Source organism: Chlorocebus sabaeus, chromosome 4, assembly GCF_047675955.1.
Source record: "Chlorocebus sabaeus isolate Y175 chromosome 4, mChlSab1.0.hap1, whole genome shotgun sequence".
Taxonomy (NCBI): Eukaryota; Metazoa; Chordata; class Mammalia; order Primates; family Cercopithecidae; genus Chlorocebus; species Chlorocebus sabaeus.
In genome coordinates, this window is record NC_132907.1 from 5,286,933 (window position 1) to 5,431,111 (window position 144,179).

A 144,179-nucleotide genomic window follows, 5' to 3' on the forward strand; every position below is an offset into this window, starting at 1 on the left:
CCCTATTTCTATAAAAAATACAAAAATTAGCTGAGCGTGATGTGGTGCAGCTGTAATTCCAGTTACTTGGGAGGCTGAGGGATCCCAAGTGTGCACGCACGTGTGTGTGTACACATATGTGTGTGCGTGCACATGTGTGTGTGTTATATCTTTCAAATATTGCATGGGACATACACTAAAAATGTTACTGTTTATCTGAAATTCAAATTTCACTGGCATCTTTTATTTTATCTGACAACCCTCTTTGGTAGACTTAATCATTGAACCTCCTTTCTCTCACTACCACTTCCAAATCAGTACATCACTATGGCTTAGCCTGCTGTGTGATGGTCCTTTACCTAGACCACCTCAGTGGGTTTCTTCACTGTTCTCTATCTCTCTTGGCTCCCCCAAGTATTTTCTCCAATCTGTACCTAGCACTACATTTTCAAAATGAGCGTCTGTCATACCACACCACTCCTCATATTGCTTAAAAATTTGCTCTTAGGATAAAGATAAAAATTATTTGGCATAGCTTACAAAGGACATTAAGCTCTGGCATCTCCTGACTAGCTTCATCTCACATGTGCTCCAGCCACACTGGCCTTTTTCAGATACAAACAAACCAGAACATGCTCACTAATGACCTTTAAACCTGTGACTTCAATTGTCTGGAACACCTTACCTCTCCTTCTCACCTAGTTAATTTCTACCAAAAGTCTTTACATCTCACTTTAAACCTGACTTCCAACAATAGCCTTCTCTAAGTCATGCTCTTACAACATACTTGCTCATACCCTTTATCACATATTTAATTTTACATTAATTTGTGTGATTATTTGCATTCTAGTTTTCCCGTAAGAATTAAGGAACCGTTATAGCAATGGCTATCTTGCTTTTCCTCATATTTTTGTCTCCAAAGTTAAGCCTGGTGAAGCATATGTAGCTACTACATGTAACGAATAGCACTGATTGATCAATGTTTAGTAGACATTTAGAAAAAGGAATTAACATTGGTCACGTAGGCTAGGAAGAGATTTGAAATGGTTCATTCTTTAAGAGTCTAGGTAATTTATTTAGAAATAGCAAAAAAAAAAAAGAGGAAAGGTGAAAATTAACCATGAAGATTGTTTATACTCAGGAATCATGAAATTGGTCAAGAACTATGAAGGGAAAACAGAAAAAATGATCATCTAAGTAAGGAAACAAAAGCTTTAAGTAGTGGTTGATTTGCATTTTTAAATACTTGGGAAAGAAAAAAGAAGAAAAAGAATGAAAACTGGTATTAACGTAACAATTAAGAGGTTATTTGTGATCTTGCATAGATAATTTTAAAAATAGTGGGATAAAAAGGGAACTGCGAAATAGTAAGGAGTAGAAGATGGCAATATAAGCAATGAGGAGTAGGCTCCTATTTTGAAAGATATGTCCTTTAAATTCTGAGTTGTTGAAATAGATTTCACTATGCACAACCTGTAGACATGATCTTGTAATACCATTAGATTTATAAATGAAAACATTTGTAATTACAAATTTCCACACATAGGGATAAAGAAAATATTGAACAGTTATTTAATATATCTTGTGTGTGTCAATTTATATTCAGACATTTTTCTATAGTACAGTAAAATCTTTCTGCTGTCAGCACATAGCCAAGGCACAAGTTCATTCTCCTTCTACCCAACTAAATCTTTCTTTCTTGTTTTTTTTTTTTTTTTTTTTTTTTTAATTTTTTGAGACAAGGTTTCACTCTCTCACCCAGGCTGGATCTCGTCTCGTATGATCTCATCTCACCGCAACCTCTGCTTCCCGGGTTCAAGCTATTCTCCTGCCTCAGCCTCCCAAGTAGCTGGAACTACAGCTGCACCACATCACACCCAGCTAATTTTTGTATTTTTTATAGAAATAGGGCTTCACTGTGTTGCCCAGGCTGGTCTCAAACTCCTGTGCTCAAGCGATCCACCTGCCTTGGTCCCCCAAAGTGGTGAGATTACAGGCGTGAGCCACTGTGCCCGGCCCTAAACCTATTTTTTTTTAATGGAAAGTGCTCTTCAACTGTTACACAATTACAGGGAAACATATTGGACAAAAATAACTTTCATTAAAATGGGTCCAAAAATTCTTGTACAATAAGAAAGATTGAGATGAATGATTTTTAATCATTTAAAAAGCATACTTGATAAAGAAAAAAATTGCAAAATCCTTATGTATCTAACCTGGAGTATGTGTCATAATATCAAGCAAAATATGTGCACCATTCATGTACTTAGTGTGATTATGCCTCATTATGGTTTTTGAGGAGCCATGATACTTATTAGCTTCTTTTTATCATTTTTTCATGAAGTATTATTTTCCTTTTGCTGTTTCACCAAATGCAACATCTGAGTTAAATAGATTAACACTGGGTGGTTGGTGAAAACAAAAATAAAAAATAAAAAGTGTTAAGTGATCATATGTTAGCAATAGTGCTATCTTGAGACACCATTTCTTACTATAATTTCTTTGAGGGAGATCCTTTGTGTACCTCGATGGTTTTCAACTGCTGTTTAATGCTACCCTTGGAATGGTTAAGGAGGGGACGCTGTAGAGACAGCTCTGCCTCTCTTTTAAAGGGATCCAGACTTTACTAAAAGCCAAATGGCATTAAATGCCCAAGGATGACAAAGTTGTGGACACTATTGAAAAAACGTTTACTTTGCGATAGTTTCTCAAGCCTCCCTCAAAGTGAACCAGAAATGAAAATTCAGCACTACACCATTTATCCCTTTACATATTGTTATGTGAATGAAGAATTATTGCAGAGAAAAGCATCTTTACTTTTACTGCTATTGCCATATGCCTTCCGTGAGAAAATATATCTTTCATTATACTACTGTAAATTGGTGTTTTAAGATGTGCTTTTAAAAAAACTGTATTATGCTTTGAAAGTACATAATAACCATGTTAAACAACTTTATTTTTTGAAGAAATGGTGCATTTTGTGTTACCTACTGTAATCATTTTGTATTTAACATGAATTGAACAGACACTCTCCTTCAGATGAACTTTCTGGTGACAAACTTTGAAATTGATAGATTAAAGCTGATTTGGGGTTGTCAAAATACTGTATAGCTATCTGCACAAAATATGCATAAAATTTTACAGATGGTGGACTGCTGGCTTACATGGCAGCTATGTTAGTATATCCTCTGCCAGTTAAATTAATAGTGTCACAATCTATCTTCCATGGCAGGTGTAAATGACTTTTAGCACATCAATAACTAGTTTACAATGATGTCCCTTCACTACTTAAGATTTGCCATTGATTTTTTGTTTTGTGCAAAACAGCACACGTATTATGTCCATATTTTTTGTTGTAGAATATTTTAAAATAAACCCAACATTTACAGACTTGTGAACAATCTATAAAAATATCAGACCTACTCGATTATCAAATTGTCTTCTAATTATTCCACCTGACAATAGGGATTCCAAGTTACTAACTTGCATCTCACATGGATTGGCATTGAAAGTGAACTTTTAAGGAGACTCTAATATGTAAATGAACCTATGTAAAAAATATTCCTAAAATAGCTGCTATTATAATCTGGACAGTTCAATGATTTGGAAGTTATTCTTCGATGAATATTAAATTAACTGAACACCTCCTCATAGCTGAAATACCCTTTAGTAAAGGCTACTGATTTCATGATCACCATCAACATCGCTATTATTATTCATAACACCTTAAATTTGTATAACACTTTACAATCCGAAAAGTATTTTTACATATAAAGTAATCCCTCTCCAATTTTAGTTCTTATTATATGAATTTCAAATATATGCAAATTTATTTCTATATATTTTTTGCAACTACTAGAATATCAGTTCCACTCACTTCTATTGAAGATCATTTTGAAAACGGAAACTGGGTGTTGGGAACCTCAAAAGGAAGTTAAAGTGGGTTGTCTTGAAATAGAGATTCTTACAATAGAATCTTTGAAAAGATAAAGAGAGAAAAGGAAAAAAGATTCAAATCAGAAAACCACATTCAGATGAGAAAGGAAATGGATTGATGGCAAATGCTTTGACAGGAAGTTATTTGGGTGCAATTGCAAAAATTATGTAACCTAGGCTACAAAGGAGGCAGTCTGTGAAATACCTACTCAGTGATATTGAGGAGGGCACATAAAGTAATGCGAGCCATTCTGCAGCTTAAGCATCCAAGTCACTCTGCGTCTTATAGTCCACTTTCAGAAGTGGGAGTTATAAATCAACAAATTTAAGTTATAAAAACACAAAAACATCAAGTATTTGGTGGAAGGCATAGATATAGTAGAGATTTTTTAAAAGTTACCCAGTGTGCTTACTATGTAAAAAATGAAAAACTGATTATGAACATCTTAAGACTGCAGAGAAGAATCCTAAAAGTTTCTAGAAAGTGCAAAACGATTGATGGAAATGGTATAGTACTCATTATTACTACTTTAAAATGTGTAAGATGTCATTGGTATTTTTATATTGATAGCTAAATCTCATGTGCTGGCTTTATGTTTGTTTCTGAAGAAATATTGATTGTATCTATAACTCCAAACCTCAGTCCACAATTCTATTTTATTTTCCTTTCCAATTGTTAATTTAAAACTACTGAGAATATTTTGTTAAGATTCTCCATCATCTTTTCAGTATAAATTTAGCTTCTCATGTTTTTCTCTGATTTTCACATTATAAATGGCAAAAAAAATACAATAAAAATAAGAAATTAAACTAGGAAACCTACATTCAAATTTGATCCCCAGTAGGTAGGAATTCTATATCCCCAACAATAGTTCTGTAGTAGACTCTGACGTCAGTGGTGCCAGATGACTTAGACCTCTAGATATTCACATCCTTGTGTGGTCTCTTCTCACACTGACTCGGTTCAGTCATGTGACTTGCTTTGACCAATGAGACATTAGTAAGAATGAAGCAAACAGGCTTGTTAAAACATTTGCACATTGAAGATTTGCTCCTTAGAAGATTTGTTCTTGGAACTAAGAAACCACCACCTTTTGAGTTAGCCAAAGTTGGACACATAGAGTAGCTACATGGAGGAAACCCTAGAAATTAAATCAGTATTTGCAGCCGATGACCCACACATATTGCCCCATTCAAGCAGTCCCAGCTATGCCTTAGTCTTTCATGAAATCCCAATCAAATATCTTGACACTGTGGAACACAACTGGGAGCAAATAAGATACTGTTTGTATTAAGCCACTGAGTTTAGGGTGGTTTGTTATGCAGCCATAGAGACTTTTAGCAGTACTAGGTGAGTTTTGAAATGTAGATGATGATACAATAAAATATCAGTAATTGTAGAGGATAAATATTGACAAAAGTCTTAAAAATGGCCTCCAATTACACATCACTTTTTAATGTCAATTGCACTTACTAAAGCATAGTTTTAGTGTAGCTTAAAAACAATAAAAATTATACCTTGGCTACATTAATTGGCATAAACATTATGCATTCTTTGATGTATTTTAATTTATGGGAATAGTAGATCTTAAGAATTCTAATGCTTACATGTCCTAATTCTTGTCAATAACATCCTAAAGGAAACGTGCGAGGTTTAAATTTTAGTATGAAGAATGTTTGAAAACAAATGAATTGTATTTCATGACAATTCCATTGAATCTTTAGACATAAAAAACTGTTTTCCCTTTGTAGAACAAACATATTTATTCAACATTATTCAATTACTTATTAAATTTTGGTAGCCTATGTTGTGAAAGATATACTTCATATATGATTCAAGAGCAAATATTCCTGCAAGATTATAAAAAAAAAATTAATTCAGTGTATTTGATCACATTTCCTTTTTTTTTTTTCCTTTTTTTAATCATTATACTTTAAGTTCTGGGATACATGTGCAGAACGTGCAGGCTTGTTACACAGGTATACATGTCCCATGGTGGTTTGCTGCACCTATCAACCCATCATCTGCATTAGGTATTTCTCCTAATGCTATCCCTCTCCTAGCCCCCCACCCTCCGACTGATGTTCCCCTCCCTGTGTCCATGTGTTCTCACTGTTGAACTGCCACTATGAGTGAGAACATGCAGTGTTTGGTTTTCTGTTCCTGTGTTAGTTTGCTGAGAATGATGGTTTCCAGCTTCATCCACGTCCCTGCAAAGAACATGAACACGTCCTTTTTTATGGCTGCATAGTATTCAACGGTGTTTATGTACCACATTTTCTTTATCCAATCTATCACTGATGGGCATTTAGATTGGTTCCAAGTCTTTGCTATTGTAAGCAGTGCTGCAATAAACATATATGTGCATGTGTCTTTATAGTAGAATGATTTATAATCCTTTGGGTATATACTCAGTAATGGGATTGCTGGGTCAAATGGCATTTCTGTTTCTAGATCCTTGAGGACTCACCACCGTCTTCCACAATGGTTAAACTAATTCACACTCCCATCAACAGTGTAAAAGCATTCCTATTTCTCCACATCCTCTCTAGCATCTGTTGTTTCTTGACTTTTTAATGATCACCATTCTAACTGGCATAAGATGGCATCTCATTGTGGTTTTGATTTGTATTTCTCTAATGACCAGTGATGATGAGCCTTTTTTTGTATGTTTTTTGGCCACATAAATGTCTTCTTTTGAGAAGTGTTCGTATCCTTCACCTACTTTTTGATGGGGTTGTTTTTTTCTTGTAAATTTGTTTAAATTTCTTGTAAATTTTTCAGATGGATAGATTGCAAAAATTTTCTCCCATTCTGTAGGCTGCCTGTTCACTCTGATGATAGTTTCTTTTGTTAGTGTTAATTTCTTCTATGGGGGGAAATTTGTTTCTAAATCCTTATAATGCAGCTAACTTATTTTGATATGCATAAAAAGAAAAAAAGTCATAGATTACTAATACTCTACCTATAATTGCCATATATTTTTTGTAATGCAGAGGATAAAAATTGGGTGGGGTACACTTATTATTTAAGAGAAAGAAATATCAGTGATGACCTAAGAATAAAAGAAAATCTGTAAGATTTATTGATGCTTTATAATTTCCTGAACCTATGAAAATGATACAGAATTTAGTTGTGGATTTGATGAAGAATGTATTTCTCATACACCTCTTCCTGCCCCTCAAAAAACTTGGGAATTTGTCATTCTTATTTCTCGTTCGTTTACATTTGTTTTATGTTATTTATAATGCTTTGGGGAAAGCTGTGACTTTTGACAGTTGAAAATGAACCAAGAGAGAGAGAGAAGAGGCTGCTGAATTTAGAAATATGAATTTAATCCAACATAAACAGAAGTAACATTCAAATTCACATAATTTCACAGTAAAATTTTGCACATTGGAGGTGCTACCTATCAACGATCATCTGCATTCATCAGGACATGTCTCATGACAGGTAAAAGGAGTATATTACTAGCAATCTCATCAATTGAAATTAAAACCAATTCATAAATAATGTAGCTTATTTTTTACAAAAGCTAAAGAAGCTGCTAACTTACAGTAGAAAAGAGGTTTTGGATATTGCCAATACTTTATTTACTTCAGTTAATATTGCTAGAACTGAGGACTCAGGGATGCACTGCACAAATCATCAATACTACATCAGCATCCCATTGATATGAGGACAACACAGTAAGTGACAACTTGTCAATGCAATCACCGTGTTTTTCTTCAACATCACTACTCACCAGTCTGGCAGAATCAATAATGGTTGATCCACAATCATCATTAAAACTAGAGAACTAATAAAGTGAACTCAGCCACACCAATTTATATAATTTGGACCAGCTTCTGTATTTCATACTTTAAAAGCAATTTCCTCTTTGTTTAATATTTTACATGATGATATAGTACATAAAGATATGTACTTATTGGAGCAATGTTCACTTTACATTAAAGTTCTAAATTATCAAGTGAATATGTTCAACTGAATACAATTTTTCCATTCCTTGTTGTTACTTGACCTTGATATTTTTTAAAGAATATTTATATCACATAGTTTTTAAACACTTAAAACTAATCAAAAATGTCTAATGTTTTTGTTATTCATTAAATTTATAAAACAAATTAGTGATATATAAGCTTCTGACATAATGAACTCTATCTTTAAGCCTTTCCTGTAAATCAATATATATTCTAACATAAAGGTCTTTTTTGTTATTGTTTTCATACATGACCCTGTGAAAAATTGAATGCCTCTATAAATATAAACATGAACATAAATAAATACAGTTATATATATATGCATGTGTGTGTGCGTGTGTACATTGGACATTTTGAGTTAATCGCTGGGAATACTAGGAATCTCTTATTACTTGTGCACTAAGGGCAATGATAAGAGTGTTGAGAGAGAGAGTGAAAGGGCCAGAAAGAGATATTACCAGGGGAAACTAGCAAAGTCTAGCAGCTATGCGTTAATTCAGAATTGGGGGAGGGGGAGTTAGCGAGTAAAGACATGGAAATACTGTGAATGTAGTGAAACATCGTCTCTAGAGTAAGACAGGAAGAGAAATGGCCATAAAAATTTAAAGGGCACTAGAAATGTACTCAGATGCCAACGGGAATCTGTGGAAGAATTTATTGGATTCTCTGCATGAGAAATTTAAAGTTCAAATACAGCATCTCTGGGTTTATTGACTGACTTGTTAAGTGAATAAGAGATGCCTTTTGTGTTTTTTTCTATAGACAAACAAATGTATCACATATTTAGGAACAAATAGAAGGCTATATACCCCCATATAAAGCTGATACATTTGTGATAGATTCAGATACAGAAGCCTTTTAATTTGAACACATTACATAAACTATAATTTCTGTAGAATTTGTGGTGGCTGACTCACTAATACTATTTAAGAAACAAAATACTAACATTTTATTCAGTTATATATATTTCTGAACCACTTACCTCAGGTATAGAATAACCTATCATATGACATAATGCTTGTCAAAGCAAAAATTGCACTAAACAAAGTTAAACAGGCAAAGCAGACTTTATTCAAGACTACTGGAATACAGGAGAGAGACCAGAACTCAGCCTGACCTTGATGCCATTGAAACAAAGAGCTGAAGTTTTCAAGACTTTAACAGCTAGAGTGGGGGGTGGGAGGGGAGCATAAGCTACCTATGTGTGATTACTGGCCTTACCCACAGGAAAAGTAAACTTTCTCACATATTCATACAGGAGATAGTTTTACAACTTACAGCAAAATGTCCACTGAAATTAGGCTCCTATCCTTCTGGAGAAACTGGGGAGATAGGGATGCTATCTTCCTTGCTGAATACATTGGAAGGGATGGCTCCCCAGTCACTGAGAATGACATTCCTAGGCTATAAAACTGGCAAGAGGCTTTCTAAAATATTTACATCTCAAATAAACAGAGAAAGAATGTACAGTGATAAGTTTTCTTAAGTAAACACTTTAAGAAAATGGAGGTCTGAGTGAGGCAGAAGGCTGTCTAAAATTTAATTATGCTGAGGGATGTGTTAACGCCATCTTTTTCATGTCACAAAACTATTTTTTTATGTTTAAACGATGGCTTGCTATGCATTTCTATTCCTTTTTCATTTTATATTGATTCCCACATTAATTCTTAATATTTGAATGTATAATTTTTTTAAAAATTATGAGTAAAAACTCAATCTTACCCCAGAATAAAGGTCTATAATTTCTGGATTTAGTCATAGCTTTTATGAATCTATTATCATGAGAGAATTTTAATGACATAATCATTTTCTACTAAAGTTTTGCTAAAAAAACAAACATATAAAGCAAATCAACCAATCCTGGTTCCTAAACACTCAGAAGAGATGTAACTTTAGTGTGTGTGCATGTGGTATCTGCTTCTCAAAAGTCCCAGCAATGTACTTGGAGAAATAATTTGAGTATCTTAACATAAGATAAACTGACAGTAAAACCTTTTAGAAAACATAATATAAAAAAGTATAAAAGAATATTAGATTAACTTTTTTTTTTTCCTTTTGAAGTTTCTAGCTAGGCATAATACAATTTTTGTATCACAGAAAAGTACCTCACAAAAACTTTTTAAAACTGAAGATTATATTAAAGAGAAGTTGAAATCCTGTGATTATAAAAATTACTGTCAATTACAAAATACACTGTACTATATGTTAGCAGAATTCAAGTTTGTTGGTTGGCCTTGTTAGCTCCTGGTTTTTGATATCTAGGAAGGTAGGGTAGAGGGTAAAGAGAGTCTGGGATACCAGAGTGGAATGTGGGAATGGGGTCAGGAGCTTTTCAGTCTACATGGTGATCCCTGCCACCAGCTATTCCCATATACCTTTGTTAGAACATTCCTCTCTTGGGTCCTTTTGAAAAGTATTATATATGATGAGAGGCATGACTAAAGTCATGCTTTGTGTGTAAATCTTTCAGAGACATGACAGGGAGTGGACACTGAAAAACAGTATTATAAAACAGTACGTGGCACAGAGTAGGCCTTCAATAATTACTTGCTGCATGGATGAGTAGTCTCATAGGACAAATTCTAAAGAAATTTAATATAGGTGAGAATTGCCAATCTGATTTCTTTTAAACTCAGTAAATATTTTTGAACATTTAGTAAGTTCCTGTCATTCTTATGCATGATACAAAATCTCTCAACTTATGAGAGAAAATTTAAGTTGAAGAGACTAAATTGGTCTTCAAAGTGTTATTTAAGAAAACTGGAGCGTCTCCCCCCCACCTTGTATAATGGGATGAATTCAAAGTGTTCCATTCTGCTTGGGAGACAAAGAGAGTCAGACTGCACTGCAAATCACTGACAGCTACTCTGAGCGACACAAAGTTCTTCTCAGCTTATATAGCAGCCTATTTGTATAAACTGGCTTAGAAGTTAGTAAAATACATACTCTATTGTGAAGTAATGTTGAGTTATTTTTTTCAAGGAGTAGGGTCAAAGTCATATTCATGAAAGGGATGTGCCTTCTTCATGAGACCAGGCTATGCTGAGTCTTATGGTAAAGTGTTCTTGCTTTCAAGTTACTCTTGCAGAAATTTTCCAGGGCTGCTCAGACTACGCACATTGTATCTTACCACCGACAGAATCCAAGTTCACAAAAAAGGAGAGGAAAAGCCTGTGACTGAAGTCTAGGAAAAGTGGAGAACACAAGAAATACTGGTATATTTTGGACACACAAAGGTCCTAATGAATCAAATATTAAAGGTTAGAGAGGGTCTTAGAAGAGAATGGGGTGTGTATGTGTGTGCACGTGTGTGCACTTGTGGTGTGTGGAGAGGCAGGGCAGGGAAATTTGATAAGCACTGATGAAGATCTGGAAGAGAAACATTACATAGAGAAGGCCTAAAGCTATGAGCCCCGCTCCCCTTTTTGGTACAAGAGCGTGAATTAGGTCATGACACAAATCTTGACCTTTTATTTTTCTTTTTGGTCACTCTGCAATATACACCTATTAGGATTCAATTTGAGTTCAGTTGAAAGAAAGAGAAAGTTGGGAAAGTAGTACCCGCTTCCTAACCACTCTGAGTAGCCCCCCTTCCCCAGTGTGTATCCCTAGTAGAAGCTTGATATTGAATAAATAAAAGAGAATCTCCATATCTGTCCTCAGTATCTTACAGAAAGCCCAAGAATAAAGGAAATCCTTTGCTTCTGTCAGAGGTGTGTAAACCAGAGCAACTCCATCTTAAATGGGAGCTGGGTAAAATGAGGCTGAAACCTACTGGGCTGCATTCCCAGATGGTTAATTCGTTCTAGGTCACAGGATGAGATAAGAGGTCAAAACACAAAATACAGGTCATAAAGACCTCGCTGATTAAACAGTTTACAGTAACAGAGCCAACCAAAACCCACCAAAATCAAAATGGCCATGAGAGTGACCTCTGGTCGACCTCACTGCTACACTCCCACCAGACCCATGACAGTTTATAAATGCCATGGCAACATCAGGAAGTTTCCCTCTATGGTCTAAAAAGGGGAGGCATACACCCCTTGTTTAGCATATTATCAAGAAATAACCGTAAAAATGGGCAACCAGCAGCCCTCTGGGTTGTTCTGTGTATGGAGTAGCCATTCTTTTATTCCTTTACTTTCTTAATAAATTTGCTTTCACTTTGCACTGCAGACTTGCCCTGAATTCTTTCTTGTGCTGGATCTAAGAATCCTTTCCTGGGGTCCGGATGGGGACCACTGTCCAGGAACACCACCAATAGTGAAAGAGCAACGAAAGAGGAGTTATCAAGGAGACTAGAAGCTGATAGCACTCCTAGTTATAAGTGCCTAAGCAGCCTCCAGCCTGGCAACATTTGACAGTTTTCTTTTCCTTTTTTTCTCTATTGTTTCTATATACCAGCTCTTTTCCCATCTTCTCATGCAGCAGTGTAATCTCTAGTCACTTCTAGCTGTTGATATGATTTAGACAAAAGATAAAAAACGAATCATCCACAGTTCTGGCCTTCCTGATGGTTACTTATATTCCCCAAAGAACTTGTTAACACAAAAGGATTGAGTTGCTAAGTGGATGAAAATATGAGCAAGAAATATATGCTCTTCCTCCTCCTATTCTTTTTTTCTTATCCCCACCACCCATCTCGTAGCTAACTGAAGTAAGCTCAACAGGGATTTAACATGCTTCTTAGCAGCTCCTAGCTATAGCAACTCTTCTTTATGTACCCAAATGTCTCATCACAAGGAATATGGAACTTCTATAAGGAAAGTGTATAGATGAGAACTCTTACAGAGTTATTCAGAATTACATAATATAAAAGATAACACAAAATTATTTTGAATGCATGTAAAAGTGTATATTTGAAGTAAGGAGAAATAAAAACTAAAATATCAGATAATAAACAAATACATCCTTTCAATGGTTCAAAAGCGTAGGGATTGAGAAATCTAAAAATTCTTCCTTGAAACATGTTAACAATAGTGTATATGAAAGCACACTGTAAACCATAAAACATTATACTGACTTAACCATTATCTATTTTGATCTCTCCAAAGCTATAACTTTCTTCTTTATTTTTATTTTGTTTCCATGAACAGTTCTTTCCTCAAGTATTCATTCTATATTAATGCCTCTTAATTATCTATCCCTAGTCTGAGAGATACCTGAAGTATCAAGAAGCAGCTGCACATTTGAACCAGTTGAGAAATTAAACTTTTTAGTAAGAAAATCAGTAACAAAAAAGATTCATTTTAGTCTTCTATCAGTTAGCATACAGCATCTGTATAACTTTTTCTAGAAATCTTTATAGTACTTTACCATGAAGTTCATTAAACAGTTTTACATTACAGACATAACCTCATTTTATTACACTTCAGTGTATTGTGTTTTCCAGATATTACAGTTTTTACAGATTAAAGGTTTGTGGCAACCCTGAATTGAGTAAGTCTGTTGGCACCATTTTTCCAAAAGCATGTGCTCATTTCATGTATTTGCAGCACAGGTTGGTAATTTCCAAGCTATTTCAAACTTTTTCGTTATACTTATATCATTATGGTGATCTATGATCAGTGATCTTTGATGTTACTATTGTAAGTGTGCTGGGCTGCTACAAACCATGTCCATATAAGACGGTGGAGTTAATAAATGTTCTGCATGTTCTGACCCCTCTACCCACCGGGCTTTCCCTCATCTCTCTCCCCGTCATCAGACCTCCCTATTCCCTGAGACAAAACAATATTACAATTAGGCCTCTAAGTGTAGAACTGAAAGGAAGAGTCACACGCCTTTCACTTGGAATGAAAAACTAGAAACGATTAAGCTTAGTGAGTAAGGCATGTGGAAAGCCAAAATAGACTGAAAGCTAGGCCTCTTGCACCATACAGTTAGCCAAATTGTGAATACAAAGGAAAAGTTCTTGAAGAAAATTAAAAGTAGTTCTCCAGTAAACATACAAATGATAAGAAAACAAAACAGCCTTATTGCTGATGTGGAGAAAGTTTGGGTGGTCTGGATTGAAGATCAAACCAACCTCAACATTCCCTTAAGCCAAAGCCTAATCCAGAACAAGATCCTAAATTCTTTCAATTCTGTGTAAGCTCAGAAAGATGAGGAAGCTGAAGAAGAAAAGTTGGAAGCTAGCAGAAGTTGGCTCATAAAAGAACATACAAGGTGAAGCAGCAAGTGCTGCTGTAGAAGCTGTAGCAAGTTATCCAGATGATCTAGTTAAGATCTTTGATGAAGGTGGCTACATCAAATGTATTTTCAATGTAGATGTAAGAGCTTTCTATTGGTAGACAATGTCATCTAGGAATTTCGTAGCTAGAGAGGAAAAGTCCATGCCTAGCTTCAAAGCTTCAAAGAACAGTCTGACTCTCTTGTTAAGGGCTAATGCAGCTGGTAACTTAAAGTTGAAGAACTACGTTACATCTGCTCTGCCTGTGCTGTACAAATGAAAAAACAAATCCCACATGGCAGCATATCTGTTTACAACATGGTTTACTAAATATTTTAAGCCCTCTGTTGAGACCTAAGGCTCAGAAAAACAATCCTTTCAAAATATTATTGCTCATTGGCAATGCACCTGGTCACCCAAGAGCTCTAATGGAGATGTACAGAAGATTAATGTTGTTTTCATGCCTGCTAACATAACATCCATTCTGCAGCACTTTATCATTTATATCAAGGAGTAATTTTGATTTTCAAGTCTTATTATTTAAGAAATACATTTTGTAAGGCCATAGCTACCATAGATAGTGATTTCTCTCATGGATACGGACAAAGTGAATTAAAAATCTGGAAAAGATTCACCATTTTAGACGCCATTAAGAACATTTGGGATTTATGGGAGGAGGTCAAACTATCAACATTTTCAGGGATTTGGAAAGTTTACTCCAACATTAATGGATGACTTTGATGGGTTCAAGACTTCAGAGGAAATAACTGCAGTGGGGTGGACAGAACAAGAGGACTAGAAATAGAACAAAGGCTGAAAATATGAATAGCCACAGTCTCTATGATAATAAAAAAAAGATGAGTTGCTGAATTGCTTATTATGGATGAACAAAGAAAATGATGTAGTCTACTCCTGGTAAAGACACTGAACATTGCTGAGACGACCACAAAGGATTTAGAATTGTACATAAACTTTATTGATAAAACAGTGGCAGGGTTTGAGAGGACTGAATCCAATTTTGCAAGAAGCTCTACACTGGGTAAAATGCTATCAGACAGCATTGCATGTCACAGATAACTTATTCCTGAAAAAAATAATCATAAATAGATGCAACAAATTCCACTGTTGTCTTAAGAAACTGCCACAGCCACCTAAACCTTTGGCAACTACCACCTGATCAGTCAGCAGCCAATAACACGGAGGCAAGACCCTCTGCCCGCAAAAAAGGTTACAACTCTCAAAAGGCTCAGATGATTGTTAGCATTTATCAGCAACAAGGTGTTTAAAATTAAGATATGTACAGTTTTAGACATAATGCTGTTGCACACTTAATGGAGATCAGTATAGTGTAAACAACTCTTATACGCACCAGGAAAACAAAAAATTTGTGTGACTTGTTTTATTATAGTATTTGCTTTATTGTGGTGTCCCGGAATTGAACCAACAAAATCTTTGAAGTATGCCTGTATAAAGACATATAACATTTTACTATTGATTTTTATTTTCATAACTCAAAGGCAACTTGCCATTAAAAGAGTTAAAAATATACTGAGACAATAAAAAAAAATGATGCTTTTTATTAAAGAATATCTTAAGAAATTACAAATAATTCCATAAATGACAAACATATAAAATGAAGTGAGTGCTCATTTATTAGAATAGAGCACAGTGTAGGAGAACACAGATGCATATACGGTTCTGAAATAATCATGGACAACTTTCTTTAAACATAGTATTTTATGAATGTCCTTTTGTTTTCATAAATAGATGATCTGTACCAATCACCATAATATAAAAGATTAGCTCAATGAGTGCTCATCGTCTTCCTTGACCTATACATGTATTAAACAGTTAGTCCTTAAAACCATCCTGGAAGGCCAGTACTACTCTTCTTCTGGTTTTGTATATGTGAAAACAAGGACCCTGAGAGATTAATTTAAATTTTTCAGGTTCCCACAAGGAGCAAATGGAGAGATGGGTGTTCTAACCCAGTCAGTGTGGTTCCAGAGTCCATGCTCTTAATAACTATAATATTTTATCTCATATTTTATAGACAATAGATTGTTTGATAGGAGAAGAATGATGACACAAGGAAAAAGATAATATATTTTACTAAATAATTCATTATTACATAAAGTATGTTAGCATACTATTGGGAGCAAAGAAGAAATTTGAGTCAAATGTTAAATAGTTGTAGACATTTTTCAAGTAATGGTTTGTACTTGACCAAAAAGATCATTCAAAAGAGGATGATGTAGTCAAGGCTGTGGGTTTTCAAATACTTTGGACTACTGTATATAGGACTATTTTGAAGGGCTAACTATAGATTGATGAAAAATAACTAAAACTGTAAAATATTCCTGAGCCATGGAATATAATTCTTTAAAATGGAATTTGGCTAGATCATCTATAAGATCCTTTTCAAATCTGACATTTTATACTTTTACACTAAAGTAAGAGAAAAGAAAACTCTCAATAAATTTATTTAACAAAAACATTTCTGCTCTTAAAATGGTATGCTCTGATAGTCTTATTTCTAGATGATTCTTTCTTTTTTTTTTTCTTCTTCTTTTTTTAAAAATTATATTTTAAGCTCTAGGGTACATGTGCACAATGTGCAGCTTTGTTACATATATATACATGTGCCATGTTGGTGTGCTGCACCCATTAACTCATCATTTACATTAGGTATATCACCTAACGCTATCCCTCCTGCCTACCCTCTTCCCACAATAGGACCTGGTGTGTGATGCTCCCCTTCCCAAGTCCAAGTGATCTCATTGTTCAATTCCCACCGATGAGTGAGAACATGCAGTATCTGATTTTCTGTTCTTGTGATAGTTTGCTGAGAATGATGGTTTCCAGCTGCATCCATGTGCCTACAAAGGACACAAACTCATCCTTTTTTATGGCTGCATAGTATTCCATGGTGTATATGTGCCACATTTTCTTAATCCAGTCTGTCAATGATGGCATTTGGGTTGATTCCAAGTCTTTGCTATTGTGAATAGTGCCGCAATAAACATACGTGTGTGTGTGTCTTTATAGCAGCATGACTTATAATCCTTTGGGTATATCCCCAGTAATAGGATGGCTGGGTTAAATGGTATTTCTAGTTCTAGATCCTTGAGGAATCACCACACTACTTTCCACAATGGTTGAACTAGTTTACAGTCCCACCAACAGTGTAAAAGTGTTCCTATTTCTCCACATCCTCTCCAGCACCTGTTGTTTCCTGATTTTTTAATGATTGTCATTCTAACTGGTGTGAGATGGTATCTCATTGTGGTTTTGATTTGCATTTCTCTGATGGCCAGTGATGATGAGCATTTTTCATGTGTCTGTTGGCTGTATGAATGTCTTCTTTTGAGAAGCGTCTATTCACATCATTTGCCCACTTTTTGATGGGGTTGTTTGTTCTTTTTCTTGTAAATTTGATTGAGTTCTTTATAGGTTCTTGATATTAGCCCTTTGTCAGATGAGTAGATTGCAAAACTTTTCTCCCATTCTGTAGGTTGCCTGTTCACTCTGATGGTAGTTTCTTTTGCTGTGCAGAAGCTCTTTAGTTTAATTAGATCCCATTGGTCAATTTTGGCTTTTGTTGCCGTCGCTTTTGGTGTTTTAGACATGAAGTCCTTGCCCATGCCTATGTCCTGAATGGTATTACCTAGGTTTTCTTCTAGGGTTTTTATGGTTTTAGGTCTAACATTTAAGTCTCTAATCCATCTGGAATTAATTTTCATATAAGGAGTAAAGAAAGCATCCAGTTTCAGCTTTCTACTTATGGCTAGCCAATTTTCCCAGCACCATTTATTAAATAGGGAATCCTTTCCCCATTTCTTGTTTTTGTCAGATTTGTCAAAGATCAGATGGCTGTAGATGTGTGGTATTTTTCTGAGGGCTCTGTTCTGTTCCATTGGTCTATATCTCTGTTTTGGTACCAGTACCAGGCTGTTTTGGTTACCGTAGCCTCGTAGTATAGTTTGAAGTCAGGTAGCGTGATGCCTCCAGCTTTGTTCTTTTGGTTTAGGATTGTCTTGGCAATGCGGGGTCTTTTTTGGTTCCATATGAACTTTAAAGCAGTTTTTTCCAATTCTGTGAAGAAAGTCATTAGTAGCTTAATGGGGATGGCATTGAATCTATAAATTACCTTGGGCAGTATGGCCATTTTCACAATATTGATTCTTCCTATCCACGAGCATGGTATGTTCTTCCATTTGTTTGTGTCCTCTTTTATTTCACTGAGCAGTGGTTTGTAGTTCTCCTTGAAGAGGTCCTTTACATCCCTTGTAAGTTGGATTCCTAGGTATTTTATTCTCTTTGAAACTATTGTGAATGGGAGTTCATTCATGAATTGGCTGTTTGTCTGTTACTGGTATCTAAGAATGCTTGTGATTTTTGCACATTGATTTTGTATCCTGAGAGTTTGCTGAATTGCTTATCAGCTTAAGGAGATTTGGGGCTGAGACAATCGGGTTTCCTAAATATACGGTCATGCCATCTGCAAACAGGGACAATTTGAATTCTTTCATGGTCATGGAAGTATATAAAATATTTACCTTTCAAATTTAAGAGAAGAAATGAATAATCTAATAAGGTTTAAAGGAGAATATAATTAACAAACAGATATTTATCAAATATTAATTATGCCACAAACACTGTGCTTGATGCTGGGAAATATGGAAAATGATTCTTAATTATGGTCCATATGCTTGAGGATTTGAAATTTAGAATGGAGATACAGGACCAATGTGCATAAAATAACAGCATACAACTGTTCAAATATTATTTAACAATGAGATTGCCTTTATTTGCAAACATTAAAAAAGTCAATTCAAAGTGGGTCTAACAATATAAAAATGTATTATGTATGTTAGAAAAAGTCATGAGTTAAGGCAGCTCAGCGATTGGTTAATTTATTTCTTCCATCCAACAGACCTGTCATTTCCATGTATGGATCAGGATGTATTGGTACATTTGACAAGAATTGAAAGGGGTCTGAAAATTAGCAGTCACTTATCTTGTATTTTCTAATTTCAATGGTTCCATGTTGTTATATAGGAGAATATCCATGTGTTTAAGAAAACACATGTTAAAGTATTATGAGTTACTATGGTCTGAATATTTGTGCGTCCCCTCCCCACCCTGTGAATTCATATATTGAGACCTAACTCACCCTGGGATGATATTAAGAGGCAGAACCTTTAAAAGATGATTAAGTCATGAGAGTAAAGCCCTCAGGAATAGAATTAATGCCCTTCTAAAAGAAGCTTGGAGGAGGAGTCTCCTTGCCCTTCCACCATAGGAGGACACATAGAAGGCACTATCTATGAGGAATGGACCCTCACCAGACACTGAAAGAGCTGGCACCTAATCTGGAACTTCCCAGTCTCCAGAATTCTGAGCAATTAATTCCTGTGTTTGTAAATTTCTCAGCCTAAGCTATTTTGTTACAGCAGCCAAAAGAGATTAAGGGATCATGAGGCAACAATTTGGCAATGTAGTCTCAAATAGTTCAGGAAAAAAAATTCTTTGTACTGTTCTTTCAACTTTTCTATATATTTGAGATTATTTGAAAATAAATAAAATTTAATACAAAAATATAAACAAAAATGTGGGCTTTCCCAAAAATGGAACAATATGACATAAGGCTTAGAACTCTGAGATATATTTGCTACATTCATTCACTTAACTAATGTTAATTGAGCACCTAATGGTTCTAAGCACTGTACCCAGAGTTGAGCACAAATGTGGGAACAAGAGAGACAGAGCCTCTGCCCTCATGGAGCTAAGAGTCTAGTAGACAATACAATTAAGTGAATAGGAAATCAAGATATAATAACCATGTGATGGAGGAAATGCAGGATGCTACGTGCACACACAGGTAGGACCCCACATACCTACCTTGTAGGGTAGGCATCCTATAAAAATTTGTATCTAAGCTAAAGCCTGATGCTTGAGGAAGAGTCAAAAAGCAAGGTCACTGTTTAGAATAGGATGTGCTTGAGAGAAGCGATTCACTTGGAGATGTGTCTGAATTAATATTTGGACATATTAAAATAAGGCAACTGTCTGTAACAAACTGAGAATACTTGATTACCACAATTCACAGCCATGAATTCCCTCACATTTAGAATTCAAGGTGGCAATTGTTTTCCTGCAGGAAAAAATGGATTTTTTTCATGGTTGGTGCCAATCTTAGGAAAGCCAAGATTGTGGTTGGTTGAATAAGCAAAGCCCAGATAATACAGGATCTTGGAAACCATATAATTGATATGGACTTTACCGTGAAAGAAAAATGAATCATTTAAGAGTTTCAAGTGAAGAAATTTTGTTTTAGTTATTTTGATTCCATTATGAGAAATGTTGTAGTATTTTATTGTTTATTTATTTTTGTTTTTCTAATTTTTAAAAATAGATTAAGGGAGCACAAGTGCAGTGGTATTACATGGATATATTGTGTAGTGGTGAAGTGTGGGCTTTTAGTGTACCCTGAATAGTATACACTAAATCACCTACATTGTGCCCAACAGGCAATAATTCATTCCTCACCACCTTGCCACCCTCCCACCTGTTGGTGTCTCTAGTGTCTATGATTACACATTGTAGGTCCATGTGTACCCATTGCTTACCTATTTGTAAGTGAGAACGTGCAGTTTGTGGCTTTCTGTTTCTGAGTCACTTCAAGAGATGATGGTGAGCTAGACTTAGGAAGAGGAGATAAGTGAAAGGATTCAAGAAATATTTAGGATTTCAGGAATAATCAGAAGTTACAGATGAAGAAAGCAGCAGTTCCTGGTTTGGGCAACTGCTGAATTGTGATGCTCTTCACTGTGATTGAAAGCACAGGAAGAAAAACAGGTTTGTGTATGGAGATGATGAATTACATTCCGGATGAGGTCAGTTTTTCTATGGCACATCTAAGTACTGATGCCAAGGGGCTACTGGATATATACAAGTCTAGAACTCTGAAGCACGAGTTGGATTGAACAAAGACTGTTGGAAGTTTTTGGCATACACATGACTCGATTTGTTTTCATGGTAGATATTGCATGAGAGAGAGATATTTACCTGAATAGTAAGTAAAAGGGATGAGATTACACGGGGCTTGGGATGCTGAGTCTGGACACATTTTGAACAGCAGTGGCAGAAAGTGGGATGTATTAGGGTAGAAAGAGAGAATCTAGGGGTTGAAAAACAGGTTAAGAGATTGGTCAGTAAATGGTTACAGTGATTGTATGGAGTTCTTTGAGGTTGCTGGACCTCCATGTGTTTCACAAGCCATGCGGCCTCCAAGAGTTTCACAAACTAGCATATGCACAGGGGTATGTGAGGAGCAGAACCACTGATAAATCCAGGGTACTCCCACCAGGTGTGATGTCCCATGTTTGAAACAATGTACATCATGGTATCCCTTATGCCACAGGAACCAGTGGGAAATATTAGTGATACGTTCCAAATCAGGGACTTTCCTGGAATGCTAATGACAATTGTATCCAAGTGTATTAAAAATATCAGAAGACCCCTGAGTTTATTGACCAATCATTCTCTTAGTCCACAGTGGCTGCACTCTGAAGCAAAACTATCAGTGCATTTACAGCAGAAATATCTGCAGTTTAGTATATTCTGTACCACTGACTGGCAAGAGGGGCAGACAAGTGTGTAGCACTCGAGGAGTGGAGATCTGCCTTCTGAGGAGACTCCAGGTGTTAAGAGAAAGTTGGAAACAAATAGCCTTTTTTTTTTCTTTACTTTTAGAGGATGTCTGTTTTCTGATGCAGAAAGGATTTATTTAAAATAAATAAGACGTTTTCAACAGAAATTAGAAAACTTTTTTCTTATGCATACCAATGTTGATCTATAAGTAACCTTACAGAAGTCACTTTTGACTCGAGAATTCAATGTTTTCCATTTAAAAGCAGGAATAATGCTTTATACCTCTCACACAGATACTGTAAGGTTTCATAAAATATTTACAATATTGTACAAATACGGTACTAAGAAGATAAAGTCTATAAGCTATCTTAACAAATAAGTTTTTTTTCCAAAATCAAAATTTCCTATGTACTTAATTTTAAATTAAGCATGGCTGCTACAAATTTAAAGGGCATATTTAATATTTCTTTCACAAAAATTATTGGAAGAAATGTAAAACCATCCTTCAGATTCTGTATTCAGGTTGGAAGCATATTCTATAAAAGAAAATATATTCTACACTCCCAAAGAGAATGTCAGAAGAATGAGTAAAGCAGTCATGCTGATCCTACCTTTTATATAAACAAGAAGAAGAATAAACCTTCATGCTTTCAACCAGTTTTGAATACAGGAAAGCAGCTGGGTTCTCGAATCTTCTTTCATCACCTCAGGGTGTAACATGATTATTCAGGAAAAATCAAATTGACTTTATAACTTTGGAAAGATACATCTACAAAGAAAAGAACCGAAATGAAAAACTGTAAATTATAGTTATCTATTTGAACAGGGCCAATAATTCACCCTTGTCTCAGGAGTCTCTCGTGCTTCAGAGATGAAGCATGGTTTCTGCGAGAAAAGGGCTAAAGTTAACTGACACCAGTTAGTAAGGATTTCATTATCCCTTATATTTACTTGTTCTTTTTATTGTATTGGAGAGCTAAGAAACCACCTGAAAAAATTTTTATCTCTATGTAGTGAGGAAAAGAGTTCTCACAGGAAAAAAATTATACTTGTAGCTGATACAATTTTGAAAGATTATTGAAACAATTAATTTATTTGAATATTTCAAAATCCACAATTCGAATCACAAATGTGATAATAATGTGATCTGACCAAAAGTGTGGTTCTTACAGTAGTCTTCAGGGAAAGAGTCCTTATTGGAAAGCAATTACTTATTTTTACTCTATAAGCATCACGTATTTTAAGTGTGCCAATGAAAGTCCAGAGACCTTAGTAGTAAGAGAAAATAAGCTCTTTCTCTGCAGAGCAGATAAGAAGCTCAATTAAAAAAACCGTCTTCCCACAACACTTGTTGATTCAAGTGTGAGGACTTGGATTTCACAGCCATTTGCATCCATGAATAAGATTACAAAAAGAACACTACCCTCTTCCATTTTCATTGTCACCTCTTCAAATATTGAGTGACTTGCTTGAGAAAGTCTAGGTTACAGTCTCAAATAATTTAATACTGCCCTCTAGAGGCATTACAATAGCATTAAATTTGCTCCTTGTGTGATTTTATTCAATTTTATTTAAAAGCACAACTAAATTTAAAAGCACAACTCTAAAAACTCACAAAAGGGTACCATTTTTTTAAAGTTACATAACTTTCAAATTTTATGTGACAGTATCATATTGTGTTGAAAAAGTTTAATGAAACTCAGTGTATTAATATTTCCTTTAAATCTAAACTTGTGAAAATTTCTAAACCATTGGCTAAGTGGCAGTATCTACACTAGAGTCCTCTAGTTGCTATGGCTTTTCTGTGAAACCTGAAACACATGGAGTGAAGTGGTCAATATAAACAAGTCCCCCACCCCACCCCCAAAATGGCTTAACTTAAATTAAGAATTTAAGAATTTAGAACATGAAAAATGTTTCTTTTCCCCTAAGGAAAAAGTAAAGTAGCAAACTAAAAACATTCTCTTCAAAGCATGAGTAATAGGCAATTTGCTTAAAATATGAGTCAGTGGAGAAGAAAAATAAAAGGCTGTTTTTAGAACTGAATACTTGGAAGACTTTTATGGATAGATAACTAGATTAAGCAAAGTAAATTTGGATTTACCATAACAACAGTTATGAAATATATTCAAAGAGAAGAGAATATCCAAGTATTTGGGATTTCTGTGAGAAAAAAAAATCAAATATAGCATGAGTTTTATATTAAGAGGAAATTGATAGAAATTTGAAAACTAAGAACCTTTGGAAATCTTTGTCATAAAACACCTGGTCATTTGAAGACTAAAGGACAGGTCATGAGATTCTTATTTTAAAAGGAAAGTTTTATGTTTTCCGTGTAGGCCTGAAAGAAAAACTATTTTTGCTTTATGATTTTTAGCGTTAAGAAATGGTAGGTAATGGTGTGTCTTTCCTATTGTCACTTAGAAAGCTATTTGGAAATAAAATGCAATGTCTGTTTTCTCCAATAAGAGCAATTTTCTGAAGTGTTTGCATTGAAAATGTTAGTCGTTATTGATACGAAGTAATACATTACTAAATCTGCTGTATTATACAGTAATTATAAAGAAAACAAAGTGCTTGTCGAAATAAATTACTTCACAATTATCTGTAAAATAAATTACTTCCACTCATTTTTCCATCTTGTTTGTAATCAATGATCACTCCCATAACCTAGAAGCCTGTAATTTTTCTATGGCAAGAAATGCTGTGCACAGATTGAGGTATAATTACAAAAACAAGTATTCAGGGTTAAATTTTGTTAAATTTAAACAATATGAGCTGAATACAATGATATATGAGGGAGTTCATCTATATTCACAGAAAGGTCATATAATCTATAAATTTATAATTGAAATTACACACACGGACACGCACAAACATACCTACTTAATTTAGATGACTTCCCAAAATACATAACTTTTTACCTCAGAAGGAATAAATTATTGGAATAACTGTTAGAGGTTGGGCAAAAAAAAAAATGCTTGAAGAAATAATTTGGGTTTTGGCTTACATATTTAATTTTACAGGAAAACATCCTGTAAAATTATAAAATATTCATTTAATACAAAATATTTATTTAATGCAAAATATTCATTTAAAAATGTTTAAAGTTCATGCATTTGTGTTTTCTTTCTCCTTTCTGGATTGCCTTAACTAACCATCCCACTAGTATGGAAAGGTCTAATACTCCTGGGATAGATATAGAAGTAAAATTATTAATGGAAGTAGAGATTAAGCATATCTGCAGCTTATATCATTTATTTAGTTTATATTATTTAGTGAAATAAAATAGCAAAAATTATAAATAATTAAAACCTGAGCAGCAAAAGTCATTCAACTATATTTAAGTATAAGTAGGTTAATATCTAAGATAATAGAATTTTTAAAAACTGGAGAATTTATGTTCTCGAAAGTATGTTGAAATAATGCATACACCTACTAGATTAACTGTGTTGACAACATGAACTTGGGTGTGGAGAACAGGCATTTATATGTTAATACCTACAAGCAGTATTTTTCATTAAGAATATAAAAAGCATTAGAAGCTTGTTTCTGTAGGCACCCATTATTTTGGCTCATACATTCTTTTTCAAAATGCTTAAGATCTCACTTTTGATTTACTACTCTGTAAATTATTAATAAGCAAACAAGCATATCAAATACATAAATTATATAATATTTTAAAGGACACTTGATTGGTATAATTTCTTTGTTGTTAAATTTTGGACAATATCTTTTCTTACCTTTGCTAATGAATGGCAACTTGCAAAATTTTGGAGGCTAAAAATTATTGTAGCCAACTCTTGAATTTTGTTACAATGCATGTACACTAGAAAAAGTTTGCAGCTGATTTTCAAAAGAATTAGAAAATTCTACCACTCTTTCAGATTTAGATGGGAATTTATTATAAAAACAATAGATGTAGAACAGAATTTTAAAAATATAATTATATAAACACATACTTCTAATTTTTTTATTTATTAGAGAAATGCTGACATGCATTTTAATGCATCTAATTTCTAGAACATGTAGAATGCATTTATACTCATTCATCCTCCCTTAAACACACTGATGCTTTGAGTGTATACATATAAAATATAGATAGCTCCTATGTATAAATTTTTTAAAGCAGATCTTCATTCCCACATATTTAGAGTCAAAAGTTCTGACATGCAGTCCAATATTTTTTTAAAATAACTCAAAGTAGTACTGATGCAGAATTCTGAAGTCCCACTTGAGAAATTTGAATTTCCTTCTCTGAGTCACCTAAAGGCACAGATTCTTAATAAACCAATATTTCCCAAACAATCATTCATCTTATATTTAGCCATTTTCTCAAATAATGGCCATTGTGGAAATCCTTCTGTTGCACTTTCCCTGTGGCCAGCTAACAACTTCTTTTCTCAGTCTAAGATACTTCATATTGTTTCTTTTCTTATAAATAAGTGCAAGGTTGTGTGTAAGATTATTTATTCCTATTTGTTTCCCTCTGTCTCTTTCTCTTCCCTTCTCGGCTATTGCTATATGTGGCTACTTGTCTTGCTTTTTTACAGCAAATCAATGTATTATGATTCTCTTATGGAGCACTGAACACAAGTTCAAATTCTGGATATGCCATTTTGTCACAAGGGAAGATGGCAAGTTTCCTGAACTCTCTCAGCCTCAAAGTTGTTCTGCACATCAAATCAATATGTGTATGCTAAGTGAAAATACCCCTCCTAATTTCATTACAAATCTGGCTATGAGATAGATAAAAATGTGACTTGCTTTTCTAAACACTATTGTAGTAAGTGCTGTTTGGCTTTTGTCTATCTTCAATCTATAGGTCTTGAAAACTCTTCTTCCTAAGGGCACTGATTTCCTTCTAATTTCAAAATTACGTAGTCTGGCAGCATTTGACTCATCTTTTCTTAAAATTATCTTTCTCTTGACTTCTGTGATTCCACTCTGTCCCAGTTTTTTCATTTTCAACCCTAAAAGGTTTTTGCTAGTCTCCTCATTCTCTTACTTTATCCCAGGCTTCTATTCTCATCTTTATGTTGCTGTTTTTCTTGAATGGATTTTTTTTTCCCAAACACAGAACCCTCTCCCAGAGTGGAATATCTATGCCAGATTTCTTGCTTGACTTTTAGCCTTATAAAATTTCCACTAATCCTATCCATTTGTATGTGCCTCAGACATCTGATTTACTCAATTCTTTATATCCTCCCAAGTCATCTTTCCTTCTGTGCTTCCAATGCCTGTGAATGGCCCCGACAACTATCCATTGCAGGCATAATCCTAGACTCTTCCTTTTCAATTACCCTCCGTGTTAGTCAAGCTTCTCCAGAGAAACAGGACCAACAGGATATACAGAGAGAAAGATTTATTTTAAGGAATTTGCTCACATGATTGGGAAATCCTGACAAGTCCAAAATCTTCAGAGTAGGCCAGCAGGCTGGAGACCCAGGGAAGCATTGTAATTCAAGTTCAAAGTCTTGCTGGCAGTATTCTCTCTTCTTCCAGAGGTCAGTCTTTTTCTATTAAGGCCCTCAGTTTATTGGATGATGCCAATCCACATTATGTAATCTAAGTAACCTCATAATATAAGCAGGGTAATCTGCTCTACTAAAAATCTGTTGATTTAGATTTTAATCTCACCTAAAATCTACCCTAACAGAAACATCTAACATAATGTTTGACCAAATATCTGGGTACCTTAACCTAGCCAAGGGTACACATAAAATCAAACTTCAGAGTTTCTCACCACAAAATTGATTAGCATTCCTTTTCTACTTTACTTATTTTTTCTTAGTTTTTTGAAACAGGACATTGCTCTGCCACCCAGGCGGGAGTGCAGTGGTGTCATCACAGCTCCCTGCAGCCTTGACCTTTCAGGCTCATGCCATCCTACTGCCTCAACCTCCAGAAGGGAGCTGAAACTAAAAGCATAAGCCACCATACCTGGCCTCTATTTTACTTCTTCATATCTATCAACTTTATTGACTGCCTCTATCCCCTCTCTACCACTTTATGTCCAGGCTATTAGCTCCTGCTTTGACTATTACAATAGTCTCTTAACTCTCTAACCCCAACTTTTCCTTCCTAATTCATTCTCTATACCAACTGGAATGACCAATGGATTAGTCGTTCTAAAATACAATATTCTGATTATGTAAATACCATGCTTTAAATTGTTAAATAGCTTCCCTTCACTTTCTGTCTAGTCCAACTTCATCAGCATAAAATATTAGTTCCTCAAGATACAATTTCTGAATTTTTTCATCCTTTCCTGCTACCACTATTTCATATTCCCAATGCTCTAAATATACTAAATTATCTGTAGTTCAATGGACGGTCCATGCATCCATGCATTTGCAAATGCTATTCCCTCTATTTAGACTATTTCTTCAATGCTTCTTTGAATTGGCCAGGAATTATTTATGTTTTATGACTCTGAACAATCACTAACTTCTTTGGTGTCATAGGGATTAGACAGCAATTGACTTGTTGCATTACAGAAGCAGCCAGTGTTATATTATTAACTTAATTAATACATGTGAAATCCTAAGAACAGAGTCCAGGATATAGCAAGTGTTCTATTATTATTAGCTTGTATTATTATTATTTTATTTTATTTTAGATTTTTTGAGATGGAGTCTCACTCTGTCACCCAGGCTGGGGTGCAGTGGCATGATCTCAGCTCACTGCAAGCTCTGCCTCCCGGGTTCACGCCATTCTCCTGCCTCAGCCTCCCGAGTAGCTGGGACTACAAGCACCCACCACCATGCCTGGATAATTTTTTGTATTTTTAGTAGAGATGGGGTTTCACCGTGTTAACCAGGATGGTCACGATCTCCTGACCTCGTGATCCACCCGCCTCAGCCCTCCAAAGTGCTGGGATTACAGGTGTGAGCCACCGCACCTGGCCTATTATTTTTAGTTGGCAAAAATTATCTGTATTTATAGTGTACAACATACGTTTTGATGTATATATACACATTTTGGAGTGACAGAATCAAGCTAATTAACATATGCATTACCTCACATACTTATTTTTGGGGGATGAGAACAAAATCTAGTCAGTAATTTGTTAAGTATACAATACATTGTCATTAACTATATTCACCATGAGGGACAATAGATGTCTTGAAATTTTTCTATTTAACTGAAATTATTAATATATCTTTTGATCAACATCTCCCAACCCCTCACCACCACCCCCTCTCATTGGTAGCTACCATTTTACTCTTTGTTTCTAGGAGTTTGACGTTTTTACACTCCACGTATAAGTGAGATCATGCAGCATTTATCTTTCTGTGCCTGGCTTATTTCACTTAACATATTGTCCTCCAGGTTCATCCATGATGTTGCAAATGACAGGATTTTCTCTTTTTTTAAGGCTGAATGGTATTCTATTATGTATATGTACCACATTTTATTTATCTTTTCATCCTCTGATAGATACAGGTTGATTCCATATTTTGACTATTGTGAATAATACTGCAATGAACATAAGAGTGCTGCTATCTCTTCAACATACTGATTTCATATCCTTTGGATGTATATCTAGAAGTGGGATTGCTGGATCATATGGTAGTTCTATTTTTAAGTTTTTGAAGAACCTCCATACTGTTTTCCATAACGGATGTACTAATTTACATTCTCATCAGTGGTGTACAAGGGATCCTGTTTCTCCACATCCTCATCAACACTTGTTAACTTTTGCTGTTTAATAATAGTCATTCTAACAGGTGTGAGGTTGTATCTTCTTGTGGTTTCGACTTGCAATTTCTGATAATTAGCGATGTTGAGCATTCTTTCAATCTACCTGTTGCCCACTTGTATATCTTTTTTTAAAGTGTCTCTTTAGTTTCCTTGACCATTTTTAAAATCAGGTTACTTGTTTTCTTACAATTGTATTGTTTGAGCATTTTAAATATTCTGAATGTTAACCCCTTATCAGATGTATGGTTTACAAATGTATTTTTCCATTCCATAGGTTGTCTTTTCACTCTGTTGATTGTTTCCTTTACTATGCAGAACTTTTTAGTTTGATGTAATCCCATTTGTTTGTTTTTAGCTAATATTATTTTTAATAGTAATAACAGTATTTATAGCACTCAAATTAAATTGTAATTGTTGACTGATCTGTCCATTGCTCCAATAAATACTTTAAAAGTCAATCATTTGTAACTCCCTAGATCCTACCGCAGCGCCTGACACATAGCAATAATAAATACATCATTGAATCAATTAAAGAACTCCTTAGTATTGCAATTATATAATGTCTTCTGAAAAAACAACAAACAAAAACTTTTGTATGAAAAATGTTCAGTCCCAATACCAGATATCTTAGACTTCAAACAAGATTAGGTAGATTTCTCAATGTTATTTTACTGAGAAACTTCATAAAAGTAAATCAGAATTCACAGACATTTGTGGAGTTTTTGACATTATCGTTTGCCAGTCCTACGTGTGTGTGTGTGTGTGTGTGTGTGTGTGTGTGTGTGTAATATGTGCTGTTTCTATTATGAAGAATATTTCAGGAAAGGGTTACCAAATAAAATGTTACTAAAATAATCTCAGTCTTTTTCCTGAACTTTCTAGGTAATTGTGGATCACTTTACTCAAAACTATACAATTTTCTTTCCATCTTATAGCACCACATGTTACCTTTATTGAAATCTTGTTGCCTTTTATAATTTGTCAATCTTTTTGCCATTTTATTCTCCTTAAAAAAATCCTTAAAGAATTAAAGTTTATCTTCATGCATGTTACCCAACTGCCCTAAGCTAAATGCTTAAGAAGACAGTAATACTTGAAACATAGCTGCCGGCTTTCAATTTTTTATTAAAAAAATGAGAATATCATTTAAATATGGCAATGCATTTATTTCTCTTGTAATTATAAGAATCCAGACTTTCTTTACAATTTATTTACAAATAAGTGATTTTTAAGATTACATAAAGGATGCAAATGCATTTAAATCTTTCTCAACATTTCCAACTTAGTTTACGTAATTTGCAAATAATAGAATAGTCAATCTCACCCTTGCCTGCACAGGAGAATCACCTAGGAAGCTTGTAAAAGACATTGTTTTACTTTTACCTCCAGGGATTTAGTTCCTCTCAGGTGGAAAATGGGGTGAGGTTTTTTTTTTTTTTTTTTTTTTTTTTTTTTTTGCCTTTTAAGCTTGCCAGTTGATTTTAATGTGTGTAGCCATGGTTGAGAACCAATAAAGTCTAAAGTCGGCTGTTTTTGTTCTTATACAACGTTAAATAGTTACAGGAACACTATTCAAATGATGATTTGCAGATCTTTGTTGGTCCTCAGACATATTCTTGGAGATAGATAATCTGTCTTCAAAAAATTTTACCTTGTGCTTTTTTAATGAAAAATATATCAACACAAATTAACATACACATTTTTTGGATTAGGTATATAACCAGTACTGCCATAAAACATTTAGTTTTGCATTACATTTGGTTTACTATACTGTCATATACTGTCAGTTCCAAGTAATTATATGTTAATGAGAAAAATAATAGTGGTAGAAGCGGCATACAAACAACTTACTCACATAAATCCACAGTCCTCAACCTTGACTGGACACCTTGACTTGTCATTAGGTTCAGCTGGGGACATTTAAAACACCCCAGGGCTCAGGTCACGTCTAGGGCAATTACACAGAATCTTTGCAGGTGAGGCCCAGTCATTAGTATTCTTGAAAGTTCCCTGGTTAGGCTGGTATTAGGTTAAGCTTGAGAAACACTGCTCTAAGCAAAGTCAAATGAGGTACACACATTCATGTTAGTTACAATTGAAAATGGAGACTTCATCCCACATTTTGGTAATACAGGACTGCCAACTTCAAAATAATTTGTGCCATAGTAATCAGTATTATACATTTAGTTTGTAAATAACTATTTGAATTTTAAATGTTTACTTCAGTTAATGATTTGAATTGTTTTGGTTTTATAGTTGTTTTTATTTTGATTTATAAGTTCATTTTGGCTTTGTAGTTATAACCAAGTTAGTTTATTCCTTGTTTTATGTTTACTCATATTTAGATAGTATAAAAAAAACTTTCAGTCAATTGTAAAGATCTGTAGATTATTTTTAAGAGAATTGAATCACAAATCAATTTTGACAAAAGATGTCTATAGCCACAGCTGTAGAATCCTATATTAAACAGCAAAAGGAAATATGTATCATGACATCTTTAAAAATAAAAGGAATATTGTAATTGATACAGAGTTTCTTTTTGGGATAATGCAAAGTTCAAAAGATGGATAGTGGTGATGGTTGCACAAGTACTTAATATCACTGAATTGTACACATCAAAAAGAGTTAACATGGTAAATTTTACATTATGTAAATTTTACCACAGTAAAAATAAAATAAGAAAGTGTATATTCATATTTTCTGCTTGTTTTTGGTTTGTTGGTATATTTTTGAGTTTTAAAAGTTCTTTATATATTCTGATATGTTTTTCAGATATGTGATTTGCAAATATTTTCTCAAATATTTTATCTCAACTTATGAAGTATTACTAGAAGGAAAGAGGGATTTTTTAAAAAAACGTAAAGGATTGATGTAACAAAAAGATGTAACACTTTTTGCAGCTAATTAATAGCCTCCAAATATATATTTAAAAAACTGACATAATAAAAAGGACAAGCATACTAATCCAAAATTATAGTTAGAAATGTAAAAACTTCAATCTTGCTATTAAACTTTTGGTATGAAACAATAAATCGACTAAGAGAAAAATTTCTAACTTTAATGCATATGTTAGCAGAAATGAAAGACTAAAAAATCAGTTATCTAAATATTAGCTTCAAGAAATTAGGAAAAGAAGAGCAAATTAAACTCACAGGATGTAGAGGAAAGAAAATAACAAATGACCAGAAGCTAATAAAGTAGGAGACATATTAACAGAAAAGATGTTTAAATCTTTTAAACTTGCTTATTTGGAAAGTTCAAGAAAACAAAAATACTAATCAAGGGTAATAAAGAAAGAAACCATAAATAACTAATATCAAGAATGAAAAGGAAAATATCACCACATATTCTAGAAGCATTAAAAAATGTAACAAGAGGGTATTTTGACCAGTGATATGCTAATAATTTTGAAGACACGACTTACTGAAACGCAAAAATAAGTATCTGAGTAGCATTATATCTATTAGTAAACTGAATTTCTAAACAATAACCTACTTACAAAGAGAATCTTAGACATAGATTGTTTCACTTGTAAAATTTCCAAATATATAAAAAGAAACATGCCAATTTTAAACAAACCCTTCCAAAGAATAGAAAAACAGGAATCACCATGTAAGTGTTCTGTGAGGTCAGCATACTCTTAAAACCAAACACGGAAAGAATATTAAAAGAAAAAAAATTACGGGCAATTTATTTTGTGAAATGGATCCTAAATAAACAAAATAACAGAAAATAAAATCTAGTGACATATTTAAAGAATTACACATCTGGACCAAGTTGGTTTTATTTAAAGAATGCAAGGTGGGTGTTGTATTAGAAATAAATATGTGCACTAGGAAATAAAGAAGAAAGTTTATATAATCATCTCAATAAATACAAAAAGATTGTTGAAATTCTTCACATCATCAAGATAAAAACAGCAAAAATAGAACACATAATTCAGAAGATATTTCATATGTATGTATATAGATGACACAAGATGCATAGCCAGAACATATGCACATTCCTAAAACATTACACCGGTACCCATCCATGGCCTGTTAGGAGCTGGGCCACACAGCAGGAGGTGAGTTGCACAGGAGTGTACATTACCACCTGAGCTCTGTGTCCGGTTAGATCAGCAGCAGCATTAGATTCTCATAGGAGCACAAACCCCATTGGGAACTGCTAATGCAAGTGATGTAGCTTGCTTGCTCCTTAGGAAAATCTAATGCCTCTGAAAGCACCCCACCACCCTCACCATCTCCACCCCTGCACCCAGTCTGTGGAAAAAATATCTCCCACAAAATCAGTCTCTGATGCCAAAAAGGGTGAGAGAATCACTGTTATAGAGCATTATAGAGCAAAGAAAATAAACTACAAATATTAATCTAATGAAGATAATGTTGAATGAAAGAAGCCAGGAAGAAATAAACACATATTTTAAAAATTCCATTTATAGAAGTGAGGTTTCCAAATAGAAGAGAAAGAATGTTCTGAAATCTGCTCTTCCATAAAAGCAGTAAAAACACTGGCAAAAATCGTCAAGTTCAACCTCTTCAGGATTCTGGAAATTAATCAAAAACCTGTAAAATTTATGGAGCATTTATTCATTCAGTCTCCTTTTTTAAGTAGTATATAATTTACATACAATAACATTCCCCAGTTTTAAGTGTACACCTTGATGGCTTTTGTCAAACGCATATAGTGCTACAACCACCACTGCATCATGATAAAGATATCTATGTTCTGATTTGAATTATTTCTGATTGTCACTCTCGTTGACTATTTCTCAATTGTTAACTTTCTAATTCTGTCAACTCTTCTTTTTTTTTTTTTATTTTTGATACGGAGTCCTGCTCTGCTCCCCAGGGCAGAGTACAATGGTGCAATCTCGGCTCACTGCAACCGCCACCTCCCGGGTTTAAGTGATTCTCCTGCCTCAGCCTCCGGAGTAGCTGGAACTACAGGCAAGTGCCAACACGCCCAGTTAATTTTTTGTATTTTTAGTAGAGACGGGGTTTCACCGTGTTAGATGGTCTCGATCTCCTGACCAAGGTGATCCACCCACTTCGGCCTCCCAAAGTGCTAGGATTACAGGCGTGAGTCACCGGCCCAGCCCTACTCTTCACTTTTTAATTGGATCCTAACATCACTTTCATGGACTTAATGAAAACCTCCATCAGTTTTATAACCTGAAATTTCACCTTAGCTTTTGCAGCACAGTATCATTAAACAAGCAAGATCCATGATGTAAAAACATTAAAGCCACTTTATCACATTCTCACATTCCTCTTAAATAATGTTGATGCGTGCACTGTTTCTCCAGCCCCCATTCCTGAATAACAATTCACGCAGGCCCCATGACTTCACTCATCGCTCCTGAGTAATAAGTTTCAATTCATAATTTAATCTAAAATTCATAGATCCAGATAATAATCCAAACTTTAAACTTGATTTAAAGTTAGCTCTTTCATTAGAAGCAAACTCCTATTGCCTCTTAAAGGGAGAGGGAGACAGGGTATAAGTTACTTCTTCTCTCTTTCCTTGTATGGTATTTCTACATGGCATTCCTATGCCACTTCTGTTATAAGCAAGAGTTTCTACCATTTCCAATTAAGACTAAAGCAAATAAAGCTCAGGGAGACGTGAAAAGAGGCAGGGGGCTTTGGGAGGCAAACATTTCTCAATTATTGTTGCTATTATAAGATGGTTTCAATTTCTTCGGTCCTGGGAAATGCTTGAATCAGACACTTGCGTTGTTTTTCGGGGGATACCCTTCCTGGATTTCTCCAACTGTTTGACACAATCATTGTTGTCCTTTGGCTTATTACTTAATAGTTCCCCTCAGCTTCTGCACCTCCTTGTGCTTAGCTGTCTTCACTATGGCAGAAGTCTATGCCGACCTCCTTCACCGACCCAGGCTGTTTTAGCCAAATCTTGCCCTTTAGCACTCTTTCCAATGTGAGTCAGACATCAGTTCACTGTGTCCTTCTAGGGCAAAAACAAAACAAAACAAAACCCCACATTGCAAGCTGTCCTTGCTGAAAACCCAAGGTGAGGAGCAGGCATGCCCCTATCTATACTCATTTGTTTTGCACAATGAGAATCCCAACCATGCTGTCTCCAAAGAAAGTATCTCCCAAGCTCGCTGACTCCTATAATCCCAGCACTTTGTGAGGCTGAGGCAGATGAATCACTTGAGCCCAGGAGTTCGAGACCAGTCTGGGCAACATGGTGAAACCCCATCTCTACAAAAAATACAAAGATTTAGCCAGGCATGGTGGCATACGCCTGAAGTCCCATCTATTCAAGAGGCTAGATGGGAGGATCACTTGAGCCCAGGAGGTCAAGGCTGCAGTGAGCCAAGATAGTGCCACTGCACTCCAGCCTGGGTGACAGAACAAGAACTTGTCTTAAAAAAAGAAAAAGAAAAAGAAAAAAAAACTTATTCAAATCCCTTTAAATTTCCTACAATTTTTTTAAGGTCTTGATGTATATGAGTAATCTAATTGTTGTTGATCACCTACTTTAAATTTTTAAATCAAAATTAAGAGTGGTATTTCCATTACAGAGATACACAACATTTGACAATTAGAAAGATAATGAACTATACAGATAAAGAGAAAGATGCTAGGGTTAAGGTTTGGGGAAAATGATTCAGTAGAAACTAATGTCAGAAATAATCAGTTTATTTGCAGGTTATGATGTTTTTCCTTTGATATCCACCTTTGTAACTGCAAAAATTTTGATATTAAAAACCCACATATTAAGGACAGACTGTATTTACAGATTTATAAACATCAAATTTGATAGTCCTTAATTCTTCATTAACTCTTAATTTGTTCATACCCTTTCCATACAAAATCCTTTCATATCAAGGCAATTGATAACTTTCACGATACTGAGCCACAGTCTCCCTTTACACCAATGCTTTACATAATCAGCCCTATGCATCCTGTAAAGGCAAAGGTATAATTTTAAATCTGCAGCCTTTTAAAACTTTCCTATCTCACTTGCCCAATTCTGAATTCTTCCCTATAATCCACTGAATGTGCTATTACTGGCCTAATTTTTCCAAAGCATAACTGTAATTCTGATCATTACATCATTGAAATGTTTCAGTGGCTCCCTGTTGACTATAAAACAAAATTCTAATTTCCTGGAATGGCATCAAGGTTCTCCACTCTGCTCTGTACCATCTTATCACTCATCTGTAAACTTTCAATTCTCACAATCCTTGAGCACAAAACTTACGTAACTACTTCCAGTTCTAAGTCTGTGCCCAACACATTCCAATATCTGTGGCTTTCTTTGTGTGATCCCCTCTGACTAGAATGTCTGGTTTACATACACACCCACATACCATGCATGCATTCACCTCTGCATTTCTGAATGTTACCTAATCCCTAAAATCTAACTCGCATGCTGACTACCTGGTATTTACTGATTCTTCCATTAGCTCCATTCTCTCCTTTGTCTAAATTTCCAGTTTACGTGTATCCATTTTATGGTATTTATTTTCTAGCAGATTTTCTTTTTTTTCTTAGTTGTTTCTGTAGCTGTTTTGTGAAAGACTAAATTTTACGTATTCCTTTTTTCCCACATAGAATTTAAATGAGGACTTAACACTGTGTCTTAGTCTGTTTTGTGTTGCTATAAAAGAATATCTGAAACTGGGTAATTTATGAAGAAAAGAGGTTCATTTAGCTCATGGTTCTGTAGGCTGAAGAGCTCAGGGGCATGGGCCTGGCTCCATGGGGTTTTTTTGGGCTATATCACAACACAGCAGAGAAGGTCAAAGGGCAAGCAAACACCTGTGAAGAGTGACCAAAGCCAAAGGGTGTCCTAGCTTTATGACGACCCACTCTTGAAGGAGATAGCCCCTTCATGAGAGAACAACCCCAGTCTCAGGACAGCGAGAACTCACCCACTACCCTGAGAACAGCACCAAGCCATTCATGAGGGACCTGCCCCAAACACCTTCCACAAGCCTCCACCTCCCAACACCTCCACATTGGGGACCAAATTTTAGCATGAGTGTTGTGGAGAGACAAAGAAATATTCAAACCATAGCACACAGATAACCATGCAATAATATATATCAAAATATATATATAGTCTTCCTTTGGTAAACATGAAGGATTGGTTCCAGGACCCCCACACACATCAAAATCCAACTATACTTAAGTGCCATAGCCCTACAGAATTTGTAGATATAAAAGTAAGCCCTCCATATACACTGGGTCTGCATCTCTCTGGTACTGTATTCTGATCTGCATTTGGTTGAAAAAAATGCACAATAAGTGGATCCCTGTAGTTCAAACAATGTTGTTCAAGGATCAACTGTATACAGTAGTCGTTTCTATGGATTTGTCATATATTGCTCTGCAATAAACTTTGACTATGCCTACCTCTCAAAGCAAGAGAAGACGAAACTTTCACCTTAAACAACCTGTCATTGGGATGGCGGCTTAAAATCTGTTTGCATTTGCATTCTCCCAAGCAACAGAATAAGTCTAATGCTATTGCAGACAAGAAAGCAAAATGCCTAACTTTGAGGGGCCTATAAACTAACTTTAGGCCCATTTAACAAATTAGAAAAAGCTATAACTGAGGTAGCTCAAATAATTGTTCCAAAGATAGGAAATCATTATTTATTACTGAATACAAACATTAATAGTGATAATGATAGTGACCATTGTGTCATACACTTTTCATGCATTATCCCACAATGTCACTAACTATACAACACACACTGTGTGATAGGTATCATGACTACCCCATTTCCCAGATCAGAAAATAGACAAGGAAAACTGAGATAAAGTAACAAGTCTTAAATGGCAGAGTAAGATCAAATCATAGCAGTCTGATATGGATAGAAGTCTGCCTTATGTTCACAATATATGAACAGTAATGTCACATTTCTAGAACACATTCCAAAATGAAAAACCAGGCAAAAGGGCTTCTGAGCATAAGCCTGCCGTAATACTGGAGGATGGAAAGAAAATTCAGTCTGAAAGTAGGCCCCTCTGGATTTATGCTCCAGATCTACTTTTTACTAGAAATGGCAAATTAAGTAAGTTATTCTCAGTCTCAGTTTCCTTATCTGTAAAAATAGGGAAACAATGCCATTGTAAAGATTAAGCAAAATGACATACATAATGATGCTTAATCAATATAATGATGTCAAAATTCCTAAGTAGAGTGTAAGCTGTCATTAATGTTATTGTCATAGTATTGTTCCTTGACTCCACTGCCTGTTTGCTCTCACTCCCTACTTTCTACACCATTAAGATGACTATTTTTATAAAATTAGTATGTGCTGATTTTTTTAAAACTATTACATAGATACAGAAAAAATAAGGAAAATCACCCATATTTTCACTACTCAGAAATAACTCTAGTTGACAATTTAGTGTTAATTCTCTGGACTAATTTCTATTTCTATTTATTTAGAAATACATAAAAGTTTCATTAAAAATAGAATATTTAAAACTTACTTTTTTCATTTAATAATGCCTGTTCTATATAAATGCTGATGCATCTCTCTCTCTATATATATATATATATATAGATATATTTCTGTCTCTAAGAAAGAATACAATGGAATTATATATAATATAGTATATTTATACATGTCTACTTATAGATTTGTAAAATAACCTGAATTTTTAGCACAAATATACAGAGGTATAAGTTTTAGATCAACTTTGTATCATTGTATAGCTATTGATACATATTTCTAAATTGCAACAGTATACAGTACAATAATGCCCATTTTTCACACTAAAAATGTGAGCATTAATATAAAAATGCCAAATTGATGGAAGAAAACCAGAATGTTATTGCTCTAACAGGGATATTTTTGTTTACTAGTGAGATGAAAAATTTTTCAGACATTTATGTTCAGTCATTTTATTTCATAACTTTATGTTTCCAATGAAAATAAGTTGATTTTTAAACTAAAGCTGCCTACATTTGTACCTTTCAAATATCATTTCTTTCTAAGTTACAGTATGTAGAAAATACATTTTTTAAAAGTTAGCAAGGTATTTTTAGAAGCTGACAGAATGAGACATTTTAAAAAAAAGAGAGAGCAAAGCCAAGAGAACCACAAAACATACAGTGGCTTCGAGCTACTCACTATAGTATATTGGAACACATAATAATAAAGATTGAGTCATCAAAAACATTTGTTTGGTTTAATAACAAGAAAAATGAAATTATTTATTAGATTTTAAACATATTTACACCTAAATTGTTAGTATTTGGAACCTGAAAAGTTAATAATTGTCTGAAATTTTCACTTATGTGAATATTTTATTCCTGTGACTATAAACAATGCATTATTTATTTTATTCTATTGTCATAAGGCATATACAGCTTTACAACAATAAAGCACAATATTTGGTATGTGCCAAAGTGAATTTGGGCTTCTCAATTTCCATGTTTTTCCAAACAAGTATAAATGAAAAATATAGTACAAACTGGCAGGCCCCAAATGATTTATTCTTAACTCTAAATTTTTACATAATGTTACTTTGTAGCTGAGTTGAAGATACACTCATTTTCTTTAAAAAATGAACTGATCTTTATCATAATAAAATAACATTGCCTAGAAGAATGCCTAGTGTATAGTAGAAACTTAAGACATGTTTGTTGAATAAATTGTGTTAAAGCAAAAAGAAATGTTTAGTTTTATGAGAAAGAGCATGCTAAAATGAGAGGATTACTATATAAACTCAAAAAATATTTAGGGTCATTAATCAAATATTTGATGAAATATTTGGTAGATTTTTTGCAAGAATAATTAACTAATTGCACTATGGATATAAAAAGAGATGCAGCGTGATGTAATGAGAACGATCTTGGGCTAAGGCACCTAGATTTTAGTCCTCTGACTCCTCAATAACTGTGACATTGAACAAACCACTTAACCTCCCTTAGCATCATTTTCTCCAGCTATGAAATGATGATGATAACTTCCTATGCAACATGGATGGTTATTATAAAGATGAGATAATAGATGTACAAATGCTCTAAATAAGGTCTATATAAATGTGGGACATTATATAGATGTATTCACACCAAAGGAAAATCAGAACAAGCTCACAAAGACAGAATAGCTAAATGTGACTGCCATATTTTCAATTCTGAATAGAGTTAGATAAGGAAAGTGTATTAGTCCATTTTCATAGTGCTACAAAGAACTGCCCAAGACTGAGTAATTTATAAAGGAAAGAGGCTTAACTGACTCACAGTTTAGCGTTGCTGGGGAGGCCTCAGGAAATTTACAATCATGGCAGAAGGTGAAGAGGAAGCAAGGCACCTTCTTCACAAGGCGGTAGGAAGAAGTGCTGAGCAAAACAGGAAGAGCCCCTTACAAAACCATCGGATCTCATGAGAATTCACTCACTATCATGAGAACAGCATGGAGGAAACCACCTCCATGATTCTATTACCTCCAACTGATCTCTTCCTTGACAAGTGGAAATTATGGAGATTATGGGGATTACAATTCAAGATGATATTTGGGTGGAGACACAAAGCCCAACCATATTAGAAAGATAATCTAAATGAATTCCAAATGACTAGGTTTCGTTCTAAGAAACAGCAATTTAAAATAGATAACCTCTAAATGTCCATCTCATACTCAATACTGGGCATAGATCCATAGTGTTTCTAAGTAAGAGTAGGTGCAATAAAGCGAGTTTGAAGTCATGATTGTGTTTTCTTACAGTTTCACTCCTATATCACCCAAATAATGTACATTTAACTGACCCCAGAAATCATTGTTATAGCCCCCTACTGGACCAAACAGAAAAATCCACATCTGGATTTCTCTAGATCATAAGGCTACACCAGATCTCAAGGCTACACTCTTCGCACAAGAAAAACGAAAGTTATGTAAACATCCTTCCCATAGAGAATTTCAGAATTAAAGATGAAGATATGTATAAAATATGGAGGTACACAAAACCCTATGAATATATACACTATAAATGTTCAGAGATAAAGAAATGCAGAAACTTCCTAAGCTATTTATTCAGTAATATTGCTGAGCATTTAAAAATTGCCAAGCACTGGGATAAGATGTTTAAACAAAGAATATAAAAGTACAGATATGGATTTATGAATGATACATAAAAAAATCTAACACCTGCCTCTTACCACTTAATGGGCCAGATTCTGTGGCTCATGTCTGTAATCCCAGCAATTTGGGAGGCTCAGGCTGGAGGATCACTAGAACCCAAGAGTTCGAGACCAGCATAGGCAACATAAAGAGACTTCATCTCTACAAAATAAATAAATAAATACGTTAGCCAGATGTAGTGACATATACCTAGTCCCAGCTACTTGGGAGGCTCTAGTGAGATAATTGAGCCCAGGAAGTCCAGGCTACAGTGAGCTGTGATTGTGTACACCGTATTCCAGCCTGGGTGACAGAATGAGACACTGTCTCAAAAAAACAAAACAAGGCAACAACAAAAGCAAAACTAAAATGCTTTAAGGTTGATTTTAATTTATGGAAAAATAGAGTTAAGAAGTTCTGGATCTTCAGAGGAAAGATTTATATAAAAATGTTCTATTTCCAATGGACTAGAGCTGTTAGTATTGTCCAAAACCTTAATCTCATATAGTCTTCAATGTAGTCCCAAATTTCTATCAGAATTTAAAACAGACACATACCAGTTGAATGTGACACAAAATAAAATAAAAACCATTTAAAATTTAAGCCTGTCAAAGTTTAAGTTTCATATAGAAAATGGTTCCAGTTAAACAAAGTTATTTTTAGTCCTTGCTGATTATTTTACAAAGAGATATCAATTTTTCTGTTTAACAGAATTAATTCTTCATTTAAAAATTATTATTGCCTTTTGCTAACAACTTCTAAACAAATTAATCTCTTTTAAATGACTAACAATTATTTTGTTTTACTTTAATTATCTATCTAGCAATCTCTCTCTTCTGCTTGTGTTTTCCATCTGCACTTACGCTTTACCTACATTTATGCTCTATCTACATTTATAATTGAACAATATTGATATTGTAAAATGTTAAGATTTTTTTGGTTGATAGATCTAAACTTAAATTGCAATCAATCTGTTTGTGTCTTGTTTTCTTTGTGGAAATAGCTAAAAGTATGATAGAGATATTTGTTCTTATATTCAGTAGAACTTCGAGTGAGTGTAAATATAGATTGTCAGTACATTGTATAAATGGCATTTATTCTAATTTTAAAAACATAACTATTTAATTTCTTCCTCCAAGGCTCTGGGAAGGATCAAACTTAATCCTTTTTCTCTTTTACTTATTTATCTAGTGCATTGTTCCATATAAAATTCCCCACTAGTGCGTCAACAGTCATTTAAAATAGCATGCAGACTTCCAGATCTATCAGAATGACAGAAAAAATACTCTGGAGAACCCACCAAATGAAATACAATGAAATAAGTAAAAGAAAATGGGGAAGAAAATTAAAATGTGGCCAAAACATGCATAGTGACTAGAAAATAAGTAATAGGAATGACCCAGTGATCTAAATCTTTCCGTGAATTTTTTATCAAATCCAGAATTCTCAGTTTCCATTGATGGTTGCACGAAGTATGGAACAGGATATAAATCCTAGAACCTGCTAAGCTGGGGAATGTAAGAAGAAATTCCCCACCTAAAGCTAAGACCTCTGTGGATATATCCTTATTTTAAAGGTAACATAAAAATGAAGTTGCCACAAGAAAGAAAGAACAAGGAATATTGCCTGTCCTAATCTTGCGACTAAGTGGATGAAACAAACGAACACACACAAATTCTTCTCTAAGAATTTGTTGTAATCATAATTTAGTCTTCCAATATGTCTGGAAAACATCATGAAAAAAATTTAATTTTAGTGGTCCTGGTTTGGGTTTATTTCAGGAAATCGACAGAAGCAAGCATGAATACTCTTGGAGAATTGTAATTTGAACTCAAGCAAAAAAGAATTTTCAAAGAATTATACCTTATGATATTTCATAAGATAAATAAGCAGCTTATATTTAAATTTACAAAACATAAGGGGGAAAAGCCCACCATGAATAAGATCTAAGGAAGAACAGTAGATTCATATCTTTAAAGATTTTAGATGTTGAAATGATCAGCACCAAATAGGAAATAAATATGACTAATATGAAAAAAAGACAAGCTCAAAAATACAAGCAAGAAATAAGAGTGCATGAAGTGCATTCAATCATACTGAAAAAAGTAATATAGAATTTTTAAAGTGTATGATACAACTAAAATGTCAATGTAATCAAAAAATAGATCCAAAGAATTTATATAAAAGAAATGTTAAACAAACCAATACATGAAAAATTTAAAAGTTAGTCTAACATACTAGTACTAGAAAAAGAACGTGAAGTAGAGGAGATGAAGCAATGACCAGAGATCAGAGATGATGGCTAATATTTCTCCAGGTTTATGGGAGAGCACTAAACCTGAGCCTGAGAAAGCCAAATGGACCTCAAGCATTATAAATGAAAATAAATCACATCTGCAAATATCCTGGTGAAATTATAGAACATCAAAGATAAAAAAAAGATATTAGATGTAACCGGAGATAAAAGAAAGATCCAATAAAAGGGAAAGCAATAAAACTGACAGCTGACTTCATAGCAGCAACAATGGAAGACCAAACACAGTAGTTTCAGTCTGCTCTTAATCTCTCCATCACCTGGAACTCTCTACATTGCAAGTGGGAGATTCAAATGGTACAACTACTTTTGAGAACTGTTTGGCAATTTCTTAAAAAGTTAAATGTATATCATATGACCCAGGAACTCCACCCCTATATATTTATCCAGAAGAAATAAAAATATACATACACAAAAAGACTTTCACTCAAATGTTTATAACAGTTACGCATAAAATCTCAGTACTTCCAGGAGACTACAGACAGTGACATCTGCATAGCTTCCTACCTTCCAATATTGTCCCAAACAATCGAAACAAGAACAAAAATGTAAACTCTACATAAGGCTATGCCTTCAACATTAATCAAAAACAGACAATACTGAAGCATCAAAACAAGTGTATGTAGAAAGAGAAAAGTTACCAAATATGTGTAGCCTGACTCTTGTGCTTCCTTTCCCTCCCTGCCCTATTGCCTTGTTATAAGGCTTTGAGGAAGCAAAGCCAGATCAAGAATAACTTCAGAGAAGAAAAAAGAAGAAAACTGGGTGAAGGTGCCTAAGGGTGATCAAAACAAATACCAAAAGACTAAGTACATCCTAAATTTAAAAATACTAAAAGAATGTTCAAGCAGATCAGAGCATGGACTACAGGGAAGAAATTTCAAAGTATATGTGGAAGGACAGTTTCAATTTAAAAAGGACACTTTTCAAAATGCATAGCTTCTGAAAAAGACAACAGGACAAAAACAAAAATGGGAAAAGCACTCTGACAATTGTGTGGTGAAGAGGAAAAGAAAAAAATAAGACAGGAGAAATACAGGATCCTGGCCAAAGAGAACCATAAATTCAGAGGACTCCCAACCCCCATCCTACCATACCAAAACAAATAAAGGAACAAACAGGACAGAGAACCTGGAGTTGCTATACTAACAGATACGGTGAAATTGTGACATCAAGCTAGGAATTTCATGAAATACCTCAGTATAAAAGCAAAGAATAGGAAATGTAAGTCCATATTAAGTTATCGCAAAAAATCAGGGAACAAAATGTTACAAAAAACCAACTGAGTAAACCACTTCCTTCTACATAATAGCCTTGAATTAGAAGAAAACTGAAAATCAACATGAGAAATATGATCAAATATACTTAAGCATTTGAAGATATGCAAAAGCATCTCAAATGAGAAATTCATAAATAAAAACTAAAAATAGGCATAGAGAGGATAAAGAAAGTTGATTGAACTCAGAAAGGAAATGGAAAAAGAAAAACATTACCTCAAAATTAAAAAATAAATTGCAAGGTTCTCAGAGGATAGTCTCAAATAAATATCTAACAAGGGGCACTGATGACAGGTAGGAAAGCAACCAAGAAAATGAGTCATGAAAGAAATAAAAAGGCTTAGAAAGAAAATAGTGGAAATGGAGGACCCATAAAGAAGAATACTTTTATCATCTGTGTCCCTGAAAGAGAAAAGGAAAATGGACAAATGGACAGAGCAAATATTTAAAACTATAATCCAAGATAGAATCCTTTTCTGTTTGCATCACTTCCTAAATGGCAGGCGTCTTTTCCCTTTGGTTGTGTGATATGTCAACTGGCTGCATTCATTCTTACGTTGGAAATAGGCAAAAATTCTTCTTTTTTTTTAAATTTGAGATGGAGGCTCACTCTGTCGCCAGGCTAGAGTGCAGTGGCTTGATCTCGGCTCACTGCAACCTCCACCTCCTAGGTTCAAGCGATTCTCTTGCCTCAGCCTCCTGAGTAGCTGGGGCTACAGGTGTGCACCACCACACCCAGCTAATTTTTGTATTTTTAGTAGAGACAGGGTTTCACCATGTTGGCCAGGATGGTCTCGATCTCTTGAACTTGTGATCCAACTGCCTTGGCCTCCCAAAGTGCTGGGATTACAGGCGTGAGCCACTGCGCCCAGTTGCAATATTTCTTTTACTAAAATAATATTATCTTTATTCCCTATGTACACATAAAATGTTATGTTTTTCAAAACATACACACCTTTGAAAGTATTGCTTACAATTCTGTAAATTAGTCAGAGAATGTGCTATTCCCATTGGGCAGATGGAGAAATGGCATGATAGAAAGAAACTTTGTTTAAGGTCCTCAGCTAGGCAGTTATGGTCTAGTTCTACCAGTCACATGTTGAAGGTATTCCCTAATACTTTCTCCACCACACTCAAATATATTCTATGCCACTGAATTGGAAATATATATTGAGTTTTACAATGTGCTATCAATTTAACCAAGTTACAGGCTGACCAATTTCTTCTGAAGGATCTGTTCTGTGTTATACCAATATTCATATCAATATCACATTGATATTCCTCTTATGGTTTTCCTTGGATTACTTAAAAAAATAAATATTCTCTTCACAAATTTTAGTATCTTGTTTTCTAGGTCTATCAGTGCTTTTTTTCTTGGTGGCTACCTTCTCAGATTCAAAAAACAAATATAAAACAAATATTTAAAAATTTGTTTTTATATCTGCTAAGGCTTCCTCTCACATAAAAATGTTTTCTCATTATCCTCCATTATGATAATTTGTATTTCCAACCAGAGAAAAAAAGAGGACAAAGAATTTTATTGTATTTTTTCTTGTCAAGAGAACATTTATTCAATTTAGCAAAGTTAATAAGACTGAGTGTTTGGGTTTATTTTTTCTTCTTATGTAACTGGGCACAATGATTACACACACACACACACACACACACACACACTCCTGAAACCTTTGTTCCAGTATTTTTTCTTTTCCTACAGTCCCTAGGAATTTTTTAAGTCACATTGTAATGAAATAATAATCAGTTTTAAGAGTTCAATTTTAAGAGTTCAATCTCTATTATCACCTGCTTAAGAACAAATTTCCTACTATATAATAAATTGAAACTAAAATTTAAGACGTAGGAGTTTTAAATGTCTATTACTGCTAAACAAATGTGAGTTTCTTCTGAGACTTACACTATATGTAGAAAAAAAGGTATGGTTTATGCATATAAAAGTTGTTTTTATGTCCACAAATATAATTCAAATCTTAAAACATGAAATTCTCATCTTAAAGAATGGTCCTGAATTTACAGCAGCATAAAAGATATTTTTCTATTGAATTCTCTACTCGCCTTTTTAAACTCAATTTGGTTTTCATCTCTCAAAATTATCTTCCCAATTTCCCTGTTTTCAATTAATGGGTCTATTCTTTCACTTACTCAGTATATTAATCAGTTTGGGCTTCTGTAGCAAGGTACCATGGACTGAGTGGTTTATAAACAACAGAAATTTATTTCTCACAGTTCTAGAGGTTGAAAGCCCAAGAAGAGGGTACCAACATGGTTAGTTTCTTGTGAACGCCCTCTTCCAGGTTGCAAACTAAAGATTTCTCATTTTATCATATTGTATAAAGAGAACAAGAGAGCTCTCTGGGGTCGCCTGTTATAAAGGCACCAATAACATTCATGAGGGATCCACCCTCATGACCTAATTACCTCCCAAAGATCCCACCTTCTAATGCCGTCACACTGGGGATTAGGATTTCAACCTATGAATTAGCGAGTGACATAAACCTTCAGTCCACTGAACTCAAGACTCAAAACCTCAGAGCAATCATCTCATCCTCTTCTTTTCATTCCCTGTATTTAACCAGTCATTAAGTCTATCAATTGATTTTCAGCTTCTTTTGCCTAATCCTTTCCTTTTCATTGCAATTGTCATTCTGTTTTTTGTTTTTTGTTTTTTTGGTTTTTTTTTTTGTTTTTTTTGAGACGGAATCTCGCTCTGTCACCCAGGCTGGAGTGCAGTGGCCGGATCTCAGCTCACTGCAAGCTCCGCCTCCCGGGTTCACGCCATTCTCCTGCCTCAGCCTCCCGAGTAGCTGGGACTACAGGCGCCTGCCACCTCGCCCGGCCAGTTTTTTGTGTTTTTTAGTAGAGACGGGGTTTCACCGTGTTAGCCAGGATGGTCTCGATCTCCTGACCTCGTGATCCGCCCGTCTCGGCCTCCCAAAGTGCTGGGATTACAGGCTTGAGCCACCGCGCCCGGTCTTGCAATTGTCATTCTAATCCTCATTGCTTCACACTTGTTCTCCCAGTTCGTGTCCCTATTTTTAGAATGCTTCCCCCACCCAGCAAATTGTATATATTGCCACAAAATCAAGATCAATGTTGGCAAGACACTGGTTTCATTGTTTCAGACTTCTTGCTCCAAATCCTCAATACCTGTCCCTTATGTCTACACAATGCCAGTCAAATGTCTAAAATTAGAATTAGGATGCTTGTAGTCTAATTCTAACCTGCCTTTCTTAGCTTCACCTCTTACGTAAATCTTTCTCTGCCTACATCTGGATACTCAAACCAATTTACTCTACTATGTTTTTTTGTCTTAAGTTCTTGTCTAAAAGGACTACATCAGTTAGAATAATTTCAGTTGTTAGCAGCTGAGTACTACGATACGAAATAGCTTAAACAGTAAGTGGTTTATTGTTTGACATAAAGAGAATTCTGGAGGTGATTATTTTCAGGGTTTTTTTTTTAATAGTTCAGTGACATCAATGATACAGGTTCTTACCAATTTTCTGCCAAATCGTGCTTGGTATATTAACCAAACCCTTCACAGAATAGGATGTTTCAAGCTCCTATCTCCAATTCAATCACTTGGTATGAAGAATGGGGTCACTTTTAATGTTTTAAGCAAATCTAGATGCACCCATTGCAACTGAGGAGTACCACGATCCTTTGAAAGACAAGGACCCTGAAAAGGGTTTAGTTAACAAGAATGTATTTTTCAAATGGCTGCTAGAGAGGCTAATATTAATTTGCCACTAAGAATCTCCCTCCCCCCAGGAAATTCCTATCTCGGTTATATATTTATTGATTAATATTTATAAAAGTTCAATTGGTTTTAGATATTATACCAGTAAACTACCTAGAAGAGATCATATATTGGCTAGTTGCACAATAAGAATGAGTTTATCTGACTAAATTTTTATAACTGATTACTGCAAAAATAAAGACACACACACACACACACACACACACACAACCAAGTCAACCAATAGAAACTGACATAATTTAGCCACATTTACAGATATGCTGTGCCATAATAGGGCTCTAGATTGCTTGAGTCAGAATGAGGAAATGATTTATAGGAGCAAATGGCAGGCAAGACCCTAGTAGAAGTACTGGAAGGACACATACAAAAGGTTTAGCTTCCCTTACAGTTCTATGTGTGGCATTGTTGTTTCCTTTAAAGATCAATCTGAAGGCATTTTCTTACAAGATATTTTTTCTGTTAAGGCCAATTCTATTACTTGTCTTCTTCACATTTCTTCTTTCATTCTCAGGACTGTGTTCTAAGAAAAATTTCTTGCTCTCCAGAAGATTATTTAACTCAGCAAAATCCTATCCAAATGGTATCTTGTCAACATCTCTAGCTGGGAGTAGTGAGCCATTATTTTTCTATTATCTTCATTACTAGTCTGTATTAGAATGCATTGTATAACATAAGTAATATGAGCACATGGACACCACAAAGAACTGTAAGCACATTTCTATTTTTCTAGCTTTTCCTTTTTATTTCTTACTTTTAATTACTGGAAAAGCTAGAAAAACTCTTATGTAAGAAATGCTGTATTAAAACCCTTACAGGGGTTCATGTTAAAATATGGCTGTAACTTTTGAGGGAATGATTCTTTGTTGGTCTTTTTCTGTCTCCAATTTCTCTGCTATTTTTTTTTTGTTTCTTTGCTCTTTTATTTTTTGGGGAAAATAATCCATGCACTCAAAGCCTTAAATACAAGTCTGGAAAAAAAAACAAAAGAAAACACTTCTACTTCAAGTAGTAGTAAGTTAAAGATTGACCACTACTTTGAATTTCTTCTACATATTAGTCATTGCTGTATGAAAACAAACTTTTCATCTTCCATATCTCTAGCCTAGTAAACCCACACTAAAGTATTTGAATAAGAATTCACTCTGACAACAAAGGCCAAAAGTACAAATCCTACTGCCCCATGCTTAACATGCCTTTTGTACAATGAAGGCAATTTACATTAATATCCCAAATTTCTGTTGCAATCACGTTTATTTGACTTGTAAGCGAGCTTATCTTTTCTGTGTTTTCGTCTCCAATTTTCTAAATTTCCTTATCTGTTTACCTGCCCCCACAAATTAGCCTAATCGTTGTACACCGTTGTCTTCAATAAGAGAAGCTAGAACTGAGAGGTATTTCTCCGGACCAGACACTTCTGTGGTAGTTCACAAGCAATTGCTGAAGCCAATTAGATGTTGTTCGCACTGAAAATTTATCCTCAGTGCCACTTACCTCATGGTGAAAAGCAGCACTCTCTTTTTCTATTACATTTCATCAAGGGCTGTCCCACAGCAAAGTTGCCTAGGTCCCAAAGATTTGCAGCCCTTATAATACACAGTCAAAGCCATTACCCAAGAACCTACGAATGTCAAAGAGATGTCTGTGTCACCACGAGCTCGGCTGTCACCAACATGCTGTGGTGAGAGCAAACACTCCCCTCTGATGTACAGGCCTTGACCCTGGGCTCGCTCTGTCTGCCAGACTCCTTTTATGGTGCGCTCTTTCTCAAGGCCCACACTGCTTCTTCCAGTACTGTTTTCTTTAAAGTATACCTAAAATGTCTGATACTTTATCTTTTTCAAGATCACAATTGTAAACAACCGGGCAGTATAACTTTGGCTTCTCACAGCCATGGTTCAAATTCAACTCAATCTCATTTGTGATCCTGAGTAAATTATGGACGATTCTGGTCTCCTTTTCGGTATCTGTATAACAGAGTAATACTTTGATCACAGAGTTGTCGCAAAGACCAAAAACAATACGCAATGCTTCTAATACCATCTCTAGCTCATTCTAACTATTGAATAACTGGTACTTGTCTATGGCCATACCACCCTGAACACACCTGATCTCTTCTAAATAACTGGTACTTTTTATCCTAGAAGATGATTCCCAAATGCCAATGAAAATTAGTGTTGCAAGAGCATCTTAGGAAAGAACAAGGCTGTGCCTGACCCTTCTCACCAAAACCTTCAGTGCTCTGTACCTGCCAGACAAGATGCCCATGATGTACAAAAGCATGAATTACAAATTGGTTTCAAGACTTAAGATTTTAACTCTACTAGAGACTGGGTAACAATCACCATAATGCTGGGTCTATGTGAATATAGAAATAATTTAAGAAATCTTAAGCATCTCTAAAAGTTATATTAAACTTCTATGTTGATTGTTTTGTATCTTAAAAATACATATATTGAAATAGCATAGACTCACAGAAATTAAGAAAATTTTAACAATAATTAAATATGTGAACCCACCAAAAACATTTCTGATGCCTTCACAGCGCATGTGTGTGCACATGCCCTTGCATACCCACAGGCTTGCATTAAACTCTGTTGCTTCCGTATGATCTATTCTTCAAGGCAAATTGATTATTGATTGAGTTTCTAAAAAAAAAAGAAGCAATATTTTAAGCTTATTTTAAAATTAGTATTAATACTATTGTTGTCATTGTTACTGATTGTGGTTGAGAAACCTACAGGAACTTGGAAAAAAGTAACAGTTTCACCCACACTTTCTTGTTTGAACACCATAACATTTGACATGTCTGGTTTATCTATACCTATTGATAGGGTTTTTTGTGTGTATCATTTTTATTTGTCTATCATGAGGTCTTAAAACAATCAGATTAAACCTCCAAAATCTGGATATTCTAAACAGAGACAGAAACCATTACAAAAACTATATAGGTCATATTGACAGAAGGACACTTACAAATATGGAGCAGTTATGTTTTAGAAATGTCTAAAATATCAAGAAGGCTAGAGAGATTCTAGTGGAAGCAGGGCTTATCTGTCAGTTCTCTTCATCAGAAGAGAACTAAGTTTTCTAAAACATATATAATTGGCAACCATTTTGTGGCTGGTCCCTAAAATGAGAGATGCCATAACTGTTTATTTCAAGAGTTATGATTTACCCATTGTCAAGAGATCTTTATCATAAAGAAATTTTTCATATTTTTGATATAAGAATTATAAATTTGATAATATATTTTCCATTAGTTACTTAATGACATATGAATTGCACTGCAATGACCATTCAGAACATTAAATATGAATAATACTTCATCATCCACATTGAACATTATTTATGTACAATTTAATCAACTGCTCCCAGACAGATACTTGTTCATATTTGTGTTTTACTTTACTTTGAAAGTTTTTCAACTTTAGCAAAATAAGTTTTAAGAAATGCTCCTAAATGTTAAGTTTTCATTCCCTATTAAAGTATTTTAACAGTATTCCAGTAAGATATTACTATTTTTTATCTTAGTAACCTAAAGGTAAGCTTTCTTTATATTTGCCCAGTTCATAAGGTTCTATAGAAATATATAATATTTTCCTCCAATATAATCACAGAAACATATTTAGGCAGCCTTGCATTTTAAAATACACTCAATTGATTTCTCCACAGGGCTTGCTTGTCATAGTGCTTCGTTAACCTACCCACTACAGTACAGTATATTAGACAACTTTGCCTTGCATCGTCAATTAGAAAAAAAATAATAACCAAAATAGTTTGACTTCCAAATTCTTAGCTGCCCCAATGCTGACAGCCAATGATGTGTAGAAAAGAAAAATCCTCCTAACTTCTTGCCTGATAAATGAGGAGGGAGAATCTGACAGATCAGAACGAGATGAAGCAGCCTAACACATTTGGCACAACGTGCGTCTGGCATACAGAGACTGCCTGTCAAATGCCTATGACTCCATACAGCAGCGAGGGACCCTATGGAGCAGCAGATGGGCCATTAAGGTAGTATTAATGTAGATGCCATCAGTTTTCAGTTCTGACTGGGACATACTCTTTAGAACTATGAGCAGCTGCTGCCATTTATTGTGACAGCTTCCTGCTAACTTTTGCCAACTGGCACAATCTGACTCTTTGTACCTGAGCTATTAAATGTGTGACTTCCACCATTTTATTCCTCCAGAGAATGCTTTTAATAATCCTCTAAAGAAGGAATGAAGCATTTATCACCAAAGTGAATATACATACCATGCAGTTCTATTGTAAAACAGTCCTGCCCAGTGTACTTTATAGACCTTATATTAATACATTCTTATTAAAACTGAGCATGTATCTTTTCATACATACAAAAGTGCTAGATTGAAAATGATCACTCATATTAATTCTAAACCTTTCATGAAATATTGATGTATTTAACTGTTAACTAGGATCTTTTATCTTTTGAAATATTTTTTCCCTGATTAGCAAATGTTTTTTCTAAAATGTCACATAAAATATAGTAATAAATTAACAAACCAAAAGTAAATTATTTCGTAGCTTTCTAAGTACAGGTAAATATTTTTATCTCAAGAAGTTTAAATACACCTGGTGGTTTCATTCATGTATAGGAAGAAGTTTTGGATGTATGAATGGATTTAAAAGCTCTATAATCTGAATAATATCTCTGCAATATATTATAAACAATGCATTATGAATGATGGTAATTGCACATTTATCACCTGCAGAACAATTTCACCAGAATATGCAACCAAACTATTGGCAGAAGCAGCACTCTGCTGCCTTCCTTTCATCCAGCTAGACTTCGAGGGATACATTGCATCATTTTTGATTATGTCGAACAAGAAAGCTCACAGTACAGCACAGCATACGGTTTGTCAGACAATAAAAACTGCAGCAAGTCATTATAAAAATGGCTGGCAGACATATTCATTATGCTGAGCTAACGTCTTTTCTGCTTCAGATATCTCTGCAATCTGACCAATAATCTATGCATGAGATTTCTAAACAGATCTCACCCATTCGATACTATATTTCACAGGAACGTCTCTGTGTGTATTTATACATATGTATGCACACACCCACACACACAAACACTAAATCTTAAAGAAGTTAAACTTCCTAAGTTCATTTTGATATGTGCAATAACGAGAATGCATCTATCAGAATACATAATCATTGAAATTTTTAAAGATGTTGACATTTATAATACAACTATTAAACTGCTTCTTAAGATTAGATATGTGAAAGAAATAGTATAGAATACTAATAGTATATAATAGTATAATATAATATATAATAGTATAGAAATAATATTGAAGATTCCCTATGAATAGAAAATAGGTGAAATGATGGTGCAAATAAACCGAAGAATAGTCAAAGGAATGCCGTCTAGATGCCAAGATACAATCACTCCCACATCTTCTTCTGTTAACAAACCTGCGACATCTGACAGAATTTCTGACTCCTTTTACTACCTGTAAGTTGTGTGTGTGTGAGCGTTCATATGCATTTACTTCCCTTTGTATATTTATTTCTAAAAGAATTGAAGGGTATTTATTTCAGGGTAACTCCAAAACACGAACATTATATTATGGAAATAGACCAAAAGAACAGCATTACTGAAAATGGGTGTTATTTACAAGAATGCAAAGAAAACTAAAACTATTATATTAAAATTTAGAGCCTGGATAGAAAACACATATTAAAATTTTGATGTATTTTTTTAATTATAGTTGTCGATAGGTTGATGTATTTAGATGTTTCATGGTTTGGGTTTTTTAAAAAATATTTTCATTTTCAGATGGTATTTGACACTTTACTTCAGATATTACCATACCCATAAGACAACATGAACTTGTTTTGAATATTTAACTACTAGTGCTCATAGGGATGAAGTTATTTACACTAGCTAACTTTTGTTAGCCTTTCATAGGTTAACACAAGGAATTTTATTCAACTCTGTAAAACAATTGGCAAAATCTAAAATGGTTTTTGAAAATTCTGCATTATTTAGTTTGATTTTGTATCAGCTCCAAATTAAAGATGTTACTATAGTGACAACATTTTGAATATAACCTAACAATGCATTTGAAAACCATTAACCTCAAAACAAGGGTACTGTTCGTATTTATCACCTGTAGCACTGTTCCCTCAGAGAAGTATCTAACAGGACTTTTTCAGGGGAGGGGGATTCTGTTTCTTCATGGAGAAACTAAGGTCTCATAGATGGAACGGCCAGAGTGTCTCTGTTGCATGAGAATGAATAAGTAAATGGAAACCAGAAAGGCTGGAGGCCAATTTCTTCAAGAGAAATGGAACGTTTTAGAATACTATGCTGATATAATAAATACGGCAACTGATCACAGAGATTGATGGTACATAAGCATTTCAAAGGAAGACTAACTTCAGAAAGAACTATGTGAAATTTGTATTATTGGTCGTACCTTAATGCTACTGCTTAGGAGTGGTGATTTTGTATTTTAAAATGTGTGTTTTATATATGTTATTTTCCAGTAGAAATCTAAAAAAAAATTTTTTTTACAAAGACCAAAGGACATAAAGGTCACTTAACTGTTCCAGCAAAGTATTCAATAATTAATTTAGAAACGTAATTCTAAACAATAAAATGAAATCTCGATAAGAAATTGTATCTTGGCAACGAGAGCCAGAAAATATGTTAATATTTTCAAGACTCCTGCTTTAAAATGTTTATTGAAGAACTAAAAATAAATAGCTTTATCTTTCAGGTCCTTTCTGCAGGGATAGTTTTGTAAACCACTGCAGTATCATGTATAGTAGTGCTGTAACATCAATGATTATATGTAACGTGCAGGATTTTCACCTATTAAGTTTTTCAAAGACAAAAGTAGTAAAAATGTTTTGCTAAAAATCCATGTACACAGTCTCGAATCTTAGAACTTCTGAGACATCTTCCCTTAGAGGCGTTGCTTGTATTTCTAATCTGGTTCAAACTGTTAATGTCACTACTATCTGAATAGAAATATTTCACTGAATTGCGGAAAACATTTAGAGAGGTAAAATCTAAACACTTAAAAGGAGAATAAACTTTAAGATTGATCATTTTTAATAAAAATGTGTTAATCCCTATTGAGACTTTTTAAAGTCAGCAGAGAGAGACCGGAAATCAATCATACTGACATCCAGTCAATAAATATATTTCTTTAGGCTGGGCACCGTGGCTTATGCCTGTAATCCCAGCACTGCGGGAGGCCATGGTGGGTGGATCACGAGGTATCATCCTGGCCAACATGGTGAAACCCCGTCTCTGTTAAAAATACAAAAAAAAAAAAAAAAAAAAAAAAAAAAAAATTAGCCAGGTGTGGTGGCAGGCACCTGTAGCCCCAGCTACTCAGGAGGCTGAGGCAGGAGAATGATGTGAACCTGGGAGGCGGAGCTTGCAGTGAGCCTAGATCGCGCCACTGCACTCCAGCCTGGGTGACAGAGCAAGACTTGTCAAAAATAAATAAATAAATTTATTTCTTTATATTTTATTGGTTTTGTAATCAATAAGAACACAAAAAAACTTAATTGCCTATGGTAGATATTTGTGACATATTAAGGTAATATGTTATTTGATTATTGTGTTGGTCTGATTAGGCTGCCATCTTGAGACACCACAGATTGGGTAGCTTAAACAGCATTTACTTCTCACGGTTATGGAGGCTGGGGAGTCCAAGATCAAAGCTCCAGAAGATCTAGCGTCTGGTGAGGACACTTTATCTCCTTTGAAATGGCTAATTATTTTTCGTTTTGTTCTCACACGGCCGGGAGAAAAAAAAAATCATCTCTCTCCTATCTCTTTTTATAAGGGCACTAATCCTACTGATAAAAGCTTTCCACTCATGATGTAATTACCTCCAAAAGGTCCTACTGTGTCTGGAACTGGTTCCTTCCGGTGGATTCTCGGTCTCACTGACTTCAAGAATGAAGCCGCAGACTCTCGCAGTGAGTGTTACAGTTCTTAAAGATGGTGTGTCCAGGGTTTGTTCCTTCAGATGTTCAGATGTGTCCAGAGTTTATTCCTTCTGGTGGGTTCATGGTCTCACTGACTTCAGGAATGAAGCTGCAGACCTTCACAGTGAGTGTTACAGCTCATAAAGGTGGCGCATCCTGAGTTGTTCATTCCTCCTGGTGGGTTCATGGTCTTGCTGGCTTCAGGAGTGAAGCTGCAGACCTTCGCAGTGAGTGTTACAGCTCATAAAGGTAGTGCAGACCCAAAGAGTGAGCAGCAGCAAGATTTATTGCTACAAGCAAAAGAACAAAGCTTCCACAGCATGGAAGGGGACCCAAGTGGGTTGCCCCTGCTGGCTCAGATGGCCAGCTTTTATTCCCTTATTTGGCCCCACCCATGTCCTGCTGATTGGTCCATTTTACAAGTGCTGATTGGTGCGTTTACAAACTTTTAGCTAGACACAGAGCACTGATTGCTGTGTTTACAATCCTTTAGCTAGACATAGAGTGCTGACTGTCTATGTATTTTGTGGGTACATTGTAGATGTCTATATTTATGGGGTACATGAAAAGATACTTTGATATAGGCATGCAATGCATACTCATCACATTTTGGAAAATGGGATATCCATACCCTCAAACATTTATCCTTTGTATTACAATCTAATTGTACTCTTTCAGTTATTTTTAAATGTACAATTAAATTATTATTAACTATAGTCATCTTGTTGTTCTATCAAATGCTACATCTTATTCATTCTTTCTAACTATTTTTTGATGCCATTTACCATCCCCACTTCTCCCTGAGCCCCAACTACTCTCCCCAGCCTCTGGTAACCATCATTCTATTCTTTATCTCCAGGAGTTCAACTGTTTTGATTTTTTTTAGCCCCCACAAATAAGTGAGAACACGTGAAGTTTGTGTTTCTTTGCCTGATTTATTTCACTTAACATAATAACCTCCAGCTCCATCCATGCTTTTGCTAATGACAGGATCTCCTTCTTTTTTATGGCTGAATACTACTCCATTGTGTATATGTACCACATTTTCCTTATCCATTCCTCTGTTGATGGACACAGGTAGCTTCCAAATAATGACCATTGTGAACAGTGCTGCAATAAATATGAGAGTAAAGATATCTCTTTGATATATTGAGTTTCATTCTTTCAAGTATATACCCAGCAGTGAGACTGTTAGATCATATGGTAGCTCTAATTTTTTGAGGAATCTCGAAACTATCCTCTTTAGTGGTTGTACTAATTTTCATTCCCACTAACAATGTACGCGGGTTCCCTATTCTCCACATCCTCTCCAGCATTTGTTACCACCTGTCTTTTGGATGAAAGCCATTTTAAATAGGGGGAGATGACATCTCATTGTGGTGTTGATTTGAACTTCTCTGATACCAATGATGTTGAGTACCTTTTCATATGCCTGACCGATATCTTTGGTTATTTCTGAGTAATGGGATTATGTCTGTCCTTAACCCCCATCTTTTTGGTTTTATTTACTTAACTCTCTGTATTTTCTAAAATGACGAGTTACCACTTTTATTTTTTTAGGAAAAAATGGTACATTTAAAAATGATAAAACTTATCTTTCCACCTCATTTGCACTTTACCAATTAGAGAAAAGAAATTTTTTGAATTAAAAAAGAGGTCTTCCATTTTGAAGATGATTAAATTTTTTCAAATTATTTGACAGATTTCTTACCAATGTCAGGATGTTCTTGTAGTTTAGTCTCTACTTTAACACATTTCAAAATCATTTAATGAAAATGAACTTGAATAATTAAACTTATTCCAGGCAGATAATATTCCTTTAATTTTGGACAATATTCGAGATAAATAAATATATACACAAATTCTAAAGATAAATATGAATATATTTAAACAGCTATCATAAATCAAAGAATATAGATCTCAATGATATACATACATTCGATGCACAAGTATTATATATAGAGAAAGACCTAGAGTTGCCAAGTGCTCTATTATTACCATTATAGAAAATTCTTTAAAAGAATATGTGTTTGAGTCACTTTAGATGTGAATACTTCCTGAAATCTAGAATCTAGAGAAAGGAGTGAATGAAGAAAGGACTAGGTTTTGAAGTTGAATGTTGGTGTTATGTTACCTTACCACTGCACAGTGCTTTAGGTTTTCAGTGGTCCTCCATACTCAATTTATATTATAGTCACAATGTCACTTTGAGGTACACAGAGTGGATAATGAAGTTCAGATAGTTTATGTGGTTTCTCTGTAACCCATATGTCTCAAATCTATGAACAGAGGCCAGATATTTTAGCCATATTTTTTTTCCCCAATATTTGTTACATCTTCCCCTGAAATAGCATGGGAGTGAACTTGGATTTTAAATTGTCAGATAGATCAAGTTAACATTTTCTCCCTTAGTTCTCGCAACCCTGTGTACCAGAGCACCACCATCTCATTTCTGAAACATCAAGTACATCCAACAAGTGAGCACTCTGCCAGTCAGCTCTGTGAGAAATGCTCTACACTAGGCCTTTCAGATCTTATTAAAATTGGCAGTTACCCTCACGTTTTGTTCTCTAATAGGAGACAGTGAGCTAAGTAGGATGTACTAATTCCTACTGATGTGAAAAGAGAAAAATCTGGCTCAAGGGATATTTGTAACTTAATGTTATTTTTCTTTCTAAAGGCAGTTCTTTAACCTAAGGTGGAGCTGATATTTTGGGTAATAGGAGTAGGATCTCACGGTATAAGTGAATTTATGTCAGACAAGTGGTCAACTTCTCTGTCTAAACATAGGACAAAAGATGAAATCAGGAATTTATAGGAACATACACTTACCTGAAAGTTTTTCTTAGTTTCTGTCGAAGATCTTACGTTTCACATCTACTGTTACAGCAACAAGTTTCCTAGAGCATATTCCTCAAGTGTTCCAAGAGTGCAGAAATAATAGTGATTTTCTAATCACCCATAAAATTCATTAGCTAATGTTTTGCCTCAAAAGTCTCAATCAACATTTTACTCCAGCACTTTCAATATGCACATTCAATAAAATAATCTAAAAGGGTGGGCACTGTACTTAAACAGTGTGTTATAAAAATCTGTTTCTGTCTTTATGGAAAATGCATGTTGTATTCATACAGAAGTCAAGAGGCTGCGGGATTACTGCAGCCAGAGTAGCTAGCTTTCTTCCTACTGCTAAGTAACAGGTTTGAATTTTGTTTTGTTTGTGACCATTAAAATGTGTCCATAAAATATCCATCACATAAGCTGTTGACTAAAATAATTGAGCCACAGACACATTGGACACAAAAACAGTGTTGCCTTTGAAGTTTGTTAACAAGTGGAAGATGTCAGTGTTTGCATGTATAGGACTTTATAGATCAGTTTAATACATTTCTAAATGTTTTATGACTCAAGTGATTAGGCATTAGAGCTAATTACTCTAAGTATTTTTTTTTTCTTTAAGGCTTACTTTCTACTTTTCCTCATTCAACTGAAACAATTAGATTCGCCAAGAGAAATGGGTAATGTCTTTTCAAACCGTATTTCCCATAACACTTAGTTTCCTGCAGCAAATCATTAAATAGTCAACAGATGTATTTAGTTTTTAGTCTCTGTACAACTTCACACAATTATTTTGAAGGGCAAAGTGACAGGTTTTTTTTTTTTTCTTTTACTATCGAGTATCTTCACTTGCCTCCAATTAGACAGACAGGTTATTAAAGCAATTGCTTTACTTGTGTGCAACTTACATCTACTTTCTGTTTCAACATACCAAGAGTCGATATCAAATGCCATGAAAGGTCTTGGAGTCAGTAAGAAAAGACATTTGAAGTTCACTTAGGGAACAAGGAAATGACTGATCGTTGATCTATGCAATGAAGGAACCATTCCTGTTAATAAGGGTGAGCACCCAACAATTATATCACCTAGGAAACTACATGCTCCAGGGTTGACAAATTATTGGGAATCCCCCTCCCCCAACTGCCTTTTGTTTTATCTCTGAAATATAAAGCAAGTATACTTTAGTGACATGATTTTTTTTTTTCTGGCACCTTTCCATAGCCAATTCCATTCATGCAGAAAAAGGATGAAATTCCATCATTCGAGCATGACATCTCAAAATTCAAACTTAATGAGAGCTTTGGCAGCTTCTGTCGAAGGCAGACAGTGATTAACAAAACACTTCAGAGTACAAGGCACAGCAGTGCTCAAAGAAAACAGTGATGATCTCCACTTAATTGTAGAAAAGCCCAAAGCATCTGCCAGCCGAGGAGAGCTGGAGCCATAAGGAGCTATTGCTCAGATAGGCTGTCATCTCCAGAGATCAACAACCATATGCTCAGCTCAAGCACAAACTCCAAAGAAGTTAATTTTCTGACAAAATACAGGGATAAATATGACATTCAAACAAGTGTGCTCACTCATCCTGAACACACGTTCATCTGCACGCATCAGATTTATGCATCGTTTAAACACAAGCAAATATAATTTGTTTGGAACACAAACATTGTTGCATGAGTACAGGTATAATTAATCTTTGTCTGCTCCACAGGTTCTTGTGTTCTACTGGTTAAACACGCATTCAACAAACTTTTGATGAATGGAGAAGTCACTTGTTGCTTCATACCTAAACATATACCACACATTCTTTCAAGATTCTGAAATTAATGCAACTTATTCAATTCAAAATGAAAAAATAACTTATTTTACCTATGAATTGAAGTTTGTGTGTGTGTGTGTGTGTGTGTAAATTTAAAATCATCTCTCTGTATCAACAGATCTATCTATCTGTCTAATTTATCTCTGAGTGCAAACATAGGATCTTGGCAAAACTTACCTTGGACATAGCCTAGCAAACACAAGGAAAGATGTCCAGCTAAGAAGCAGATGCATCTCAGGATAAAATTACCAGAAAGTTGCTTGCTAGTACCTGCAGTCATGGGATAATAAGCAGAAAATGGGTATTGAATATAAAGGCTACAAAAATAAAAAAAAAATAAGAGTGTGCATGCTAAAAAACATGATAAAAGAACAGAAGGAGAAACCCATGTTTTTCCATGATTTAAAGGTGGAGATTCCTCTTATATTACCTCCTCCAAAAATGCAACATCTAGCATCAGATGGATTAGAGTCGGCAGACTATCAACAGTGCATGTCTTGAAAGCAGGTGTTTGATTTAGCATTTGCACACTAGCCAAACAGTAGTTAATTTTTTAGAGGTGAACAACAATGATCCTCATAAAAACTAAAGAGAAGCATCTGGTAGCAAACACAGTGATTCAGTAGCAAACCTAATTTCTGCTTTAAAAAAAAATTCTAATGCCCTTTCCAAAAAAGAATGAGATTTCTCCTTTGTTTTTCTCATCAGCTTTTTCCAAGATTACACACTGAAGCTAAGCATTCATTTATTTCTAATTACAGTCACTCTATGATGAAAACTATAATATCACTATTGTCATTTCTATGTACAACATTTGTTAGAGTTTGGGTTAACTTGCTGTCTTCTCATTTTGTATTTTTGATGTTATTGTGTGTTTATCATTTAAATTTTTTAAAAAAATTTCTCCAATTATACAAATAATTTATGTTTATAATAAAGAATTTGGAAAATGCAGGCAGGCGCAAAGAGAAAAGTTCAAATCATCCATAAAGCCACAATCAAGAAAAATTAAAAGACAACAGTTAATTTTGATAAATTTCTTCCATATATACACATAATACTCATAATGTTAAACTCACCTTAAAATATAAATTTAACTTTCTGTTTCCTTTCCTGATATTGTAATCTATATATTCAGAATTTCCTGTATCATCATATAGTATTTGAAAAATTTTCAGGCCGGGCGCGGTGGCTCAAGCCTGTAATCCCAGCACTTTGGGAGGCCGAGACGGGCGGATCACGAGGTCAGGAGATCGAGACCATCCTGGCTAACATGGTGAAACCCCGTCTCTACTAAAAATACAAAAAACTAGCCGGGCGAGGCGGCGGGCGCCTGTAGTCCCAGCTACTCGGGAGGCTGAGACAGGAGAATGGCGGGAACCCGGGAGGCGGAGCTTGCAGTGAGCTGAGATCCGGCCACTGTACTCCAGCCTGGGCGGCAGACCGAGACTCCGTCTCAAAAAAAAAAAAAAAAAAAAAAAAAAAAGAAAAATTTTCAAATTGCTACTGAACATTTCACTGTATAGAAATACCACACTCATTTTAATTATTCCCCTATTTGGAGTTTTTCTATTTTGTTTTTCATTATAAATGAAACTATAATGAAATTTATTATAAAAGTATTCTTTAAAAAATTATTTTAACTGGAGTTTCCGAACAAATTGATAAGATTATTTTAAGACTCATGTGTTACACATTTTTTTAAGACTGCTAATGACAATCATATTTTTACTGGCTGTGTATGATTACCTTTAAATGACATCTTAACTGATTTTTTTTATTAAGCCATGTTCTAGATTACTATATCAGGGATTTGCGGTTCAAGGAATAAAACCAAATATCATAAAACTGATGAAAACACTTCCAAAGTAAGGTGATTTGAGCAGAAAAGAATATTCACAAATAAATTTAAATAGAAAACCATGAGAATATTCATAATTTTACTTCAGAATTATAAAAAATATAAATTATGAATGAAAATGTACACTTTATAAATGAGATACTAGAGTAAATAAGTAAAACATTTATAAATGAACACAAACAATAAAAGTAATGCAAAACACTTCAGTATAAGGAATGATCTTGACCCATGTGTATAGTTTATCCTCCAGATCAAAGAGTTTATATTGATGCAAGATTTTTACAGACTCATGTTTGTCTTCTAGCATGGATATATGCTCTTTTGAATAACTTTGCTTGAACATTCTGAACCTTAACTATTGTAGCGCCTTTCCTGCATCTTTTCTGGCAAACTTTGTAAAAACAAGTGGTCTGAATCCCACCGCTTCTATATTTCCTCACTACCCTCACCCCACTTAGCTAATTTGACTTCCAACTCCACAGTCCCACTTAAAATACTCTTTTATACATGCTATTAATTTGTCTTTCTAACTGTCTTTGGATTACTTCTTGCATTATTTCTCTGTTTGGATTTCCTCCTTCTTGAAACTCCTTTCTAATGTGTCAAGCATATTCTCCCTTCTTCCTTTGTCCCTCTTTTTCCTTCCTCTGAGAATGTTCTCTCCTTTTTCTCTACATCCAAATTGCTTTGTTTGTTTTTAACAGCAAAACCAACACCTGCTCCTTAGAGCAAACATGATTCCATCTCCAAAGAATTCACAGCACAAATTTTGGTATTGATAACATATCCCCTATTAATACTGGTTTACGAATATGTCATTCCTCTCATAATTAAGTATATAAACTGCTTAAAGGAAGAATGCCTGACAGTCTCATATTCATGCATTTTGGTATATTAATTTTCCTTTTCAAAGTAGCCATATCATTGGCTCAACCCAAATATCTTCTAAGGACTAGGTAACTCAAGTATTTCTAACAGTCTATAATGAAAAGTATCTCCTTGGCAGTCATTCCCAGTCCTTTCTGTGTCATATGATGTTTGTCCTACCATTCTGACATTACCTTGAGAATTCTCCTGTAAAATTTTCAACTTTAAAAGTTGATATTGTATCTGCTATGTAGTAAATAATCGATACATTGGTACTGCATCCGCTTTCTTGTTTGAGTCCTTAGTATTTACTACTCCATTTTCTGTGGGGAAAAAAATGCCTTTTATTGTTGGTCTCCAAATATCTGACTTATCTTCCTGTTTGTGGGAATCTCTTCCAGCACTGTGCTGTATAGTCAGTTCTGTTATAGTGGTACATATGTGTTTCTAAAAGTCACCACATTATGCAAAAACATACAACAAAGTCACTAGACTAGGTTTATGGGAAAAATGGGTCTAGGGGCACAACTTAATTGGTGACACATTTTTTAAAAAATAGAAAACTAACAAAAACAGTAGCTCAATTTTACAAATGTCAAATTCTTAAGAAATGCACAAATACTACAATAAATGTGGCACTTTATCTCAATAAACACCTGAAGCTTGCTTATGGGTGAGTGATAGCAAGGTTACAGCTTGTGAGTTTTTGTGTAGTGGTAGGAGGGTTATCTGAAACCTGATGGAATGGTGTAACACCAGACAAAAAGATCATCACTTCAGTTTTCTCTAGAATTTTTTAGCAAAATTATGTCTTCTGCAAACAGTATTGTTCCTTTTAAAAATAACTCAGCCTTTTTACCCTTCACTGTGAAGCAACACATAACCTGTTCCGTGTCATTTGAAGCCATGAATTCAGATGTACCGACATCCCTTGATTGTCAAATGAAAGTTTTACATATGGTAAAGGGCAGAAGTGTATGAATGTAAAAGTAAGTTGCAGGAAAATCTGACTTACCTTTTCAGCATGACAATCCCTATCATGCTTCCGTTTATCTATCAGTCCACATTTATGGACTCCCAAGGAGTTCCCTAAGATTATTTGACTGAGGAGAAAAAATTGAATTTGGTTTACAGTTGGCTTTGTACCATATGCTGGCTCCAGCCAGAGTGAACCCTCAGGACAGTCCCTGAAGGATAAAGAAAATCTTCTGTGGGGTGGTACTTTGTATGGCACATCTCACTGCCTACTTTTCCTGGAAGGAGATACAGTCATAAGAGAAGTAAACCTTTATCCAACATGTACACAGTAGCTGAAATTTGGTCAGGTCATCAGGGATTCCAAATATTTGAGGATTAATGACAAGCTGGGTTAGGCAAAACGTGTCTGGGTGGAGTTCTTGGCATATTCTCAACATGGGAGAGTATTTGTGTCCCACAGAACAATGTTTGTTTGCCTCTGCTGTGGAAGAGGCTCTCAATTATGAGGCAGACAAGAAACTTCTGTGTGAATGGTTTCGGCTTCTTTTTCACAGTAATCCCCTAGGTCAGTATGTTCACAATGGACTTACAAAATGCTGGTATAGCACAGATAAAGAATATATATAAGCCCAGTGAAATGGACTCCCTTTCACCCAAACTGATCCGGCTACTTCCCCTGCTAAGTGTCAAGGTGTTAGCATGATAGACCAATTTGAAACTCTCAAATTTTGCCATAAATCACTAGACTCAATCATCCATTTGCCTATTACACTAAACTCTTTCCATCATGGAGAGATCAGAGATTTGACTCACTTAAAAAAAAAAAAATACCTTTTCTGGATTCGGGTTTTTCTTATCTACCTATCTATCTACCATGTTTCTGTCATCAAAATAATCTAATTGCTGACTAGATGTCTCATTCATCAGCATCAAGGAATTTGCTTCATAATGAAGAAAGTTAGGTAAAAGACTGACACCTTTAAATTTTAGTTTCTTACTGTAACCATTACCCTGAAACAGCTAAGCTTATAGAATCGAACGATGGTCTATTAACCAGTATGGTGTTAGTAGATAGACAATGGCTTGGGCTATTGGAGAGCTGTGCTACTTAATGAAGTGTCTGTTCTAAACCAGCAAGAGTATACAGAAAGAAAGAGTTGCCATTTATGGAGATGAGAAAGATGCAGGAGGAGGAAGATTCAGGATCTTTGTTTTGGCTTTGAAGTTCCCATTTGATATCAATGTGAAGACTTCAGAGAAAGAAATCTGGAAAGGATGTATTCATTTGAGTAATCATCAAACAGATGGTATTTAAAGACAGGAGATGAAACAAACTCAGGCAGTGAAAGTTGACAAAAATGAAAAGTTCAGTGATCTTGTGGCTCTCTGGAATTAGCCAAGGAGACTAAAAGGAGCAACAGGTAGGCAAGACAACAGAGGTGACAGTGTCTCGGAATTTAATGGAAGAAAGTGTTTCAAGAAAGAAAGGATAATCACTCATGTCAAAAATGCTGCTGTGAAGTCAAATAGGAAGAGAACTGTAATGCAATCATTACGTTTTGCCACATGGCGGTTACTGTTGCCTATGTCAGCTGTTTAAGGGGATGGATAGCAATGAAAGCCCGGTTAGAATTGGTTCAAAGGAGTTTTTCAGGAAAATTTTTGATAACAAGTACATATGCCACTGCTAAGTATATACCCAAAAGAAAGAAAATCAGTATATTGAGGAGATATCTGCACCACCATGTGTCTTGCAGCACAATTCACAATAGTCAAGATTTGGAATCAACCTAATTGTCCATAAACAGATGAATGGATAAAGAAAATGTGATATATATACACAATGGAGTACTAATCAGCCATAAAAAAGAATGAGATTCTGTCATTTGTAACAACATGAAAAAACTGGAGGATATTATATTAAGTGAAAGAAGTCAGGCATAGAAAGACAAACTTTACATATTTTCACTCATTTATGTGAGCTAAAAATTAAAACAATTGAACTCATGGAGACAGAGAGTAGAAGGATGGTTACCTGAGGCAGGGGAGGGCAGTGGATTGGGGGGGTGTGGGAAATGGGGATGGTTAATGGGTACAAATATATAATTAGATACAATGAATAATATCTTGTATTTTGGCTGGGCACAGTGGCTCATGTCTGTAATCTAAGCACTTTGGGAGGTTGAGGTGGGCAGATCATTTGAGCCCAGGAGTCACACCACTGCACTCCAGTCTTGGAGACAGAATGAGATCCTGTCTCAAAAATAAAATAAATACAATATAGTATTCGATAGCACAACAGGGTAACTACAGTCAGGGATAATTTGTTGTAAATTTTAGAAAAACTGAGGGAGTACATTTGGAATGCTCATAACACAAAGAAATGGTAAATTCTTGAGGTGATGGACACCCCATTTACTCTGATGTGATTATTCATTGTATGATTGCATCACAATATCTCATGTGTTCTATACATAAAATATATAGACCTACTATGTATCCAAATAAGTTTAAAAAAAAAAACGTTTTTATGGTTTCTGAGGCAAAATAAAAGGTCAGGGGGGATTGGGCATAGAAATAAGGATAAACTTACTCTATGTTGTCAGAGAAGGCAGAACACAGATAAAAATGCGAGTGTATTGATAGACATGGGAGCATGTAGAACTTTGGCCTGTTCTATTGTCCCTAAAATAGGTAATAAGGTCACTAGAAGAGTGTGATTATATGGGACTGGCATAAGAAGTCTGAAGAGGGGGCTGGGCACAGTGGCTCACACCTGTAATCCCAGCATTTTGGGAGGATGAGGCAGGTGGATTACCTGAGGCCAGGAGTTTGAGACCAGCCTGACCAACGTGGCGAAACTCCGTCTCTACTAAAAATATGTAAAATTAGCCGGGCGTGGTTGCAGGTGCCTGTAATCCCAGCTACTTGGGAGGCTGAAGCAGGAGAATTGCTTGAACCTGGAAGGCAGAGGTCTCAGTGAGCAGAGATCACACCACTGCACTCCAGACTGGGCGACAGAGCAAGATTCTGTCTGGGAAAAGTTTGAGGAGGGAAGAGAAAATAGGAAAGAGTAGTTGAGAAAAGGGGAAGTGTGGAAAATGGAGTAGCTCTAAGGACTTGAGATTCATCATCTTGTATGTCTGATTTTTCTCTAAGTCTCTTGCAGCTCTTCATATGCAGGCATGGAGAAGGTAGAGTGTTATTTACAAAATGAGTTAAGGATTTGCTAGGTCACTAAAAATGTTGGGAGACACAGACCCTGGGAAAGATCCAAGGGTGTGATGATAATAATGGCTCCATGTAATCTAAGCAGAAGAAGGGGAAGAGAGACACATACTTATCTCTCCCTGGTGCAAGCACTTAAATTCCAAACTTTCTGCTCCATTGATCTGGGTTCCTAACAAACACTGCTTCTTATTGTCATTTAAGCACTTTTTTGATGTTCCTTGGACAGTAAATTCTTTCAAAACACAAATAGTATGATCTCAATGTAACAGACAAAAGATGGTCAATGGTTACCTTTTACTTTTTTGAAAAAGTCACTTACTCTGTTTCTGATCTACAAAAAGGTACAAAAATTGGGTGGTGGACTTAAACATGTAGCAAAACATTTTCAGGAGATGCAAGAAGAGGAGAGAAAGAATCATGGGCTTTGAAATCACATAGACCTAGGTTTGAATTCTGACCCAGTTGCTGACTGAGTTTCTGTTAGCAAAGCAGATAAGTAAACTTCTCTGAACCTGAGTTTCCTCATCTATAAAATGAAGAAAATACCTACCAGGCAGATATAAATATTAAACAAGATAATAATGTATATTACTTGGTACCTTGCAAGACAGTTTATTTTTAAAATGTAGTTACTTTTCTCCACTGTCAGCTGGCATGCCTAAATGGTGTTATCTGAAATGCTGGTTTTCCTGGGTATTAATTGGGGCTGTGTAATAAAATGATTCCATGGTCAGATACATTTTTAAGATATTGCGTTAAAGAAGAGTAAACAGTTTTCTTGATTGTAGACCTTCTCCGAAAGTTTGATGCCTCTTGAATTTTGAGAGAGAGTTATAACATGCAAAATTTCCTGTACATATTTGACAGGATAATACATTTTTCTCAAATATTTAATGGTATAAAATGCATGCTTCATAAGATATAATTCTACTCTTCTCCTCATTCAAGGGTAGCCAAGGACCATATACTTTATTTAGTAGTTTTAATGTCATTTTCAAAGACTATGCCATAGTTTTAAAGACCTTACATAGTATTTTTCTGGGGAAAATATGATGCAGCCTACTTATGAATCAAATCAGAAACTCACTTTTAAGTATAGTCTTTTTGTACCTAGATAAGTCCTCTGTATTTCAGATTCAGTTGCTTCCTTTTACTCAAATAATTTTTTATTACAGTAAGTTAGGTTGGTGTAAAAGTAATTGTGATTTTTACAATTACTTTTAATTGCAAAATTTTCATACCTATAAAGTTTGAAAGTCGGAACACAAATCATATCGGGTCTTCAATTTTTGCTAACTCAATGAGTTTTCATATAAGGTATTAAATTGCTTTTTGTGGGATAACACATCAGGTAAATGTTCTCAGATTATCGCTTATGCCCTACAGAAACAGGATGTCAGGTAATAACTGGATGGATCATTGTTGGCAGAGATTTTAAAGAAGTGAATAGATTTATAACATATTTGAAGAAGAATACAAATACCTGGGTTTTTTTTTTGTTTTTTTGTTTTTTTTTTTTGAGACGGAGTCTTGCTCTGTCGCCCAGGCTGGAGTGCAGTGGCCGGATCTCGGCTCACTGCAAGCTCTGCCTGCCGGGTTCACGCCATTCTCCTGCCTCAGCCTCCCGAGTAGCTGGGACTACAGGTGCCCGCCACCTCACCGGCTAGTTTTTTGTATTTTTTAGTAGAGACGGGGTTTCACCGTGTTAGCCAGGATGGTCTCGATCTCCTGACCTCATGATCCGCCCGTCTCGGCCTCCCAAAGTGCTGGGATTACAGGCTTGAGCCACCGCGCCCGGCCATACCTGGGTTTTTAAATTAACATAGTAATATTCATTAAGTAAGTGCATTTTAAAAACTTTATTTAAAACAGTTGAAAGCTCTTTTTCTTTTTTTACTTATCTCCTCCTCAGATTTATCTTATTGTTCTAGTAAGGACCAGAAAGTTACTCTTCTTGTGTCTTCCTGATCTTTTCCACAGTTAACCAAGAAGTGAACAAATAGCAAATAAAAGATCATCACTCTTTTACATAATCATTTTTTTTCCTGAGACTGCACACACATTGTGGTCTGCCTTAACCACAGAAAATTGACATTTTCTATATCCTCAGGTCAGTGTGACATTAACTGGAGCATCACATTCTGCTAGTATCTCTTTCCCTTATTATTTTTATGCATCTTATGCTATTTTTAAAGTCATGCTGTTGAACATGTCATGACTGAATATGAGTGAATCCAAATATCAACCTTTTAATATGAATAAAAATGTCAAATTGGAGACCAGCTCTTCTTGGTTGAATCTCATAACAGAGAACACAGCCTATGTCCAGTTAATGCTAGAATATCCTATCAATCAGATTTCCTTATAAAAGTACAGGCATAGTGGTACTGATGAAGTCTAAATAAATTCAGGAAAACATAAATGTTTTCGGTTAATTTTGAGAAGGAAGTAAAGTTTCAAATGTATAAGATCCACTGTCAACTTAAATATGATATATGAAAAAAATCATAACTGTATCTTCCTAGGTAATTTATCTGTCAGATCTAGAGTTTTAGCTTGTAGTTTGGATGGAACAAATCTAGGGGAAAGATAATATTCATTCTCACTTTTTTGTTATTGGGTTTTGTATTTGCTGTCCTTATTGAGCAGTGTACATAGCCAAGTTACTTAAATTATCAGTAACCCATTTTAAAAAGTGACCACAGATGAAAGGGGACCTCTCGGCATCCATCTTTTATAAGTTTTAATCTGAACAGTTGATGAGGAAAAGCACTGATAGCCAGATACCCCCAGAGTCCATGGTCCTTGACACAACATATTTAGAGCATCAAACTCAGGTGCATGCAAACCAGATTCTAATTATCTTGGTCTGCTAGACAAAAATATCCTTTTCTTCATTTTGGGCTAACCTTCATTTTACCACTCAACTGAAAATAATGATATTTAATGTGAGCTATATAAAGCCTTATTTTGCCTTTACAGCATCCTGTGCTCTAAGCAATGTCAATCTATACTTTTTTTATTTGGGCGACTCACTTTCTCTTTGAGCCTGTGGAAGAACACCAGCAGAGGGAAGGGTACTTAGTAGAGTCGCAGTATATAAATCGCTCTGCCGAGAGCATTACAAAGGCTCTGTTGTGCTATCACACAGCAGAGCCAATAATATACAATATGAAAAATCCCTGCCAAGTGCACAGAGAATACAGACAATGTTTGCCATTTCTCAGATCGGCTGTTTGTTATGTGTTGTAAGAGTTTACAGCAATAGAGTTAGAAAAGTCCCACACCCCAGTCTTTCTACTGTAACAATAACAACCCCAACAACATAAACACACACACATACATATACTCTTAAAGACATCAGAACATCAACAAAAAAACAGTGGGTGGTAGTGGGATTTAAACACAAACAATTCTATAGAAACAGAAATGGAATTTTCACAAAGCACCAAAGCCTTGTATAACCACTTCCTTAAAGATGTTCTCTATATTTTCTGAAAGCACATCAACTCAACCATTTATAAACAAATTAGGATGTCAGAATTTTTAAAGAAAAATCATATCTTGAGATACATATCTTATTTAAAATACTAAAACAAAGCCATTCGTTCTCCATGGAAAGTTAGTGTCGTCTTTTCTTAAGATAGACTCCAAAATCAGCATCACCGATTTTTGTTTTCAAAATATGACTCAAGGAAATAAGATACTATGAAGCTATACATCAGATTTTTTTCGACTTCATCTCCTATATATGAAGATGTGTTTATATCTATATGGCAGACAAATACATGAATATGTTTTCTGAGCATTCTTGATTTTAACTGTTATGAACAAGCATTTTCTACATTTTAGTTCAAAATTATTAAAAGGGATTATATTTTTATTATAACAGCCTAAAACAACAGTGCAATTATAGCTTTTAAAATTTTTCTTGCCTTCTTTCTCAAATATCTGTTTTCCTTTCTATGAACCTTCCCTCCTTTATTTCACTACCAGTTTTCTTAGACACTTCTTCCTCTTGTGCTTCTTTCTGTTTTTCCAGTTATTTCAAATTTCATTTGTAATCCTGGTTGTGCTTCTATCTTTATTTTACATATTCCTACATCTGGGTTCCTCTCTTCTTTCTGATTTCTACTTCTGTTCTCTTCTTTTCTGTTTGTTTTCTCTTTTTTTCCTTTTCTTTCTGTTTTATGCTATAAATCCCCCTTTTTATTTATTTCTCTATCTCTTGGAAGCTTAAAACAGCAGTAAAAAAAAATTTTTTTTAATGATGCCTGGTAAATTTTCTCAGATTGTAGAGAACGAAATGTTTAAGCTGTATCATTCCAATATATGCAAAGTTCTTTTAGTGGAATCTAATCATATTTTACAACCCAGTTAAAAACTCACCTCTACTATGAATACTTTTTCTTCTTTCTTAGGAAAAACATTTGTTCTCCTATTTGCCCCCAAAGAACTGTGCATACATTCCTACTTTAGAACTTATCGTGTTATAGAAGGTTGTTCACATATTCACCTGGTCTAGTAAAGCATAAATAACCTGCCTGAAAGATACACAGCGTATAAATCTTTTTAACCCCTTTATCCAAAATGATACCCAAAAGCCAGTATGTCTTCAAAAAACACAAGTTCAAAAACAAATGTACACAGATTGTGGTAAGTGCTGCTTGCTATTTACCAGAGACTTTGCTTAACCTATGAAATTTTAGATTCCTGACTTATAATTGTAAATAATTTCTTCATGGGGTGGTGAAACAATGCATTTAAAGCCCTTAGCACAGTGGCTAGCACATAGTAATTGCTTAATTCGTGTTTGCTGTTAGCTCCTTTGGGAAGATGGACCTTTTCTGATCTCAACGGTTTTGAGGTAGTTATAATTTATCTTAAAATAAAACTGTTGGAATTCCCCAAACACTTCTTTTTGCCAACATCATCCTGCAAATATGCTACTGGATGTCTCGTTAAATGATATATAGATTCCCTAAAGGTGAAGTTGAAGACTTGAAACTTTTCCGTAATGGGCATCACTAGGGAGTAGGAACTCCAGATGGTTCATGGCAGAGCCAGCTGTCCAGGGAGCATTGTTTGATGAGTGCTCTGGCCCACAGAGAACAGCAAAAAGGTAGGGGCCCATCTAAAAGTGTGTCTCAGTGAGCTAGGGTAAGCTTACATGCACATCAAATATAAGATTCACTATTTGATCCATTCATGGGTCATCTGTTATTATACCATTCAATATATTATTGTATGATTGTAAATTCTACTACATTAAAACACTAGCCAACCCTTGTTTATTTGTTTTATATATATCATGCTGTTCTTGAGAAACCTATTTTCTTTTTAATGCACTTCAGGAAAATAAATCCCAATAAATCTGAATATAAATTATACCAAGAACATGAACTTGAGTCTTGGTGCTCTATCTGAAGTAAATATATCTATGCAACAAATGATTCTTTGCACATTGCTCCTGATGGTCCACTGTTTGTACTATGAATAGAAATGGGAGAAAATTTCAGGGGTTTTCAGCTGGAAATTAGGACATTTTACTTTCATTTCTTGTCTCACATACTCAGTTACCTTTTCAAAAATGTCCCTACATCCTCAGATTTCTGAAATTGCCTAAAAGAAAATAATCCAAGTTTATTTCTCCCCACAAGTGCCCTAAACATATAAGCCTTTGTTTAGACAGTACCCAAATCTATTATTTTCCATTCATCTTTGTCTGTTTCTCTACTTTGTACTTGTATTATTATGCTTTTGCCCAGAAAGATACCACTCTGCACTTAAGTCAATTGAAACTCATCCTGATTTGTTTTATAAAACATATTTCCTATTTTCTCAATATTTTTATTTTCACTATTACTTTTCTCAACTAATCAGCCCTTATAATAGCTCGGATGTATGTATTTCTAGTATATGTGAAATAAATGCTTGCCTCATTTTCTTTCCTCTGATTGTACCACTTTCAGAAATACAAAGCATTGCCCCTTATTTTCTTGTGGGTCTCTACATGGCCTTACTTCCTGGCCATCCTTCCCTCCCTAGCCAGCCTAAAACCCTTGGTCAATGACTTAAACCTCTCTCTTATGCTTATACTTCCCGTGCCCATATCCTACCAACACTTACACCTGATAATATTAAGCATCTACTGTCTTCAATTCTACATGCTGAGCAGTGCTGGAGAAAAATCACAAAATAAAGATTCTTGGTGCTTTTACAAATATATGGCTTCTGATTTTAACAGTGCCTTCCAGGTTGATTGGTAATTGTAATGTCACTTTTAAATGCCTTTTTCATTTCTAGAGTATCTGTTCCAAAATTTTGTTATTCCCTTGAAACCCAGTATTAAATGTTTACTCACTCCCAGTATATATTTTTCTCTTGTTTTGTAGGGAAAACAAAGATCATCTAAAATTCATTTCCTCAACTTTCTGCCTCTTACCATTTTTTTAAAAAATGATTTATCCTCAAACATCATACTTCATCCCATACTGATGCAAGGAAAAAAAGATGACCCTATGCCTGTTTAGGAATAGAACTTTCCCTCCACACTAGATCAGTTGTTTTGCTCCATGATAAAGTTTTTACTGATTGATATCATAAAAAATAAAATAGGACATTTTTCATCAAGCGTTCACTATCAAGAATTACCTTATTCTGAAAGATACCTTTCTACTTTTATTGTATTAGAGGAAAGATGTCATGAAATTGATTTCTTTAATGTCTTTCCTTTGAAATTGATTCTTTCAATTATCTTCCATTTGAAAAAGTAAGAGAAAGAAGAAAACTAGACACACAAAAACATTTCCTGCTTGTCCAGTGTCTACTTAAAAAAATTCTGTTACTTGTTAGAGTCACACTTCCTAAGGAATAATATACATTCACTGTCTCAATTTCCACAGTTTCAATTTACTTCTTAACCACTAACATTTGACTTCTGTTCACCAAAATTGCTTTTATTAAGGTCAGTAATCACCTTCTAATCACCAAGACCAAGGGACACTTTTAAGTCTTCATTTTTCTTGATCCTAAAGATACCCTTGGCACTATTTACTATTCCCACATCTTTGAAAGATTTTTCTCCCCTAATTTTGGTAATGCAACATTCTCTTAGTTCTTTTTGCACTTGAGAGCTTCCTGATATACGAAGTTCTTAAGCTTCAGTGTTCTTCAATGTTCCCTTCTTCTTCAATTTCTAGTTTCCCATTATTCACTCTCTGTGTAATCTCATTCCTAACCCTGACAACTTCAGATACTGTGTATCTCCTGACACATCTATTTATACAACTACAAATCTCTGTTATTAACTTTCCACTAAGCACTTTTACCCAGATATGCTGCTAACTTCCAGCTAAATGTGCTCAAGCTACAAATCCTCTTTTATTCTTATGTGTTTTCTCCCTTCATACATTATATCAAAATGATACTACCCTCAGACTAGTTGCCCAAGTCAGAAACCTACTTCTCCCTTTCTTTCACTTTCCTGCAAGTCAGTTACCTAAAGTAATTTGCAGATTATTTCAGGCTTCTCCATCCAAACTAGCACCACTTTAATTAGTTTCCTCTTGATTTCTGGCCATGATGGAAGTAATATCATTCTAACTCCAATATATCTTTCAAAATGTACTTCGAGTGAACCTACTAAAACGGTCATGGTTCCTAGAATCTACAGGATAAGTCCATTCTCTGAACCATGCTTTTCAAAGCTCCCTCCAGTCATATTTCCCAGCACTCTTCTATATCTTTCTGGTCTTGCCTTACTAGACTTTTTAGTCCTCCCCTTGTGGTTTCATGCTTTCCTTTTCTTAGAATGGCTTTCTCTTTCTACTGAATTCTTCAACATTCAACTAGTAGTTTTCTCTGAGAATATAGATACAACTGGAAGTTCCCTCTGGGGAGCCTTCTTTAGTCTCTCTTCAAGTATGTGAAACATAGCCTGTTAAAGGATTGCTTACTTACCTTTGTTCAGCACAAAGTTATGAGCTTCTTGACTGAATATAAGAAGTTTGTTATTTTCATCTGGTCTGGAGCCTGGTTTAGAGCAACCACTTAATAGACGTGCACTGGTAAATAGCATTCTGTTTTCTCAGCATTGAGCTTAATTTCTCTTCTTGGTTTAAACAGAGTACTAGATTCCCCAATTGATCCCTAAGAGTTTTGTAAGTCTTTTGGTCATGAACATTATACCTAGGTTGCTAATGGCAATGTTGAGCTTTTTCCTTTAAAAACAGTATTAGGCTTCACTCACAAAATCATTGGGGACAAGCTGAAGCCTATTCATGGAAAAATAAATTAACAATGGAAATAGTGGTATATATTTGGCTGAAGCTGTTGAAAATGTATGACACTATTTAGAACAGTCCATTTATAAGCTGATGTTGGCAACACCCCAAATATCCATATTACTAATAATATGTTTGGTAGACAGTTGGTAACTGGTTTGCAAACTTAATTGAAAATAGCTTTTTGAAATTAAGGGCTTTTCATGTCAAAGGAAGAACTTAATGAAACTAAATTATTTTCCTCAAATATTCTGTCTTCCTATTAAGAAAAGAGTGAGTGGCAATGAAAACCCAATTAATTCAAAAATAGTCTTTTTATTCTGAGATTTTAGAATTGTAACCACATTCTATTAGACTAGTTACAGATCTAAATTCATTTTCTCATGGAAGGGTCTAGGGAAAAAGTATAAAATATGTGACTTTTATCTTTAGTAGTGTCATAAGTCCCCATTGCAGTGTCCCTCCCCTCTCTCAAGATTCCCGTCCTCATAAAATGCCCTACGTCTTCAGGCACCCAGACTATATTTCTGCAGGTAGACTAAACGGTACAGGGACCAGAGTGATAAGAGTAATCAAAGGTTGAGGGGACATGTTTTTCATTAGAATTTCTATTTAAATATGGGACTCTAAGGCCAAAAAACCTTTAGGATCCAAAGGAATTATACCCAAATATGTATTTTAGACTCTGACTAGAAACTGGTGGAAATGTTTTTGCTTGGGAGACCGGGGTGAGAAAAGGAAACTATTTAATTCTGCCTGAATTATAACATCCATTCATGAGACCAGACGTATTGCCAATTTCCTGGAAAACATATCAGAGCTGCTCTAAAGATGGTCCTTTAGCTTACCTTTTAAAAATTACTTATATATCGTTTTTCAAGATAGAGTAAATTAGTATTAAATGATGTGCTGCTGAGCACAAAAAAAATAACATTGAGCAACTAAGAAACAAGCAAATGGAACTCATGAGGTGACAAGCAAGGGATCAGAGAACACATAACAAAAGTTTTAAAGATTTTTCAATAGAAAAAGAAAAAAAAAAGAAAGTTCTGAAGAATGCTTTGACTCCAAGAGATGTCAATTGGTGCTTACCTGAACACACACTTGGGTTGAGGGGGACAGCTGGCAGGGGGGCATGAGTAACTTTTGAACACATCTATACAAGTTACTTTAAGCCACAAGCCCCACTCATTGCTGCCTCAACTCACAAAATAAAAAATTTAAGATAACATTTAAAGTAAGATAAATGATAAAGAGGCAGTGTTTTGAATCTATCATCGACTGTTTCCTATGCTTGTAAGCCACAGATTCTGGAGTGGGAGTACAATTATTAGATAATTTTTACGTTTCTCTTCATTGAGCTGAGGATCAATAGCATATGAACGGAAGGGAGAGTTTTGCCAGAGTTAGAGAGTTTTAATAAATATCAACTTGCTAAGCCCTGGTAGAAATTTGAATTGCTATTTATAGATGTATAATGTTAAAAGAAAACAAACGCTATTCTTTAGAATTGTATTTGAATGTTGGACACTCATTAATACATTTTGGATTAATTCAAAATATTTAAATAATAGACCTTTATATTGTGTTCTCATGAAGCAATTTTTAAGGCAGATCTATGTCCTATTGTAACCCCTATCTTCAGCAAAATGTCTAGCATGTAGGGGACTCAATAAATATTTCTTACATAAATGGTGAAATCCATAAGTTGCATTGATTTATGCTGCTAATAATAAGGGTTAAATACTTACTGAGTGATTACTATATACTAGATATCAGAACTAGCACTTAGAACAGTGGTTTTCTTTGTAACATCTTTCTTACTCCTTCCGGCAACACCATGAGGTAACTGCAATCATGATTTTCAGATTAAAAATAAGGTAAATGAGATACTAACAGATGAAGTAATTTGTCCAACTAGTGAGTGACAAAGTCATACACAGGCAGACTGATTCAAAATTCCTGTGCTTAGTCACCATGTCACATACTTTCTGAATCTTCTAGTGTCTTTTTTTGACACTCTTATTCACTTTATAAGCTTTTGATGAGTGACTTTTAAATGATAAACGTTGTTATAAATACTGAGGTTATGAGAATTAACCAAACACAAAAGTCTGTGCTTTCATTAACCTTATTACATTGGAGAGAGAAATTGAGAAGAGACACAAAATAAATAAGTAGATTAAAAGAAGGTTAAAGCAGAGTAAAGAGGACATCGTGTGACAATACAGTTTGCTATTTTAGATAAGGAGCCAAGTAAAGCCATTCAGTTAAGGTGGCATTTGACGAAAAACCTGAAGAAAGGAGGAAGCAATTTACACAAATATGTCAGGGGAAATTGTCATAGCCAGGGGACAGCAGCAAGTGCAAAAGCACTGGGGCAGAATAGCAGTTGGCATCTTCAGAGAAGACTGAAGTGGCCAATGTGGCCAAATCAATGAGAAAGAAGGCAAGAAGAGACTGAGAACAAATCTATGCCAAAAGGAGGCTGAGGACCTTTTGGGACATAATACAAAGACTTTGGATTTTACTCTGAGTAGGTTAGGGAGTCATTGAGGGCTTTGAGGAAATGATTTTAAAAAACAAACACATAGAGACATAACTATTGATGTTATACAGACAATAGACCATTCATTACAGATTACATAGAAATATGAAAAAAATCTCCAGAAAGATTATAAAATTAAAAATTTTATTTATATAACTCAGTGTCTGTCAGGCCTAATATTCTAAGCCAAGATAAACACCATAGTATGATTCAATGTTTAAAATTCTATCAAGCAGGTAAAACTGAAAAATGAGGTTTAATAATATTAATAGATACAAAGTGGTAAACCAATGAAGAACACCATGGAAAACAAAAACAAAAACCTCAGTAAGGTTGCTACCTTATTGCATTATATACAATATAGCACAAGGTGGATATGATTAAGGAAAGACATATTAGAAATTCTAAATTGCTGAAAATATTCTATTTCCTTGCAGATAATTGGTACATGAGTGTTCATTTCATCATTTTCTTCTTTGAGTCTATGGTATATTTTTCACTATTATTTTTTTAAGAATGGCTGGTAGGGCAAGACGAGAACAGGGAAAGTATAAATAATCTTTAAAGAATCTTCTGAAGAAGAGAGAATGTTAAGAAGAGTACATAAAGTCAAAACAATTTGTGTAAGATCAAAGAGACTGGTTTAATACCACTGAACAGTATCTGGAAGACAGAACATGATTACAGATCCAAGAAGGACAGAGTAACAAACAGAAGTAGATGGAAGGAGGGCAGAAATCAAGATAAATTTGCATGTATTCTTTTTTCTTATCTATTAATTGACAAAATTTCTTTCACATAGGTATGTGTGTTAAAATGCCTAAGGAGATAATCAAACCATTTTTGGAAGGAAAGTATAGACTAAACTCAAATGCTCAGGTACTTTGTGATATATTTTTTATTTCTCCTTTTAAAAATCTTTTTTACAAACACTTTCAAAAATTACTAGAGTAGACAGAATAAATATAATGAACCTCCACATATTCATTATCCAGATTCAACAATTATAAACAAATGGCATTTTATTTCATCTACACTCCCATGTACTTCTTCCTCTCCCATGTTATTTTAAAGCAAATCCTGGATAGCATCTCATTTAATCCATAAACATTTCCAAATGCATCTCAAAAACATACGTACCCTTAAAATACATATCTGCTATGCCATCACCACACCTTAATACATTAAAAGTATAGATCAGCTAAATCTTTGACATTGATAAGACCCCATCGGCTCTCAGCCACCAAATCTGCAGATTTTCCCAAATGTATCCTATTATCTCCAACTTGACCTTTTTCAAAATGGATGAATGTGTTCTTCCAATTCTCTCATTTGTGTTCTGAGTCACAGGTTATTCAAGTTAACATGTATTCCAGGTAATCAGTAGCTCTAGACTCATTTATCAATTAGAACTTTATTACAGTAATAATTAGAATAACATTTAATAGAAAGGGTTAAAGAAAAATTGAAAAGAAAATAAATATTTAGAAATATCTAAGTCTTCTCTAAAAAATTCATAGTAGAGATGAAATTTTGAGTGTTCATTGTGTACTCAGTGCATGCAGAAAAAGAACTCAGTACATGCACAGAGAAGCATGTCAAAATCATTCAGTTTGTTCCCAGGGCTCTGACACCAGCTGACTTAGATTAAATAGCAGTGAGCTGGAAAAGCATTCTGGGTATTGGTATGCAAATGAATTCACCAAGCATTTCTTCCTATGGCTTTGGAATTCCCACAACCACAAATACATGAAACATATATTTTTAAATTGCATTTTAAGTAAGTAAATACAATGCTAAAACTGTCCTTTTCATGGACCAGAAATGATCCCAATGGACATAAAAATATTTTCTAAGAGGAACAAAAGTAATTTTTAAAAGATGGGTTTATTTTTAAAGTGTTTTTAAAGATACATGGGAGCACACACATCAAGCATAATCGTTCATCCACAATTGCAGCCTCAACACTTTGTAATGGTTTTGAATTAAGCCATTTCTATTTAGGTATTGTTAAGGAAGACCATAATTGGCATGTGTACAAAGAAACTGAAGATCAATGTTTGGACAGTGAAAAAACATTGTTCACAAAGCCTCTGGAACATCGGTTTGGCTTTTCAAATAAGTACTATCTCAGTCATTTAATTGTATGAGAAACTAATAGTGCTCAGAAGCAATAACTGATTTGGAAAAAAGAAGAAAGAGAAAAAAATTCCAGCACAAAAATTTACATAGAGAATTTTACAATATATTTATATTTGACACCTTGACTGTCAACTCCTCTTACCCCAAAGAGAATGAATTATAGTAAAGTCATCTCAGTAAAGTCATCTCAGTAAAGTCATGGCTCAGATGAAATATTACAGCAGCAGTGCTTTAGTAATGTGACACAGTTTCTTGATTTTTCTTAGTATTTAACTCCACCTCCTTCACACTCTCCCCTGCCCTTAAATAAAGTAGTATTCATTCTAAAATTATAAACTGAAATGCAGAATGCAAGCCATTCTTTTTCCTGTGTAAGCCAAGATCACTTTGCAGTATACCCCTGCAGGGGACCTAACAGGGAATTTCCAAAAACATTAATGTATTCAGAAGAAATGTCAAAATAAAGAAAGCCTGTAAACATTGTCTGTGGGAAGCTTTTTTGTGCCCTTCCCGAATGCAAAATGAACTCTCATTTTCCCACAGAAGTAGGATCTGTTTCTGCCATCTAGTGACAATCAGGCCAATGGGTGCTTAGGAAAGAAACACATTTTCTAAATAGGTTTAACAAATCAATCCAAAACAACTAGGGTTTTATACATATACACAGTTACAAAGGCAGGCACACACAGACACACACACACACACCCCTTTAGAAAGGAGTCTTTAACAGGGTACCCAGGGTGTAAGGGTGTCCAGATGTTCCTGGTTTATCTTTGAAATAAGAAAGTAAATAGATAACCATACTTATTACATGCACAATGCTTTTAACTTTGTCAAATCACTTTCCAATGCTAATTTTTTCATCACAGGAGTCCAAGAGGCAGTTTGAGCACTAATTGGGAGTGTGAGTTCTAGAATTCAAAGCTTACTTGCTTCCATATTTGAAATCTTGTTAATGACCTGTCCAAGTATGGGATTCAGCTCTCCTGATTACTAGACTTTTGTTAACTGGATATATCTCATATACATCCATATATTACATAAGGTTACATGACTGCATTATGATGAAAGCAAGAAGATGAAAATTTAGCTTTCTTTCCAAAGTTCTAATTATCGAACTTTACAAAAAATACGAATATCTGTAAGCAGATTAGAATGATTTGATGGCAAAGACACCTGTAGTTATGGAAGCTGAGGCGAGAGGCTCATGATCTGGAGGACAACTTACTACCTTTTAGAGATTTTGTTTCCCCAGCCAACCTCAAAATTTGAGATTGAAGGATTGAGGAAAAAGGAAATAAAAGCAGTATGTTATTGCTTGCTTATTTTCCTACAGTATTGCTCATTTTTCTCCTCACTTTTACCTAGCAAATAAAACATAACCTCTTTATTTAGGTCAAACTTTTCCAGGTCAAAGAAGATAGGAAAATTCTAGGAAGGGAGAGATGGCTTTTTCTAAGAATACGTAAATGGTAAATGTAAATTCCACCCACAGACACAGGAGAGAAGGCTGAATATTTAGGCATAGGTGCAGGCCAGTGGAAGGGCCCTGTGGAAATATTTTTTTTCTCTCTACAATTTATTTTTCTGATACAGGATCACACTCTGTTGCCCACGCTGGAGTGTAGTGGTATGAACATGGCTCACTGCGGCCTCAACCTCCTGGACCCAAGTGATCCTCCTGCCTCAGCCTCCCCAGTAGTTGAAATCACAGGCACACACCATCACATCCAGCTAATTTTTAAATTTTACATAGAGATGGGATCTTGCCATGTTGCCCAGGCTAGTCTCAAACTCCTAGGCTTACGTGATCCTCTTGCCTTGGCTTCCCAAAGTGCTGCAATTACAGGCATGAGCCACCATGCCCGGCCACCTCTCTCCACCTTTTATATTTACATATATCTGCTTCCAAGACAATGTTCTCCTGATTTGTATCCTATGTCTATGGCTGCTCATTTTCATATTCTTTACATATTTTCTCTTATCTCCCCAACCCTTCCATGTTGGAATTCCAGAAATGCATTCTTTGAACCTTTTACTCTTTTCTATCTATCCTTACTCCTACAGGAATCTTGTCCAGCCTCATTGCTTTCAGTACTACCTTCAATACTATGCAGTAACAATTCACAAATTTGTACCTACAGCCAAGAAAATTTCCCTAAACTCTAGATTTGTATCTCTAACTACCTCATTGAGTTCTCCATCTGAAAATATAAATGGCATCTCAAAACTAATACATTCAAAATTGAATTTCTTAATATTTCCACCAAAACTTGTGTTCCCTTTCCCATTTCCAATGGGAACTCCATCTTTCTGGTTGTCCAAACTGTTCATGTTGTTCATGATGATATGAATTAACCCTATCAATGTAGCTGGGCCTAAGACTACAACTGGATTTTCCAGTTAAAGTAGCCAATAACTTCGTGTCATTTGCCACACAAAAAAAGGTCTTTACAATTATCCCTCTATATGCTTAGCTCTTCATCATTTTGATTGCAGACTGGAAGTTTTATCCTTTGAAAAGCATTATTTGATCTCACAAGATTGGGTCAGGCATCCTTCTCATATGATGTCAGACATATACTTGCATACTGATGCTGTGTTGTAGTGCAGATAAATTGTTTAATTACTTAATTGCAAAATCTGAAAGCATAGGCTATATCTGTGTTCTTAAGCATTGGCTATATTTTGAAAAGTGCATGTTAAAAATTCAATTAATTTTGTTTCATTATTCAATAATTATGAATCTTAAATTCAACTTTTTAATCTAGCTATGTATTAATTTAAATGCCTAAGGTGGGCTGGGCACAGTGGCCTGTAATCCCAGCACTTTGGTAGGCTGAGGAAGGCTGATCATCTGAGGTCAGGAGTTCAAGACCAGCCTGGCCAACATGGCAAAACCCCGTCTCTACTAAAAATACAAAAATTAGCTAGGCATGGTGGCGGGTGGTTGTAATCCCAGCTACTTGGGAGGCTGAGGCAGAAGAATCGCTTGAACTGGGGAGGTGGAGGTTGCAGTGAGCTGAGATTGTGCCACTGCACATCAGCCTGGGAGACAGAGCAACTTTAAACAATTAAAAAAAAAAAATCATTTTATATAACACGAAGTCTCTAGCAGCAGTACAATTCCAGGATCAGTATAATCAGAAGTTTAGCCATCTCATGTAATCCCAGCACTTTGGGAGGCCGAGATGGGTGGATTACGAGGTCAGGAGTTCAAGACCAGCATGACCAATATGGTAAAACCCCGTCTCTGCTAAAAATACAAAAATGAGCCGGGCATGGTGGTGCACACCTGTAATCTCAGCTACTCAGGAGGCTGATGCAGGGGAATCACTTGAACCCGGGAGGCAGAAGTTGCAGTAAGCCAAAATGGCACCATTGCACTCCAGCCTGGGTGACAGAGCAAGACTCTGTCTCAAAAAAAGTTTAGCCATCTCATCAAATATTTCAGTGTGTTAGATTTGTCCTCAAAATGATACACTCATAGTCATAAAGTGACTTCAGTAGATTGAGGCATCATATCCAAACATGACAACATTTACAGGAAGATAGACACTATTTCTTTCTTAAGTCTCTTTTTAAGACTGATGGAGCAACGGAACGTTTTTCAGAAGTGTCCCCAGACTATCTTTCATATATCAATGGCCAGAATTGCCCATTCCTAAACTAATTCCTCGTAAGAAGGAATACAAACACTTTGCCTTGGAGTAATCATTCAGAGTTACCATATCATAACCTTTAAGTCTGATTTGTCTCAATCGGACCTAATGTGTAATAGTGAAATATCTTTCCAAGATCCATAGCTGGAAGTTAAATTACTGAGCTCATCAACTCCAACTCTCAGTGGCTTACATGAATTTATTTAAATAAGCAGCTCAGTTTACTAAGGTGATAGCTCTCCTATCCCCATTGCTCCATGCTTTGAAATGTGAATGTGTGATATACATGACTGACTCCATTTCCAAGTATAACCGCTAGCATATTTTTTTACATTTTTTAAAAATTTTACTTTAAGTTCTGGGATACATGTGCAGAATGGGTAGGTTTGTTACATAGGTATCATGTGTCACAGTGGTTTGCTGTACCTATCAACCCCTCATCTAGGTTTTAAGCCCCTCTTGAATTAGGTATTTGTCCTAATGCTCTCCCTTCCCCTTACCTCCTAACCCCTGACAGACCCCCGTGTGTGATGTTCCCCTCCGTATGTCCATGTGTTCTCATTGTTCAACTTAGAACCTATCCAAATGTCCATCAATGATAGACTGGATAAAGAAAGTGTGGCACATATATACCATGGAATACTATGCAACCATAAAAAAGAATGAGTTCATGTACTTTGACATGGATGAAGCTGGAAGCCATCATTCTCAGCAAACTAACACAGGAACAGAAAATACAAACACCACACGTTCTCACTCATAAGTGGGAGTTGAACTAGTAGCATTTTTCTAGTCTGTTTCTACCTATAGAGTTTCAGTGTTTGGGACTTCCATGCTGGAATGCATGTGCCAATTCTTCTGCCATCTGCTCGGATCCCTCTTGATAGATGCTATCTTGGTATAGAAGCACAGAGGTAGCAGATAGGAGAACAGTACTCTGCCTACCTTTCAGATTAACGCCTGCATGGTAGAAGATGACGGACAAGGGGCTCAAATAGAGACAGGATTGTGTTTCAATAAATTTAAAATAAAATAGAGAATTAAATAGAACTCAGTAAATTGATTTACTTTGGCTGTATGAGGGAAATTATTAGCTTTTCTGCCATGATGGAATAAATATCATAAAGTCAATTAAACATCTAAGGTTCCAAAGGAGGCATACTCATCTACAACATTTTCCAAGCCTCAATGGGCAAGGCTACTCAAATTGGGGGTAATGGACATTCCTGATATCAATAACGGCCTCCCTCTTTTTATCCTAAAGCCATCTTTCTCTCTACTCTCAAGTTCACTTAAAATATTTCACAAGGATTTCCTATACAGATGACTAGCAGTTTTTGAACACACGCTATATATAAAGCACTAGGTCACACAAGTTATGTTATTTAATTCACATAACCATGTGACATGGGCATGCATACTTTCATTTTACTGATGGAAACTGAGGCTGAGAAAAATGGAGTTTTTGTACAAGATTACCAAGTAATTGGCTGAGCCAAGCTATGAACCTATATCGATCAACATTATACAAACTCTCATTGGGTAAAAAATGGAATTTTACGGAATTAAAAAAAAATTTTATTTCATATGTAATTCCAAAATTGGGTCTCCTACTTACAGATTCTTTGCCAACTCCTAGTGTATAGGATCAAAGTGTTATAAAGACAGCTGAAGTGTGTTCAGTGACTGTTATCAGTCAGGCATAACAGTTTATGCTGTGGTAATAAACAACAACAGAAAGTTTCTTACTTGTTCCCTTGGAAATAATAGCAAGCATCTGAGCTCACATGTCATTATTCGGAGTAATTCTGATGCCCTTGCCTACTTTAAGGGAATGAAAAGTCATCATCCTTTTCGCATGTCCACATGAAGCAGAGATCCAGAAGTACTGGTGAACATTAGGGATGTCTATGAATTAACCACTTGGATAATCTGTGCTCTTTATTTCTTTGAAGGTGGATTCACAGAGTTGAGGAGCAACCTCTGCCTAATAACATGGAAAACAGAAACTTATTTGGCCATCTTTGCATAGCTAGTTCCATCTTCCTGCATCATATATTACATTTGTGGGTGCTGCATTTAAATAAGGTCTGAAATGGGTCTTTCTACATTTATACTCCAAATGAAATCTGTTGTCAAAAGTCAAAAATAGAAACCTTTGAGAAAAATAGATATACTTAGCCTAGAAAGAATAATTTTATCATAAAAGAACTTCCTAAATAAAAGAGGCAGATACATTTATTTATTCCTCACTTTTCTTTAAAACACTTTATCTGCTTAATCAAAAGAAATGTGCACATGCTGTATCATGCTAAATAATACAAACACATTAAAATGTTATTAGACAACACTTCCCCAGCTCTGCTACCTCTGAGTTATCCGATGTTAAAATTTTAGTGTGCATTATTTGAGATATGCCTCTATGCTTATAATAATATGGAGGGATTTTTTCTCTTAACAAAAATTGGTTCATGTGATACTCATTTTTCTACAACTGCTCTTTTCTACATCAAGTGCATATTTTCAGATCAGGATATATTAATTTAACTCATTCATACTAATAGCTACAAAATATTCCCAGTTGAAATTGTACCTTAACTTCTGCAACCATGTACCATTCATCTATTTGCAGATATCCAGATTATGTCCAGGTTTTTGCCATTATAACCAATGGTAAAATAAATCTCATTGTATATGTTTTATGTATTATCACTTTTTTACAAAAATTCTTTAAAATGAAGAGGCTAAGTCAAAAGATACATGTATATGTTAAAATTAAATAATGTCATGTTATTTTCCAAGTGTTTCCTATACTCACATACATCATTTATTGTTGATATGGTTTGGCTCTTTGTCTTTACTCAAATCTCAAGTGAAATTCTAATCCCCACATGTTGAAAGAGGGGTCTGGTGGGAGGTGATTGGATCATGTGGGAGGATTTCCCATGCGCTATTCTCATGATAGTGAGTGAGTTCTCATGAGATCTGATGGTTTAAAAGTGTGACAGTTCCCCCCTCGTGCTCTCTCTTTCTCATTCCACTTTGTGAAGAAGGCTCTTGCTTCTCCTTCACGTTACACCATGATTGTAAGCTTCCTGAGGCCTCCTCAGCCATGTGGAACTGTGAAAAAATTAAACTTATTTTCTTTATAAATTACAGTCTCAGGTAATTATTCATAGCAGTGTGAAAATGAAAATGGGCTAATATGATTGTCTATATCTCAGAGGCATAAATGGTAGGTGTGTTTCTTTTCTATCTCTATAAAATGTATGGCAACTAAAGATTTGCTTGTAACTTTTATTTTTGTTCATCAAACATACATATAAGTTATCTTAAGAAGTAATTTAAGGAGGGAAAATGGAGAGAACAGATAATAAAGAGATAAGGGGTAACTAAATTTTTAGGCATTCTACTTCACTAACTAGAATATACATGAAATCTTGAAAATTTCTTTTTTACTTGACCAACTAAGTATAGTTCAAAGATCCCCACATGATGACAAGGTACATGACCCAAGAGAATACTCATTATTTCTTCAGAGGTTGACACACATTCAAACAAAGGATACTTGTGGTAATCTATTCTGTCTACACAGACCCTATTAACCTAGAATAAGATAAAGTACCCTGTTTTAAAAGAAATTCTGCATTTATAAATTGCAAAAACATTTTATCTCCTAAAATATATATAATTGGATCTCAATATAATTTCAGAAGTAAAACAAAGAGAAAATCAAAATCAGAATTGTATGCCATGGAAGTTAGCATGCAGAATATCATGGCCAGAAGGATAAATAAAATTAAGGACATTTAAGAACTGACACCACAAAACATAATCAGAGGAAGGAAGTGTTTTCCCCCTTTATTTTTCAATGCCATCATCATCAATGGTCAATTACAACAATTCATTAGAGCACTACAGTGATGAGAGTTAATTGGTAGATTTCACTTTTGTGTGGCTAGTGAACTATGGTCTGTTATGTGATCACAGGCTTTGACCCAATCGCAAGTATATATCTCGTTATGTTTTCCAGGGTCTGAAGATGCTTGAGGACAATGAACAGATAGAATAATTAAAATCCACCACCTAACGTGGAGAAATGATGTAATGATTATAAAAAAAGCATGTGTTACTAAGAAAAATTAAGCAGCAACATATTCTGATCTACTGAAGAATAGCAAGTTAAACGTGATAAAATTCCTAGCTTAAATGATTAAAAGTTCAAAATCAACCTTCTAAAGTTTTATGTCATTTTTACATGCCATTGTATTTTAAAATCCAGCCAAACAAATTCTCTTCAACATTATTATAAACTACATATTGTATATTCCATTCCTAGTCTTAGACAGGACTTCCCAGAAACAGACTCTAACATAAGCCACATATGCAAGTGATTTATTAAGGAAGACTTCCTTCTAGGAGAAACCCAGAAGGGAGTCAGGGATGCAGAGTATAGAAACAAGAAGCAGTTAAGTAATGGAAGATTTCATGCAAGCTCCCACAGAGGGTAACTTCAGACCGATCTTGCAAGGAAATTCTGGGATGTAAGTTTATCATAAGATTGTCCTCTCTGGATGTAAGAAAGCTGGGATTTCATGAGTCAGTCAATCTTTGGCTTATGTGCTCCTAAGTAACTCCAGTAACTCGAGGGCAATCCTCTGAAGAGAATTGCAAGTGCATGCTGTTAGATGTGAAAACACATGAAAAGTGAGAAAATAGTGTGCAAGGATTGTAAATGGGATCTGCAGGGGTCTGAGTAGAACACTGGCAGTGTTTGCTGCAATCTCAAATATTTTTTAACATCACCCAGAAAATTTCAAAACCAAGCATTCCCTGTATCAGTCTCTTTAAATTGGGTTATACTGTAGTTTAAAAAAAAAAAAAAAATCCCTCAATGGCTTAAAATAAAGGAAGTTAATTTTTGTTCAGGATACAATTAGAGGTCAGCGGGGGCAGGAGCTGGGGAGCTCCGATCAATGAACTGATTCAAGGATCGAGGTTCTGACAGTGAGCCATCATCTTAAATGTTATCAACTACTGCCCCAGAGAGTTTAACTCTAGAAGATTCTGCACTAGTAAGGCTCCGAATTGACACATGTTACTTTTGCTAGGAATTCATTGAGTGGAACTAGTTTCATGTCCCACTTCCTGTAAGCACAGCAGGACCTGAAAGTAATGTAACAGCATGGGCCTGAACGGTGAAAAATTGGAAATACCGAACAAGTTAATAACCAACACAGTACCTGATGAATTCAATATCCAAACCATCACTTTTGAATAAGTCAGTGTTATAAATAAGTAAAAATTTTACTTCAATTTTTAAGTTGAAACTACATTTTTTAATTATATAATTAATTATAAAAATTAAAAATTTTCCAATTGGATTTATAAAGTCAAAAAACATACAGATGGCTCAAAAAGATCAAATAATTTCTGCATTATGTTTGCTAGAGTTGATTTCTGTTAACTTAAATCACAAATTGGAAAGTAGTAGACTGGAGATCATACTGAAATAGAGAATGTTAGATAATAAAATGTAAAATGTAGATATCTTTTTTAAAAACTTAAGAGGAATAGGAAGAAAATAGCAGAAGAGCTAGAAGAAAAGGTATACATTTCTCGAGAATAAAACCAAAATATCCAAAAATCCCCCCATCAGAAATGGTGGACCAGGAAGAAGCACAACAGTAGAAGACAACTTGGTATTTTGCATGGATGAAAGTTCACCAAAACTACTACAGTATATGTTGTTATTAAGCATATACATACATATAGCTCCTTAAATGATCAGCTATATGTATCATCATACATATGGTGACCAGTTTGGAAATCTACAGCTCAACATTAAGTTATGCAATATAAAACAATATAAGAACAAATACTGGGGACTGGATTTCCAAGGCAATATGAAGAAGATGGTACCATGCTGAATAGAGGAAAATGTATTATTTTGTAGAAGAGTTACATTTAGAGGTAGATAAATTATTCAATAAGAAACACGATTATGTGATGGTAAGATTAGACTAGAAATATTTAAGTATAGTTAGAAATCAAATGTTTGTTAATCAACTGGTTGTCAGTTAATGGACAAAATTTATTCACCATCTACTATGTTAGGTAATATAATCTTAAATTTCCTATTACTTGATATCAGTCAAAATCTCTGTACAGAGAAAAAATATTTAGAGAGAATTATCAAAAATATGTAGTCCATTCATACTAGAATTTAGATCTATGGTGACATACGTTTTTTGAAGGAAAGTCTGTGTAATTGAAAAAAACTCACAAATTGCTTTTTATCCTCATTCAAAATAAAAATGTGCCTATATTACATCTCATGGGAAAAACGCATATTCTTATATTTTAGATTATTTATTAAAATAGTGTTACTTAGAATATTAGCACTTAATAGTCTACCTCTATATGTAAGTTAATTATCTCTATATGTAACTCTTCTACAAAGTAATACATTTTCCTGTATTCAACATGATACTCTCTTTTTCAATATTGCCTTGGAAATCCAATACTAAAATATTTATTGTGGCAGTATTGAGATAATTTACTAATTTCTCATCTTTTACATTGCATAGTGCATTAGACTTCATTCCTTGATCCAGCAAATATTTATTAAGTGCTTGTTATTAACCAATGTGTATTAATTTATCTTGTTCCACCAGGGTTAGTATCATTATCCCTCTTTTATAGGTGAAGTTATTTGCCTATATTAAAACAGTTAATTTCAGAGTTTGTAGGAAAGCAACATGTATCAGCACCTATTGTGTGCCCTTGCATCTCACTAGCAACCCTGGAGTCACAGAGATGAGTAAATAATAATCTCCACTCTTCTCTACCTAAGTCTTTCTTATCCACGGTTGTAGGATTTTCTTAATAAAACCAGTGAGAGAATGGAGAACCTTGTACTTAGGAGCAATGATGCCATCAATTTCCAAGAAAGATCAGATGAATGTAAGCTGAAATGAAGTTCTATTTTGAAGTAGCTGAAGTTGAAGCTTTGGGACCATTTGCAGAGATGTTGCTCCTCACTTCTGCAGAATTTCAGAGATTCTGAAATCTCTCCTTGTACCAGCTGGACCATCAAAGGGTGCTATGACTGGATCACATATTATAAATACTACCTTCCCACAAAAATACCTTTTATTAGATTGTACCATGGCAAGATAGCATTTCCCAATATTTAGAATTTTGGGAAATATTTAGAAACTCCTTACTCTGTGATACATGTTTTCAATTTTTCTTTCTTCCAACATAAAAATGTATAAAAATTTGTTTCCTAACCTTGGTTTCATGAATAGTTAATATGCATCTTCGAAGCAACTCATTTCCTTATACCTTGGAGATATTGATTACATTTCCCACTTTTGACTGGTTTCTAAAAAGCTTAAAGTTGAATTTGTGCTCTACCTTTAGCACGTGTATAGAACTTCAGGGCAAATATTTTATGTACCAACCTCAAGCTGGCTGGATTTTACTTTTTAAATTTTTACTCTCCCTTTCCTTTGACTTTCTCACACATTTAATATTCATTTTGTCTTGCATGCAGGTTTATAAGTTCTAATAAATTATTTTTGTTAAAACTCAAAATCATGGTAAATAAGTAACTTAAAACAACACTCTGGAATTTATTTTCAAGGAAACATATTTAGAGCTAATAAAATTTTTTGTTGAAAAGGTTGGAAACAGCAGTAGCAATACAATTCTTGGATAAGTAATTGGAAATAAGATAATTTTGAGAAATGCTGTTGATAAGATAAGAAATATGTTAGTGACAGTTTCAGAGACACAAATCATAGATATAGGCTGAAAAACAGCACAGATAGCATTTATGGTTTTACAAGCTGAGCTGTTGGTAGAACCAGTTTTCAACCTTTTCTTGCTCCCATGCTGGGGAACATGGCTATTGATTGTGTATGAAACAAGCACACTGGAAAACTTGAAAAGTAGAATATATCTATAATTATATAAGGTGCCAATGGAAGATACAGACACTGTGCACCTAATGACTATAGATCTATTTACAAGGAGAGACATAACCTGAAAGATCCTCCAAACACATTTATCCCAAACCCTGTGAAATGAGGCTAAGAATCTAATAACGGCCAAACATAAAGGTCATGACTTTGGACTTAACTGTAAGTTCTTGAATGATTATATTTATATATTTATATTTATATCATATATATCATATAATATATAATATATGAATATATACTATGTTATAATATATACATATAAGATATATATTAGATTTTTTATATTTATGTAAAATATAATCATTCAAGAAGGCTGACAATAATTAGGCCCATTGACTTTCATTTACTGGTGACGTGGTATGCTTCCATTAATCACTAAGTGGGTTGCAGAAATATCTCCCACACCTGTTGACTTTCATTCTAAAATCTAGAGGTCTCAACCACAAATAAACTATCTATGTATTTTAAAAATTCACTTGGAAAGGAGAGCCATTACTATTAACACATCAGAAATAATATTGTGTACCTGAACACACGGAGAAATTGCCTACTTTGATCTAAGATGGTTGGCATGATGTTTAACCAGTGTAAAACATGAAGGATATAGACATTTACCCAGAATAGTTAACATGTTAAAGAAATTTGTTTTCCATTTTTATAAGGTATTAGCTCATAGCCTTAATAATCCCTTTGACAAGCAATCATGTCTGGGAATTATCATGTCATCTAATCCAGGTACTGAGCTTTCTGGAGAGAATCCAGCAGAGTCGTTCTTATAAACCTCCTATAGCCAGGACAAGTAGGGAAGGGATGAAATGCCTGTGATTCGAAGTCCAGTGGCCTGAGCTGAAATCCTTTTGTGGAGAAACAGGATTCTTAATAGGATTAATTTCAATAATGTATGTAATGAACATAGCAACTGAATAAAAGCATTTGATAATTTGCTTTTATTTCTCACTGTGAGAAATTTTAACCTTAATAATCTGCTTATATCTTGTCCATTAAAACTTAATTTAACTTAACTAACATAAAATATCCCTTAACATGATTTATTAAAGATTTTTATCTTAGATCCTTTGTAGCTCACTTAGATTTAAAATAAAATAAGAATTAAGACCATGACTTCATCAAATATTTTCAAGCAAGCATGTTCATAGATCAATTGTGAAATTAAGGACAAAAAAGATTAATAGCAAATAAATGTCTGACATCTTTTATAACTATTCTTTATTGAAAATTCTATCATTCAATTCATAAAAGGGGTTTTAGAAAACCACTTTCTCAAGTTAAACATGATCAGATGGGAGGTTTTACTTACATTAATAAATTGAATGAACAGTTTTAATTAAAAACGCATGCTATTTTCAAAATAATGCTGAAGAGTAGATTTCTGATCAATTGTAACTGCCAGATGGGAGATTTTTGTAAGCTGTTTTTAATATTTCACTTTCATGAACACATCACTTAAATATGCTGCCTACCAATCTCAAGTACAAATGCTATTCAGAGCATTAAAGTAATGCAATAACTTAAGTACTTTTTTGTAATTTTTGTTTATAGACTTTAAATATAAAGCATGAAATTCAATAATTGAATTAGCACAGCTCTTTATCAAATTGCTCTAAGTAAATTTCCACTGTAAGCACATTGACGAAGAATTACAATGTACCTGGTTAATAAGTTAAAGTTGTGCTGAGATGATAATTTGACAAGCATCATGAACGACTACAGTGAGAAAAAATAATGTGCATTTTCCATAAGATGTTTATTTATATTAAGTTTTATAAAATTAAGTTATGCTGATATTTATAATTGAATATGTTAGCGTTAGTATAATAGAGGGTGGGAGAGTATCACTTACTTGCAACATTTTATATCTGTCTAAAAATAACATTTTGCTATTTACAAAAGAATTTTGACATTCATCATTTTATCTAATTCTCAAAATATCCTAGTGATGTAAGGAAGCTATTACTCCATTTAATAAGTGAGAACTGGGAAACAGAGATTTAAGGCTTTGCCAAAGACAAAACACTAATTAAGTAATCTAGGTCTGGAATCTCTCATCATGGTGTTCTGTTTTCACCACTTATCCCACGTTTATGGAGAGTCAAAAGGGCTGAATTTCACTGATTCCCCAGTTAAATGTGAAAAGAATTAGAACCTAGAAGGAAAAAATGAGAAGAACTCATGTTTTACTTTCCCTTAAAGTTCTTCACAAAGCCATAGCATGTGATTATTTTTGCTTCTTTCCTCATCAGGAGGAAAAATAAGCAGCAAGAACACTAGTTCCAAAGTGATCCATAAAATATCCATAACAGGATCTTTAGGGGCCAGTATCATTTCGCATCAGATTAATAATTAGACGCCTTGTTTATCTATAGCTTAGGACTGGGCTGCGTACCTTTTACTTTATTTTGGCTTCATTATTAGCTGTGCTTTCACTTTTGCAAAGAAAGTTGTTTTAAAATTTCTTAGTGAGATTCAAGCAAGGATTTGAGAGTTTGCAGAATGAGTTATACAGCATTCCCCACCTATCCATGATTTTTCTTTCTGTAGTATCAGTTACCCACAGTCAACCTCAGTCCAAAAATACTAAAGTATTTTAAAAGACAGAGAGACCACATTCACATAATTTTCAACGCAATAAATTGTTAAAATTGCTTTATTTTATTATGAGTTACTGTGTTAATCTCTTACTGTGCCTAATTTATAAATTAAACTTTATCATAGGCACGTATATACAGGAAAAAATATGGTATATATAGGGTTTGGTACTAATCACAGTTTCAGGCATCCGCTGAGGGTTTTGGAACATAACCTGTGCAGATAAGGAAGGACTCCTATACTAGAGATTTCAGAGTTGAGCAGCCACAGTGAAGAACAGGATCAGCAGATCAGGGTATAATACACAAACACAATTAGGAAAGAAGTCACTTAGAGATGGGAACATCTTCAAAAACATGGATATATGTCTAGAAGGAAGGTCTGAATCTATAAGTTCAGATCAAAAGCAAAAATATGGCATATGAATTTCTTTCTCTCTGCTCAGACCAAGGATAAATTTTAAAATTCTTGATGGCAATCCCAGAGAAGACCAGAGAGAACTAATGCAGTGAAACAGGCAGTCAATCAGCATCAACAAGGTCAAACTTCAAATATCATTTCAATACTTCTAAGGCAAAGTATCTATGCCAGACACTCTGCTGATCATTCTCATGTATGTTATCTTATCAATTTAATATCCTTATGGGGTAAATAACAATATTTTCATTTTACAAATGAGGAAACCAAGATCCAATTACTTGAAATAATTTTTTCAGGTAATAAAAGGTATAAGCAGGATAATTCCAAGGTTTTTGAAAATCAGTGTATTTATGCTGAACTTCTGGATGTATCTCCACAGAACAGACTTTAATATGAGAGCCATGAGCACATTCTGCAAAAATGATGCAAACTCCTTTTTGAGAACATGGATGTAACCTGTGCCAAGGATTACAGTGTCCCAAGTGTATCTGGAAAGTATATCCGATTCTCTCTGAAAAGATAGCTATGGTATCTCTCCCTCATTCCATTTATGACATAAAAAAACTAACTTGAAATTGATGGTCTTCATTCTGATTCAAAAGGACAACTTGATTACTGCCTGGTGACTCATGCTCCAGGACTATTACAATGTGAAATACTTTTTTGTCAAGTCTTTGCAAAGCATTCTCACAGTAGGTACACTCAAAATTTTCATACTTTTTTTTATAGTGAAGACACCTTCTATTGTGACTACTGCAGTTAGTAGCTTGATCTCAGACTGACCAAGTGTTTATAGGCAGTTGTTGTACCAGAATTCTGTGAAGAGAGAAATTAAGAAGAACTTTATTAATTGCCTCACCATTTTGTTCCCAGCTGTCTTTTACAGGCAATGACAGAAGAATAAGAAAGGTAATTTTCCTGGTGAAAGTCAGTAAATTGCCTTTTCATTCAGAGAAAAGTTAGGGATGAAATTATGAAAGAGTGCAGTGACTGTGAAAAGTCTCAGGCTAAGGCATAACTTATATAAAGTTTGCTAAATTACCTTGCAAGGATGATGAGTCTACGCATTGGAAAGTAGTAGTTTCATTTGAGAAGCCCAGCTCCTGTGAGTCTGGAGGGCTGATTCCATGAGTACCTTCACAGATGGTAATATAAACACCCTAAGGTTAAGGTTTGTCTTGGAAGCTAGAGTAGAATTGATTCTCAAGTTGATTACATTTTTCCAGAAAAAGCAAAAGCAAGATGGTGATGTTATGGGAAAACAGAAAAATTTGATGCAGAGGGCAAAAGAGTGACATCTGATTAAAATGAGTCTTTACTTCATTACTTAAAGAAATTAAGGTCAAAGTATACCACTACTGTGCAACATTCTCCTACAGCAAAAACTTCACATGGTTAGGATATCTGACACAAACTACTAACTGTTCACAAGCCCTCCTTTCTTCCTTCTGGGTATACCAGTAGACTATATTCCTCAGTCTCCCCTGCTGTTAGGTGGGGTTATGTGATGCTTCACAATAAGGCACATAAAAAATCCCCAGGCAATCCCCCATGCTGTCATTATTTTCCCTGGCCTGGCAGCCAGAGGCAGAGGATACACTGGAGGCATTCTGGATCCTAGGAATCCTAGAAATGGCAGAGTCACTAAGTCAAAGGAATTTGAGTTCCCTCAACCCATACTTAACTAAGACAGAAGCAAGAAATAGAGCTCTTAGTGATTTAAACCACCGTAATTTGGGATGCATTTGTTTTGCATATAGCAACCCCTGACCTGACCAATACAGCAAAAAAGTATCACTTTTATCACCCTACAACTGTAGTTTTCAATGCTCCCAACTTCCTTAATGTCCACATCTCTTATGTTTTAGGAAACAAATTTTGTATGCTTTCTCAGATTCTCTTGACCACCTTTTCCGCTCTCTCTTTTCTGGTCAAGTCTGCATTCATATTATGATCACTGGTTTACCTTTGGACTTGGATGTAATTGTCCATAATACAGGGGATCTCTCTGAATGGCACTGACAAGCCAGGTTATACAAGCCGTCAGTGTAGGGGTAAAACACTCTGCATAAGATTTGACCAATAGGTAACTTGAGATGGGAGAAAGCTGGGAACACACATTTCTCCTCCTTTCCCTCTCCTAGGAATGACTCATTCTTATCACACTTCCGAAGAAGTTCTATGTGTTGTGTGAACACATGCACTATGCATCTGGCAGTATCTCTTAGTGACTCATCATGCAATGGTGACCAGTGTTGTAACATAAGGCATTAAATTTCTCTTCAACTTCCTCGCTTTGCTTCTGTTTTTCATTTATACTTCAGTGGGCTTAAATCTTCTAAATAAAATAATAGCATCTCAATCCTTACCTCAGGCTCTGCTTTTTAAAGAATCGGGCTAAATCATCTTATTTGCATCATTATTAGTTCAGTATCTAGTCTCTTATGTTCTTGTCCTCCACCAGGCCCCTACCTGACAAATCCTTGTCCAAGATCCTATACAAAGTTTTAGACAACAGTAATTATACTCTCATGCACAATGGCACAAAAGCCCTAAATATGGGAATACTGAATTTCTGACATGAAAGTTTTATAGAGAATCCTAATGATCATCAGGATCACTGCAAAGAAGTGCAAGACCTGTCCTCTGTCTTTATAAAGCCCTGTTTAACAGGCTACAAATTAGTTAAAAAGATCACTGGACACAGTGAGACGTGTGTTATAACACGGGTATATGTGTCAGATTTTATGGATGGCAAGCTGCATAGATTGTGATAGGAGTCTTTCCCATGTCTCTAAAATCACATTAATAGATAACTAAACAGAAATCCCAGGTAGATTTTTTTAAGGCAAATATCATAATTAGACATTTGAGCTACATACATTATTTAATTACTGTTCTTATTGGTCTCTTTCCTATCTGTTTACTTTTACTAAGCATACAGTCCTCATCTGACTAGGCAAACCCTTTGAAGTTCAAACACTTACCATCATTTCTGCCTTAGGGAAGTTTTAAAATTAGTTATCTTTTCTTAGCATGTAGTTGAACACAAGAAAAAACTAAAAGAGCCTAGAATTAGGTATTAGCTCTATAATTTCATTATGTTGTTTAAATTCCCTAAAGATCAGAAACAACTATATTCAAAATTTAAAGGAGACATATTTCAAAGTCAAAAATTGTCCCTGTGGATTTTACTGGGAGCACTGGTTCTCTTTCACCAGTTCAGATGACTGAAAAGAAAATAATGCATCTGTGAGGTTTCTTCTTTATCAGGCCATCTTCTGATCATTTTACATATATTTTTCATTGAATTATTATCATTGTCTCATAATGTAGGTTGCATTATCCCTATTGTTTGGAGAGAAAACAGACTCAGAAGATTAAACTTTATGTAAAATCACATAACAAATCAGTCATTGGGACATACTTCAAACTCAGATTTTTATATCTAAGTTCACCTAGAACATTAAAAAATACATATATTAACAATTGTAGGCTAAAATACTTCTGAAAATCCAAAAGTACCTGCAGTAGTTTGTTAAAGTGTACTCTTGTAATAAATAGGGTAACACAAAATATACAAAATAATATTGTATTAAATTATACCCTTCTGATCATTCAACTTTTTGAAAACAAATGAAGTGAGGCATAGATTTCTCAGTAAAAAAAACTCTGGCATGTTTAATAAAGTAACCAATGTTATCTCAATGAACACAAAATATAAGAGCATTCTTCTTTCAGTGGCATTTGGCAACTTGTAAGGGAAATCAGACAGCTGGGTCACTGTATAGTAAATTATTTAAAATTCAAATATATGCGCTTCACATCATACCCTGAAACAAATTCCAGATGTGTTAAAAAGTAGATTTTACTGAAAATTAAGTCAAAGAAAAAAATTATATTGAATATTTATCAAACCTCCCACAAAGAAATGATTTTCAATTCTTTGAATATGTAAAAAATGCACAAAGGAAAATATCAGTAAATAGTACCATAACATTTAAAATGTGAATATAAAAAAATTTAAAAGTTAAACTAAGAAATTTTCCAACAAATGTAGTATTGGTTTAATGACTTGATTTCATTTTTATGCATGTGAAAGATGCATGTGAAACATTCAAACTTCTGATAGAAAAGTCACTAATAATATGACAGATACATGGATAAGGGTTTAAACAGATAATTGACATTTAAAGGAAACAGAATTATCAAATACAGATTTGAGAATGTAAGAACTTTCTTGTAACCAGAAAATGTAGATTAAAGCAAGCACCATTTGACATATGGAGCTACAAAAATAAATAAGTAAATAAATATCTAACATGCTGGTGAAAGTACAGTGAACTTACTATCCCATTCATTCTTGATGACAACATAAATGAGTATAATTCTTCTAGAAAGCAATTTGACAAATACCTTGTCAAAGGCAGTCCCAGTCCTTGGAATCTAGCCTAATGAAATCAGTCAAAATACTGAAAAAGTTACGTATATGAAGGTATAGCATTACAATACGAACAATTTGAAGCACCCCAATGTCTACTAGTGGGGGAAGGTTTTAGTATATTATCACTGGTCCACTAAATAAAATTTATGACTGTGTTTAGAATATTAATTGTAACTACTGTTAAAGAATAAAGACAGGCCAGGTGTGGTGGCTCACGCCTGTAATCCCAGCACTTTGGGAGGCCGAGGTGGACGGATCAACTGAGGTCAGGAGTCGAGACCCACCTGGCCAACATGGTGAAACCCTGTCTCTACTAAAAAAAATACAAAAATTAGCCAGGTGTGATGGGGAACTCCTGTAATCCCAGCTACGCGGGAGGTTGAGGCAGGAGAATTGCTTGAACCCGAGAGGCGGAATTTGCAGTGAGCAGAGATGGCACCACTGCACTCCAGCCTGGGCGACAGAACGAGACTCTGTCTCAAAAAGAAATAAAAAAGAATGAAGACAATTATAATACTTAAACTTAGTATTTACTGATGCAACAAATATGGATATGTTTGTTACAAGTATACATTTTAAATTGTTTCCAAATAACTGGAGTGGATAACATTAAAATCCTAATAACAGTTAAATTTTGAATTCACTTTTAACATTTGCCCTATTTTATTTTTAAAATATTTTCTGGGGCGGGCTTCTTTCTCTCTCTGTCTCTCTGTGTGTGTGTGTGTGTGTGTGTGTATACATATATATATTTTGTTTGTTTTGTTTCGTTTTTTGAGACAAAGTCTCACTCTATTACCCAGGTTGGAGTGCAGTAGTATGATCTCGGCTCGCTGCAACCACTGCCTCTGGATTCAAGCAATTCTCCTGCCTCAGCCTCCTGAGTAGCTGGGATTACAGGCATGTGCCACCACACCCAGCTAATTTTTTTATTTTTAGTAGAGACAGGGTTTTGCTATGTTGGCCAGGCTGGTCTTGAACTCCTGGCCTCAAGTGATTCGCCCGCCTCGGCCTCCCAAAGTGCTGGGATTACAAGGGTAAGCCACCATGCCCAGCCTACATGTATATATTTTTAAAGAGGTTACATATCAAGACTGTGTTAGAACTGATATGCCAAATGTTGGGATAAGAAATAGCATGATCAAGATGAATAGGTGACAAACAATAAAAGTCAAAACATAAACACTAGGCCGGACATGGTGGTTCATGACTATAATCCCAGCACTTTGTGAGGCCAAGGCAGATGGATCTCCTGAGGTCAGGAGTTCAAGACTAGCCTGGCTAACATCGTGAAACCCCCTCTCTACTAAAAACACAAAATTAGGGCTGGGCGCGGTGGGTCACGTCTGTAATCCCAGCACTTTGAGAGACCGAGGCAGACAGATCACTTGAGTCCAGGAGTTCGAGACCAGCCTGGCCAACATGGTGGAAACCCATCTCTACTAAAACTACAAAAAATAGCCGGGCATGGTGGCACATGCCTTTCTAATCCCAGCTACTCAGGAAGCTGAGGCAGTAGAATCATTTGAACCTGGAGGCAGAGGTTGTAGTGAGCTGAGATCATGCTACTGCACTCCAACCTGGACAATGGAGTGAGACGTTGTCTCAAAAAAAAACAAAGATAGCTGGGCACGGTGGTGGTTTATCAGGTAAACACAGCATTGTGATGCATGCAGTCACAGTTAAGTAATATCTAATAATATAGATAATTTATGTTAAATTCACTTATACCATCTAGTGTCATATAGGGTAATGCCCCCAACTTTGCAAATGGATGTTTTTCAATAAAGAAATGAGAAAATTGTCCTGAGAGAGTTATCACTTTGGCTGGACTCACTAATGCCATCTTCAAAGGCTTCCTATGATAACTGACAAACTGGAAGAGGACATCAGCAGCTGTATAACCAATAGCACAGGTGCCAGTAGACCCTTGGTCATCCTAATCAGTGTGACCCTCTTATTGGAAAAGGTGGTTGCAAAATCAAGGAAATATGAGAGAGTGTAGAGGCTCAGGTGCAGCTGACAGAGGATATGCTCCCAACTCAACTGAGTGGGCCATCACTATTGCTAACATTCTGCAATCCATAATTGAGTGTGTCAAACAGACATGCATAGTCATCCTGGAGTCTCTCCCAGTACCCCAGGAAGGGCATGACTATCCCTTACCAGCCCAAGCCATTATTGAGTTCTCTGGTCATCTTTGCAGGTGGTAAGGACAGGTATATCACAAGCAGCAACAGCGCAAGCTTTCCCCACACCACCCTGTCCATGTGCTTCAATGCTTATCTGGAGGGATCACCTCTAGAGTTGACTAAGCTGCACCCATGGGCAATGCAACAGGCTTATTTTCCCATGACTCATAGCGACACTGGATTCAGTGCAGGTTTGGATGCATCTGCTCCAACTACTTCTCATGAACTCACCATTCCAAATCATTTGATTGGCTGAATAATTTCAGACATCAAGGCACCCAAATCAAGGAGATCCCTCCAAAATGTGGGGTGCAGATCAAAATTTTGAACCCAGTGGAAGGATCTACTGATAGCAGGAGATCTGCTACCAGCATTAGTCTAGTTCAATATCTAATAAATGTCAGGCTTTCCTCTGAGACAGGTGGCATGGGGAGCAGCTGAAATAATGTAGATTCATCCATAATATCTTTCTGCTGTTCACCAGCATTCATGATCCATCTGTTCTGAACAGTCAGTGATTCCAGTTTTTAATAGTTTATAAATTTTCTATTTCTACACTTTATTATCCACTCATGATTTTTAATTAAAGCCTTTTAATTCCTTTAAAAAATAGAAAGTTAATTTCGCCAGAGAGAGAGAGAGGACAGATATAGACAGACAGAACAACAGACAGAAAAATGAATGTCTCCTGTGCCTCAGCATTTTGTATACAGAGTTCCACCCCTCTACATGATAATAACAATATTTCTTGGCACTAAGTTACTGGAAACAGCTCTCCAACAATAAATCTGCACATCACCTGGTTCTCCGTATGCACGCAGCACGTGCAAGTCAAATGGATTTGAACCTGTTGATATGAGTTGATAAACCTCATAAACACAAGAGCTATAAAAATGAGTGATACTGACTTTTGAAAAGTTCACTTTTCTTTACATACTAACCAAATATTTTCTATACTCAAATGATATCTTTGAAACCTGGGAGTCATCTGAGTTAGTATGGAGCTTTGCTCTTCCCTTTCACTTCCCTCCTCCTATTGTCATTAGGACAATAGAGTAATCGCCACCATTTACTGAACCTTGTGCTTCCTATTTGCCAAGCACTTGGCATCTGCTATTTTATTTATCTCTTCACGACAAGCTTGTGAGGTCTAGACAATGATTCCTGGAGGGCTATGCATGACTCCTGAAAACACACCAGCAGCAGTCCTTCCATTTGCTCATAAGACTCATTGGGCCACCACTCAGAAACACACTATGGAAGAAAAAAATTAAGGATTTATGGTCTGTACTGTGATTTTCTCACACAGGTGATCTAAGAAAAGGTGCAAAACCAGACATAAGGAGTAAATTGTTGCAGCAGAAAGGAAATAAGCCCAAAAGTTATCTATTCCTACTTCTATTGTTTAGTTTGGGTGGTCTTAGTTAAAGTCATTTAAACTCTTCAACTCTTCAAGCCTCAGGGACCTCATATTCATACACCAAAATGACCACCATTTTAATCAAAGCTTTTTTTTATAATTGTAACAGAAGTCATATCAGACATTCTTAAGCAAAAGTAAATTTGCCAGAATTATACAGGGATGTTGTTAGGAGCATAGCTGCATTTTTTCAGGATTTTGAATCCAAAACTGGAATGTTATCAGGAACCTAAATAGTTCCTTTTGGGGGGCAGAACTCCAACACCCGCCAGAAGGCATAGATTTAACCCCTAATTTCACCACTTAATTGTCTCATCCCTTAAACACTTCAGAATTTTATAGTAGGGCTTACCATAGTGAATGGCCCTAAGCAGGCACTCAATAAATGGAGGCTCCTTTATCGTTATTCTGTCATCAAGAAAAATTTGATAATAAACAATGATATACTTAGCCCCACAGAGTTGTAAGATCATGTTTCATAAATCATTAGGTATGCGGAAGCAGTATAGAGAAATTAAGGTTTTAGGCTGTAGAGTCAGTTTGCTTGTATTACAATTCCAAACCTACTACCTATTAGTTGTGTGACCTTAAGAAAGTAAATACTGATTATGATAATAAGAGCATCTGTTTAACTGGTGAAGATTAAATGAGGTAACATATAACATTTAGTTTGGATCCTGATGGTTACTGAATTTTCAATAAGTATTAGCTATAAAGTTACTATTTTTTAAAAAATCTATAAAAATAACAAATTTTAAATAAACCAGAGAAATGGAAAACTTGAAGGAATCAAAAAGCTATTTTAGAACTACCACAACACAGTGGTGCCTAAGGGGAAAACACAGTCTACCTTGGCCCCCACTTGACTCTTGCTGTCTTGAGTCTTCCCTTTTCTTCCTTTGAAAGTCATCAGGAATAAAGAAATGACTAAGGTGACATAATTTAGATGGCTTCCTGTACATTCTAGTGCAGCATCAGCACCACTTGGGAACTTATTAGAAATGCAAATTCTCAGTCTAGAAATGCTGTTTCTTAGACTCACTGTACCAGAAGCTCTTTGGAGGGGTAGGGGTGCAGCCCACTGTGTTTCAACAGGCCCTCCTGGTGACTCTCAGAACCACAGAAGACTCTGGCTATGAATTAGAATCACCTATTGAGCTTTAAAAAATATTGATGTGACTACCAGGGTCCTATCCTAAAACAATTGAATTAAAAATCACTGAGGATAGGGCCAGGACATTAATATAAGTATTTTTAAAATACAGAAGAAGAATCATTGCAATTATTCTTTCCACACAATCATAATGCAAGTGGATCAGCAGTCACCACCCAGGTTGTCTCTGAAGAGCATTCAGAATTGGTTCTAAGCTCCTCCAGTCCTCACATTGTGGATGCTTTAATACTTTAAGATCTCCTCTTTCCCTACCTCAGGTTAACACTCCTTCATGTACATCTCATCCCATAAGGAAATCAGTTCTTAGATCCTTTACTCTTACTGATAAAAATCTCAGTCAACCCAGAAGAATATTTTTAAGTGAAATTTTATACATTAGCCAAATGAAGTTTCAAACATTAGCCAAATGAAGTATGGGGCAGGGAAGTGGGGAGCCCCTGTCACTATTTCTTTATAAATTACCCAGCCTCTTTCCTCAGCTACAATGAATTACAAAGCATTGATTATTACATTGTATTGAGTGGCATACCTTAATGAATACTAACTCATTTCAGTGCTTTTTGACAACCTACCGAATTAACTTAACTGACTGTATTATTATGAGATCAGCTACTCAGCAGCAGCAAAGGTGCTAATTGGTGCATTTAGTAGCAGTGAAAACCTAACCTATAAAGATATTTGGAGGTAGAAAAATGGGAGCGCATTGATAATATAAACTAGAATGATTAGATTTCTGTCTATTACGTAGTGCAACAAAAATAAAGCCATTTTAATAGAATCATGTCAAAGGGCCTATGTCTCCTGCTTTGAAAACAAATGTGTTGGCTTCCTGTCAACATTTTCAGGGCTTAGCAGCAGGAGGTCATTACCCTTGGACAATGCTCAGTTACACAGACATTATCTCCAATTAACAGGTTTTAACTATAACAATTTCTCTTTTATTGAAAAAGGTTTTTTTTTAATAAAAAACTACAAAAGTGAATCCATAATCTTGTCTCCTTGACTGGGATTAGGATGATTACACGTACCCTTACACACATACACACACATGCACACATCTGAGTCAATAGAGTAGTTTTAATGTCCTTAAACTCTTTTTAAAGCATGGTAGACAAATATTCCAATCTTTACATAAACAATTTGCAAAGACAGCTTTTTCATCAAAAAATAGTAAAATAAACCTTTCCCCATGTTGATGAAGCCAAGACATTTTGAGTGTTTCAAATTTCTAAAATAAAGTAAGTACAAATGAAACATTTATCAATTATAATGCATTATGTTTTCTGTCTCATTTCAGAAGGTATTATGGTAATAATTCTGGATGATGGCCAGAAGCTCAGAGGAGAATTTTTAACACCCTCTCAATAGACACATTTATAGCTTTTAACTATGCAGAATATTGGTCTTATCAGCGCATAGCAGGGAAATGATTAAAATATTTCAGGCGAACTCAAACTTGGTTGTCCTTAGGTGGAAACGAAGCATCATTCTGGGCTGAAACCTCCAATTATATAAGATAGGAAGTCACAGAAAGACATCAGATTCATACACTGTCAGTCTACACGACAGATGGTAGTGTCTGGCAATGCCTTTTTTATAACAGAAAATATTATTATAAAAATATCCACAGAAGACATTTTTAGTTCCTTGACTTAATATGTGGAAAAATTAGAGATTTTTATAGAAATTAGAGGTTTAATACTCAATAGTATGAAACAGTAGTTTTCTTTGAAATCTATGCATTAACTATTCTGTCATTTCTTAGAGAACTTTTTATAGTTGGAAGTCATCTGTTATTTTAATCTCTCTCTTTCTCTCTCTTTCTCACCCATCTATTTAAATTCAACCTAAATCTATATGTTTTTATACAACAGTTAAATCACACTATCGAGTGTTGTGATGTGCTGTAAATCACATTTTAGCCTTCCCCTCTGTTATTACAAAGGAACTGCCTTTATCTCAAAGGGGGTATTTCCTTATAGATGAAGTTTCTTGAAGGTAGAATTCTCCTGAGAGCCACACGTTTGAGTGGCATGTTCTTAAGCATATTGCATTATGTGTCAGTATAATTAGCATATTCTTCTGGATTGTAAAAAGTAACAATAGCTGACAGCTGAATATGTAGGGAAATGGTCTGTAAAACTATCTAAGAACTAGGGAATCTAGTCCTTGTGTGGAACAAGCAGGTGTAGCACAGTTTTTGTGATCCTGTTTTGAAAATGAATGGAGGAGGTTTAGACTCCCAGGTGGTTAGACCATTCCTGTCTCATACTCAGACACCATGTTCAGTGTTTATACTGTGGGGTGCAAAGCAAGCCCAGAGGGTGGCTGAAAAAGAGAGAACAGAAATGGAAATATCACTGCCTGGTTTTGGCAAAGTACATAAGATGTATCAATATAGCAATGGAAACATCCCCAAGATTTCAAAGAATCTTACTAACGGGAAAAGGTCACTGTGTTCTCAGAAATGTTATATATTACAGCAGTGCTTATTCTCGAACTACCAGAGAACTGTAATTCTGGTTCTACCTCATCAAAATGAGCCTGGAAAGGTGGGCAGTTAGGTCTGTTGCATAGCTAGGACAAAGATGCAGAATGTGCAAAACTCATCGTTAGGTAGAAATAAGCAGCAAAAGCAAAATAGCTACAGCAAAAAAAAAAAAAAAGAAAGAAAAAAGAAAAAAAAAAGCTATTTTGGAGAATTTTATGAGGCAGAGAATGCCCTCTTAATTATACATACTGGAAAGACTTTTCAAGGAATTGAAGGGGTATTAGGACAGCCCACAGGACAGCACGTTTTCTTCCTTCCCTGGAGCGTACTTGATTTTGTGATCTACTTGCTGAATTTCAAACTAAAATGATAGGAATGACTATGTCTCAGGTCATTCTCACAGCTAGTTTTTCTTCTCCTAAACTTTATTTTGTGGATAAAAATTGTTGAAAGATTACAGGTGTTTATTTTCAAATGAAATTTGGAATTAAAAAATAGTAGACAAAAGCCCTGAAATTTTGAAAATAGAAGAGGAAAGCCTAAGCAGATTTACTACTGAATTAATTACTGACTTCACAGGTATGTGAGTATATTTATGTGTGTGTGTGTGTGTTTCACTTTCATCATCTTTCTATCTGTGACCCTAGCATAGGAAAAGAACACTGCAGCTTGATTTTAAAGGCTTCTACTACTGTCACTGTAACTTTAACTTTTGGACATATTATTCTTTGCAATATGTCCCACCCCCATTCTCCAGACTTCCGTGTGTAAACCTACCAAACCCTATAGTTTAAAGAAGCCACAGGAAAGGGTGCAGATAGTATCATATTTACGGTTTAATTTTCCTTTAAATGTATAAACCAATGTAACAGCATCACATGGACTAGAAAATATACAGTCTTTTACTTTGAACCAAAAGCGCACACCCCAGTATCAGCTGTAACTTGATTTCATTCACCTCTCTACTGTCTCAAAAACTATTTTCTGTGGCAGAATCCCTCTCACAGTAACAATAACTCATTTAAATGTATATGCCACAACCTTTTGCCTTTGGAAACAAAGAAGTATAATACAAAAAGTTTCTGTGAAGTCTAGAGTCTCAAATGTCCCATATTTATTTCTAAATTCCTCCATTAGAAACACATCATGTTCTATCGGAGGTTCTCTTTTACAGTACAGCCACTTCTAGGACATCTAGCTTTTTAAGTCAATACACTTTAGAGAGAAAGTCTTAAGCATTCTTGAATTATAAGAGGGTCAAGAAATATCTGGCCGAAGAGTAGGTTGTGGCACCACAAGCACAAACATCTTGAATATGCTGACTGGGACCAGTTTATATGGGTGGTTACCCATGGTAGGCAGTTTCCAATGTAACAGACCTCTGGGGCCTTGTTCCTTTTCCTGAAATAACTGAAGGTTTTTCTCAAGGACTGTCCTAGCAAATGCCAGTTATGCTGTAGGATTGTTTAACTCTGGATTGATGATTCATTAACATTAATACATCATTTATTTCTTACTTCAACTAATATTTATTAAGGTCCCCAATATGTAGGAATAACATAATAGGAATAACAATAGTAATAGACAGTAGGAATAACATAGTAATCATCCACAAGAAGAAAAGTGAAGTATAGATTAACTTGGATCTGTATAGGTAATAATTCATTTCAAAGCAGGGTTATCTGTGATGTAATGAGTTTCATATTACACTGGATGATTTCTGAAAATCAGAGACTACTTGGCTAACTCCAGATAACTAGACAACTATCCCTTTCCTGGAGATAGTCAAAAAAAGCACCGGAAGGACTTCATTTTTCCAAATGCTTGGGTTGAATAAGGATGTCCAGATAGTCTATCACAGACTGGTCTCAGTGTGGACTGGACCTAAACCTGAAGCAGTAAATCAGTTGTTTACTAAGAATCTCATGTTCAACACGCTTTGTGCTTGGGACACAAAGAAATGTGAAATTCATTCCTAAGTTGAAATATGGACTATAAGCAGAGAAATACACACAATTAAATAAATGGCATGTGAGTTCTTGAATTCAGGTCAAATACAAGAGAGTACTGGAAGAGGCAATGAAAATTTAAACAGTCTTAGTGGAGCATTCATTCAATTTCTGATACTATGAATCTCTGTGTTACAACCCATGTGAATTCCCATTCATTTTCACACCAAATTTATAAAACTTAGCATACATGTTAAAACTCAGAATTCGTGGTTGGTTCATCAAAGCAAGTCCTATTTAAATATCTCTTTATACTCAGAATATAGCACAATGCATTGACTCATAAAGCATAACAAAATAAACACTTTTTAAAAAGTGTTTAAGAACATTTGGAGGACATATAATAATAATCTTACTTTATTTTGGTTGTGTTGGTAATATATAATTTTTCTGAGTTATTCAGTTATAGAAAGATGATAATTAACTAAAACAAACCTTATTCACCAATATATAAAAACTGGCAGTATAGTTACACTCCAATTTGTTAAAGAAATTTTGCAGAACAGAAATGTAAATATTATATTTGCTCATTGAAAGTCATGTTAAAGTAATTTTGTTTATGAAAGCATTGAAGAGAGAGTGAAATGTAAACTTTTTTTCTAATAAACTCTCAGAGCTCAATCTTGTATATATAATATTAATGATTTAGAGTTAGAATAAATTTTAGCTATTTGTTGGGAAAGGAAATGTATTATGATTGAACACATGTACTCTTTCAAAACCTGTCTGGAAACATAAGCCTATGGTTGTATTTTTAATTTAACCTTTATGCAGTTATCCTTTTCGTAAGTATTAAAGTTTAAAATTAAAAATTAAAAAAAAAAAAAAAAAAAAAGGCCGGGCGCGGTGGCTCAAGCCTGTAATCCCAGCACTTTGGGAGGCCGAGATGGGTGGATCACGAGGTCAGGAGATCGAGACCATCCTGGTTAACACGGTGAAACCCCATCTCTACTAAAAATACAAAAAAATTAGCCGGGTGTGGTGGCAGGCGCCTGTAGTCCCAGCTACTCGGGAGGCTGAGGCAGGAGAATGGTGTGAACCCAGGAGGCGGAGCTTGCAGTGAGCCGAGATAGTGCCACTGCACTCCAGCCTGGGCGACAGAGCAAGACTCCGCCTCAAAAAAAAAAAAAAAAAAAAAAAAAAAAAAAAAAAAAAAAAAAAAAAAAAAAATTTAAATTATTCACATATTTTAGCAATGTAATTAATGGAAAGTAATGACAGATAGATGATGTGGTTAAATATATACACATAATATGTATGCATGTGCATACAAAGAGACAGAGTTGGGCTGGGCTCCCAGCACTTTGGGAGGCCAAGGCAGGTGAATCATCTGAGGTCAGGAGTTCAAGACCAGCCTGGCCAACAAGGTGAAATGCCATCTCTACCAAAAATACAAAAATTAGCCAGGTGTGGTGGCATGCACCTGTAATTTCAGCTACTTGGGAGGCTGAGGCAGGAGAATCACTTGAACCCAGAAGGCAGAGGTTGCAGTGAGCAGATATCACACCACTGTACTCCAGCCTGGGTGACAGAGTGAGACCCTGTCTCAAAAAAAGAAAGAAAGAAAAAAGAAAAAAAAGAAAAAGACAGAGGGGATTTTTATAAGTTCACTGTAATTTCACATGTAAAAAGAAATGGGAAATGCCACAATGTAATATTCTCTTTCTACATGCAAACATTCAAACTATGCCAAATTCTACTTTTTTTTTTTTTTACCAAATTCTTAAGATCCATCTGTTTCTTGATGAAATATACATTTTATTCCAGTTTCGATCATATCAACTACCTCATTTCTCAGAACATAGACTCTGTGAATGCAAGGATATATTAAACATGTGGACAGTCAAGGTAAAATGTGAAATCAATGAAACTGGCCTTTCTACTTTCCCTCTCCCTACCTTTATCAGCCTGATTGGTGCCTCCACCTACTCCCCTGATGAGCAGTGCTTCCAAGCCTTCTTATGGCTTCCTAGAAAACCCACTAGTCCCCCTTCTAAGCCAAGATATGGAACCAATCAATGGGTTTATCACTGGATGGATGAATGAGGAAAATATGATGTACATAAACAATACAGTACTCTTCAGCCTTAAAAAAAAAAAACACACAAGGAAATCCTGTCATTCGTGACAACATGGTTGAACCTGGAGGACATTATGTTCAGTGAAATAAGCGAGGCACGGAACAAATACTGCATAATCTCACTCATACGTGGAATCTATAAATGCTTAACTCTTAGAAGCAGAGAATAGAACTGTGCTTACCAAGGACTGCAGCTCCAGGGTGGGGAGAAATGTTGGATAAATGATACAAATTTTTAGTTAGATGGGAGGAAAAAATTCAAAAGATCTTTTGGATCTATTGTACAATATGGTGGCTGTAGTTAACAACATAGTGTATTCTTTAAAATTGTTGAGAGTAGATTTTAAGTGATGTGTATGTACATGATAATGGGAGGTAATGCATATGTTAATTAATACGATTTAGCCATTCCCCAGTGTATACATATTTCATAACATCATGTTGTCCATTATAAATAAATACAATTTTATTTGTCAACTAAAATTTAATTAATACAAAAGAATTTACTTCCATTTATTACATAAACTACAGTGAAATGTTCATAGCTAAAAGGATGTAATCAACTCTCAGAGGTATTTATATTTTAAATGTTTACTATTTCTCAATAAACAAGTACTAATCTACCACTGATTTGGCACTGGCTGTGTAGCATTGGCTGAGGCTGAATGAGACACAAAAGATATATAACAGATTGTCCCTGCTCTTGAGGAGTTTGACACTGTTTGGATTGGAGGAGATATTGCTAATATGAAACATTCTGAGCAAAAGTGCCAGTCTTTGAGTCTAAATAATTGGAATTCTCAGTTGTAAGCATTTGGAGTGAGTTGGAGTAGGTAGAAAAGTCTTCAGGAAGGACACAGGTTATTATCAGAACCTTAAGTAATACCAGAGATTTGAATAGGCAGAGCCAATGACTGAGTCATTTCCAAAACTGGAAAGAGCACGAGCAAAGGCGTAGAGACAGGCAACAAAAGAGCTGTGCAAGAGACATTTTGGAGACTAATTGAATATGACATCTGCTAGTCACTCAGATCAGCAGACCCGACCTAGGGATAAGAGGAAGGACAGCTGTATCTGTCAGGAGAGTGAAACTTAGTGCAGTGAGAATAAACTCAGGCAGCTTGGGTAGCATGTTAGTTTTCTATTCCTGCTTACATTTCTGGAGGTTATAGGGAAGAATGCTATTCCTTACCTTTTTCAGCTTCTCCAGGCTGCCCACATTCTTTGTCCTCCAAAGATGTCCATGTGTTAATCCCTGGAACATATGAATTCTGTCACCTTACATGGCAAAGGGGACTTTGGTGATGAGATTAAATTAAGGATCTTGATACTGGGAGGTTACCCTGAATTAGCCAGATGGGCTTCTTCAGCGTTTAAGATTAACACAAACTATAGCAAACATCTTATAAAAATAAAAGTTTCTAGAATAAGGAAATCTTTCAAAAAATCACTCAGCAAATGAAACTACTTGATACTGGTTTGCTTGTATGTTTGTTTGTTTGCTTTTTGCTTTTTTTATTATGCAGAAAATGAAACACAGAGAAATTAAGTTACTCAATTTCTTAGTTAGGGAGTGACAAAACTAGGATTTCGACTTCAGTTCTCCTGGCTCTTTATCACTAAACCAGCAAAGTGCATTTGTGTTCTTAGAATTTGATAGTGTTTGCATGTTCTCACTCATAAGTGGGAGCTGAACAATGAGAACACATGGACACAGGGAGGGGAACATCACACACTGTGGCCTGTCGGGGAATGGGGGGCAAAGGGAGGGAGAGCATTAGAACAAATACCTAATGCATGTGAGGCTTAAAACCTAGATGATGGGTTGATAGGTGCAGCAAACCACCATGGCACAAGTATACCTGTGTAACAAGCCTGCACATTCTGCACATGCATCTTGGAACTTAAAGTAAATTTAAAAAAATAATAATTTGATAGTGTTCTTCCACCCTAGGAAAATTTCTACCTGACTGTCTAGTATATTTTGTTTCCAAACCATGCAAAACAGAACGGATGGGAAAATGAGTAGAGGCTGACACAAAGTGTTTTACTACCTTGAGGCTTTTTTATGAATAAAAACTCATAAAAGAATCCACACTGACCAAGTCATATTTGTCTTTTATTATAAATAAATGTGTGAAAGTCACTCCTTCTTAGAAGTCTACTCCAATGTCATTTTTGGAAAGTCTACTGTCTCAGCCACAGAGCTGTTCCACTCAGTTCTCCTATCAAGAGGCAACTTGCTACAGAAGAGCAATCAGCCAACAACTTTTGGTTGTACCATCTTTGGAATCTGCCCTGGTATGTAATATAAGAACACATATTTTCCATGGGCTGCTCTCACCAATGATGGCAGAGTACTCTTCTAGGGCCTGGCTGTTTTTGTCTATCATGGAATCCTCTAGGGCAATCAATGAGTTGACTGAAACTTTGTCAGGGCAACACTGTACTCTGAGGTTCCTTCTATCCAATTCTCCTTCCTTTCCCTGCTCCTTTTCTAAGTGTTAAACCTGCATCATCATTTGATGTCTTTCATCATCTTTCCCCTCTCCTCTTTATCTCAAATGCATATCACTTCCAATACAGTTTTTGCACTTGTAACCTGCTTGCCACCTGCTTCCAGAGCACCTGAACTGACATTCATGATTATAACTTCAGTTCATTTCCTTACCAAAATAAGCTGAGACAACTTTTAAAGTAACAGGGCTACCTACGTCTCCTGCACAAATCAATTGCTGGTGACCAGGATCCTTTCTATTCTGCAGGTGGCCACCTGGAATGCGTAGTCAATGTTGTTGCATTATGGTATTATAGGAGAGCAATGCTGGTGGCAACAAGATGGAAAACTATCTATAAATACTTCCAGTCTCCTTGCCAGAAAGGCTGGTGTGTTCTGTTGTTTCATCCATACCTGTAAAGAACAACCTGTCCCCTTATTTCCATCTGCCACTTGTAAGAAAATCAAACCTGCATTTCCTCACTGAGCACACATTCCAGCTTTTGCTTATATTAACATACCTGGTGTCCCTTTCCATTTATTAATTTGCTAATAAATTATGAGCCACCAGGGGAGATTTCATATCTAATGCTACATTTGAGATCATTCCTGGATTTTCATTTATCCTCCAAAAAAATTATAATGGTATTTTCAAGAATAATCATGTACATAAGCATGTGACTGTATTTTACCTGAACCACTTCCTAGTTCTATTATAAACTTTTGTTTTTCTTTTGCTTTTCAACATGGCATATGTGCTTATTTTTTCTACTCTAGTAAAGCAGCTTGACAGTTGGTATCTGTCTGGCTGTTTATTCAACATATGTACCACTTAATGCACAGGTCTCAGTGATACAGTCCCCACAGTCGATCCAACTGGGATAAAAGTCAACAAATAGAGCTTTGCAGGGAGTACATTTACTTGGGAAGAGATAAATATTTGAAAGGTGTTTAGCAGCTAAGATTTAAGCCTAATGTCATAAGAATTTACAGGGTCAGCCTCTCCCCCAGCACAGAAAACTCTCTTGATTTCACATAGGCACTCCATATGTTAGGAAATCACCTTTTTAATTAGATCTCTGTAGCCTCATTCTAAGTTACCACTGTCACAAGCCTTGGATAAGATCCTATTCTCAGGAAACCTTCAGCAAACAGTTAGCTGTAGGTTCTTACAAGAAGATATTGAGACAGATTCTCCCAGATTGCAAGTGATTTTAAATTAGCTGCTCTGGTAAGAGGTGGGTGTGGTGTTATTTCAACATCCTCATATGTTACCTGAGACTTTTCCCCAGGGAGAGCAAAATGTGTTCAGCAGTTTGCATTTTTCAAAGTGGAATTGGTCTGGGAGTTGTGTGGTCTCTTCTGGTCTACCTGGACCAGACAGCAAGACAAAACCCAGAAATTCCCGACTCACTGTGGCTCTCCAGACTGTTGAAGTTTGATCGACCTGACAAGCAAAGCTATTGAAATTTTAGAAATTATCTTCAAGAAAGGATAAACTGAATGAAATAGTTATATCTGACAAAAAGTTGTATACCAAATTCATTAAACAGACTGTCAGATACCAACCTCCCCAAGCCTTAAAGAAAAACATTGTCAATACTTTCACTTATTTAGTGAAATATATATATACATACATATTTATATATGTAATTACATATATATGTATATTACATATATGTATAATGTCATAAGTATAATGTCATATGTATGTCATTATACATACATATATGCATAATGTATATATACATATACATATATGTCTATATATGTAATTACATATATATGTATATTACATATATGTCTATATATGTAATTACATATATAAATATGTAATTGAGGTTGGGTTTAAAAATGGCTTGCCAGAGTGACAAAGATAAACATCAGCACAGCCCAGATTCAAGTCTCATTGTGTATGAAACCAAAGTCCTGTTATTAACCAGTGTGATCCACTATCTACCAGCAATACAGCCTATAATGAAGGTTTAGGAAACCTGTTATGCCTTAAGACTTTTGTAGAAGTTATATGGGGCAACAATTATTGGCATGAGGATCTTTTGACTTTGAAGTTAATCTAGACTCCAGAGATAAATTAAATTCTAAAGCACCAATTCTCAAATGTAGTGCATCAGACAAAAAAAAAAAAAAGTTATTATCATTTGCAGACTCCTGTGGTTCTCCCATTCTGGACAGTGCTGCTGCCACTGGGGCCCAACCAAGCATTCCCTCTGTCAGCATCACCTCTCTCCCTTGGCAGTTGCCACACAGCTAGGCAGACGAGCTGCATTTCTGGAGTTTTTATCCTTTCCCTCTGCTTCTGGATTTTAATGGAATGTCTCATCACAGGACATGAGATCTGACACACCATCTTCTGCATCAAAGATGTTGGCATGCAAAGGGACAGAATGATATAACTTGGAATTGATGGAGCGCTAACTCCCTGTGGGGAAATCTTTGACCAGCAGGAAAGAGAGGAAAAGGGAACCCAAGAAGATAAAGGTCTTCTTTTTTCCTCACCCTCCAACTTAATAATTTCATACAGTATGTCCAGGAATATACTGTGTGCTGAGCTGTTACACCTGCCTAGTAACATCATGGCCTATTGGGAAGCAGTAGCCAGACATAAAAACACAGCATTCCATTTATTTATTTTCCACATCTGTTCCTTGCCTGCTTGCCCTTATTCCTCACTCTCCCTGCACACTGAAATTAGGTGCATTGGCTCCATGTTCTAGAGAGCTTGGCAAGCAAAGCCATTTGGTGAGAATTACCACATGGGATTGTTAAAAATGCAAATTCCCTAATGTTGACTTCCTCCACCTTAAACATGAAAACTTTTCTGGGTTATTATTTAATTCTGGATGCTATCCTTGAGTCACATGAATCTATGCATTTAAAAGGGAATCTATGACATAAGTCAATTTGTGCAAATAATGTCATTTTGCTTCTCTCTTTCTTGCTAAGAAAACTACAATTGTGTTACACTCAGCGATAAGCTTAGAGCTGGGCAATGGATGATGATTGGTCTATCTCAACTACAACACTTTCGCCAAATTTTCCAGCCTCCCTTGAAGCAAGAGATGCCACCTGCACCAGTTCTGGCTTAGATGGTTCTGGAAAAGTTTTGTTTTACATGATAGATGGGCCTGGCTTTGTATCTGACTCTTCCTTAACTCTTCTCTCCAGAATGCAGACATGATGCCTGAAGGTGCAATCGCCAGTTATTCACCAGCTTCAACAACTTCACCATCTAGTCACCATAAAGTGACAAGTAAGGAGAGGAAAGTCAACATGCCCAGGATGAAAGAGCAGAAAGATGGAAGTGTTGGTCCCTAATGCTATTGTTGCTGTATATAATATCCCAAGAGTACTTTTTTCTGGACTTCCCACATATGGAAAAACAAACAAAAACTGTTTAAGCCATTGTAGTTAGATTTCCTGTCATTTGTAGGCAAATACATTATTAGCTGACATAGATTCTTAGTTTTGTGTATTGCTTTGACAACCTCTTGAAACCCACGATTTCCCATGTGGAACTCACTTAACGATGACATTGAATCCAATTATATCAAAATAGAGGAACTAAAATGAAAACTCAACTAAAATAGCAGAGCAGAGTGGAATGCACAGCAAGTTGATATATCACACAGCCCATATATTGTAAACACTTACAACAAGCACAGGATAAATATTATCTTCATTTTGCAAATAAAGATTGACATATAAGAAAGGGCTAAATATTTTCCCCTGGTATTACAGTTAGTAAACAATTGAGATAATATTTAAACAGGAGTGTTGTGATATTTTAAAATGTGTATTTTTGCCCATATACAGTTTTATTCTGGAATGTATATTTGGAACAGTGATTGAATTTTTAATAAAGGTTTTACCTTAAACACTATAATGAGATTAAGTAAGTGTTAGAAGCAAAGACTTTCTTTCTAAATTCCTTCTCAGAGTCATTAATATTCCAATTTATAGTGTGAATCTCTATAAAAAATAATTTCCCTCTTATTTCAACAGGTACAATTTTCCTCCAAAGTATACACATCAATATCTTATTAAACACTAGTCCAAAGAACAAAGTTTGGAAAAGCTGTGTCAGCAAATTTCCATGTATTTACTCAATATTTGTGTAACATGCTGGAGTACATAATTTATGACAGTAGCTCATATGCACACACACATACATAGATATGTATCTATCTCTTTATATAGATATATTATATACCCATCCAAAAATCTTTAGGTATGATGCTATTAAGTCAAATGTCTTTTCTATAAAATATCCTATGTACCTCACTTTATCAATGCACTGATTTTTTTATTTCCCTTATTAGAAGGGAAATAATTCTAATTCAAAACACTGATTTTTTTATTACCCTTATTAGAATATTCCAAGAAGTAAACAAATATAGGAAGGACTTACTAACTTGTTCTAGTTCACGTAATGACTCTATAGTTGAACTAATTACTGAAATTTCTGCTTCCAGTTTATTTTATAGTCACTGGACAATCCTCTGTAGAATATTCAAGCTGATTCCTGGAGTCTGAAAAGTGAAGGGGTAGAAAAGAAAGCAGATGATGTTTAATTTTAAAGTACAACTCATTTTCCTTTTCTAGTTGAAGTAAAAGAAGAAACAAAAAAAAAGTCATGTAAAGTCACAATTTAAAAGAAATTATCTCTATTTAAGACTATAAATTACCAGCATTTCAATTAATGTCGATACTGTTTTGCAAGTTTACTGCAGTAGTCATATGATTATAGTGATAATGGAGTTCTTATTTTAATTGTGAGTTTTGCTTCTTCAAAAAAAAAAAAAATGTAGACTTATCATGCTCTAATAGATAGTAAAAAAAGAAAAGTTCAAACTGTGGGTAGTACAATGACTTTCCCCAAAACAGATCTTTTCCTTTTAAGCCCCAGATCAATAAATGACCCTTTTGATCAAAGAACGAACTAAAATCTCCTCTATATTTTGCTTGTTACTTTCATTTTTTTCCCCAAGAAAAGATGAAGCCACTTAAGTGGCAGACCACAAAAGCACTGTGATACTTTCATCCTAGTAAAGGGTTCAAAAAGTAAATAAAACTTTTTGGAACTTATACTTAAGAACAAAGCTAGCACCCAGGAGTTCAATATCCCTTTGGGGTTAGGGGTTTATTCAGAGCATCAAGAATCAGTATTTCCATCTAGACATACAAGTGATCTAAATAGTGTTCATAGAACTTTAAAAGCCTTTTGAAATAAAAAGTAGAGCAAACTACAAAAGTATCAATTCCAAGTTTTCCTACATCGCTCCTACTTTGTAGAACATTTGGTCAGGATGGGGGGTGCGAGGGCATCACATATCAATCAGCTATGAAAGAATGCACTGGTCCACGTGGGCATGGCACAGGAATAGACTAATGAGAGCCAAGCAGCGTGCCTCTCCTCTTCAATTAGCTTTCAGTCGATTTTCACAGGAGTCCACTGGGTGAGGAACCTCTGTGGGTATTTTGCCACCACTAGCAGGTCTTTATCTTCTTTTAATCTGTTGAAATAAAGACTCAGAAACAGAGTGCAAATGCCGAAACGTGAAAAGAAATGAGACTGAGGTATATGGGGGAAATGATGCACATGTTGGCAGCCAAACTGGATATTTTGGTATTAACTGAATATCTGCGAGTCAAGGGAAACTATCTGCAAAGTTGATATTTCTTTCTTCTTTTTAGGAGGTGATTTAGATTATTGGTTCATAATTGGATGAGGAGGTTCAACTGTGAATTTTATGATACCAAGAAACACTATTTAGAATGTATTTTAAATGTTAAGGAGAAAGTACAAAATCTCCCTGTACCTTCACCTTCTAGCATATTGACAGAAATAAAGCAGCACCCACTCAATTCGTATATCTGTGTTGTTGCATAGGCAAAGATGCTGAAAATATGCTCAAGTTCAATGTCCGGATTTTGATTATCTTTTATTTATCTCCTCTTGGCTCTAAGTAGATTCAATACCTGTTTTGTTCCCACCATCAGTTAAATTCACCCACACAAATGAGTACTGAAATCTAGCTGGAAAGAAAAACAAAAATGCTTAGATATTTATGTGGAAAATGTGCCGTGAGGAAAAAGCCACTATAATGTCAGAACTGAAAAATGGCAGTTTTGTATTTGAGCATTTCTTACTGGAAATGTTAATTGCAAAATGTGCCAACTAAGATTTGCTATGTCGTTACCAGCACTAGTATATCTTATTTGCCCCTTTGTCTTGCTCTACATTCATGCTCTGATCTGAATGAGTGATGTTCTTCTTGAATAACCACTCTGTCCAAATTCTATTTCCCTTACCTTCCTTGCTTTACTAGTTCTCGGGTTTCAGTCTCTGTTGTTTTCCTTGTCTGGAACTCCTTCTGGAATTCCAGCTTTATAAAATGCTATAGTGAAGGGTTGCAGGATTTTTTCCCCTCCACTTGTATACTGCCAAGGGACTCTTTTTGAAGACCTTATTTTCACCATCAAGAACTAGGGAGGCAGACCCAGTGGCCTTAAGGGATTTAATTAGAGTTCACCAAGTTAGAATCTCCAAGCTCTCAAAGACCTAATTTAAATACAAGTTCACTCACTTTTTCAACTATTTCTTAGGTCCTTATTAAAATTTCAGGTTATTAAAGGGAACATCCTGCATTTTGCAAACACAGAAAATAAATCTGGGTTATGCAGAATCTCAAACATCTTCCAGGTGCAAACACAAAATCCTGCCAATTGGTAGGAAAACAATAATGAATTAGCTTATAAATTATTGAAACAACCACTGTGGAATTTTTGTCAATCATGATAAGTTACTTTATATTGGTAGCATCAGTTTTATAGGAGATAGTTAAACATTAGTAGTAGATTAGTGAGAGATAATATATAACTTAACATATGTGTGGTCAGCTGTCCTAATATCCTCTAGGAAAAAAGTTATTATTATGACTACTCTTACCCCTAGGTGGTGTCATTTTTGTTTTGTTAAACTGTCAGTCAGAAAACTAGTCAAAAGCTAACGATGAATCATATCAATTTACAAAACCTTTCTTGTCAATCAGTGCTCTGTTACACATGGATATGATAAAAGAGTCACTTATAACATGATTTCTGATTGACAACAATTTTATGAGAAAAAAAATGCTTGGCTTTTTTTTTTGCCCTTTACTTTCTACATTAAGTGTTGTCTTAATTAGACTTTCTAAACAGAGATTGGCTTAAGACATAAAGAGACTACACTATGATGTCAAATATTAAACTAACCACTAAAATCCACATAGCTTTCGCATAAAGAAAAACAGGGCCATAAGGTAAGGTCTCCCTAAATGAAGTGTCACATAAACAGGAGAAAGATACAAAAAGAAAAACAAACAGGTCACTTCCACAGCATTTAATTGTTAAAGCCTCCTTATATAGATCACTCAAACCAAACAGAAAAAAAAAAAAAAAAATCCATAGACCCGAGAGATAGACATAAAATGAAAGCTTTGCCACTTTAATTTGATTTGGGGAAACTATTTACAAAACACTTCACCATTGCTTTGTTGCTGTTTTATTGTTGTGGTTCTTCTGTTTTGTTTTTTAAATTTCCACCAGAAAGAATACTTCTTAGAGAAATAATTTGAAGAACTCTATTATAGCTATACTTTTCTAGTATTTCTCAGCTCACATCCCTGTAATATTATCAGATAATTAGCACATGACCATACTCAAAGTTAACTCTCACTATCATTTTAATAACTGGTTTGAAGATCTGGGTCTATACAGAGAGCTACCGGTAAGATATAGGAAGAATTTAGGTCATCTGTACACATTGGGTTTTATATTGTCTATACGCTTTTAGTAGGCGTAAAATCTTAGGTACTTCTCCAGCTAGTATTTTATTCATTTCATTCTTAAGAAAAATATAGCAGTAAAGACACAAATATGAAATCTTTTATGCCAATTTACACTACAAGTCAAGTCATATTTTAAGCCTGATTATTTTTTGGCATTACTGCACAGAAAAATAGTAAAGTTATCATCTTATAAAAGCACATTAATTCTCAGTTACAACGTTACAAGAATAGTTTATTGGTATAAATTCTCATTCCCAAGATAAGATATTTTTCATAATTTAAAATTTTAAAGTTACGGCTTATAATGATAACCCAGGAAAAGGAAAATCTGTTTCTTCAGGAGATGTGTTAAATTTTTTTGCCACTTGCATTCCACCAAAAGATCATGCTTAAATTCTTCCATTAAATGTAAAATATTTTTCAGGTTTGCCTTGTTATTTAATTAAATTTAAAATCAGTTTTCAAAGACAACCACCCCATTCCCCCAACCCTCCAAAAAAACTTGTCATTTCATGACAAACATAGATTTCCTGAGAGATGGAAAACATTCACTGTGAAAATTACTATATTTATCCTTGAGACATATTTGGTAAAATTCACTAATTTGCCCAGTGCATAATTTCAGTATGTTCATAGAAAAACAAACTGTCTTACCGATGACTTTAAAACAGAATCCCTCTGCTCTTAGAATTCGATGGAAACAAGTGCTATGTAAATACTAATGATTGAGTATGATCTTCCCAGGCAGCAGGAAGAAAAATGCTCATTTTGGCAATACACGTACAGGCATGCACACACACACTTACATGAGCAATTCTTTAGGAAAGGTCTTTATAACATAGTCATAAAAATAATCAAAACAAAAATTTACAGGTACATTTTTAAGTCAGAGATCAAGACTGAGTATCAAAAAGTCCACAAGGTAGTATTGCTCCTTCTCTTAATGACGTAAGTCAGATGTTCTTTGGCTCCCAAATGGTTTCTGAAGATTCTGGTTGCACTTAATTTGTTTTACTTTGATATTACAACTTTTCTCCAATAAGGTGCTAAAAACCAAGAGAAACCTGTCTTTGGATCCCTCTGAGATCGATTTTTAGTTGATATAAACTAATTTATGAAAAGGAAATGGACTTCCCAAATTTGAAGGTGAATGTACTTTTAGCTTAGAGTAGTAATCCCAGTCTCCTCTCCAGGAAGGGTTCATACATCTCAAATTAATGACCAATTGCTCCTGTTTACTAAAAAGTAAGAGCCATTGGACATTCTATTTGCTTTAAAATACACGTACAACTAGATTTCTAAATTTTATTTTGACTACAAACATGGGTTGGTGTTATGTACTTCTTTATATTATTGTGTAATAGGTTTGATAAACAAAATTATTATTAAAATACAAATACGTTAAATATTTATAATTTAACTATTTCTTGTACTTACAATTCCAGTATCTAAAGAGGCAGAAAGAGTAGCCAAATTCAGTGATTTCATGAGCACAACAGACCATAACAAGCCATAATATGTAGTTTAACTCCTTGCATGCCAAAATGGAAGTGAGCAAACTAAGGATAGCCATAACTTAACTCAGGAATATTTTCAGGGAATACCTGACTTTGTAAATAAAATCCCATCTTACATATTTGCCTCTTTTGACTGGGGCATTTGAATTTACAATATTCTTACTATATCTATGACCAATTGGGAAAATAATTTTTTAAGGAACCAATCTACAAAGTGGGAGACATGAGATTGAATAACATTATAAAACTGAAAGGGGGTGTTGTTGAATCAAGAAAGGACTAAAGTTTTATTATGTTTTTAAGATTCTGTCACAATGCTCTGTTAATCTAAAACATGTAGGGAGAACACAAGAAAAGTTCAAAGTCCAGGGTTAAAATCACGTAAGAGTTTCAAATAGAATGTAAGGTAAAAGTTTAAAATATTATATGCACCATCCAAGAAACTGCTAGTTATGGTAGATGAAACATTTTGAGCATTACCATAAAGGAAATAACACTTAAAATACATTTCAGATCTATCACTTTTCTCTTTCTATCCTAATCCTTGTTCTTTTTCGTTTAATTTTGGGTTATCACAACACGCACCTACATAAATGCACTTAATTTTAGGAAAAAAATCGAGAAGCTTAAAAATAGCCAGAAATAGCCCCTCCACTAGTCTCCAGGTTCCTCCATTGCTTCTTCCTCAAATACAGCTATTTATCATTGACTATCAATCTGTGAGACATATGAGTGAATATGCTCATTTTTAATTTTCTGTCTTACTGTTAGGTTAACAAATGATGATCAGTATGGCCATTTGCATGATAGTGATTCTTCTTATCCATGAGGATGGATCAGTTTTCCATTTTTTTGCATCCTCTCTAATCCCCTTCGAGCTACCATTGACTTTCTTCACAGAATTAGAAAAAACTACTTTAAATTTCATATGGAACCAAAAAAGAGCCCGTGTACCCAAGACAATCCTAAGCAAAAAGAACAAAGGTGGAGGCATCACACTGCCTCACTTCAAACTATACTATAAGGCTTCAGTAACCAAAACAGCATGGTACTGGTACCAAAACAGATATATAGACCAATGGAACAGAACAGAGGCCTCAGAAATAGCATCACACATCTACAACCATCTGATCTTTGACAAACCTGACAAAAACAAGCAATGGGAAAAGAATTCCCTATTTAATAAATGGTGTTGGGAAAACTGCCTAGCCATACGCAGAAAACTAAAACTGGACCCCTTCCTTACACCTTATACAAAAATTAACTCAAGATGGATTAAAGACTTAAACGTAAGACCTAAAATCATAAAAACCCTAGAAAAAAACTTAGGCAATACCATTCAAGACATAGGCATGGGCAAAGACTTCATAACTAAAACACCAAAAGCAATGGCAACGAAAGCCAATATTGACAAATGGGATACAATTAAACTAAAGAGCTTCTGCACAGCAAAAGAAACTATCATCAGAGTGAACAGGCAACCTACAGAATGGGAGAAAATTTTTGCAATCTATCCATATGACAAAGGGCTAATATCCAGAACCTACAAAGAACTCAAACAAATTTACAAGAAAAAAACAAACAACCCCATCAAAACCTGGGCAAAGGATATGAACAGACACTTCTCAAAAGAAGACATTTATGCAGCCAACAAACATATGAAAAAAAGCTCATCATCACTCTTCATTAGAGAAATGCAAATCAAAACCATAATGAGATAACATCTCACACCAGTTAGAATGGCGATCATTAAAAAGTCAGGAAACAACAGATGCTGGAGAGGATGTGGAGAAATAGGAATGCTTTTACACTGTTGGAGGGCATGTAAATTAGTTCAACCATTTTGGAAGACAGTGGTGAGTCCTCAAGAATCTAGAGTCAGAAATACCATTTGACCCAGCAATCCCATTACTGGGAATATACCCAAAGGATTATAAATCATTCTACTATAAAGACACATGCACACGTATGTTTATTGCAGCACTGTTCACAATAGCAAAGAGTTAGAACCAACCCAAATGCCCATCAATGATAGACTGGATAAAGAAAATGTAGTGTATATACACCATGGAATACTATGCAGCCATAAAACAGATGAATTCATGTCCTTTGCAGGGACATGAATGAAGATGGAAATCATCATTCTCAGCAAACTAACATGGGAACAGAAAACCAAGCACCACATGTTCTCACTTGTAATTGAGAGTTGAACAATAAGAATACATGGACACGGGGAGGGGAACATCTCACACCGGGGCCTGCCAGTGGGTGAGGGGATAGGGGAGAGATAGCATTAGGAGAAATACCTAGTGTAGATGACGGATTGATGGGTGCAGTAAACCACCATGGCACATGTATACCTATGTTACAAACCTGCACGTTCTGCACATGTATCCCAGAAGCTAAAGTACAATTTTTAAAAAAGTGATGATTTAGGTCTAATCAGTTTGACTCTGTGCTTTAACCCCAGAGGAACACCCAATATAGTATATTAGAAAGCTAAGTAAAGATATAACATCTATAAAATGTAATTTATATAAAAACTTAAAGTTTCTATGTAATAAAGATAAGAAACTTGAGTTAAGGGTGAAAGAACTGCTAACTCAACAATTTTCTAGTAGTTTACTTGTGCCAGTGCTATTGGTATTGCTTCTGATGTGAACTCTCTCTATGGGACTAGTTTACTAGTATTCTTTGGAAAATAAGATTAAATAAAACCAGAAAGGGTAATCTATAAATCTTCTTCATAGGATGCTCCTAAACTATAACAAGTAACAAGGCATGGAAAGTAAGCAAACTACTGAGGGTACCATAAGATGATGGGGAACCCCGTTCCTGTCCCAGAATGCTTGGCATATGTTATGTAATGTGTGACTCTCTGTTTAAGAGTGGGTGCCAGTGTTGATTCTCATGTTAAATACAAATAAAATTAGCCTGTACACAAATTACATTTTATAGATACTATATCTTTATCTAGCATTTCAATATACTATATTTAGGTACTCTTCTGGGATTAATGAATCCCCCTCTCCAGGATGGAGTTAATAGTTATTTAATACTACCAGATCAATTTTCACAAAACCCTACTAAAGCTGTATCAGCCCTCTCAAACATTTGCATCATGATTCATTATGGATTTCCCAAACAAACTCATTTTGTTCTGTCTAGCTCTCAGAGCTTTAATATCATCTGCCTTCATTTTATCTTGGTGTCTCAGTCCCTATGACTTCTCCACACTCAAGCCTTGTTTCTTTGTCCTCCTTCTCCACCACACAGTGGAAATTTTTTCTAAAACTATCTTCTTCTTTTCCTATATTCCTGTCCTAATTCTACATCTTAAAGTTCCCTCTAATTACTTAAGTCTATACCTCTTCTTTTGTAAAATGGCATTGCTTATTGTGCCATATAAATCATCCCTCCATCTGAAAAAAACACTCTTTAGCCTTCTCCAGCCCCCTTCTCAATCCATTTGCATCTTTAATATCTATCTTTCATTTGCATAACAATTCAGTGCTTGCCCTTAAGATAAAGTGAAAAATCCTTAATGTGGTTTTACTAGGTATGTGGCTAAGCTGTGAGCAACAAAACTCAACGTGAGTGATTTAAATTACACAGAAAATAATGTCTTCCTAATGTAAAAGTCTGGAAGTCAGCTTTAGACTGAACGGAAGCATCGCTTCCAGTATCAAACAATCCAGCATCCTTCTATGTTGCTGCTTTGTCATTCCTCAGGTTTTGCCCTTGCTCTGCCATCTAAGATGGCTGCCCACCCAACCACATTCCAAACAGCAGGATGGAGAAGAAGAGAGAGGTGGCAAAATGGCCTCGCCCTTTAGGAACACATTTCAGAATTAATGCACCTCACTTCATCATACCATATTGCCCTGAATTAAATAAAAATGTCATACTTAGCCAGTAGGGAGGCTGAAAATTTTTAACACTTATTTCAGGTGATAATATCCCCAGCTAAAAATTGGGAATTTGTTACAAAAAGAAGGGTAAATAGATATTGAGTAGATCCAAGCACTGTTATATAAGGATTGCAAGGCTATCATCAAATTTATGCCTACCTCTCTAGTATTTTCTTTCTTTTTACTCTCTCTACCCTAGCAATCATAATTTTTTTCAATTTCTCAATCTTCTCCTTTTGCCTGAATCACACTATCTTTCTGACTTCAGGTGGTTAACATCGACTCATTTTCACTCCTCATCTGAAGGTCACTTCTTCAGGGAAAACTGCATACAACTGAGGCTCTTTATTGTAACTCTTTTGATGCATTCCTTATATTTCTATTTGTGTTTAATTATTACACTTTATTAAGCAGTCCAATCCATGAAGACAGGTCAGTGTGAAAGAAGTTCAAAGTGCCTTGGAAGTACGTAGAAATGAGAAAGGATTTTCATGGAGAAAATATCATATCATAGAGAAATTAATATCATAAAGTCAGAACAGACTTCGGTTTGAAAGTTCATTTTGGAAGTTGAACTTTGATCTGTGCAGGTGAAGATGATGGAAAAAGAACTAATGCAGCTCATTTATAGGATAAGCGGGACTTCACTGGAGAGAAGAAAAAAGCAAGTTTATTTTTTTTTCTAACTGTAAGTACTACAGATTCACTATGAGGATTCATTTTTCACCATCCCTGAAATAAAAAGACAGGTCCCATAGATTTTTCCAGTTACCTTTAAATAATTGAAATGTCCGACCATTCTCCTGACCCCATAACTTTAGGTCAGCCCAATATATTTTAATAACATCAAACTACTATCCAATTTAAACTACTTCCAGGGCCTGGGAAACATAACATAGGTAAGGGAAATTAAGAAGAAAAACTTAGTCTGATATGGGTGGTAGGATTATACTGTGGTACCCTCTGAATGGCTGTTTAGTCATTACTGTTTTCTCTCTCATTGGGTGATCTTGTGGATTCCATAGAGATGCTTCTGATGAGGCTCTCCCGCTGTAGCTCCCACAATGCTGGCACTGGCTGGCCATTTGCAACGCCTCCTCTGTTGAGATAGTTGCACACTTCAGTGTGGTTCTCTTGAGTGGAATTTTTTTAAAAAAGGCTACACAAGGTTGGATACTTTGTGCAGTGCTCACATCTGTTCCTTAAGAAACACCCACTTAACTTCCTCTAAACTCTGAAACTGAAGCTCATACACATGTGATTACTTCTCTGTGTTAAGTCTTTGGGAAGAGGCACCTGCAGCCAGATTCTCTTGTCTTTTTAGGTATGAATGAGGATGAGTCATGAGATCCTTCAAATTCTAGCGAAATTTTGTTGAACTTCCTGAGCCATTCTTTTGAAGTTTCTTTCACTTGATCTGAGGTGAGAAGAAAATACCTGTCTTTACCTCCTTACCTCCATACCTAAAAAGAAAATCGAATTTGGCTGAAGGTGCCTCTTCCTGAAGACTTAACACAGAGAAAGTAATTGCATTTGCATGAGCTTCAGTTTCAGAGTTTGGAGGAAGTGAAGTGGGTGTGTCTTGGGAAGCAGATCTGGACCCCACAAAGTTATCCAACCTTGTATTAGCCTTATAAAAATCCACTTGAGAGGACAGCATAGAAATTCTGTGCTCCATAAAATGAATGGGGAATCCAGAGCACACTTAAAAAATATCTGCAAAGAAATCTCTCCCCACCTTAGTATTCAACATTCTTCTGTTACAGCTTACATGTGAGAGAGGAGGCAGTTCCAGGACTAGCTTACTGTCTCTTAGCATATGCTGCAAGGATAACAAAACATCTTATTTTAGGATAAGAGAATATCTAATTCTTTTTGCAATTATGGCCTTTGTGGCCTGAAATAAAACTAAAAGACAGGTACTCATTTAACACTATATTTTAAAGGGGAAAAAGCAAGGTTAATGTATTTTTCAGAATTAGGGAATCTCTGGTTCATTCCTGTTGGTAGGTAACTTAATAACCCATACATACAAACAAAGAGACAAACAATAAACTGAGTGATTCAGCTAAAAAGGGAGGTTTGGGACTTGAAGATCATTCTTAAGAGTTGAAACTTGGTCCCGGAAGCCAAAGATGACCACCATAGCATTTCACTGTGAGATCATTTTTTAAAACACACTATATCATCCATCACACTTTTGTAATCACTTCAAACCTTGAGAATGATAAAATTTGCTGCAGGGACATTTCTATTAGTGACTCTATTATAATGTGACAGAATCGGATGGTCCCACTGGATTTACATAAGTCTGCATCTGATTCAAAAATTATAGAATTCCAGAGTAAAGAAATCATAATTCTGTACAACTTCTATTCATAATACAATAAAAAATATATTTTGTGAAGTTCCCATGCCACACAAAAATAAGAATGCAGTCAATAAGGACAGTATAGTGTCCTTTAATATAATTTTTTAATTGATGTCATGTAATCTAGACGAAAGAAAGCGCAATATGAGAAAAATCCATAAAATAGATAGATTAATATTAATGGTTTCCTATGAACATCCTTTTGAAGGAACTAACCCTATCATTCAATTCTAAGTCTTAATAAAGCAGAAAGGGAGTTGGGAAGTCATATGACTTGGTTCTACAAGAACCAGTTAGTAAATCTGAGTAAGACTGGCATAGATATGATAATCAAATCCAGATCTATTAATGATACTGCCATGAAAAGCATATAAATATAAAAATAAAAGGACAAGAATAGAGCCCTGAGGGACAACACATTTTACAGTAACTGTTTCTGATGAACTGGTACCCAATATACTATGCTGTGTCTGCTGACAAAGATAATTACATTTCAAACCAATTTAATGCTGTCTCAGAAATTCCAACTCACGTTTCTGGAAGATCTAACAATATATCACTGTCTATTGTGTCAAAGGTGAGTGATAGATCTAACTTTGAGAGTAGGCAACTGTTTTTTCCCAGCAACTCTCATATATTACTGAACATAAACAGGTAACTTAGTGGGAATCCCAAAATCCACGTTGGAATTTTATCAAATATTAATCATAGATAATTGAGTATTCAGGCAAAATAGCAAACATATTTCCATTATTTCTGTTTTTTCCTAAAAGAAATAAGAGTTAGAAAACCTGTGTCAAAATCTAGCAGGTACCTAATTAATAATCTTAAACATTTGTTGAATAAATTTTTATTCATACATGTATACCATTTCAACAGTCAATGAACTAGAGAAGTAAAAGACATATAGAATATTAGTAGGTTATAATATTCTCCTTATTGAAAATTACATTCTGCCCTTGTTTTTCAAGTATGAATAGGGTCAAATAACTCCTCAAAGCAGATAAAAAGCAAGACAATATAACTGAATAACAAAGTTTCCCCAAAAATACAGAGAATTGTTTGTGTATTTCTTTAAGGACTTTTTTGAGTTAACATTTTTAAGAATAAAACAGTTAAGATTTATATATGTAATGAATATAAGTCCTACATTCAGATGTGTGAATAAAAATCATTTTCACTATTTTCTTGCAATCAGCAACCATCTCATTGAAATATGAAAATGTCAGTTCTACTCATTCTATTGTACTTCCCTTGGCAGGAATGCCATGGTTATCAATCAATGCCAACTGCCACAAAAACATCTGCTTTCCTAATCGTAGTAGTACTTTCAATTTTACCATTTCTGCTGTCTCTAAGCCCTTCTTTGTGTCTAGTAGCCACTTCTCCATCTTCCTGAAACAAGTTCCCTGAACCAAATTCCCAGCAATTTTCTGCCCTGACCCTACCCACAGCAGAGGTATGACTATTACAAAGTTGTTATCAACATTCATGTACATAACTTTGTGTGAATGTAAGTCTTCTTTAGTCTCAGGAACATGGGTAAAAGTGGCATTGCTGACTCATGTGGTAGGTATATGTTTAACTGATTAAAAATTGCCAATCTATTTCCAGACTGTATCACTTTGCATTCTCACCAGCAATGTATGAAAATTATGGTTGTTCCACATGTTTACCACACTCGATACTGAATTTTTTATTTTAGTCATTCTAGTAGGTGTTTAGTAGTTACTTCATTAGAATTTTTCTAATGGATAATAGTGTTGAATATAGTTTATGTAATTATTTTTCACACTTACAACTCTTTGATGAAGTGTGCAAGTTTTTGTCTATTTATTTATTTATTTAGAGACAGAGTCTTGCTCTGTCACCCCAGCTATAGAACAGTGGTGTGATCCCAGTTCACTGCAACCTCTGCCACTCGGGTCCAAGCGATTCTCCCATCTCAGCTTCCCTAGTAGCTGGGACTACAGGTGTGCACCACCACACCTGGCTAATTTTTTTACACTTTATTAGAGATGGGATTTCACCATGTTGCCCAGGCTGGTCTTGAACTCCTGAGCTCAGGCAATCTGCCCACCTCAGCCTCCCAAAGTGCTGGAATTACAGACGTGAGCCACCACACCCTGCCCTTAATTGGGTTATTTTCTTATTATTGAGGTTTAGGAATTCCTCATATTTGTCAGAGACATGACTTGCAAATACTCAATCTGTAGCTTGTCTTTTTATTTTCTTGACAGTGTCTTTGGTTAAAAAAAAAAAAAAAGTTTTTAGTTTAAAATAAGTCAATTTTCCAAAAATTTTTCTCATGAATCATGCCTTTCGTGTCATTTCTAAAATTTCTTGGCCTAACCTCAGAGGAGGAAGATTGACTCCTATGTTTTCTATTAAAGCTTTTATAGATTCGTGTTTTAAATATAGATCTGTGATCCATTTTGTATTAACTCTTGTGTAAGGAATAAAGTTTAGGTCTAGGTTTATGTGTTTTCAAATGGATGACCCATTGTTCCAACAGTATTTATTTAAAAGGCCCATCTTTCTCCATTTAAGATGCTTTTGCATCTTTAACATTAATCAAATGGCCATATTTTGTAGGTGAGTTTTTTAATTCTCTATATAGTTCCCTTGATTCTTGTGTCTATCTCTTTGCCGTTACTACACAGTCTTTATTACTGTCCATGATGGATATCGATCAATTATTTTTTAATCAAGTAAGTTCGCTTAACATGTTTTATTTGGTCAATTGGTGCTGTCAAACCCCTTAGTGAAAAGAATCTTTTATTTGGTTGAGATGGGGGAAAATGGCTAGTGTGGTAAAGAATGTACATATGGGACCTGGCCTCCAAGATTAGGGCAAAGAGTCCATCTAGGAGAAGTTGGTGGATACTAAAGACCAATATTGCTCACCTGAAAATGAATGTTAGTCATATTTTGTAGAGTTTGAATCTATTTATATGCAGTATAATTCTTATGAAATACTGAAGGACACCCCATGCAGATATCTGTAACTACTTTTTATGTAATTCTCTATTTACTGAAACTTCTAGCTGTCTCAGTTTCCCTGAATTCCAGTTTCCAGCTCCAACTCAGCACGGCCAACAGACTCTATTTAGGTTTCCCTCACTGTGCTCATAATCTAGAAGCTCCCACTGGACAGAAAACTTGGGTGACATTGGGGCTTACCATCTTTGTTTTGCTTTTCTCAAAGGTAAGAGTCCATTGTCATTGTCACACGAAACAGTCACTCCATGTGTTTTTTTACTTGCTCGTTGTTTACAGTAGAAGGTTAAGTCTAATACTTAAGTCATTATCATAGCTGGAAACAGTATTCCTTTTTGAAAAAATGTTTAACTTCTTTGAATAATATTGAGTTGGGCCTGTGTATATATTTATGTGAATAACAAATAAAACCATATTAATATTTGCATACAGATATTTGTGTGAACATAAGATTTTACGATGCGATTGCTAGGTGTAGTAAGGGTATGATAACTTTCTAGGGAACACTTGTAAAGTGATTGTACCATTTGCATTTTTACCATCAATGGATGAGATTTCCATTTGCTGCTCCCATCTTCATGGTTTTTTGGTTTTTGTCTTTACTTATTATTTCTATTCTATGAGATTTGACTTTAGTTTGTGTTTCCCTAGCAACTAATGATGTTGAACATATTTTGTGTGCTTATTTTCTATCTGTATGTCTTCTTTGGTAATGGGTCTGTTCAAATCATTAGAACATATTTTTAACTGGGATGTTTGCTTTCTTATGGTTTTTTATTTCATTGTATTTTTAAATTTAAACTTTTATTTTAGATACAGGAGGTACATGTGCAGGTTTCTTAGATAAGTATATTGTGTGATGCTGAAGTTTGGGGTATGAATCACATCACACAAGTAGTGACCATAATACCCATATGTAGTTTTTGATCCTCATCCTCCTTCCACCATGCACCCTCAAGTAGGCCTCAGTGTCTGTTCTTCTTCTTTCTGTGTTCAATGTTCAGCTACCACTTACAAGTGAAAATGTGCAATATTTAGTTTTCTGTTCCTATGTCAATTTGCTTAGGATTATGGATTATGGCCTTTATCTGCATCCATTTTGCTGCAAAGGACATGATTTCATTATTTTTTATGGCTGCATAGTAGTCCATAGTATATATGGACCACATTTCCTTTAATCAGTCCACCATTGATGGGCACCTAGGTTGATTTCATGTCTTTTCTATTGTGAATAGTGTGGTGATGAATATACGAGTGCATGTGTCTTTTTGGTAGCATGAATTATTTTCATCTAGGTATATATCCTATAATGGGATTGCTGGGTTGAATGATAGCTCTGTTTTAAGTTCTTTGAGAAATCACCAAACTGCTTTCCACAGTGGTTGAACTAACTTACATTCCCACCAGTAGTGTATAAGCATTCCTTTTTCCCCACAGTCTCACCAGCATCTGTTGTTTTTTGACTTTTTATTAATAGCCATTCTGACTGCATAAGATGGTATCTCATTGTGGGTTCGGTGTGCATTTTTCTGATGATCAGTGATGTGAAGCATTTTTTCATGTTTGTTCGCTGCTTTGTTTTTTGCTATTCTAGGTTTTTTTTTTTTTTTTTTTTTTTGCCTTTCCAAATAAATTTTAGAATTAACTTGATAATTTCTAAAATATATTATGCAGATGTTTTTGGAAGTTCTTTGAATTTATAGATTATTTAGGAGAAAAGTGAAATCTAAACAATGTTGAATCTTCCAATTCAAAAACACATCACTCTCCATTTACTGGCATCATCTTTGACTTTTTTCATCTGTATTTTGTAATTCTCGGCATAAAGGCCTGGAACATGTTTTCTTAGATTTACATAATTTTGTGTGCAGTTGTAAGTAATACATATTTTTATTTCAATCTACAATTCTTTAATACTGGGACATAGAAATTCAATTGATTTTTGTATACTGACCTAGCAACCTGAAACATTATTAAAGTCACTTATTAGTTTGGTAACTCTTCTGTAGATTCTTTGGAGTTTTCCATGTAGGCAATTATGTTGCCTGTGAATGGAGGTAGTTTCATTTCTTCTTTCCAACTTGTATGCTTTTAATTTTTTTAACCTTATTGAACTGCCTAAAATCTCCCATAATGTGTTGAATATGAGTTGTGAGAGCAATATCTTTTTAGACCCAATCTTAGGTGGAAAAAATTGTCTTTTACTAGTAAGTACAATGCTAGCTGAAGGGTTTTGTGTAGATGTCCTTTATCAACACGAGGATGCTCCCTTCTGCTCGTAGTTTGCAATGCCTTTTTTTTTTGAAACAGTCTTGCTCTGTCGCCCAGGCTGGAATGCAGCAGCACTTCTCGGCTCACTACAACCTCCACCTCCCTGGTTCAAGCAGTTCCCCTGCCTCAATCCCCCAAGTAGCTGTGATTACAGGCACATGCCACCACACCTGGCTTTTTTTTTTTTTTTTTTTTTTTTTTTTTTTGTATTTTTAGTAGAGACAGGGTTTCGCCATGTTGGCCAGACTGGTCTCGAACTCCTGACTTCAGCCAATATGCCCACCGTCGGCTCCCAAAGTGCTGGGATTACAGGCGTGAGCTACTGCGCCCAGTCTGAAATGTATTTTTAATTATGGATTGGTGTTGAATTTGGTCAAACATTTTTCCTGCATCTATGAAGATTGGAGTATGCAGGTAAATGTTTAACAACTGACAGTTATTCTGGAAGACAGAAAGCTATAAACAGCGCTGCTATTAACATTCATATATAAGTAGTGTTTTAAGTATCTGTCTTCAATTCACTACAGTTTTCTTTGAATTAGTGTTAATACGGTGTGGTTTCTTAATGCTTTTGCATTCAACCTATTTACATTTTTATATGTTTGTAGGCATCACAAAGCTGTGTCTTGCTTTTTATTAATCTATCTGGAAAAAAATCAGAAAAGAAAATTTAATTGAGGCACTTAAACCATTTGCATTTAAGATTTTACTGGTACTTTTAGTTTGAATCTAGCAAATAGCTATTTGTGTGCTATGATTATCACCTTTTCCTTGTACTCTTCCTCTCCTGACTCCTTTTGGATTAATATCGTACATTGTATGATTCCACTTTATGTTCTTTGTTGACATATTAGCTATACTATTTGTATGGTCTCCTTCAGAGTTGATAAAATACATCTTTAGCTATCACAATCTACCTTCAAGTCGTACCATCAAGTAGTCTTAACTTACAGCCCAAAAACCTTAACACAGTATACTTCAACTACCATACCTCCCAGTTGGGCTTGGTTTTATTGCCGTATATTTGTTTCCATCTATTTACAAACTCCACAATATTTTTCATTATTCACTATTTTTCTTGTGAACTGTCAATTATCCTCTAAAGTAATTTTAAACAATAAATAATGATATTTACCCACACAATTATCATTCCTAATGACCTTCCCCTTTAAGTAGATTTGTATTTCCATCTGGTATTATTTTTTTTCTGCATGAAGGACTTCTTTTAACATTTCTTCATTCAAAATGAAGGCAAAACAAAGACTTTTTAAAATATACAACTCAAAACCTGCTATCCATCCAATAAAAGTATAAGGCAAGCCACATATGTAATTGTTAATCCATAATACCTACATTAAAATGGTAAAAAGAGGCAAAATTAATTTCAGTAATGTGTCTTGTTTAATGTAATATAATCAAAATATTATTATTTCAATACATAATTATTAAAAATAACAACAGGCTGGGCTCAGCGCCCCTCCTGTAATCCCAGCCCTTTGAAAGACCAAGGTGGGAGGAATACTTGAGGCCAGGAGTTCAAGACTAGCCTGGGCAACATAGCAAGATGCCATCTCAAAATTAAAAAAAAAAAAAAGAAATTGCTGGAAATGGTGGTATGTGCCTGTAGTCCCAGCTACTAAAGAAGACTGAGGTGGTAGGATCACTTGAGCACAGGAGATTAAGGTTGCAGTGAGTTATGATTGCACCACTACACTCCAGCCTGGATGATATAACAAGAACTTGTTTCTACAAATAAATAAATAATGTATTAATAATAAGAATAATAAATTATACAATGTTTTTGTACTACTTCTTCAATATCTGATGAGACATTATACTCACAGCATATCTTAATTTGGACTGTTTACATTTTAAATTCTCAAAAGTCCCATACAGGTAATGGCAACTGTTTTAGGACATCAAGAGTATAAATTATTATCATTAGCTAAAACAACTATGGTCATTTTTGTTGGCTGAAAACAGAAACCATAGGCAAAGTAAAAAGTAACTAATAGATATTTTGTAGGCAACAACAAAGTATATTACATGAACCTCATATGTCCTCTTTTCATGAATTCTTAGTTCTCATAATTATAATAATTATCTCATTTTGAATTAAATTAAATTAACTAAATTTAATTTAATTGGATTTATGATGCCCAAGATTTTGATTTTAGGACTATGAGAGATAGAATCAGCTGGCCAGGCTTGAAGCAATAGAGATTACCACCTCTTTTCTTAGTTTATAATATAAAAAAAAAAACTGAACCAATTATCCAGGTACTATATGTAGCTGGCACCTGGGGCAAACCTCTCATGAAATGTTTGGGGACAACTGAATCTGTGTGGCTTTAACACAGATCGTCTCCTCATGATCTTTTTCTTGATGACATCCAATTCCCTATGAATCCTTTCTCCAAGGTCTTCCAAGCAACTAAGTGCAGGTTGAGCACCCCAACCCTAAAATTTGAAAAACAAAATGCTCCAAAATCTGAAACTTTTTGAGCACCAACAAAGCACCACACATGGAAAATTCCACACATAAGTATGTAACACAAACTTTGCTTAATGCACAACATTTAAAACATATTGACCAAGTTGGGAGGATTGCTTAAGGCCAGGAGTTCAAGACCAGCCTGGGCAACATAACAAGACCCCACCTCTACAAAAAATAAAGTTAGCTGGGTGTGGTGCCACATGCCTATAGTCCTAGTTGCTCAGGAGGCTGAGGCAGAAGGATGGCTTAAACCCAGGAGTTCAAGGTTGCAGTGAGCTATGATTGTGCCCCTACTCTCCAGCCTAGACAGAAAGACAACTCTGTCTGGGGAAAAAAAAAAAAAAAAAGAAAAAGAAAATAAAAATATATTGTATAAAATCACTTTTAGTCCATATGTATAAGGTGTATATGAAACATGAATAAATTTTGGGTTTAGATATTTGTCTTATCCCCAAAATATTTTATTTCATAGATATAAATATTATAAAATCTGAAAAAATTTGAAGTCTGAAACAATTCTGGTGTCAAGCATTTCAGATAAGGGATACTAGACCTGTATAAATTATTTGGATTCCTCAAGTCCTTTGGTTAGCCCTTGTACTAACCAAATACACTAATATTGGGAGAGTTTTAACATTAAATTTTGAATGGAGGGTTTGGTCTTGTTTGCACCTTTTTCCAAAATGTGTTTTGCCTTTTTCATGTTCTTGTTTCCTTTTTATATCCTAGTCCAACATTTATAAAAAATGGTCTCTATATGTGACTATTGGTCTAGTGGTAGGATGAAGATAAAATATTTACCTGTCTTATAGACCTCCTGCCAACCTGAAACAATGTTTCCATTCTGGAACCTGCTGCCTTGGAAAGAATGAAAGACTGAAACTTTAATATTCTCAGGAGTCTAGTAGATTCTCCAATTAAATATTTCCCCTCACAGCCAGAACTATCAAGGCTGTATATTTAAATATCTAAATAGTTATATCAATGTTGTTCAACAAGATAACCCATAGACATGAATCTCTTAACACTCAGCAGATATTTAGGTAAGAAAACTTGAAAACTGATATAGAAGCAGAGGAAATGGCATGTAGAAAGTTATTCTCTAACATTCTTCCTCTTCTAATTCTACTTTTAGAAAAAAATAACTGTCATGTATCTTTTTCTAAAAGTACATGAAGAAATAATTCATACACAAATTTCTGTGCTCAATTACTTCTTATACTGCCATATTTGGAAGATTGTATGACTGATTTGGCCACTGAAAACATACTGACTTGTATCTAAATCCTAATTCCAGCATATACTAGTTCTGTGGATTGGGAACATGTCTTTATCTCTTTACACATTTTTTCATATGTGTAACATATATAATAGATTATAAATAATGCGGATATAATACGGGAATAATAGCATTAAATTATATCTCATTCATAAAGCAGGCAGTACAGTGCCTGATACAGAGAGCTCAATAAATGTCATCTCTGGTTCTGGTCTGGTTTGGTTGACCATTTGGTCTCTTGACAAGGGGTCATTTTTTTTCAATTGCTTTTGTGTGTGTGTCTTATATTTTTATTTTAATGTTAGAAATTGTTGTAGAAGAACAGTAGAGACTAAAGTAAATAGAACTTATGGCCAAAAAAAGACATGACTTTTCTTTGATTAGGCTATCAGTGTCAGCAGTCTAGTCAATGTAGTCAGCAGTTGAGCTAGGTTTGGGATTTGTTACTAGCATAATTTTTCTTGTTATTGGTAGAGTATAGCAGTGATTTCAAATTTTTCCAGTAGTGGGCTGCTGCTTTCTTGAACTTATTGGGTGGTCTGGGGTGCCAGAGGATTATTCTCAGCATTCTTGCTTCACCTTAAGCTTTCAGAAGATAAGTCATTCCTGTACTATAGAGGTGGTCTTTTCTTACATTCTTCCACATTTTTTTCCCTCAGTGTCACAAGTGCTGTTGCTTGATAATTGGGACAAGTATAATGGTGAAGCCAGGGATTTTCTTAGTTTTTCTGCTCATACCTCAGTTTTGGGCAAATCCTGTGTGCTAAAACTGCTTTTGTTTCTACCTCTGCCTCAGGAAAAGTTGATGTTTTCCTGCACCCTGGGTGTCAGAGGGTCTCCTGACTCCTCCCCAGTGGCTTAGACTTATGACTGCCCCTTTAAATGACAGAAGCTTACAGGAAGTGTGTGGAGTTGGTGTCCCAGCACCACCAAATAGTCCTTTCTCAAGTATTTTGCCTTACTCCCATTTTTCTCATTGACATCCAATGGAATACTATGAAAAAGATCTGGAGAAATGTATGTGGACTACCCATCTGCCTGAGGCTCCCAGAGATTCTAAACTGTTATGTTAGCCCACACTCAGTTCTTAAGAATTTGTTAAAATTTTTCTTGTTTTCTTCTTACTCACTTATATGTTGGCTTCTCCTTTCATTCATTCTCTGCCAAATATGAAACAGTTTGTGTGAACCTTCTCTGTTGGAGAGTCTTGTCACCCTTTGGAAATCAGCTCATTTGATTGCTTTATAATCTCAGCTCTTTAATGCCTTACACAAATTATGATTTTTATATATTATATTGATTTGTTTTTGTTTTGTTGTTATCTTGTGGCTTACTACATCTTAATGGAAACATCTAATTTGAAGCATTTCTGATCTGTGATGGAAATGACTAAGTAGATTATTTGTAGAGATATACATGTTATATGATGCTTTATACATGTAAGATGCTCAATAAATATTTAAAATCAAACTCAATTGTATAGGGGACTTCAATTCAGAAGGTGAACTTTTGTAATTCCAATTAGACTTTTATTCTATAATTCAAAAACTTAAATTGAATTAAACTATTTATAGTAACCTTACATGATTAATAAAAGTTTATTTTACATACCGATATATGCAAAGTAGAATATCTAAATAAGTTTTTAGTGGAGAAAATATAAAGTAAGCCTTTATTATCAGTATTTTGATTCAATTGCAGAACTTAAAAAAAACTCTAGGTCTATATATGAAAGAGTAAATACTTTTTGGAAAAGCAATTAAAAATTCTAATAAATTAACAGTTAATTTTCCAATGCTTTATACTTTCTGAACAAATATTAAAAGTCAAAACCGAATCTGTAGGATAAAAGTAATAACCTAAAGCATTTTAGAATCCTTTGTCAATATATGCACACTCAGAGCCTTTCTGAAGCTTAGATTAAAGTTTACTCACAGTATTTATCACTAAGGTATGTTGGAATAACATTTGAGCTAAAAAAGGGATAAAGTGACAGAATAGTATTCACATAAGAAGTATTTTTATCAAAATCAAAAATAATATTAAAATTGATATTTATTACCCATCATAATTGAAGCAGAAATGACATAGGATTTTTCTTAGCCACTTTGCCAGCCAGAGACCTCCAGTCAGCAGTGCACCTGCCCAGGCCTCGCTTGGCTGCGGGTTCACCACAGGAGGCATCCCACCCACTTGGCCTGCCAAGCAAAGCTTGGCTTGTGCTCCAGTGCAGGTCCCCCAGATGCTGCAACTGTACACTCAGCCCCTGGTTGCAGGGGATGTGTGGGTGAGCTAGTGTGAGGTCTGGCTGGTCACTGCAAGTGCTAGCACAGGAGCAGGCTCTGTGTAGGGCTTGTGGCTGGACCAAGCATGTCACAAGTGACTCCCATGTTAGACTCTAGTGTCCAGACAAGGGAAATATGGTGGCACCCAAACAAGGAAGCCCACAACCCTGAAGGCCCAGAGAGGGTGTTACAGTATGCTAATAGCTCTTTTAGTCCTGTCATCCACAGCCTCATGGGCAGCAGTGTGTTAACAGCTCTGTCAGTCCCATCACTCCACTCTGACCCATGGCTCCAAGAACAGATTGGCCCCACCACTGCTTCCCATCACATGGGGTGACTGCCCTTCACCAGCAGAGGGCAGAAGGCCATGATGTTACAGTCTTCTTTGCAATTCCTGTGTTTGGTGGGTCCCAAGTTTTTGTCCCTCATCCAAGAAGAATAAGGTTACGCTAACAAAGAGTGAGGAGGGAGAAGAGTTTTACTGAGTGACAAAACAGCTTTCAGCAGAGAGGGGATGTGAGGGTAGTCCCCCACCTAAAGTCGTGTGGTCAGTCTCTCACTGTGGCTGGGTCTGGGGCTTTTATGGGCCCAAAATGGGGGAGTGCATGCTGATTTGCTTGTGAGTAAGCAAAAAAGGCTAAAACAAAGGCACCACTGAAAGGTAGACATGACAGTGTGAAAACCAATCAGTGAAGGGTAGGTATATGCAAAATAGGTGAAGGGTGGGGATCAATCAGAGAAAAGTGTACCAAAAGGGAAGAGAAGTTCTCAGTCTGGCCTGTGGATTTACCCAGAACTTGTAGCTTGGCTTGTAGGCTTTAAGCTGTCTTTGGTTTGAAGGTGGGGTTTTACCAGGGACCCTCCCCAATCTGCCTAGGCATCTGACTGCCTCCTGCCACTGTCAGAATGTTCTTAACTAAATTTCTCTTGGATTGTATTATGACATATTGCCTAAAAGATACATTTTTTAAAAAACCTATATCTCAGCAAAAGTTATACAAGTAGTGCTGAGCAGCATATCTTGAAGTCATGTCTTGGCTGCTGTCAAAGGCCTAGAGAAAAAAACTTGGTAAGACCACTTCACAAATATGTGATCAAGGGTTTCTCAACCTTGTCACTATCATTGACATTTTAGATATGATAATTGTTTGGGAGATGTTCTGTTCATTGTAAGCTATTTAGTAGCATTCCTGGCCTTTACCCAGTAGGTGCCAATAGCACGCATAGAATTATAAAAATCAAGTAATGCCTAATGTCTTTTATGTAGGGGAAGAGGGACAAAATCACTCCTGACCAAGAACCATTACCTAACTCTATCCACTCGTATTGGCACTAGTTTAACCTGAAGTGTAAATCCAAAGGTATGAATTTTCAATTTTTAGAGTCTCAAACTCTGAAAGCTAAAATTGTCATAGTGCCTAATGAGCTTGATATGGTTTGGCTGTGTCCCCACCCAAATCTCATCTTGAATTGTGGGTCTCATAATCCCCATGTGTCTGGTGGGAGGTAACTGAATCACGGGGATGGTTACCTCCATGCTGTTCTCATGATAATAAGTTATGAGATCTGATGGTTTCATACAGGGCTTCCCCCACTCTGCCCTTCACTCTGCACTTCTCTCTCCTGCCACCACATGAAGAAGGATGTATTTGCTTCCCCTTCTGCCATGATTATAAATTTCCTGAGGCCTCCTCAGCCATGCTAAACTGTGAATCAGTTAAGCCTCTTTCCTTTATAAGTTACCCAGTTTTGGGTATGGCTTTACCGGCAGCTTGAGAATGGATTTATACAGCAAATTGGTACTGGTAGAGTGGGATACTGCTGTAAATGTGAAATTGACTTTGGAACTGGGTAACAGGCAGTGGTTGGAACAGTTTGGAGGGCTCAGAAGAATAAAGGAAAATGTGGTAAAATTTGGAACTTCCTAGAGACTTGGAGTGCTCAGAAGACAGGAAGATGTGGGAAAGTTTGGAACTTCCTAGAGACTTGTTGAATGGCTTTAACCAAATGCTGATGGTGATAAGGACAATAAAGTCCGGGCTGAAGTGGTCTCAGATGGAGATGAGGAACTTATGGGGAACTCGTTGGGAGGCAAAGGTGATTCTTGTTATGCTTTAGTAAAGACACTGGTGACTTTTTGCCCCTGCCCTAGAGATATGTGGAACTTTGAACTTGAAAGAGAAGATTTAGGGGATCTAGTGGAAGAAATTTCTAAATGGCAAAGTGTTTAAGAGGAAGCAGAGCATAAAAGTTTGAAAAATTTAGGCCGGGCCGGTGGCTTACACCTGTAATCCCAGCACTTTGGGAGGCTGAGGTGGGCGGATCACAAGGTCAGGAGATCAAGACCATCCTGGCTAACATGATGAAACCCCATCTCTACTAAAAATACAAAAAATTAGCCAGGCATGGTGGCGGGTGCCTGTAGTCCCAGCTACTTGGGAGGCTGAGGCAGGAGAATAGCATGAACCCAGGAGGTGGAGCTTGCGGTGAGTCGAGATTGCGCCACTGCACTCCAGCCTGGGCAACAGAGTGAGACTCTGTCTCAAAAAAAAAAAAAAAAAAGTTTGGAAAATTTGCAGGCTGACAATGTGATAGAAAAGAAAAACCCATTTCCTGGGGAGAAATTCAAGCTGGCTGCAGAAATTCACATAAATAACAAGGAGCCCAGTGATAATCACCAAACAATGGGGAAAATGTCTCCAGGACAAGTCAGAGACCTTCATGGCAGATCCTCCCATCACAGAACC

The 144,179-nt window shown here is 35.2% G+C and overlaps 1 pseudogene; it reads left to right on the forward strand.

The window, feature by feature from the left end:
• Positions 1–52,807: 52,807 nt before the first annotated feature.
• LOC119628291 (poly(rC)-binding protein 2-like) lies at positions 52,808–103,221 on the forward strand (annotated as a pseudogene).
• The last annotated feature ends 40,958 nt before the right edge of the window (positions 103,222–144,179 follow it).